Below are 140815 nucleotides of genomic sequence, written 5' to 3'. Positions count from 1 at the left end.
AGGACACGGTGCCGCGCAGGCGCCCGGGGCCGGGGCGGGCGGGGCGGAGGCCGGGCCGGGCCGGGCCGCGCCGCGCAGAGGCGGGCGGGGGGGCCCGGGCCGGCTGGGCGGTGGCGCCGGGAGCGGCCGCGCAGCCCCTCAGTGCCCGGGCCCGCGCAGGGAGGCGGCGGCTCCGCCCGGCTCCGGGCCGGCCCGCCGCGGCTGCAGCAGCAACACGGGAGGAGGCTTTGGCCGGTGCCTGAAAGCCCCGGGTGGAGGAAGTGGAAAGGAAGGAGCGGAGCCCCGTCGGGCGTAAGTCCTCAGGGTCTGAGGGGAGCGGCAGCGCGGGGGCACGGGCGCTGCGGGAGGCTGCTCCTCCTCGGTGTCCTCAGCGGGGTGACAGTGTCCCGTCTTCGGCGGGTTAGTGGATGCTTTCTGCCTTCGGAGACCTGTGCTCCCCACGGGAGTGTTTGTAGTCTGCGAAAAGCGGGGCTGCCGGGGAGTGCATCCCTCCCTGCCGGAGAGCTGTCCGGATTTCCTCTTTTCCTTAGCGTGGCTAATGATCGGCAGCGCAGATCGCCGTTTCGCATTCTGAAGAAAGTTTCGGTTCAGATGCTGGCAGAGGTGGTTTGAGCGATGTGCGCTGACTTAGTGATGGTGAGGCGGCTCGGGCTCTGTTTCCCGTGAAGTGTCCTGCTGTCTGGAGGCGGTGAACCGCCAGGAAAATGCCGTAACTGCTGAATGACCTAATGTTAAAGCAGCTTAACTCAAAAACGGTTTTTAAAAAGCTTCGGAAGCTACTCTGAGCTATGTAGCTTTCTGTTAATGTATCGCTTTTGTCACCATTACTGCTTTGCAAGTCTTCTGCGTAATTGCTGACTGTAGGAATGGGAAGATTGTAAGGTGTGGGTTGAGGCTGGATTCAGTTTAACCTTTGTGCCCTAGTATCTGTCACCTCGTTTAACATGTCCTCTTGATTACTCCTTACAATATAGTTTAGGGAGATAGACTTTACAATATGCCGTTTGTTATTGACGCCTGGAAAGGCTGACCTGGAACAGAGACTAGACAGAGCGAAAGGAATAAAATAAGTATTTATTGAAAGGATATACCTTGGGCAGTGCAAGAGCCTGGCGAGGGCTACACCCAAGTTGAATCCAAGATGTATTTCCGTCTCAAGTATTACACTTTTTAAAGTTTTGGTTCACCTACATATTGGGGTCAATTATCCAACCATAGCTTCAGGCTATGAAGTCTCAGCCCCCTGGCTTACCCCCTTTCCCTTTGCTGTTGTTTATGCTTTTTAGGTAATTGGTGTCCTTGATTGTCTAGCTGGGGAAGAGGTTGTTTTGTCTAATCACCCTGGGAAGAGAACTTACTGAGACCTAACATATTTCAGAATTACGTGCCAAGCAGTAGAGAGTCTGAAAAATATAAAAGCTAAAAGCCAAGGCATCACTATTTTTGATATAATTCACTATTGTATTGGTATACAATTAACATGTTCCCAGTGATCTTCCATTTCTTTTTTTAGTGAAGTTTTTTTCTTTTGGATCAACTTTTGAAACTGCCATTCCAGGTTATTTTAAATTTTCTTCATCACTCCTAGGATGTAGTGCAGATACTGTTAATTTTACCTGAGTAGGAAGATAAACTCAGGAGGTTTAGGCAAGAGAACTTTCAAGAACCCTGTTAACCAAATAAGAAATTATGTCTATTATTTAAAAGAGACAGTAGACAAAAAGGCCCCAAAAAGTTTCTCATCAGGTTTTAAATGTCTCTTGAATGAATGTGGCTTGAAAAACAGTTGTAGAGTGGACTGCATATTTTCCTGTAGTTCTCAATGCTTAAATGTTTTGAGATTTTTTTAATATGATCGGGACTTTAGACCACGTACACATTTCTGTGGCGCATGACATCATTTAAAACTCAAGGGGTCCAAAGGAGATGTGAACCTCGTGTGTCTTCTTCTTCTGGCAGGTGGCAGTCATGACTTCTGACCCTTTGAAGCTCTATGCACCAGCTGCAAAGTCTCTGAAAGGATGAGAGGAGGATTCAAGTGCCCAGTGTAGATTTGCCCATTGCTGTGTGGAGATGTTCAGCTCCAGCGTGCGCTCCTCCTCCTGGGCAGTGCCTGTTTTGCACAGAGGGCAGCTCTGAGAGCAGCTGTTGCTGGAGGATTGTTGCAGGATGAGGCAGTGAAACCCAGTGGGACAGGCAGGGCAGAACTTGCAGGGTTAAGGAAGCATGTGTGTGTGAAGACATGTATTGTCTGTGCCGTCTGTATGGGTGCAGGGACGTAGGTGTACCTGTGTGGGAATATAAGTGTACAGAGCAAGAGGTCCGGTTGTGTGAGTACAGTGCAGTGTGTGCATGAAGCGAAAGTGTTGCAGGAAGGGTGCAGAAAAGGACTTGGTGCTGTGCCTCCTTGCCTGGCCCAGAGCTGGACCGTCATGAAGTTGGGTGCAGGAAGGGAGAGACAGAAGTGTGTGTGGTGGCACGTGAAATGTGCAGGGGGTTGTGATTTCTCTTGCTTCTGGACTTGGTGTGTTGCTGCCCAGAGTGACTTCCCCAGGAAGAGAAGCGGTGATGGGAGAGGGTCTGTTCTGGGGAGGGCAGTGCAGAGCAGCCTTTCCTGGGGTCCCTGGTGGCAGCACTGCAGATTTGAGAGAGCTTGGCGCGGGCAGGTGGGCTGCAGTGGCTCGCCTTGGTGTGCTGGAGGGGCTCTGTGGTGCTGTGCCTGGAGCTGGAGCACCTTGAGGAGGGTGAGGTGCTTTCTGCCGCAGCACTGGCTCTGCTCACGTTGCACCTGAGCTGCTGGGGGAGAAGACAAGGCGCGTGAGGTGCGGCGGTGTGCTGTGCTCAGTGCTGGGCCGGAGGCTGCGTGCAGCACAGCTTTGGGAGCAGGGCTGTGGCTGGGCTGTGCGAGAGCTCCGGGTGCCTTTGGTCCATGGCCGTGGCAGGGAGGTTCCCTGGCGGGAGCGTCCCTGCGCTGAGCCAGCGCTGGCAGGAGGATGCCCAGCCGGGATGTGGGGCTGCCCTGCAGCACTGTGCCCGGCGCCCCAGCGTTGGTGGGCGTAGCTGGGTGTTCTGGAGAAGGCCCAGTGTGTGCAGGCCTGGGAACTGGGGCACAGGAGGGCTGGAGGCAGCGCTGGCTCCTGCTTTGAAACCACCTGCTGTGCTGCCCAGGCTTGCTGGGCTGGAGGCCTGGCTGGAAGGTGTCTGCCACCATTTTGTGGGAGGGAGATGCCATTTTGTTCAGTGTCAGTGTTTTGATCAGTGTTCCTTGTACCAGGAAGTATCATGTACTAAAATAGTTACATGCAGCACACGCATAGGGTGTGTTGATAGTTAGAGATGTCTGTATGAAGGAGTGAATCAGTAGATTTACACTGAGACATACTAATGATATACATTTGTAGAGGTATATAAAAGGGAGAGTTGTAAGGGTAAAACCATAAGCCTGAGGTTGTTCTTCCGAGGTGGCAGAATGGATCTGTTTACGTGAATCAAATGCATAGCACAAAGGTAAAAGGCAGATTCAGGCTTTCAGCTCTGTGTGGCTGCAGGAAAAGCACTGAGCTGTTTGGGGAGCAGCTAGGAGGTGTCACAGGCACTGGGACGTGCCCGAGAGCTGTGGAGCTGTGTGAGGTGGCCCCAGCAAGCACCGTGCCACGTCCCCAGAAGAGTTCTGTCCCTCACTCCAGGCTGAGAATGCTCCCTGCCCGGGCTGAGCCCGGTGGGGTGGGCATGCAGTGCATATCCCTGGGGCAGGCTCTGGGCATGGCATGGCCCTAGCAGACATGAGCAGCACAGGCTGAGAAAACAGAAGGCCAGAACAAAATCCCTGTGTCAGAGGATCTCATGCTTGGGGACTCAAGTTTTGTGTTCTCTCTGAAGAGTCTGTGGAGTCGAGGCGCTGTGCACTTGTGGGTAAGACGTTGCATGCCCCAGATGCATGCTGTTTGCGTGTGGAGCTGAGATGTGGGCATGGGTGCAGGTGCTGGCTCAGGGGCATGTGGGACAGCTCCAGTCTCTCTAGGGGATGCTGTGTCAGGGGGTGGTGTTTGTGCTCTGTCTCACTATCAGTGGAAGTTCTAGCCCTGCAGGTGTCATCAAATCACAGAGTATCCTGAATTGGAAGGGACCCACAGGATCATCGAAATCCAACTCCTGGCCATGCGCCGGAGACTCAACGAATCCACCATGTGCCTTAGACCATTCTCCAAGTGCTTCTTGAATTCTGTCAGACCTGATGCTGTGACCACTTCTGTGGGGAGCCTGTTCTGGTGCTCAGTCACCCTCTGAGTGAAGAACCTTCTCCTGATATCCAGCCTAAACCTGCTCTGACACCACTTTGGGCCATTCTGTCGGGTCCTGTCACTGGTCACAAGAGTGCAGATGTCAGTGTCTGTCCCTCCTCTTCCCCCCCCACAAGGAAGTTGTGGGCTGTGACGTGATCTCTCCTGAGTCTTCAGGCTGAACAGACTGAGTGACCTCAGCCACTCCTCATATGGGTTCCCTTCACAGCCCTTCAGCATCTTTGTTGCCACCCTTTGGGCACTCTCTTAACAGCTTAATGTCTTTTTTATACTGTGTCACTCAGAGCTGCCCCCAGCACTGGAGGTGAGGCTGCCCCAGCTCAGAACAGAGCAGGACAATCCCCTCCCTTGCCCAGCTGTGATGCTGTGCCTGATGCACCCCAGGACATAGGTGGCCCTCCTGGCTGCCAGGGCATGCTGGCTTATGTTCAGCTTCCCAGTGGCAGAACCCCCAGGCCACTTTCCAGGGTGCCTCTAATTCTCCAGTTTTACACACATCCAGAATTGCTCTGACCCAGCTACAGTATCCAGTACTTGTCTGTGGTGAGTCAGTAGCGTAGCTGTGCCCGCCCCTCTTCTGGCCCTGTGACCTCTGGTGATGCTCTGGCAGAGCCAACCTGTGCATGATGCCTGCTGTGCTCCCTTGTCAGCACTTTTTGACAATATCATGCCATATGTGTTCCATACCATGTTATGCTTGGCTTGCACAACCATGGCTCTACAAGTCTACCCAGAAGTATCAAAATCTCCAGAGATGGTCTGCTGAGTTGCTGTATTGGTGGGGGAGGGAGCTTGAATAGTAAAAGCCAGTGATTTTAGCCTGTGTATGTAAAAATGTGGTTTTTTCCCCTTCTTTTTTTCTTTTGGAGGCAGGAGTATAGGTGAAGATGCAGGAGCCAGAACTTGTTGCAAAAGCCCTGCGAGCTGTTCTTCATGCTTTTAAAAATGGCATACGTTTGTCAGAACTTCAGAGTGAATACAGATCCCTGACTAATGAGTTGATTCCCTTCAAGCACCTAGGATATGACACACTGGAAAGCTACTTGGAGAGTGTCCCAGGAGTGGTCAGAATGGAAGAGAACAAAATGAGAGAGGTAAGAATCAGTTACAGTTCTAAAATGGCTTTTCTGTTTGCAGAATGTTCCTGGTTCATAGCTTTACCTCCTTTTGTGCTGTGGATTCTGTAGCATGCATGTAGTGCACTAATTCTGGAAGAGGTGGAAGCTGTGACATAAGATACTTAAGTGCTCCTTATTTTCCTGCCTCTGCATTCCGGACCCAAGGTTATGTATGCAGAAGGTGTAAAGTTGCAGGGGTTTTTCCTGAAATGTGAATTCTGTATGGAAAGATCACTTGTGTGACTGTGGAGATCTGGCCCCTTTCTCAGCATTTCTGATTTTGGAGGAGATACTAGTGGCTCATCCTGGGACCTTAAAGAAGATTAACTTGTGTGTGTTAATCATCTCTTCTCTGTGGGGTTTAGCATAATTTTTTTCCTATAGTGAAACTCCTAGGTGCTGTTGCTTATAAGCCTGGCAGTGTTTGCTTTGGACTTAGGATTCTTGTCTTTTATGAGTTGCAGTGCAACAGAACTACAAATATGTGCCGAGGTGAAGCACCTCATAGAAGTGAGGTGCCTTGCTGCAACAGTTGCAAGTACCTCAGCTTGGCGAGCTGCAAGGGATAAAGGGTCATCACCCAGATCAAGGAGAAGCAGATCTTAGCAGAGGATTGGTGTGGTAGGAGAGTTGTCCATTATTCCTTGTTCTTGCTGCACTAGCCTGCTTCTCCTGGTGGCTGCCACCTTGGAAGCAGCTTGTTAGGACCACAAACATCCTTGCCCAATAGTCTGGACTTCCTGGTTTGAAGTCAGAATGCATTCTCTTGATAGCTGTTATAGCTGTGTGACTTGCAGATGATCTGCATGGCAAGCTTGAAGCCTCTCCCTTGTTGGAGCTATGTCTCGGTTCCTAAAGTCTTTGTAGCCTGAGGCAGAGCAAAAAGCTAGTGGATGTTTGGCACAGTGTATGGCTGTCATAGCAGGTCTGAAGAGACAAGACTTAAGGCTGAGCTTCCTTGTTTGCTCAGCTGGATTGAGATGGCATCTGGGAACTCAGAACTAGTTCTCCCTCTTTAGCTGGGTGGTGAGAGTACGGTGAGAGATATCCTGGGTTTTGTCTCAATACCTGGAAATGTGGCTGACTTTAACCAACCAGTTCCTGTTCTGCAGATTTACACCAGGATTAGCCCTTTTACAGCAGATGCACAAGTTTGGGATTCTTTTTCTCCAAAGCCTGCCTCAGCTGCAGCTACATCAGTAACAGGATTGCAGGTACCTCAGGTCTGGGAACATTTGTGATCCTGCAATTAAATGCTTCCTCGTGGTGGTTCTGGCAGACAGCCATCTGTTTCTAAGTAGGGCCTTGCAGGGTGTAATCTGGTATCCTCCCATTCCCTTGAGAGCCTTGTTTATCCACTAATATGATGTGTGCTGAAGCCTTGTGAACTCTTGCACAGCACTAAGGGCAGTGACTTCTTTGTGGCAGCTGTTACAAGAGAGTGTAATGTAGCTTTAGGAGGTGAAAAAGGAGAAAGTGGATCTTGAGGTAGTTGAGGATGACCCACTCAGGTTCAGAATTGCCAACTATGCTCTGCATGACTGAAACAAGCTGAGAGGAAGCACCTTATTGAGTACTTGGGAGGCAGGAGAGATGCAAAGGAGAGGTGCCCATGTTTCTGTTTGATGACACTCCTGTTGTCACTATCCATAATGTCCCTATGGCAGACATTAAGCAGAGGGTGGCAGGTATGATTATGCAATGATGTGGGCTCTAAGCTACCTGGGACTGCTCCCATGTGCTTTCTTGTTACAGGACCTTATATGTCATTATAAGCCTGTTCTCTTTGTTCACTTCTCTCCAGAATACTTGAGTTCCATTATAGGCTGATACCATAGCTCAGAGTCCACACAAGGCCATTGCAAGAGCACGCAGTTAGCCAGTCTGTCCTCATGGCTCTGGATTACCCTGAACTCCAAAATGTCTGTCAAGACCCTTCCTTCTTCCTTTAATCCTCTTGTGGGCAGTGGTGCAGGACAGCAAAGACATGCCTGTTCAGGGGTCTGGTAGAAGTTAATGATCCTGACTTCAGTCTAGATCACCTTAAAATAACTTTCCTTACTACTAGGTCAGCTCTCCAAGGCGTACCACAAGAAATGCACTGACCAAGAAATAGTATAAAGTGGGCAGTAAATAATACAAATTGATCTTGAAGTGCCATATGTTATGTGCTGCTTTAAGTGTTTGTGGGAGGTGAATATTAGCTGGGTAACTGAGCTGAACAGACTGATTATCTTGGGAAGGCAATGATATGAATTGTCCTTTGTTTCTCTTGCTACTGAACACTAATTTAGCTGTCTTGAATGTGGGAAAGATTAAAGCTGGTGACTTTTTCTTTATGCAGTAGGTATGGCCTTCATTTTCCACAGAAGATGAGAAAAAGGTTCAGTATACAGAAAGCACTGCAAGGAGATTCATTGAAATATGGGGGCACCTGCAACAGATGGTTGCATCATTTCAAGGAACCCTATTTTGCTTTGCTTCTTATTCATTTATAGGAAGTGTGTTGCTGCACCTTCCTCTAAAAAAACTATGGCTTCTACTTCAATCATTAAGCCCCTTCTGAAGGAAAAAGTTGAAGTCTACTTTGCTCTGCTCATCTACCCCATCCATTTTTACATCTGAATTCATTTTAATTCAAGCCATTTTGTTTAACTTTATCACTATGAAACAAGGGAAGGAGATGCTGAAAATTACGTAGAACATTAGTGACAGGAAAAGCCTGAAGTGTACCAAAGATGTGAAAATGTGCGTTTATAAAACTATAATAAACTGTAGAGGGACAAAAAACCTTTTTTATTGAGACTTTGAGAACAAAAGTCAAGTGATCCATCCCATGCACCCACTCCTGTTAGCTAGGAGTTTGAGGAGAGCTCTCATATGCTTTTCTGGAAGTGGGCTCAACTAAGCATATCTCTGAAGTGTGAGTACTGTCCACAGCTTGGGCTACAACCAGAAGAAACTGGAGATCTTTGTGTTGTTCAGGGTTGTGATCTCATTTAAAGTCATGGGGAGTTGTTGCAACAGGTTACACAACCAGCGCACTGCTGTGGGTTGACACTGGCTGCTGAGGAGTTATAGGCTGCAGTGAATAGCAGGAGCTCCTGTGAGACCTTCCAAGTTTGAGAGCAGTGAGGATGCTGGGAACTCTTGTCTTGGGACAGATGATGGGACAGCGAGAGCTTATGAGTAGTGGACAGACCAATGTAAGGGCAAGGTGGTGGTGATCTGTTACAATGTCATAGCTGTTACAAATGTCTTTGGTGGGAAGAAGTGGTAGACAAGGCAGATGATGCCTTCTTTTGACAACCTCAAGAAGCTTTACATTTGCAGACTTTGATCCTCATGGATCAAAGGGCCATTTGGGCTACTGCCATACCTTCTGTAGGGACAAGACATCCAAGTATGAGCAATTCAGGATGTTTCTGCTGCTCTGAACATCTTGACACATGCAATGAATCAATGAAGAGAGGTGCTCTGCTGGACACAGTCCTTGAAAACAAGGAACAGTGACTGCAGATTGGGAAGAGCTCTGTCTGTGGCTAGATGGTGTCTGTAAACCTGAAAGGAGGGAAACAAAGCAAAAAGTAGGGTCAACAATGCAGGACTCTGAGAGAGCAGACTTTGGCCTGTTCAGGAATCTGCTTGGAAGACTCATGGAATACAGTCCTGAAGAGAATGATATAGGAGTGGTAGTGAGTTTTCAAGGATTGCCTTCTCCAGTTTCAAGAATGATATGTTCCAGCAGTTGGGGAAAAAAGAAAGGGAACAGGGGCACTGACAAAACTGAGCCATAAATAGAAGCATGCCTGAGGTGAGAGCAGGGAGTAGCCTGGGAGGATTATACAGATTACACAGATGCTGCCCAAACAAACATGCATGGACCTAAGAAAGATTGTGTTTACTATTGATTATTTGAACAGCTTGAAGACCAAGACAAAATGCCATTCCCTTGATAACAGCTTCCAGAGCACTGCCAGTTCTGAGAAAGTGCTTCCAAAGAAAGTCCTTAAAATAGCTGTTTAAGTATACAGGCAATGGGAGGAAATTGGGACAGGGATACAGGGACAAAAGAAAAACTGGAAGAAAGAAGGTACAGCAAATGACCTTCAGCCTTTTGCTGTGTTTCACTTCACTGAAGCCTTTTTGAGTCCATGCTCAAACTGTTGAGCACAGATTGTTGTACAAATGTCTGTGAAAGGGTGAAGAGTGAAGGATTTCAGGTTCGCCTTTTATAAAAATGGTCTATGATACAGGTACAGACTGCTCTGTGACAAAGTCTCTCTCTTAAGCAAGGTTGGAGAAGGTACATGTGGGTGCAGAAGGAGCCCCTGCCTTAAATCTACCATTACATACATGCATTACAAGCATGCCGACAGGAGGTAGAAGCAGAATTAGGTGAGCTGGAAGGGATATGGAGATACTATGGAAATAGGCAGAGGAAAGTGCAGGGTAAGGAAGTCTTACCCTTGTTAAGAGAGGATTAAGATAGGGAACATTTGGAAAAACTGAACATGCCCAAGTCCATGAGTTTACAGCAGTGCACCCACAGGCCAGCTACCTTAGAAAGGTCTTGGTAGTTTGTGAGAGGTTCTTGAGGACTGAAAGAAAGCACCACCCTTCACCAGGGAGGGTGGGAAGACCAGCCTGAGGTTGAACTGTGGGGAAGTTGTTCCAGACACTTGAAAGACAAGAAGGCAAGTCATTATGGATTCACAAAGTATGAATCATCTGTGTCTAAATATATACCCTTCCAAATTAAGATGATTGGTTTAATGGAGAGTGCTGGATGTAGTTTAACTGAATTTTGGTAGGGCTTGTAATATCCTCTTCCCTAACAGTGGCACAAAACCCATTGTGAGACCACATAAAAGTGATGTGCCATGGGAGTAGATGCTCAGGAACTGCTGTCTATGGTGTTCATTAATTACGTAGGTGATGGGACCGAGAGCATGCTCAGCAAGTCTGTTGGTGGCAGGAGAGATGGATAGAGGAGACAAATGTGCTTGTTGTTCAGAGGGTTCTCAAGAAGCTGGAGAAATGGAGCATCAGGAACACTGTGGAGTTCAGTATAGGGAAATGCCAAGTCTTGCACCTGGAGAAGAAAAATCCTATGTTCCTGCATAGTTTTGGGGTTCACCAGCTGAAAAGTAGCTTGGCAGAGAAATGCCCTGGAATTCTGGTGGATGCAAAGTTCTCAGTGAGACCAAGGAGCAAGGGAGACCAACAGCATACTGGGATTCATTAGGAAAAGTTGCCAGCATTCTGATGGGGTTGATTATTCCCCTCTGCTCAGCATCTGTGAAACCACATCCAGTTCTAAGCTTCCCAGAACAAGACAGATGTGGCCACACGGAAGCAAGTTCATGGAATGATTGTGAAAAGTATGAAGGAGCTACAAGATAACATCTTTGATGCAGGGCTCAGATTATGGAGATTGTGATGGAAAAGAGAAAGCTCAGGGAAATCTTACCGTATGTCTGTTAAAAGAAGTAAAAAAACCCTGGAGCTTGATTCCACCTCCATTTCCCATTGGTATTCAGTGAACAGACAAGAGACGGCAAAAGCAGCATGCAGTGTGAAATAAAAGCAATCCCATATAAACATTAAACCACCCACTTTTTTACAGTCAGGTTGGCTAAACAATGAAGAAGTTGTCCAGAGTGGTTGAGAGTTCTTTGTCCTTGGAAGTATTCCACCACCTGGTTAAATAGGTCTAGTTGATGCTACTTTGAGCAAAGATGCTGTATGACATGGACTGTAGCAATGTTTTCCAGCCCCAGTTTTTCTGTGATCACTGGCATTTAATCACTACAGTGGTGAGACTGCTGGATTGCTGTTTTTATCAGTGCTGACTGTGCAGCAGGGACACTGCCTGATTTTTAAGCAGGAGCTCCTGGGGGAGGAGAGCTGTCCCTCAGAAGGAGAGGCCCTCCCTGCAGTGCCTCCATGTTGAGCCAGCCCAGCAAAGGTGCTGGGTGTGCAGCAGAGGAGGAGGAAGAGGAGGGGGAAGGACGAGCTGGAGAGCACTGTGGAGGAGTTGCCTGGTTTCTAGTGTCATTATCTGTTTTCCTGGGCTGTGTGGATCACCCTGGGAGACTTGAGAAGATCCCTGGAACTAGCAGTTGCTGCTTAGCAATATCTTGCTTTTGTCATTTTTACTGCTTTGATTGCCCTGTCTTGGTTATGAGAAAAGATGGTTTTTGGAGCTGTTGTGTACTAAATTTCAGAGGTGCTGGTGAAGTCGCTGAGTTTCTCTTGGCCTGTTCCTGTGCAAAGTGGTCATCTCTGATGTTTGCTGTGGGCCATGGCTAGCAAGACAGAAGTGCTGGAGGACCCATGGCACTGCTGAGAAAGGGGCCTTCTACCACCACCACAGAACATGGCCAAGACCACAGACTACATTTTTAACTTAGTGCTTTTGAGATGACTGCCTGTGTCCTTATGGAGTCCAGGAGGAGTACTCATCCAGCTACCTTTGCAGCAGTTGAATGGCCCAAAAGTTTGGGCTTTCATCTTCTTTGTGAAGCAAAGTGAATGCTAGGCACATGGTTTGATATCTTGCCAAGGCCAAGTTTCTGTATCCATCCACGGGATGGCCTGTGGTGAGTGGATGTTGAGGCAAGAGGCCATGGAGCTGGGCAGGGGGGATAGCTGTGGGCTTGTCCAAGACTGGGCTGTTGTTGGGGACCAGCTGAGTACCTGTGGAGCAGTTGGTGCAGCCAGGATAGTTGTGCAGTTTCTTTGATAAGTGGGGAAAAGGCAACCCTGCTCCACAGGGTCAGAGTGGTGCCAGAACCTCTAGTGAGCCTTGGCAGGAAGAACAAGGACAGTTAGCAGCTCCGTGGCTTCCTGAAGTTATATAGTGAGCTTGTGGGCCTGTGGGATGGGTGTAAGAGACCAGGCTGTTTCTCAGAGGGGTCCAATCTAATGTGGAAAGGTGATGGAGAGGTTCTGGCTATTTGGTTTGGTGATCTCTGAGGTTCACTGAGGTTTCTTCTAGGATTTGACAAAGGAGGGTGAGATCTCCAAGATCCGTGTCTGCCATTGAAGCCTTTCCTGAACTGCCTGGTGGCCTCCATGATCCAGCAGTTGCAGTCTTGGAAAGGGATACAAGTGATTCTAAGGGCTGTGGATAAGCATGGGTCTCACTGACTGCTTTTTCTCCTGTCCTCTTCCTGTTCCAACAGGTCATTTGCCATGCTGTTAGTTGCAGTGAAACTGTGCGAGTTGCTCAACTGGTGGCCCGACAGAGGAGTTCCAAGAAGAAAACAGTCCGGCAGGTGAATTGTCAGATGAGGCTGAAGAACACATCTCCAGTCAGTTTATCAGGTAAGCCATAGGCAGCTCTAGAGAGCCTGCCTTTATGAAAGAACTGTGCAGCTGCTGCAGAAAAGTCTTGGCTGTGAGGGTGTGTGACCTACAGCCACGAGTTACATGGTCCAAGTGGAGAGTTCCTGGGAGGATGTGTGTCCTTAACAAGAGTGCTTTTATCTGAAAGCCATCATCAGAGAGAAAGCTGTTTTCAGGTGTGTATATGAGATGTAAATGATCTTGAAAAGCAAAGTCCTTGTAGGATACTTGGCATCACATTCATGTGCTCCTGCTTCTGTGAGAAGCACAGTTGAGATGCAGGCAAGAAATGTGGCAATGAGCCTGCTTGTTCTTTAAGGCTGGCCTCGATCTGTTGAGGAGTGGGAGGATTGAGCCATTCCCTCACAGTGAGGAGTCCCTGCAGCCTCATCCGTGGCTGTTTCAGCAGCTCCTGTTCTTATGCCAGTGCCATAGTGCCACTGAAGTTCTGATGCCCATTTTCAGCTCTTTTTACCTCTTACCTTTTGCATAAGCTGCTGTAGCAGTGTTTTCCTAAAGTGTGGGTCAGGATTTCCTCACTGCTGTGCTGTTGTGTGACTGTCTGTGGAATTGGGCCCAGGATTAAGCCCAGGAATTTGCTTGCGGGCTGCCAGCTTGAAACAGCAGTGGGTCTCATAGTATAAGTGTATTCCCCTGTTGTCTATAATGAAGTGTTTTCTGCTTCTTGCTTTTCTACAAGGATGCCTATTGGGAAGCTGAACTAGTGGGTCATATCCCAGTTAAGTGACAGGGATTATAGAGATGGGTTGATTCACTGTCTTGCACATCAGTCACCTTGGAAGTGTTTGAAACCCCCAAAATTGGTGCTGCACATCCAGCATATAAACAGCGAAGTGACCAAGAGCTTGTTTATCCTGGTATGGCCTGAAGGCTAAAGTGGTGTAACTTGTATGGGTGTAACTTGGTCACCTCTGCTGTGTGGAGTTCAAGCCAGAGTACAGAAGAAACCCTTTGGATGGCAGTACAGGAGGGGCTGGGGAGGTGGAGACAGTGTGGGCAGAGGAGAATGCTACTCATGGCTGCAACTGCAAACTCTTTAGGAAAGCCCAAAGGAACTTTGCGGCAGCCCCGGTCTTTGAACATGCCAGAAGAAGGCAGTAAGAGGCCTGTTCCTCGCCTGCCCCGAGGTAGAGAAGTGGCATGTGGAGGTGTGAAACCTGTTGTGGAGAGTGCCCGATCTGCCTTACCTTCAGCTGCCGGGAGTGGACCACCTAAAGAAATCCCCATGCAGAGGCATGTCACTGTGGTAAACAGGTCAGTGTATGTGTGTGTGTGTGTGTGTGTGCACAAGTGATGGGAAATTGAATGTGAAGGACCCTTGCCTTGGATGCTGCCAGGCAAGCAGTGCCTTTTGGGATCCAGTGGGAATCCAGGCCCCTGCCCTTGTGGCCAGTGAAGTCTGAACATGGGATAATATCCCAGGAAGGAGACAGATGATGTTTTGCCTTTTTGGATACTGCCATAGCTAGCCTGTGCTCATGGCCTGTTCCCATGTTTTCTGGGGAGAAAGGTGTCACAAGCGAGGGAGTGTGGGGCTGTTGCCTGAGCCCAGGAGGGAGCTGTTGTGGCCATTGTGACAGAAAGCAGGAGGAACCGATTTGTATGCAGGGACAGGTGATGTGTGTGTTGAAGGTGATGGTCGTCTGCAGGTGGCTGCTCCTTCCCTCTTATCTCACTTGTGTGTTGCAGCATCAGTTTGTGCCCCTGTCAGCATGCTCGGAGCCAGGAGCCACCTGACTGTGTTTGGGTGAGCTGAGCTGAGGGCTGGAGCTGCAGTTCTGCTGGGTTAGCGGTCCGTGCTGCTTTTCAGCCCCGCTTGAGCCTCTCTAATCCAGGTGGCTTAGTCAGCTGCTGCCCCATCATTTCTTTCTGTGTTGTTTTCGGCTGCCCTGGGCCGTCAGCTGACAGTGGTGAGAAAATGTTTGCTGTTGCTCATTGTGGCTGTGCTAAGTCTGCTGGAGCTGTGATTGTGGCAGTAATCCTCTGCAGGGGGAGGACTCCAACATGGGCTGGGTTGGAAGTCAGCCTGGTGTTGAATGGAAAGGAGAGTGGCGTGCCACTTCCACAGTGGCATAGCTGTGAAGTGTCCCAGAGCAGCACAACGGCTTAATCCTTGCTGCAGTGCCTGCTCTTTCTGGAAGATCCACAGACAGCAGGCACGTCCTGCCCCACTCACCTGCATGAGTTCCATGTGCCATCCATGTTGCGCAAAGGAGAGAAGGACCAAGCCATCCTGCTGTGACTCAGAAAGTTGGAGCAGCTGTGCTTGGGCCTTCCCTTTTCTCTGTGTGCAGATGAACTGCATTTTTATAAGTGGCACTTCCCTAAAAGTCAGTGGCACTTTGCCTCAAGCAAAGCAAAAAGACCACTTAGAGTTTTCTCCAAGTTCATTGCTGTGAGGAAAACACAGGAAGTAGTTTGTAGCATTTAAAGATTTGTAGTGTGTGAAATAAAATTAGGTAGATGTCACCCCTCTTCTGGCTATTCCTAATGTAGTCTGCTACATCTTGTGTTATCTTTGTTCATCTCTAGCAGTCTCTACTGATCTTCTTTTAGGTAAGTGTTCTGCTTTTCTTTCTGTGGTCTGTTTCTACCCTGCACTATAGGAGAAGATATAAGAAAAGTCTGCTTTGGCCCATGTATTTTTGAGGAAGAGACATCTTGTGCTTTTACAAAAAGTCCAAATACTATTCTGTTAGCTTAGGTACATAGTGAAGGGAGAGTCTGGGGAGAGAGATTCATATTCCATGTGAATACAAAGTTGTATGTGACTGGATTAATTTATTAACTTGTTTCAACTTGGCCAGTTTAAAGCAAGACTGGCAAGATCCAAGTATTCTTGCTGCTGGGGACATTTTGTGCCTCCTGAACTTCGTAGTTGGCTTGTACTTTGAGAATTGCAGGAGGGAAAGCTTCTTTGAGGCAAGAGGTCCTGACTTGAAAAAACAGTGTGCAGTAAGTGGAGTTATGAACAGCATCCCTGAAAATCCTGGGCTGGCAGCAGCCTCATAGTTACCCGGTGCTGACTTGAGGGCACTGTTTCCTGCAAGGGTGTCAGCACTTGCCTGTGAGAGTGGCTGAGCCTTCACAGCGAAGGTTGACTGAGACAAGTCTTGAAGGTGACAGACCGTCTCTGCCCCACTTCCCAATTTGGAGTGAGCTGTTGTCTGTGTGCAGTTTTTGACTTTGTTACCCACCCTGCCCCCTTCATGTACCCACATCATAAGAAGGGACATCCGTGTTCTCATGGTTGCACATAGGGATTTCTGTTTTCTCTTTTTCTGTTGAACATCTGTCCTGCTATGGCAGATGTGTGTTCCGTGCCTTGACACAATGTCCTGCCAGTGACAGACTTTATTTGGATGGTGACTGGTATTGGTACTCCCCCCAGTATCATGTAGTGAAACTCCTCAGTGAGGCTGCAAGTGGTGGTGTCCTTGAGACTGCCAAAGTCTATGTCTCACCTCTGTAGCACTCTGTGATATTTTTTTCAGTGATTTTCATGATCACAGCTTCAGGGGCTTGCCCCTACGTAGCATTATCTGGAAGGGGAACAGGTTGTCTGTCTTGCCAGTTCTGTCACACTCACATGACTACAGAGAAATGCTGAAGGTGGTTGTCTGAGGCCTTTTTGCAGATGCTGTTGCAGGATCTGAGGCTTGTCTTTATAGCAGCAATCTTTCAGGTTATCCTGACTTTATTGCTGTGGACTCTCAGAGGTGGGGAGAGACTTTGCTGATAAGGCTAATTGCAGAGATCCTTGAAGCTGGAAGGCAGCAGCATGGATGAGAACAGGTTCAGGTGCTTGGTGACACCCTTGCTCGAAGCAGCAGGAGCCATCACCTGGCCTTGCTGCTCTTTCGTTGTGAGGCAGTGATGTGTGTCAGTGAGACGTGACTAGCTGCTCAGCTGGAGCTTCGCATGCTGACTTGGCAGGGCTGCATGGCTGGTCAGGCATTTTTGAAGGGCCTGGCTGCTCCTGTGGCTGGGAGGCCTCTTGCTGGCAGCAGGCTTCTCGCAGCTGAGGAACATGAGGCCTTGCAAGGAGCTGAGTTGTCCGTATCTGCAAACTGAAGGGAAGTGTGTTGGCCCTGGCACTGTCTGGCCGTATTCCATGTCATGTTGGAGATGTGTGGCCATTGTGATCTGTGTAAGCAAGCAGCACATCACACAGTACTTGTCTGATTGCAGAGCTTGAAACTGGTGATGACTGGGCTCAAAGATGATGTCAGCACCATGCTGTGGGAAACTGTTGAACCACAACAGAAAGCACAGGAAGATCCTATGTGAAGTCTCTTAATGCTGAGAGGATCCCAAATCCAATTAGCTTTTACATGCAGCAGAAAGGATTCATCAGTCCTCTGTTCCAGGTTCCTTTCTATGGTGTTCACGTGGCATAGCTTACGTGGGGGACATCTGCCCTCTTCCTTACTGGAACTTTACTGCAGTTCTGGCTGGCCTACCTTGCAGTCATGTAATTTGTGTCACCTGATGTGGGGCTTAAGGTGATACAAGTGTGTATGGCACAGAAGACTAGGACACAGCTGTGGATTCCTATTGGCAGGCAGGGGTAGCAGGACAGTATCCACTACCCATGGAGCTATTTCATAGGATTGTTTTGCCTTCTGGCTAGCAAAGCTGGTAGTCTATTTTGAGTTTGCTTCTATTCAGAGCATATTTTTAGCTTGAGTATCTGTTCAGCTTAGAGTTGTCCATACTGGTAGATACACATTCAAAGAAGTGGATTTCTTGTAGCATCTGCATGGGCAGCCATAGCCACCTTCTAAGAAGAGATTGCTGCCGCTTTGTGTGGGCATCTGAGCTGTACATAGAAAGTAGAGGGTTTTTCTGTAATGCAGGTGAAGTGTTGTAAGAGGCTTTTCAGATACCCAGGAAGCGCCAGGTGTGTGTGTAGGTTTTGGTTTTGTATGGGTGGCTTTGCTTTTGTACTTTCTGAGTTTCATAAATTTGCTTGTAGTTGATCTGCTGCTGCCTGGCATTTCTGGGCATGACTCCTGTTTTGTACATTGCTGAGCTGGGCAGTGCCTGTCCTGACAGCCAGTGCTGTGGGACATGACTCAGAATAGAAGTATGGTCCTTGGTACAAGTGATATCTCATAGCTGATGGAGATGGTTTCATCTAACAGGGACAGCATAAAAGCAAAGGAAACAAATTAATTTTAAATCTTTTACCATGCTCCTTAGGGGAGATGTGAATGTCGGAGGTATCTTTTTGATTTATGGATATGCTCTGATTAAAAGTCAATGTGATGACACATAGGGCTACTTGGTCTTGTCTTCCTGTTACAGCTAGCCTCAGCTTCGTACTTGAACTGCTCTCCCACCTTCTCAGAGTCCAGGTGAAACTGTGAAAATCACCCTTGGTGTTTTCTGCAGCTGGTGAGGTTTATGGCTTGCTCCCTGTTGTTCCTGAATTCCAGAACTGGCCCCTGGGCAGAGATCTTCTGCAAAGCCTGCCCAGTGCATGTGCAGAGTCTACTCTGGTCAGGAGATGTCTGGTTCAGAGCAACTTCTTGTGCTATAGTGGAGATGGTGCCTAGTCTTTGAATTCCCTTCTCTAGCTCTTGTTCTGTTTTGCTTGCAGTGTATGTAATTATTCCACAGCTGATTTTTTTCCAGTCTGTGTGAGCTACACAGTGCTATGCCCTCTTCAGTGTCAGGAGCTCATTTTGGTGTCTGTATTCCCAAGTAAAAGCTGCTGCTCTCTGGGGGACCCCCAGGAAAACACCTGCAAGCATGAACATATGTGTGCTTTCAGTGGGAGGGATCTTCAGAGAAGAATCTGTTAAATGGAATAACCGACAGCATCCACAAAAAGACCTTGAATGCCTATGTGTTCTTACATGCTTTCCATTTACTAATGTCTTTTTACTGTGCTTTGTTTCTCATAATAATGAGAAAAATGAATAAAAACTTGAAACCATCTGTTGATCTGTCCTGTTACTGCTAATCAAATTGTCTTCCTGACAAGGACATTGTGACTACTCATCTTGTACAGGAGGCCTTCTAGGAGTGTGTGGAATGTGTGGAATGTGTTTTATGTGTAAGTCTTAGAAGCAAGTGGAATGTTATTTAGAGATAGAAGAGTGATTCTAAACAATTTTCTTTCCAATTTTAGGTCTGAGAAGAGATTGACTGTCCCACCACGATTTCAAAAGGAATTGCAAGTTCACCTCTCCAGAAGCTCCTCCACAGAGTCAAGTGGTATGCCCATTAAGAACTTATTCGTTGACCACTCAGAGTGGGTGTCATGTTAAAAAAAAAATCTTAGCGATTGTTTTGAATGAAGATGGGTTTGGATGAGGAATCAAGTTCTGTGAGTGAACCTTTTCCCTCTTATTTCATTGTGCTGAGGAAATGTGTGTTTGCTTGTCTGCTTCTCAGTCTTGTAGGAAAAACATCGGGCAGTAAGTGTCAAAGCCAATCACAAAGCCAATGTGAGGAGTTTGGAAACAGGAGGAGTAAGCTTAACTTCACTGATAGGGTAGGAATCTGATATGAGGATGAAATCCTGGCTTTCAGGAGTAAGCAGCAATACTAATGTATCTGTCCAGCAAATACTCTTCTCCCTGTGTGGCTCAACAGCTGTGCAAAGCTGGGCTTGCAAAATGATGGTTAGTTTCTTTGCGACTTGTCAGCCTGATTTCTGAAGCTTCAGGTCTGGTAGCAAATACATCCCACCAATGGGAGAAGAGGAGTAGAAATGAGGCAGCAGGTAAGCCAGTGATGTGAACCTTCCCCTGGAGCAATGACTGCCTAATTCCTGCGCACAATGTATGAAACTGCCCAGAGCAGCTGAACAGTTGTCACTTTTCTTGCTCGTCTTGGAGGGCTTCCTTGGATCAAGTAGCACAGAAAAGCTGTTTGCTGGGTGGAGACTTTTCCTCAGGGCATATCTTGGAGTGAAAGGCAAATTGTTGGTCTGATTTGTACACCTGTCTGAATATAGAAGAACATTCTTGGTTGTCGTGCAATAACGTTGGTGTGTTTGTACTCAGAAAGAAATTATCTTATGCCACCATTGGAATACTGCCTTAGTGCAGTGTCTCAGCTGCAGTGGGGCTGAAGGTTCTGTATCTTCTTCCAGAATCCCTTCAGAAGGAACATGTAGCAGCATCATATGAAAATAACTACAGTGATTGAAAATTGATCTTTAGTTAGTTACTAAATGTCTGAGATTTCCATAATTCTTTGCCATAGGAAGTGACTGAACTACCCATGCTAGGCAGGAGAGCCACATTTTAGAGCTGGTGCTATGCTGGCAGCTCACATATTTAGTTTTTAAGGATGAAGGTAATAATCTGTCTTTCTATTTGTAGGACTGTGTTTAATTCAAATCTGTATTTTTTTTTTAACAGATAGCTTGAATACATCCACTGCAGAGACACATACTGTTGCCCCTAGCTCTTCTGCTGCTGATGTCCATGAACTTCAAAGTCGCATAAAGGAGCTGCTGGGCAAGTACAGCAGTGGTGTCAGGCTGTCCAAGATGCCTCAGATCTATCGGGAAATGTACTGGGAGGACCTTGGCACAGAAGTGCTCTATCAGCTTGAGAACTGGCCTCATGTGTGCACAGTAAGTATTGAGCCATTTGTATGGAAGATGCCAGTACCCTATACATTTCAAAGTGTTCATTTGCCAAATGTTATGTTATGTTATGTTATGTGTACCTGCATTTCCCTTCAAGCTCTGTAGCAGTGACAAAAAACCTCCACACCCCTACCACCCCACTCCCGAATTGTAACAATGCCTTTTGAAACTCCTGAAAATCACTGTTGACTGGACTAGTGTTTTGAAGAAGGAAGGTTAGCCTCTGTGGTTTTCTGGAGTAAGTGCTTGAGGTTGCTGACTTGCCACCTTTAACTGACCCCAGTACTGACTACTCAAATAGCTGATGACAGGTGATCTCCATGCCATGTTTGTTGTTCTTGGTTTGGGTTTTTCCCCAATTGCTTTTTATGCTTTATGTCTTCTTAACACTTTAAGCTACCAACATCCTATGTGATGAGTATCCTTTACTCTGAGGTCTAATTATTTATCTTTCTATAGACTTTTCCAGAGGTCTTTCTCACATCTTAAGCTAAGGAATTTTGCTGTGTGGGTTAGGTTTATGATACAATTGCAGATGAAATTGAAGAGTGGTAATGATGCGGGGAGAGATTACAGCTAGGCCCCTTTCTGCCCTCCTGATGCCTGTCACCACTTGATTACCAAGGGTATTGTTGTCTCTCGTATTAGGAACTGGTATCTGGCTGAGTGTCCACTTAGAGATCTGACATATGACTTGCCATCACCACTGGGTGGAGGGTCTTCAACTGCTCTGCTTCTATCTGTTCTGCTTTCATGGATCATTTATGGTGTCATTCAATTTTGCATCAAGGTTTTGATTTAGCTTTACTTTAACAGGCCAGTGATATCAGTGAAGACTTTCAGCTTTTTTGCTATCTGTCAAACTGTGGCACAAAAGAGTGTTGTGTTCATGAAGTGCATTTTTTATATGTCCTACTAAGTCTTTTCTCATTTAAAAGCATTAAGTGCTAAACAAACAAACAAAAAAAAAGAAATTAACTGAGTTGAATAACTGCTCTTCAGAATAGCACCATTTGTCTGCATGTATGGTATTCTCACAGATACATAAAATGTGTTTGTAACACCTTACTACAGAGTCTAGAAATGTATGCAGTCAGCAGCAATTTGTTTTGATGGTTGGTGATTGGTTCCTGTGTTATCTATAGAGCAAGCTGTTATGTCTTGAATTACTTAATTCATGCAGCAAATTTTAGGCTTTTTTTGTAGCTAATGTTCCAGTCAGTCCTATTCATCCAGGATCTTTGTTCTGTATTCATTATCTATTTGCTTGTTATCTGTTGAGTCTATCTCTTTCTTTCTAGCATGCAAATAAAGTCATTTAAGCATAAATAAGCACTGATTAAATCCATGGAAACATTGTAATACAATGGGCACAGTACAGCAGCAGTCAGAACTATCAAGTTATTTTGGCACAATCGGTCTTATTGTAGAGAACTGTTAATGAGCTTCAAAAGCCTGTTTCAGTTTACTGACTTACAAAATTTTAATTATGGCTCAGGCATGGAGAAGTTTGAATTTGAAAGCTACTATACATCTCTTAAATATAATCAGTTCCTGGTTTAGACATATTGCCTGCAGGTATATAGCGTTGTAGAAGCTTTGAAATGCAGAAGATAGACTGTACTCTCCAGTGAAACTAAAGATATCTGATATCTGATTTCTTGTTGGTTTCTTACACTGGGAGTGACTGCCCGGCTCAAAAACATTCCTGGTGTTTCTTTTATCTTCTTAAAGGAGAGGTTATTCTTATTGTACTCACTCTGATCAGTGTAACATAGTTACAAACTAGCAGACAACAAGCTTAATACACTTTCAGTGTCTCCAAGCTTTTAATTTGAGGACTGTGCTTTGGAGAGTATCACTTTTGAGTAACTTTGCATCTCTAAAATTTGTTTGAAAGGAAAGAATTTTATCTAGGAAATTGTAATTTCTATGTTTTTACATTAGTGAGTTCAAGTCTCCAAATGTCACCATAAGTTGCAGATTAATGATCTTGTTTTCAGTCTTCGCCATTCAGGCAGGAGTTATTGAGGCTGACTTTGTCTCCATTTGTCTGTTACCCCCCTTCTTCAGGTCAGTTTGCTTGACATCTTTCTTGTTTTGCGCAGCTAAATGCAGATGTACAAAATGGCTAGCAGTCATGTATTGTAGCCCAGCCTTCATGAGCAGTGGAGCTGGCAATAAATATGCTTACAATCTTACCTTTGTTGTCTAGACAGACCTCAGCTGGGAGAATAATCTGCTTCAACAGCTCTGGGCAGATCCATAATGTTGCTGAATTGTTTGCTTTCACCTTCAGCACTAGTGCTTTGGAAAATATGATGACTGGCAGAGACCCTCCCACCTTCACCTTTTTTATCAGAATTTTTTACCTTTCTGTTTGACTAATTACTTTGCCATGTGTCTTTGAACAGCTAATGATCCGTATTTAAGACTTCCAACTCCTGCCTCATTTCTTATCTTTCTACATACTTTTGTCACAAATCTTTCTCTCAACTTAGCTGTTTTATTAGAATTCTGAGTTGAAGTTACTGCATTTGGGCTCAGCCTTGAATCCCTGGAATGCAGGCAGCTGAACCCATGAGGGAGAAATGACGCGGTTATACTGTGTCTTTTTCGTAATTATTTAAGATCAGACAAAGTATCGCATCATGGATGGAGAAGGATACAAAGAGAGGCTCTTTCAGTCTCAGTTTATTACAGGGCGATGGTGTGGCCGGAAAGAGGCCGAGTTTCTCTGGGAACCAGGTATTCAGGAGAAGGGAATGGGAGTGGCTTTGGCTAGCTGCCAATGGGATGAGGACACAGGGGGACTAGGAACAGCCTGCCCGACCCCCGGTGGGTACAAGGACACAGGGGAAGGTCACAGGACCGGAAAGGAAGACATGAACTGGGGTTTCCAGGAAGGAGGTTACAGGATATCCTGTATCAGTTCTTATATCTCAGATACCGAATTACAACAGAGAAAGAACATTGCAGCAGAGGTGTGAGAGGCATATAGGCATGTAAATTAAAAATTTCTTCCTTTTTTTTGTAAGTCACAACCCAAAATGTAATAATACATTTATATTTGGTACTGGCAACATGGCAAAATGGTTCTCTTTGCAGTCTAAATACAAACCTTACTGAGTTGTATGCATAAGGGACTTTTTTCTTGTACATGCTCAGCTCGCCTCACTTACTCGAACTCTGTGAGTGATTCAGGTGTGATGTGATGGTGATTCAGATATGGCAGTGCAAGAGAAGACTAAACTCTTAGATCTTCTCTCAAAACTTTTGCTTGAATTTTCATGGTTTGTTTCCAAAAGCTTTTAGAGAATTAGGCAGTCCTAGGAAATTAGGGAATGTCCTTGTGTGAATGTTTAGTTGGTTTAAAGTTGGAAATGGAGCAAGCCTTGGATAGTTTACCTCCAGAAAGGCAGGAAATCGTGGTGAGATTACACAGGGGTAACACTTGGTCACAAGCTGGTCAGAATTGTAACAAGTGAGTTTGCAATGAAGGCAAATACAGATTCAGCTGGCTAATAATACAAGGGTTGTTCAGAATTATAAAGACCAGGGCTCTGAAGAGGTATGTAACCTTCTCATACCATGTTTCTGGCCCATAAAATTTAATAGTAGTCTTAATTACAACCATGGACAGAAGGGACTCTCACTACATTAAAAAAAAGTGGGGTTTTTTTCTGTGTGGACTTTGAAGCCTGGGAAAAAGGGATCTTGGCATTTATGATAGCTTCATGCAAAGCTATTATATATTATTATTCCTGTACCATTGACTTGTTACAGGAAAATACAAATGCTAATACAAATTTATTTGCAAAATAAATAGAAAAGGAGTATTTTAGTTGGAAGGACTCTATCAGTGATCATCTAGTCCAATTGTCTGACCACTTCAGGAATGACCAAAAGTTAAAACATGTTATTAGGGGCATATCCAAATATCTTTTGTAAAATGTCAGGCTTGGGGCATCAACCAAGAAGTCTGTTCCAGTGTTTGACCCTGCTGGTAAAGAAATCTTTCCTAGCATCAAGTCTTAACCTCCCCTGACACAGTCCTCTGCCCAGGAGGCCGTATTTCCTAGCTGACTCACTCTGAGGGTGACCAGAAGTTATTTCCTACAGACTTCACACGTTTTCCAGATTCACTTGTCGCAGCAGTACAGTGTTTACAGTAGACATCTGGGATGTTGCAATCTCCAATAAGAGCAAGACACCAACCCAGAGGTTTCTCCTGAGTGCTTCTTGGTAGCAGGTACTACAACACTCCTTTGAAACTCCTTTGTGGGTGTCTCACCCACAGGGCTGTGCAGTCCAACCTCCCCTTTTCATGCAGTGCAACTGATCCACACTGCCTGCCCTGCCTATCTCTCCTGAGGAGGCTGCAGCCCTCTATCCCAGCATGCAAGGTGTGGTGCTTGTTCCACCAAGTGTTGCTGACACCAAAGAAATTGTAGCTCTGGGAACAAGCCAGTGCTTGACATTTATCCTGTTGGTTTCTCATACTCTGTGTGTTGGTGTACAAGAATTTCAGATGTGATCCAAGATCAAATCCAACATTCAACCAAACACCACATTGTCAGCCATGGCACTGGTTGTCAGTCCAGTCATTTACTGAATACCTCCAGGGAGGGTGACTTGGCCACCTTGCTTGGCAGACTCTGCAATGCCTGACCGCCTTTACAGTGAAGAAGGTCCTCTTAATCTCCAACCTGAGCCCCCTCAGTGCAGCTTTAATCTATGACCTCTTGTCCTGTCACTGGTTGCCTGGGAGAAGACACAGACCCCCCCCACCTGGCTACAGCCTCCTCAAAGGGAGTTGCAGAGGGTGGTAGAGTCAGCCCTGAGCCTTCTCTTCCTCAGGCTAAACAACCCCGGTCTTTCAGCCACTCCTCCTAGGAATTACCCTCTCCAGCTCTAACCCTTCACCAGGTCCTTTGCCCTTCTCTGGTGTTGGTCCAGCACCTAAATGTTTTTCTTGTCATGAGGGGCCCAGAACCGGACGTACAACTTGAGGTGTGGTCTCACCAGTGTCAAATATACAGGGACAGTCAGCCCTGGTCCTGCTGGTCACACTCGCTGATACAGGCCAGGATGCCATTGGCCTTCTTGGCCACCTGGGCACAGTCCTAGTGCATGTTCAGGTGCTGTTAACCAGCATCTTCCTTTTCTGGTGGGCAGCTTTCCAGCCAGCCTGCCCCAGCCTGTAGCACTGCACAGGGTTGTTGTGACCCAAGGGCAGGACCTGACACTTGGCCTTATTGAACCTCACACCTTGGGCCTTGGCCCATCAATCCAGCCTGTCCAGATCCCTCTGCAGAGCCTTCCTGCCCTCCAGCACAGCAACACTACCACACAGCTTGCTGTCATCTGTGAACTATGCTGAAAGTACAATCGGTCTCATACAGATCCTCAAGAAAGATTTGAAAGGGGATTGGGCCAAATACTAATTCCTGAGGAGCACCACTTGTGACCAGTCTCCATCTGGGTGCAGAACCATTCACCTGCACTGTCTGGGCCTGGCCCTGCAGCCAGTGTGTAACCCAGCACAGAGTGCTCCTGTCCAAGCCGTGTGCTGCCAGCTTTTCAGGAGAGTACTGTGAGAGAGGGTGTCAAAGGCTATGCTTGAGTCTCGGTAGACAACATGCACAGCCTTTCCCTCATCCTCTGGGCAGGTCACCTGGTCATGAAAAGAGATGAGATTGGTCAGGCAGGACCTGCCTTTCCCCAAACCCATGCTGGCTGGGCCCGATCCTGCCTGGCTGTTTACTGTGAGGAGGAGGTTTTACAAGGTAAAGGAAAACTTAGTTTTCTTCACTTAAACTCTTGGATGTCTGGTAAGGTATTGGATAGGTCCCACAGTCTGTCAGTCTTGAAAATACATAACTGGAAAAAATTGGAGAAATTAAAGGGGAAATTAACATATATTTGTTGACTGTTTTGGGTATGTTTGATTGGTTTGTTGTTTGGTTTTTGGTTTGGGCTTTTTTTTGTAATACTTTTGTAAACACTACAAGTTGAAATTTATCACTACAGAAAGGTAGAGAATTTTTTAGATAAGAATGAGACCTGCCTGAGACAAAAACAAGATGTTGCCTAATTGACTGGTAGGATATTTTGTTTATTTTATCTTTTTTTAGCTGTACTTAGTTCTCACATTATTATTCATATTTTACATTTATACACGTCAGGACTTTTTGCAGAAAGTGAAACTAAAGGCTTGGGAGGATGCCAGGATTATCTGGTAAACAAATTGACAGAAATAGGACTGAGACTGTTGTTTTCTGAATCTGGTCCTGGGCAGTACCTCATGTCTTAACAAAACAGGTACTACATACTAATGCATCAGGTAGCTGAGTTTTTACTGTATCATTCAGAGTGAATTAAACAGGTATGCACAGAAAAGAGAAGGATTGCCACAGTAAACAGCTGTATTCCTTGAGAAATTTTGATTTTGTCAGGTCTTTACTGTCAGAGAAGCAATTTCTATACCACAGTTAAGCTGTGTGAAACAAAAGTCATCCTTCTAAACAGATAAACAGACTTGAAAGAATAAAAAATCCAACTCTAATGTAATTTGCACATGAAGGGGACAGTGGAACAGACTATCACATCTGGTAGTATGTATGAATGAAGGCTCACAATTCTACACAAACCCTTAAAGCTCTTTCCAGTAGATGAGCTCTTGGATTATGTTAACTTTCTTTTGCCATGGTCATTGAAGAAATCAGTGTTTAGACACAGAGCCATTAGCCATTTAGAACAGAGTTCAGAGAACACAAGACATGTTCTACCTAAGATGTGATTAGATGTGCTGGGCATACTTCAGGACAGAGCTGACTACAGTTGGTGTCAGCCTCACTGAGAACACGGTGTCGTAGCACGTATGGAAATAAGCCAGTTGATGACAGAAGGTCCAGAATAACTTTGCTGTCCAAACACAGTCCTAAGGCAGGCTGTAAGTTGATATACCTGAAACTCAAGTCCTGGTGATGAGTGGTTAGACAACATGATGAGCCACCAAATGAAGTCAAGACTCCGTTTGACAGCATCTTTCCTTATTCCTGCAACCTGTGCATCTCGTGTGTGTTAAATCTTGTACTTTTCTAACCTTGTAGAAGAACTTCAAAACGTTATGAGGTAAAGGCTATTACAGCCAAAAAGAACTGCTGACAAAATTGTCTGCTGATCCTAAATGCTGGCATAAAGAATGTGAGGAAGAGGGGCAACCTCAACAGTATAGCATTGTTAGATTGACTTAGCTGTCTTATTGCATCACAGTTTCCTTTGTAATTGTGTATTTTCAGAAGCCAGAGTCCTGTAAGCACAAGAAACTGGAGAACAAGTATCTTCACTGTGATGTGCAGGGTAATGTAATGGGTAGGCAAACAGAATGGGTAGAAGGGGGGAATCTAAAGACACTCTTAAACTTTGTAGAGCTTACTGTCCCAGCCCTGAGCAGGAGCTGAACCTGAACAGAGGATATCTTGACAATAGGGATTCTTTAGTTTAACAGCAAAAGAAAATAAAAAATATACAAAGTACGACTTGTGTTCTAACATTTCAGTTAAGTACAGAAGAAATTACTGCCAGAGACAGAATCACTGAGGTTGGAAGGGACCTCTTTTGTTTGATTACCTAGTTCAACCCTCATGCAGGGTCATCTGCAGTCTGTCCAGTTCTGTATCCAGTCATGTTTTTAACAATGGACATGCTACAGCTTTTCTGGCCAACATATTCCAGTCCTGTTTCAGCTGCCTAGTTGACATGAGGCTTGGCTAAACACGAGTGTTTTGATGTGTTCTTTTGTTGTTTAGGATAAGAAGATAGGTGTCATAGCTTCCCATGCAAAATAATTAATTGCATATCAGACTAGAAGCTGTAGAAGCTGGAGTGGATTCCAAGGATTAGCTGTAAATGGATGATGTAAGAAGCTTCCACATCCTTGTAAGGAAAAAGCTCCTTACTGAGTGATGCCACCCTGTGCACTAGACATCTTCAGCCTTTCAAGAGCACTGGCCAAGTCTGGTTTTTTTCCCCAGATTTGGTTGCTCTGGATACATACTCAGCAGTTCGATAGTTTAAGCTCAATTGCTTTCAGAAGCAACAACTTGAAAGTACAGGGAGGAGTTGAGTGTTAATGTTGAAGCAGCATCTCACCATTGCCTGGGCAGACCTGAACTGTAGAGGGATGGGCAAAACCAGTGGGACCTGAAGCTGTGGTGGCTGCCAGTGACAGAGGAGAGGTGCTGTCAGCCAGTGTGTGGATGCAAGGTAGTGCTGATCAAGGCCAGAAATACCTTCCTCAATGCGTTGAGCTCCGGCTTGCTAGGAGTTGCTCTTCATGTACTGTTGAGGAAAGTCAGGTAGGTGAGAGCTGCCTTCCCACTGAAGCATTTGTCTAAGGTGCCTATCACCAAAATGTTTCTGTGTACCATCTGTGTTATGTATGCTGTGGTAGTTGGCTTCCATGTTGCATATTTTAATCAGATCAGAAAGAACTCCTGCATTACATTTCTGTTGAATTCTCACTGAATTATCACTATCACAGAGTGATAGTTCTGATTTGTATTTTAGAGCCTTCTTTGAGAACCTGTTGGATACCAAGAACCAGGAGCCAGACTTCTTGTTTGCCACATAAAATGAGACTCTGTTACTGAAATTAAATACTAACTTCCTTTGTGGGTTTTCTTTTCATACTTGCAGAAGAAGGGCAGAAGATAACTGTATGTGCTAGTTTGAATGTGACCCTGAAACTGAAGGACATTTACTCTCAATAGAAACTCTCATTTCAAAGATGTGTTTTTTCCAGTTGATGCTCTAGGAGGTTACCAGTATATGATTATCACTGTACACACAATTAAGCAAGGCTGGCATTGGAAAGTGATTACTTTCTTTAATTTATATATGTTAGTGCAGTGGTTTTTTTTAATTTTGTCAAGCATATATGTGCAAAGCTTTTTTCCTACCAACGCATCCAGGAGCATGTCTGCCTTTGTCCTCGCTATATGTGTATGTCAAAACAAGGGGACTTGCTCTTTTGCATTGCAGTCAGTTACAGTGACAGTATTTATCTTGGGAGTATTTTTTTATTTGAAGTTTTATTATTTGAGTCTCCAGATTTCAATTTCTAAGAGCTGCTTCTGTTATTCAAGCCCAGGACAAAAATATTATTCTCCTGTGTAAAACAGCTTCACTCTCTGATGCCCTGATAATTCATACTGCCAGCTGTTGCCTCTGCTTTGTGCTTCGTAATGGAGAGGTGACAAGAGGCAAGGTCACAGAATCACAGAATGTTCTCAGTTATAAGGGACCTACAAGGATCACTGAATACAAGTTAATGTATTCAATGTCCTGCACAGGACATCCCTAAGAATTACGCTATATGTCTAAGAGTGTTGTCCAAATGCTTTATGAGCTCTGTCAGGGTTGGTGCTGTGAGCGCTTTCCTGGGGAGCCTGTTCCAGTGCTCACACCACCCTCTGGGTGAAGAAGATTTCTCCTGATACCCAACCTAAACCTCCCCTGACACATCTTCAGGCCATTCCCTCTGGTCCTGTCACTGGTCACCAGAGAGAACAGATCAGTGCCTGCCACTCCTCTTCACCTCACAAGGAAGTTGTACACTTCTGCAACTCAGTCTCCTCCAGGCTGAACAGACCAAAGGCCTCAGCCCCTGCTCATACAGCCTTCACCTAAGGCCCTTTTCTATCTTCATTGTCCTATGGATGCTCTCAAAAAGCTCAAGGTCTTTTTTCAATTGTATCATCCAAAACTGCCCCCAGCATTTGAGGTAAGGCTGCCCCAGTGCAGAGCAGGACAATCCCTTACCTTGACTGGCTGCACCCCAGGACACAGGTGGCTCTCCTGGCTGCCAGGGCACTGCTGACTCATTGACATCAATGACCCCCCAGGGCCCATTCCATGGAGCTGTTCTTCAGTCTCTTATTCCCCAGTCTGTACACACATCCAGGGTTGCCCTGTCCCAGGTGCAGAATCCAGCACTTCCCCTTGTTAAACTTCATACTTGTTGGTGGTTGCCCAGCCCTCTAATTGATCAAGGTCAGTCTTCAAGGCCCCACTGCTTGTGCAGGAGTCAACAGCTCCTCCCAGTTTTGTATCTTCTGTGATTTTGCTTAGTGCTCCTTCCAAGGGTTACTAAGCATCCAGGTCATTTATGAAGACGTTGAAGAGCACAGGGCTGAGGTTGGAGCCCTCTGCAACCCCACCAGTGACAGATCACCAGTTTGATATCACCCATTCACTGTGACCTTTGTGCCTGATCTGTGAGCCAATTGCCCACCCATCCCATGATGTGTTTACCCAGGTGTGTGCTGGATGTTTTGTCCAGAAGGACACTGTAAGACCCAGTAGGGTAAGCTTTACTGAAACCTGAAAAGATTCTATCAACTGGATCAGCTAGATGGGTTATCTTGTCATAAAATGAAATTAAGTTTGACAAGCAGGACTTTACCCTCATGAATCTGTGCTGGCTGTGACAAATGACTGTGTTGTCTTTTTCCCAGATTAATAATGTGTTTGCAGAGCTGGGCTGTCAACCATACTAATGTGAAGTACCTTGAAGGCAAGTCTATAAGCTCAACAGGAAAGCTGGTTGAGACATTTGTGCTTAAGAAAGGGTGGCTGTTTTGAAGTGCTGCTCACAAGTTTTTTTAATAACAAGCTGTTTGCTTGTTATTAAAAGTTTCTGTGGCCTTGAAGGTGGTGTGGTTCCTGGAGATGTCCTGTGCAGGGCCAGGATTTAGACTCAGTGATTCTTGTGGATTCTTTCTAACTCAGGATATTCTATGATTCTGTGATTCTAGTGATGTCAGCCTTGCTTATTTATACTGAAGTAATCTGAAACAGTTTTCTGACATAGTATTTTGCTGTCTCTAAATGGTTTGTGCAGTCAGCATATACAGCCTCTTCAAAACTGAACTTCAGTGCCTAGAAAACCCTGGAGTTATTATTGTAGTTAAGAGGCTTAAAGATCTCTAAGGATCCTCTCTCCTCAGTCTACTACTGGTCTTTAGTGTGTAAGGGTTTCTAGTCCTATCAGCAAAAATTTATTCAGCTCTGTTGCAGCTCTATTTAAAGAGCACTAGCCAAGAGAAGGGGCACATAAAGGTAGATCTCTGGATCCAGCTTCTTCCAGGGTGAACTACCATACATTCCAACACAGCCTTCTCAAACAAATTGTTGTCTTGATAATGTTGAGTGTTTTCTGGAACTAAAAGTTTCTTTGGCTGGTCATGTAAATGAATTCCTCACTCCTGTTCATGGACACATGTGGCATTCTTATCAATTCCTCTTTGTCTAGGATGTCATTGTCTGCCAAGATGGCATGCTCTGATTTTTTTTTGTCTGTGTGACTTGATATACTTTGGTCTCCTGGCCACGTATCAAAGCTTTTGCAAAGCTTTGGTAAGTTTTTTGTTTTGTTCTATTTTTAACTGAACTCCTTTCTTCTTCTGTGGTACACAGTAAGATTCTTCATATCAGGGGCTACAAGTATAGGTGTTCTCTGTCAGGAATCATTGAAGGCATCTTTGGTTCTTCTAGATTTCGCTGCCAGCCATGTTTATTGTTTCTTATATCAAACAGACTAGCAGAGAGGCCCAAGAACTTTGCTTTCTTGTGTCTTATTCTTGCAGAAAATATTTCTATTTTGGTTTTTCACTGATAGAGAATAATTTAGGCACGCTTCCAGGAATGTGTGAGGGTTCTGTAACATGATTAATATTTTTTTATATCTATGAAAACTATTTCCTTTGTGTCTTGCTAGTGTTCATGGAAGTTGACCAAGACCTATTTCCAAGAATGTTTTCACAGATTGTTTTGGCACCAGCCTAGATAATTTAATGCCAAACAAGTGTATGGAAATGCTCTTATATAGTTTATTTCCTGACTCTTAACTCAGATCATCATGTGGCAATTTGGGCTAAGTGTGATGAGGTATACATAGGACAAAATGCATGATTCTAGACACAGCAAAGGCCATTTGATTTCTTTTTCAATGTATTGTAACTCAGTATGTTTCTTGCTAATGTTATCTTGATAGTGAGGGATATGTGTTATTCTTTTTCTATGAGACAATACCTGAAGTCTTGTTTATTATGTTTTGGTTTTGTATTGCTAAGGCAGAGCTGCAAAGAATTACTTGGGAAAGTTTTATAAAGTTCTGATGAGTATGGGCATTAGTTGGGTGGAGTAGTAGCAAGTAATTCAGCTGCTCCATGTTTTTTCATTGATCTGCTTTTGAAAATTACTTTGATCAGAATTGCTTCCTCTGATGAAAGAACTTCAAGGTGGAGCTACATAAACCTTAGTATTTTTCTTGCTTTGGGACCAATCTCAATTTTACATAGATTCATACTAAGCAATGGTTAGATCAATCTAGGTTAAAACTGCAAAGCTTTAGGAAGCAGAATTTTATTATGAGTTCATGGCTACAGTTCTCAAACGGTACTTTCAATGTTGTGGCTTCAGATGATGTCATGTACTTATTCTTGAACTTAGCAAAGGGTGGATATGTAGAGACTGGCAAAATATCTGGTTCTGAGGGAGGCTAGGGGCATGGTTTGAAAGGGTCTAATCAATTCTACTATGAAATTTATTACAAGACAGAAATTTATTCCTTGATTTCAGAACTTTTGTAAAGAAAAATAATTCCCTGAGCATGACAGCAGATAGCCTGCTTGACAGCACTGCCTGGCAAGTGTCCTCTTGCTTCTGAAGTATAGAATCAAATCTCCTTTCTCTCAGTAAACTGAAACTTCTGTTTATTATCTGCTTGCCTGTGGGAGGTTAATGTGCAAAAGATGCAAATTTGTGCGGGGTGTCACCATCCTGCTGGGAGGAGAGACTCTACTTCTTTGGAAGCCAGTCCAAGTTGTATTGCCTAGATTAGATATTTGCCTATTATTGATGTACTCATACGTGTTTAGAACCCTTCAAAACAGAAGAGGAAGCATACAGGAAATGCTAACCTGTAGTAACTGTCTCAAGATTAGCTCTGGGTGGATGTTCTCTTCAAAGTCTGTAAAAAAATGCATGTTATAAAAGTGAAGTTGGCAAACAATTTAGAGATGCAACTGATTATTAACTCTTTTTTGTTTTCCAAGGTGGAGAAAATACACAGAGGTGATCCAGTGGATGGATATCTTTATCCTGCCAAGAAAATACCACCAGTACCAAAAAGCGATACAGAGCAAGAAAAGGCATCTCAGAATGTTACTTCATCGAAAGCAGATCCTTTGTTAAAGCCAAATATGGAGACCACACCTGCATCACTCAGTAGCGACTTCAAGGCAAAAGTTGTTAGCATCTTGCTGAAGTATTCCAATGGTCTTTGGGCTCATGCACTTCCCAAAGTGTACCAAGACACTTACCAAGTAAAATTTCCCGAAGACATTCTAAATAATCTCGAGCTGCTGTCAGATATATGTGTTGTGGACTACGTATGTGAAGTCCCTAAAAGGGCGATCCTCTATGCTAAACCCCAAAGATCCATTGATGAAAATCTGAATGTCACTGAGAAGGCCAAGAGGCATGATGGAATGAAGGCCACAGCTGAACAGCAGTATGAAGAATCCAAGGACCAGTATCTAGAAAACATAACTGTTCCTGCTCTAGTCATTCCGTCGGAAGGATCTGTGTCCATCATGGTGTTAGAATTGAAAAACACTAATGATGTTCTAATTAGGCAAGTTTGTATTTTGGAATCTACCTTTTGTGCTTCATTATAAATCCAGATGTTCATAATATGTAGGTCTGCCAGAAAAGAATAGATTAACAGGAGGTATCAGGACTTCATAATTTACTTATTTTGCTAATGAAAATTAAGAATCTTTTTTTCGTGTGTTTAAATGGAAATTTTCTGAAACTTTTTATGTCCTGAACCAATCACTTAGATCATTAACTTTACCTTGTCTGAGAAATAAGGCAGATTTAACTGGCCATTGGAAGACTTTATAAAATAATCCCACTACAACACAAATAGTAGTATTCAGATACTACTATTGTGCTTATTAAAATACTTTTTACTTCTATAGCTTACATTAACTAGGCATGACTTGAGTGCACTCACATTCCACTTATGGAAAGATGAGCATTCATCCAGCAAAAAACTACTAGTGTTTCTTGATTTGGTTCCTTATCAGCATAGTCTAAGGAAATAGTATAAGAAGTGGATTGTTGCATTACATCTCTTACTTCCAGCCTGCTATGCACATGTGACTTAACTCTACAAAACTTTCCTCTGCACCTTCTAGTTCTGGCATCATTTAAAACTTACTGTACGTGTGGAGTAATGGTTCTTAGCTTTCTAGTCTGTTATTTTAAGGACGTTTCCACTAAGTATTGGGACGAATGCTTTGAGTACCATGGATTAAAACACCATATGACACTGTTGAGCCGAGGGTGGTTATGTAAAAATTTCTCTACAAAGCTGCAGTTCCCAAATTTTGAGCCATGTTTCTTGGACAGAACTGAAGTTTCTGTTTGTCAGCTCTGTGTAGGTACATGATGATAATTAGTGGTTTTTTGGTTCCAGTTACAAAAATTACTTCTCAGGGTTATCCATGTGCTTCATGGGCAAAGTCACTTATCCTCATATGATGAAACCCTGAAAGGGCTAGGGTTTTTTACCATGACAAGAAAATGTTATGTAGATGTATAGGGAGGAAACACTGCATGGGCTCTTCTTTTCTTACATGTCCTACCAGTCTTCTGATCCACACCAGAATTATGTAGCAGCTGTTAGCTGATGTTGATTTTTGCAGGACCAATAACATTAAGATTCCTAGTTCAGTCTCAGGGATGGAGTAATATCTCTTTGGCTAATTTTTTGTCTGAAACCTCTCACCTGCAATACAAATGAAGGCAAAGCTGAAACGTGCTGGTTTTGGTGCTGTTTCTGTTTTGAGGCATGGATCAATTCTCAAAGAATTCTAATGTAGTCAGAATAAAAGTAAGGCGATAGAAACACTCCTAGATATTTGCTAGACATTTATAGCAGAGTGTTTGAAGGCAGAGATGATACACTACTACATTATTGCAGTTGAATTCTCACAAGAAATAATGAATAAAATAGTGAATGAGGCAGGAAATTCCAAAAGATTCTTCTGTTTTCTTCTGCAGTTGAGTTACTCCAACTGTCTATTAGGTATCTTTATGAAACAAATGTCCAAGAAACTTTTAAGTAACGCATAGGTGACTCTCACCCCACTTTATCTCCATTACAGAGTAGGTGAATGCTTGGACAGAAACAAAAAGGCTGTTTTTAGGAAAATCACAGTTCCCTGGAATGTGGCCAGATTTAACAAAACCTTTGTAACAGAGTTATGATATCATGTGATATTACAAAATCTGCACTGTCTCTGGGCATATGATCTAAACTATGTGGTAGAACTGAGTATCACACTCTCTATGAACAAGCTGAAATAGCAGCTACTGTACTGAAGCATTCAGAACTTAAATCCATTAGGATTTTCCAGAAAGATAATATACCTGATTTAAGACCTGTGTAACACAAACAGCACTAATATGAACCATTAAGTCCGCAGCCAAATATCAGAATAAATCTGGAATATGAGAATAAACAGCACTTAGTTTAACAGCTAATTTTAAAAAATATTTTAGATGCTTTGGTTTGGATCAACCTTAGTGAAAACCAGATTAAGATGCTGTTTGTTAGTGACAGAGTAACTTTTTTTTCTAAAAAGAGAAGAGTTAGGACATGAATATCTTAGAAAATGTATATCATGTATTCATATGTGCATTTAAATGTTCTTATGTTTTTATTCAACTTTTTTGAAGTTGCATCCCAACTCTTGTTGTGTTTTTTTTGTGAAATATCGTAGGTATGTGGGCAAAGATTATTCTTCTGCCCAGGAACAAATGGAAGATGAAATGAAAGCATACTACAATCAGAACAGTACAGTGTCACCAGCTCAGTCTCTGAGTGTTGGGCAACTTGTTGCAGTCCATGCTGAGGAGGAAGCCTGGTTGCGTGCACAGATAATTTCTCTAGAAGACCACAGAGTAAAGGCAAGCAACTACCTCTTCTGGCACTTGGAGAAAGAATTGAGACAAGCTTGTTTTTTAGATACACAGTCAATTCTTAAATATGCTACACTAGTGTTCTTTCTTTCCTTGCCCTGAAATGCTTCTGGTTTTAGGTGTATGAGAAATTAAGACCTTGTAAAATTTATATGATTGACAAAATTAAATGGTCTTTCAGGTTTTTCTCATGACTGTTTCAGTCTGGGAGTTTTGGTTCTGGTTTTAAAAGGGTCTGGGCCCTATAGAACTTTTATACAGAAAATGTACCTTTGATAGGAGGAATAATGTGAGAAAGACACAGGAAGGGAAAGGGAAGAACAACATTCAGATCTTGTCTGAAGTCTTGTACTGATGTATCTCTAACTAAATACCAAAAAAAAGGGAAAGTATACTTTCCCTTTTCAGGCAGATCTGGTGTTTTGGGAGTTATGTCATATACATTTTAGTTAAACCCCATTGACATTATTTAACTCCTCTGTTAAACTTTTCCTGTGCCAAGTAGACTCTTTGTGCCATCTGCAGTGAAATTAGTAGTTTCCAAACTAGTTTCCTGCACTGACTGTGGTATTTATATCAAAGTAAAGACAAGCTTAAATCAAAATTACTCTCTTAATGTTGTAGAAAAAATAGGCAAAACTTAAAATGGCACCTAAGTGGTATTTGATTTTTCAACATTTCAAAACTTTGTAAATAAAAATTACGACTTTATTACCTTTCTTCATGTAGTTTGACATAATATAGGCTGAATTCTTCCAGCAGTGATCCTTTTTGAAGTTGAAATTCTGTAGAACAGTTGGAGAGGATAGTTTTGTAGAGATCTTGAGAAGAAGGCTTTCCCTGAAAGCATGAGATTAATGGTACTAAACTGGCAAAAAATAATTTGTCTGTGGCTGTATAGAGAACGTGGTAACAGAATACATTCTCCCTAGACTCAAGAAAACATATTTGCAATTATATTCATGATCTCATGCTTTTAATTCCCTTTTCCATTATCAGGTATACTATGTTGATCATGGCTTCACTGAGTTTGTTGAAAGCAGCAGTGTGTGCAGACTACAGAAACAGTTCAGATCACTTCCTTTTCAAGCTGCAAAATGTAAACTGGCAGGTAAGAGAAAACCAGTGCTAACTGCACACATGCTTGCTGCTATGCTTATGTTGGCACAGCTTATGGATTGAAGCCTCTGTGACTCTTACTTGTTTGTAATAGTTCTGTATGTGTTTGAAGATTTTGTTCAGCTCGGCTAGTCTAAGCAGACATGGGTATGCATGGAAAGAAGTAAAAGGAAGGAAGAAAGGATATGAAGAAAATTTTTACAGAGAATCCTTGATATTAGAAGACAATTTTATCCTGTACCTCTGTAACAGAGCTTAATTATTTCTGCACTTAACATGAATGTCTTTGTCCCTTTAATATATGTGAGCCTAAAGAAATAAAAGGAAATGTTTAAAGTACAGGAAACATGTTGTGTGAAGCACATGTGTTGTGTGTACACTAGCACAACATATTTTTCCATAGATGAGGTATGTCTGTTGTAGCCAGATTAGGCAATATTTCTAAACATGAGCCTATTTAATTATTTTGAAGTGATCCTTCCCCTTTCAGTACTTGCAGACTTCCTGGACTCTGCTGGAATTTATTTACCTTTCTAAAACTTGTAGGCCTTTTTAACCTTTTAAAAATATTAAATTTTAAATATGTGAAATTGCTGTGAATGAGTTTGGCTTTTTTTTGGTTGGTTGGTTGGTTTTTTGATACTTGGATGCATTCCATTCTTTTCTACACATTTCCCTCAACTCTTTCTGAAGAAGATCTTTTTCTTTTCTATTCTGCCCCGCCCCCAAAGATGGCTTTCTTTGATAAAAAGGTAGAAATTAAGTAGACTGCAAGTAGCAGGGGTGCAGTACAACTTCTGTACACAAAAAAGTATGGTATATCTTACAGGACTGGAAGCCTTCTGTGATGATCCTGTCCTAGTAAAGGCTGTGGAATCACAGACATGTTTCAAGATATTTGCTGTGGAAATACTGGAAAAGAGTGATACTCCTCTTCTTGTTCTCTATGACACTTCTGGAGAAGATGATATCAACATCAATGCTACTTGTCTGAAGGCATTGTATGACAAGTCCCTTGAACTGCACCTACAGGTACCATTGTCCTGTTTCCTCCTTAATCATTAAAAATCATTGACTGTTGATGGACAAAAACAGTAGTCGTAAATTTGCTAAATTTTGTGTGTGGTTTCTTTTTCCCTTTCTTGTCAAACTCCAACTGTTGCAGGTAGATGCACTATATACTAATGTCAGAGTAACCAGTGTTTCCTCTGATGGGAGCCTGTATTGTCAAGTGCCATCCAAAGGCTTGTCTAGACTTTCTGAAATATTGCAGAAACTAGAAGACTACTTTCTTTACAAGGTAAGTACTGTGGTGAGAGAAGTGGTGAAGTCATGCAGCATTTCTTCAGAGAGTACCAATAATTTTCCTTGCACATAAGTTCAAGTTTCTATAGTAGCTATAGACTATTCAAAAATACTAAAAATTCTCTATCTAGTTTGGGTTTTTTTCTTTTGATGCTTTCTTTTTCACAGGCACTCTCTAAGGCTTCAGTAACTACTTGAAACTTTTCTTGAATAGTTAGAATAGTAAAAAAACAGTATGGCTCTTAATGGCAAGTTTCCAATGGAAACTGCATGAGATTGGTTTAAAGCCTGTGGAGATACTGCCTTTATTTTTCCTGGAAATTTTACATTATGAAGTTGAGGTGCATAAACAGCTAGGTCTGTACAAAGTGGCAGTAAAAGCAGCGTAATCAAGGTCTGTTCTTCTTAACATGGCTTCTTTGGAGATTCAGATCTGATATATGTGATTCTGCATATCTTGTTCTTACATCCTTAGCTTTTGAATGTTGTGGCTAGTATCAACATCAAAGGGATGCATAGGAGACATTTTGAAAAGTCTTAAATTGCCATAAAATAGGCATGTGGCTGAGAAGTCTGACATTCCACCAGCCATTTACAGACACATGCAATAATCCTTATTAGACTCAAGAGAGTTTAGGTCAAAGAGAAGAAATGTAAAGAGAATCTGATTTGTAAGAATTGAGAGAATCAATTTTGTAATTCAGCTGAACCTGACAAAATCAAATCATGCAATCATGCATCCTTGCGATCCTTGGAGGTCCTGTTAAAACTACTGCCGTGCAACCATCTGATTTATCAGATTCTGTTTCCAGCAAGCTAAAAGAAAGAAAGAAAGTGTATAAACCCTAAAATATTTAGTAACATCAAGACACAAAGGAAGGCAGCCATGCAGGTGTTTCAAGAGTATTTGAAGGGAGTACTTCAAGAGTATTTGGTACTCTTTTTAGAGAGTTCTTGCTATTTTCTTGCTGCTGTCAAAGAGATTGTTCTTCAGTTTTTTTTAATATCAGGCTTTGCAGCTTATCTGGAAGGTTTTAACTAATTTTGCCCAAGAATTTATACCTAGTAAGATGTTGATTGTTCTTCAAATGTATTTTCCCCATACTTTTTATAGTGTAGCCATTGTCTTGCTGTGTTATTTAGGATTGTCATGGCAACTGTCACTCCTAGGAGCCTTTCATTTGAGTTGGCAGTAATTTTGATTTTTTATATGTCTTAGAAATTGTGTGTTACAGAATATAAGCTAGGAGGTTCTTCACTTGTCTGTCATAGCTCTTAATTGCCCTTGATTTTCAAGTCAAGGAACTGTTGGTGACTTCCTAGTCTGTTTCCAAATGTGGCTTTTTACCCTGGCACTTTGTGTTCTCTCAATTTCCCTGTAAGATACAGAGCTTGGGATTAAAAGATTTACCAATTGAGGAAGCTTAAGCAAAGTGATAAGAAGTGCTTCTAAAGCTGGAAAGAAACTTTTTATTTGAAACAGAGCTTTTGCTTCTCAGTACTGTTTATGCCATGCGTTGCTTTTGAAATGGTTAGTTGAGTGCCAGATAGAAATAGCTCCATGCTTTCTGACTTCTGTTTTTGTATTTGCAGCAGACATCTGAGTTCAATGTATTGCTACCTTTCTCTGGCAAAATCTGCTTGTTTCCTTCCAAAGGAAAATGGGCACGTGTAGAGGTAAGAAGTATTCAAAAAGTTGCTAGAGTTTGCCCGCATAGTCTCTTCTTTTTGTTCAACTCAATCTGAATGTTTAGTTTCCATGAAATATTTCATAATGTGTGTGTCATTGTTGGGTTTTTAACCTTAAAATTTGCCCTTGCTTTCTTCTTTCAGATAAAAATCATTCACACTAGACGGGCACTTGATGTGCAGTTTATGGATAGTGGAACAGTTGCAACTGTAAAAGTATCAGAACTCAAAGAAATCCCACCACAGTTCCTGAGAGAAGTAATTGCAATACCTCCTCAGGTAAAAAGACATGTTAAAGTTAACCTGGATTCAGTCTCTTGGCTGTGTTTGTAGTGCTGCTACTTCAAGGTTTATATACTGAAATTCTGTTTCATTTCACAGCATTCAACATTGCAGTGTATTTTATTGTGCTTCTTTGCCTGAAATAAATCACAGTATAGTCCTATGAGTCGGTGGACATCATGCTACTGGATTTGCATTTTGCTCTGTCTCTTTCTGTTTGTCATTCATGATTGATTCTGTCAGCATTATTCTCTGAATTGGAACTTATGGACCATCTTTAGTATTATTAAATTATACCTTGTATACTTAATTATGTTCTTAGGCTTTAAAGTGCTGTCTGGCAGATCTGCCTCCTAACACTGGCATGTGGACTCCAGATGCTGTACTGTGGCTGAGAGATGCTGTAATAAATTGTCCTGAATTTAGCATGAAGGTAAGTAGTCAAAATGCCAATGAGACCTGAAATCACATAGGCATGTGAAAAGAGCCTTGGAAGAACAACTTTAAAAGTTTAACAACTCAGTAGATTGGTTTTTGTAGCAGAATTGTAGAAGTTTGTAACCAGCTAAAGGACATAAACTCTATACAAGTTCTTTTCGTGGGAAATTTGTCATAAAAAACTTGTTACTTGCTTTAGCCTGTTAGAATCTTCTTTTTCCCCCTCTGCTGTGAATTTAGCAGCTTTCACAGCAGTTTTTCACATTTTGCTGTCCAAGTCTGATTATGCAGTTAATTTTTTTGCCACTGATAAGAAAGAAACACAATTGTCATGATTCAGCACATAGAAATATGCAACTTCTGAGTTAATCTTGAATTACTTTTATGCCCCTTGGGAGCAAAACTTTTTCACCTTCTAATCTTTGAAAGCAATTTTATTTTTGTTTGCTTTTGCTAATCGACTTTGTTTGCTTTTCCTAATCGACTTTTAGTATATGCGTTATATACTTCACATTTTTCTTATCTTTGAGATAAAATTATTTCCATTTGCAGTGTATCCTAACCACATTAACTAATTGAAAATATCCTCATAAATGAAGTCTTTTACTAACTACAGATTAAACAACAATAGTTTCCTCTTAACTTTCTGATTCCAGCTACTGTCAGACACTTTGAAAAAGTGCTTTGTAGCTGTCCATAACCTTTTTGCTTGCTTTAGTCTAGACCTCTACTCTCTACACTTACACTTGTTGCCCCTGGCTTTTCTAGACATCCTCTTACAAGAGAGTTTGAGTTGGTGCTAATTTTTGCTGTATTAAATAACAGACAGCGGATGCATACTTTATTTGCAGAAATTTTTTATTCTTGGCTAGGAACATCAACAGAAGAATCACTAAAGAGAGGTTGCATACTTTGTCAAACTAAAATTTAAGTGCTTTACTATTAATAATGTTGGCATATCTGAGGATAAATAGGAAACATTTTTATGTCAGTGCTTGAAAATGACGCATGGGAGAAACCTAGAACCTTTTTTCATCTTTTTTTTTTCATCTAATTTAGCAGGCCTCATTTCCCTTAATGACAGGAAGATAGTTTAAAGGATGAGTTGTTATTATTTAATAATTTTTTTAGATCTGTGTGGACATTGCTGTTCTTCTGAAAACTAGAATTGGGCGCACAGTACTGAGATTGAACCTGTTGGATGGAACAAAACTCAATTCAAGTTTTTTGTTTGCTTTAAATTAGTGGAATAGCTGCAGGTGCTTTTTATCTTTTTATCTGCTGTGAGCAGCTTATTACCCACAACTTCTTTAATATCTTTGGGAGAACACAGAAAATGTTTCTGTGCATAAATGCAATGAACTGTTGCTTCTTTAGTCTTCTGTACAAAATCAGATGTGCCTTTAATAGTTACTAACTGGTTTTAAATGGTGTTTTGTGTTCCAAGGTGATCAAACAGGATGCTTCAAAAGGAATTGCACACGTTTACTTGTTTGCTCCAGAGAATTTCCCAGACATGGATCGTAGCATCAATAGACAGATCAAAAATGCAGACTTGTGGAAGCATCAGAAAGATGTTTTCTTGAGTGTGGCACCCAGTGGGACTAGCTCCACAAAAGCTATAGGCGGTGCTGTTTCAGCTTTACAGTCATCTAGTGGGAAGCTGGAGAAGAGTTTCCCTGATTCAGGCAGAGAACCTGGCAGTGCAGTGTCCACCCTTGATATGCCTCCTCCTCTACCCTTGCCAAAGCCTGGTGACCTCATGGATATCTATGTCTCGGTGGCCTGCCATCCCGGTCATTTCATTGTCCAGCCTTGGAATGAGCTAAACAATCTGTATGCCCTAATGGAAGAAATGATCTTGTACTATAGCAGGGCAGAAGAGAAACCTGTGAACATTGAAAAAAACAAGCTGTATGCAGCTAAAATTGGAGATGAGTAAGTAGATGTTAAACTACTTAAAATCTGAAAGCAAGCTTAACTCTGCTAAGCTAGGCAAGCCTGGCTTTGCTTAGTCCGCATTGTTAACAAGGTAGCAGATGTCCAATGATATCTGAGAGATTAAGGGAGTAAATGAGGTTGCACTCTCTTCATGCTTACAGATTGTAGCTGGGATAGTTGACTTTTATTCAGCTAAGTCCAGATTTGGGAAGCCTGAGACATATTGGTTAAGATCTTTAGGTTTTGCATTATTTTTCTAGTGCTTTGGCAGTGTGTGAGTAAGAATTCAAATGGTTGATTCTTGTTCTCCCCCCTTTTAGGTGGTACAGGGTCATAATAAAAGGAATTCTTAGAAATGGATTTTTGTCAGTGTATGAGCTGGACTATGGCAAACATGAGTTTGTCAGCATACAGAAAGTACAGCCCCTCCTGGATACATTCAGAAGACTACCTTTCCAAGCTATCACAGCTCAGCTTGCAGGTAGGTATTGAGCATTTGCAATTGCTCTTGTTAAAGTCTTACATCAGTGGGCATGGAGATGAACAGAAATGTAAACTGGACAAAGTCAGAAGTTACGTAATTGGGTTTTTTCTGTATGTTTATGTCCTGCTTTTATTCTTGACATAGGCAGTGGTGTTTCTGTTTAATTATTTTTGTTTGTTTAATTAAATGTAGCACTACAAGTTACCGTCTTTGAGAATGAAGACTGCTTAAACTTTCCCAGCAGCTGCTATTCATTATCATAAAATTTATTATTTAATGTGTGTGATATCTACTATGCAAAAGACACAGGGAAATAAAAACTGGATTTTTTTTGATCCTTTAACATAACCAACTGCCAAGTGTGAAAGTTATGATGTATCTGTTGATAAGAACCTGATGTTCTGATTGTCTTAGTTTACATAAAGTTAGGAACCTAGATGCTGAATTTCGAGATAATTTTTTATATGTCTTATCCCTATTGTAATTTACAGTTCTCCAGTACATATTTGGAATCCAGAGTTGCCTGGAATATATTGGTTTTCTCAAACAAACAAAAAACTCCACAAGGGGATGGGCTTTCAATAAGCTTACATAAGATAATTTCCTTAAGAATATGGCGCATCAAGATTGTGCATACATCTGAGAGAATTTAAAAAATAAAACTTGATATCTCCTTGCTGTCTTTTTTGTCCTTTCAAAAACTTTCCTTCATTTCTGTTTTGTGTTCAGATGTATACATCTCGTCTTAGTCAGCTGCTGCTTTCTGACGCTGTTTGGTCAGCACTGTTCTAGATTTCAGTCACAGAATATGCTTGTTGGAAGTGACAGGTGACAGAGTTAGTGCTCTGTGGATTTGCTTTCCTGCCTAGCCTCAGTGTGACCTTGGGGGTTGCTTTAAACTAGTGATGCCTGATGGATGTGCTACTGACAGGCTGGGATCCTCAGTGTGCAGTCCTGTAATGGGGTTGATTTCTAGCTGTGTCTGTCTTCTGGTGGATCCAGTTCAGCAAGCCTGCAAGTCACCCACTTTTCCTGCTTCACTGAGTCCCCCAGGTAGCTAGTTAAATTGCCTCTGAGATGCTTCATACTGTCAAAGCAGGCCAGCTGAGCATGGAAGATCATTAACTATTGTCCTGCTATTCTTCCACTTCTTTCTCTCTGTGTTTGTATCTCATACCTCTTAGTTTCTGATTGTTTCCTTCTAAAATCCCATTTGTTTCCACAATAGTCTTTCCTAGCATTAATTTTCCTTTCTTAAGTGTTGATTAACTATTGGCTTTTAATTTCTTTTTTAATCTGCAGGCAACTGTGTTCCTATATTGTCATTTCAGTGACAAGCTGTTGCTAATAGTAAAAGCAAAGTATTGTCATTTTGCTGTTCTGCACATCTGTAAAGTGGCTTTTGGGTGTTCCTGCATGATATTTGAGCCCCTATACACCAGCAGTGGTCTGGGGAATTGAATCCCGAGTCTGCAGGAGCTGTTTACTTCTCAGTGAATTGTTCAAAAACTCACTTAGGCTCCAGCAGACTTGACTTTGTGGGATGCTGCTCTGAAAAAAGTAAGAGCAGTTGTGAGGCATTTAGGCATATTTTCTCTTTCTTTCTGCCCTCTGTATGTCTAGTTTGGGACTTGAAGGTTTGGCAGGTGTTTTAGTAACTGATGCTGCTTTGAGAAGAAGAAAATCTAAAGCAAGGCCAACGGGACAAGTAATGTCAGCACCCTCAGGCTGAATATAAAGAAAGTTTGTTTTGAAAGGATCTTTAGTTTCCTTCTTTTCATTGTTCCTGATAAGCCCTGGTCATGCAAGGCAGCCAATATTCTCTACATTGCTCAGTGAATCAGTGCATATGCCTTTCACTTCTGCAAACATATTATTATCTTTAGACTTCAAGAAAAAATAAATGTCATAGTCTGTGTAATAATTAAGCTTGTTTGTGTGGGAGATGAGTGAGCTTGTAGATTTAAGTTGCCTTCATTAGCACTTTAAAATCTGTTTTCTCAAGTATTTAAACTCACACCGCTTCTTTATAAACTTAGATTGTTCTAGTCTTTAAATGAACTTCTGTTTTGCTTTACATTTGTCCTAGGAGTGAAAAACCAGCAGTGGTCAGAAGAGGCATCAATAGTGTTTCGGAATCTCGTAGAGAAGAAACCTTTTGTGGCACAGATACAGGCTGTTAATGACAGCACTAACTCTTGGGATCGAAAAATAGTGACTTTTCTTGTGGACACATCTCTTCCACATGTTGATAGATGGATTCATGATTTTGTGTCTCAGAGTCTTGTGGAATTTTCTAAGGGTGATTAATCATCACTTCTGAAATGTAGCTGCTTAGCAATAAAATAAGTAACAGGCTTTGAAGAGAAATATAACTACTACATGGCCTTGAAGACATAATGGGGATATAATTGCAAAATCTGTGTTTGTTTAACAAGTTTGGATTCTGTTGACTTCAGCTGACTTTCTGAAAATTTTCAAGTTGTTTACCATTGTAATGCTAGAATATTTGAGTTAAATTATTTTAAAAGTTATTTATCAATAAAACAATGTTCAGTTTTGTTCTCGTGATCGTTCCCTAATTTTGGAGAGCTTTTTATCTCATAACTATTACTCAGAGCCATTAAAGGGTAGTCCTTCCTTTAACAAGTGTTTATTTCTGAATTTATTGTCAGAGATGTGCATTATTGTTGACCTTTTCCCTTTCCCTTAACTTTATAAGCTTTGAACAGTGCCTCATTTGGAATACTGCATTTGTGGGGTGGAGCATTCACAGAAGGGTATGCACTTTGTGTACTTACTGTTCTGTTTGCTGTTCTTTAGCAGTGATACCACTTTCCTGAATTCTCTGCTCCCCTCCTCACCCCACCCCCTGACCAGCTGCTAAATTCAAAGCATTCCTTTCCCTCTTTTTTGATAGCTTGTTTTCATGTATGCTTCTGAGAAACTTCAGAGGACTTCTGCTCCCTGGAGACAGGAGAAAGCAGTGTCCTATAAACATGCAGATGGGTACTTAAAGTCCTCTGAACACTGTATTTTCAGCCTACTTTAGAACCTACTTTATTTTTGGTCTTAGAAATATTTAGAGGAGGTGTAGACATGATTATATTTCATAGTCTGCTGTCTCAAATTTACTTGCCGTAGTCCCTCTAGATTGTTAAACAGTATTAAAGCTTTACACAAATGCCAGCAACGGGACTTTTTTCTGCTGTACACAGCTCTGTAGTATTTCTGGTAGTACATAAGCCAAGCTAAGAAATTCTGCTATAATGCTGTTTGCAGGAGTACAGGAGACTGGACAGAAAGGGAAACAAGACTGAAAGTGCCATGCATGTGTAACAGTAGCATGGGGGAGAGACAATGCATACAAATACTCTGAGCAAACAAGCTGTTTTGGCATGTAGGACATACATTTGCAATCTCTTAGTCTAATTCTGGTGGTGGTCTGGAGAAGGTCTGGGCTAAGCTGCTCTTGGAAGTCTGGTGCTTGTCTCTCTGCCTGGATGTCCACTGGGTATAGCAGGGCTGTTATGATTAGAGTGGGCAGTCATAAACCAGCAAACTGCTACTCTAATGCAAATTACTACTTAACGTGGTCCTCTCCATATTTAAGTGTGCTGAGGCTGAGATTCCTAAGTGTACTTTAGAGAGAGGTGGTATTAACAATGAAGATAGTAATTAGTTTTCCATATTAATCAACTTCTTCAGTTGCCATGGAAGAGAAGTTGACGAATACAAGTGAAGGAAGCCATGTAGTGATAACTACTGTAAGATAAACTTCAATGCAAAGTTTCCCTCTGTGTAGGATGGGTTCTGAGTCTGAACATTTGAATGATGTAGGACAGTAGAATGACAAGCACTTCCCTGAGCTCCTGAAGAGAGATTTCCTATGTGTCTTAAGACCATACCTCACCTTCACAGTTGTGCAGGCTGATGGCTACAAGCCATTTTCATGGCAATAGATTTTGCTTGAACTATTTTAGAGTCCATAAGAAATACCTGGGCAATATTTGCATCCTTTAAGTCTTGAGGATCTACTCTTTACCAGAAGTTTGTTTGCACCTCTGTACTGATGAGGCAGAGTTTGTGACTCTTCACTTGTAGTACTAGAGGGAAGACTGGCAGATATTCAAGAGACTCAAGAGGGTTTCCAAGCTTGTCTGCCCCTTCTGAAATATGCCTCACCCTCTCCATGGTTGTTGGTGGTTAAAAAGCCCAGGTCAGAAGCAAGGACACATTCCTACAGTCCCACACATTTGCACAGCTCAGTGCTGGAGTTCACAGAGGCTGCTTTGTGTGTTGGTAAAACAGACTGCAGTCTAACTGATCAGCAAACCCATGGGCACTGCTGTTCACGTGGGTTTTTTGAGTTGTTTTGTGCATTGCAGGGTGATTGTGAATGGTGTGAATGGTTTGCAGGTGTGAATGATTTTCCTGCTTTCATGAATGCATGGCCCTTCACTAGGGCTGCGTCTGTGGCCTGTGTCTCAATCAGGCAGGTGGTGGAGTTACTTTCCATTCTCACAGCTATTAGAAAGGCCCCACTAGAACCCTGCATGCAGTTTTGTCCTTCAGGAAATGCATTGATTAATCACAGAGAATCAAGATGAAAGCAACAACAATGTCTAGAAAGTCTGGTTTAAGGAGTAGGTTTTGCAGTTGGTCTGGATGGAAGAAAGCTAAGGAGGGGAAGACCTTCAGAAGTTTCCACTAGTAACTATTTTTATATGTAGATCAAATAAGGCATATAAAAGCTTTAGTTGCAGGAAGAAACAGGCACAGCCAGGGAATTCACTGGAACTTCAGTTTTATTATAAATGCCAAAATCATGTAGGATGTATCTGCAGAAGCCCAGCTGATCATCCCTTGGAATGTGGATTTGGAATGTGTAATTCTTGGGAGCCCACCCAAGAAAACTTTGCAACCAGAAAAAGGGAATGCAGCTTTGTTAAACATGTTTTGTGGATCATTAATTTTATAAAATGGAAAATGTTCATTGATCACCTAGATAAAACAGATGATGCTATAGTAGCTAAAATAAACAAAGCAGGTCTCTTACTTACCCCAAGGCCATGAACAATATGCACATGCAAACCTCCTCTTTTCTGCTTATTCCATTTCAGCTTATTTTGTTAAGTTGACAAAGTTTAAGTTTATCTGTTTTCATCTCCCAGTGTGTTCACTCCAGTTCATTTTGACAAACTTCTGTTTTGTCAGAGAAATGTGAGAACTCTCTTTGCCGTCTCAAAATTAATTCCTTTCTCTAGGGTTCCCAATCCTGGACTCCTCTTTCCCCATTTGGGAAGATGTTTGTTGCAAATACCTTTTGTCTCTGTGTATTTACCACTCATCCTTTGTCCTCACAGTTGTGCATCAGGCAAACCTTTGAGAGCCTGGATTCTCATGTGCTGACTGTGTTAGATGAAAAAAAGTGAGGAAAAACCATGCAATGCAAAAAACATTAGTTTAAACCTTCATAAAGCCTGAAAGCTCCCCTTTGTGTTCTTTTGTTCTTTGCTGATGTTTTCGGGTTGGACTGGAATCCTTAAACAGGAGAATTGCACTGCTCTGTGAAGTTAGAGCTTGGCTAGGGCAAGGGGAGCTCATGACCTGAGTGGACGTGCTTCAAGCATGCCAAGCCACTTCCCTGACAGCCATTGTGTAGTCACGGTTGGTGAAACTTGGTGTCTTGTGAAAAGTGCTACACTGAAAATTACCCGCAGCATTCCTTACCACAGTGTGTCACAGCAAACCACCAAGAAGGAACTACCACTGATGCTCTGAAAATGAGAAGCTGGGTCCATATCTTGCCTCATGGAGACAGGCTGAGTGCATTCCAAGGGGACCAACACACCTTGCATGAGGTTCTGGTGGCCACAAAGCTACATCTGGCAGCAGCCAGATGGGATTTTTAAAAAATTGATCAAATGTATCTCTTGAGTGCAAAACAAATGTGGGCTTATAGAGAAGCTCAGTGGTGCCAGGGGATCGCTTCCTGAGCTTCTCCTGGCTTGCACACCCTGGAGAAAGGCATTTCGTAAACACATGGCATAAAAACTGGCATCCAGGTTTGTCTGATCTTATACCTGTCAGGCTTCTTCAGCCTGAGCAAACAGATGTATGGGTGAATTGGGTTCTAAGTGCCCTCTTCTCTCCTGCCAGCAGCTGGAATGATGCCAGTGACTTGGGCCATAATCCTGCTCACCTCAACGAGACATGCACTGAGTCAAGTGCTTGGCACAGCCCTATTTGTATCCTTCAATTGTCCTAGCTGGGAGCAGTATTTTTGGAGGTAACTGCAGACCTTCCTTCAAATGGCAGGTCACACACAAAAAGAGACCAAAGTGCCATCTCATTGGCAACTAGGGCCATTTTCAGATGAAGGTCATCACTAGGTCTGGGAAGTACGAGGCTGGAGAAGCATTCACATGGACTGGCCACGTCTGGTAAACCTGGACCCTCTCCACTCTTGGCTTGTGGCTGCTGGTGGAGACCAGACAGCAGAGCTAAGGAGGAGCTTGGGGCTGACTCTTTATGGGAGATTTGGTAAAAAATCATTAAAGGACGAATCCTTGGGGCTTTAAAGTGACTGAAAGGTGAGACAGGGGAAAGGAGATTTGGCAGCAAGGTTAAAACTTGATGCCACAAGACTGGAAGGCGGCTCTCCTGGGCTGAATGCTGACTTGGAGTAGCTCTAGTGGCTGTCACTGGATGTATGGAGCAAACTGAGAGGGAGTAAAGTAAGGCAAGGGATTAGTAGGTGCATTGATACAGATGGCAGTTGTGGGGAAGGAGATTTTACAAAGTGCCCGTGGCAGCAGCTGCAGGCCCCCAGCACTGCTGGTAGTGGGGCCATCCAGCCACAGGCCTGGGTGGCCATGACTTGGCTGAGCCTCGAGGTCTCCCTGTTCCCCCTGTCCCAGAGCTGCACCGCTCCTCCCGCTCCTTTCCCAGCCGCACTCTCAGGGTGCTTTACAGCGTCCGGAATCCCCAAGAACATGCGTTTACATCTTGTGGGGTTTCCCAAAAAGGCAGTTTGCCGAAGCATCTGGCTCGGCACTCTGAAGGACATTGCCACGGGACAAAAGGCAAGTTCCAGCGGGTCCGAATCGCTAAAAAGCAGGAAAGACTCTTTGGAAGCGAGCGCTGCCGTTGCTGCCGCCCTCCGCAGCGCCCCGCAGCTGCCCTGGGGATGGACGGAGCGCGCTTGCCACCCCGAGTGCGGGCGGAGGGCAAGGACGGACCAAAGCGGGGCCGGGCGGGGGCCGAGCCGGGCGCAGCTGTTCTGGGCCGGGAGGGGCGGCGGGGCCGGGCCCCGCTGAGTGACGGCCGGGCCGGGGCCGCGGCCGCCCGGACCCCCGCCCCCGGCAGCGGCGGAGCCGGCGCGGCCAGGACGAGCCGCCCGGGCTCGGCTCGGCTCGGCTCGGCTCGGCTCGGCTCGGCTCGGCTCGGCGCGGCGCGGCGCGGCGCACGGTGCGGTAAGCGGGCGAGGGGCGGCGGGCCCGGCTCCGATCGGGGCAGAACATTGCGCCGGCACCGGGCGGCCCGGCTCGACAGGAACAGCGGCCGGCGCTGCGGTCCGGGCAGCGCGCAGGAAAGGGGAGCGGCTGCTGGGGTGCTGGGTCAGCCTCCCTGCCTGCCTGCATCCCTGCCTGCCTGCCGGGAGCCGTGCCCGGAGCTGCGAGCGCTGCGCCGGGATGCGCGGAGCCGGCGGCGGGCGCTGCGGCAGCCGGGGATCCCCGGGCCCGCGGTGCCGAGGTGTCCCCCGGGGGCAGGCGGGGGCCCGCGGCGGAGGCGCTGGCACGGATGGACGGACGGACGGACGGACGGATGGATGGCAGCCAGCGGCTCTCACGCGTGTCCGAGTCGAATCCCGGCGGGGATCGGGGGTGCTGGCGCGGTCAGAGGAGAGGGCTCTGCACGGCACTAAGCAGGTTGCACAGGGCACCGAGAGTTCTTTTTTACTGCTTTTTCTTGCGTTTGTAATCCACGGAGGTCTTCTAGGGGATGGTTTTCCAGATCGCTGCTTTTGTAAGGGACAAGTGGAAATTAGCAAGGGGAAAGGTTCATTGACTCCGTGTGTTGTATCTGTCTTGGCTCTACTTTCTCCGGCTTGAAATAGTCACTGCCTTGAAAGGCACTGCCTATCCCAAAGACAACCTTTCTTCACTCAGATGGACACAGCTTCTGGCCCCAACTCCTGTGCTCATGTACTGCCCTCTGCTTTTTAAATGGTCACGGATGGTTTCTTGGGCAGAATCCATTGCCCTCTGCCTCCCTTCAGAGCCAACTGCTCTACCTTTATGTGGACGTCCTTTCTACTTGCTTTACATCTTTCCTTGGGTGTTGGGGCCTTGAGCCAGAAGGGTTCTCAGCCATGTGACAGAAGTTTTAAGTGTTTCTAATGTTTTTTTTTAATGCCTTTCTTATGTGTGACCTGCCAGATCATGCAGGAGTGAAGAGTGACTTCCTCATTTCTCATCAGAGAGACAAGATTTGTGCTGAGAGGTGGCATGTTTTCACAGACTCTCTGATAGAGCAAATACTGGATTAGGTTTTTGGGCAGGCAGTCCCTACTTCAGGTTATAGCAGTGAGCTCTTCTACCCTCTTGAGAGGAGGAGCTGAGCTACAACATTAAAGACAAGCACCATCTTGCTTGCACTGCAGTCCCAGAGCCAAAAGCCTTTTGCAGAGCAGTAGAAGTGTCTGCGCTGCTGTCTCTTGACAGCGTCTGTACCTGATGCCCTGATGTACACACAGCTGGGTGTTCCAACAAGAGCACTGCATCACAGGCTCCCTGCTCCTCATCTCAACGTCTGCCTTCCCCCTGTCAGGGCTCTTCCCCCTCCCCTCCTTCAGCATTGCATTGTTTTTCAGCCTGACTCATCTTGTTCTTCTTCACACACTTCTCAACTGTGAAGGTCTGCTGCCTTTTCTCCAGATACTGTGGTTTTGCATAATACTGGAAATATGTTGCATGTCCCCCATCCCTTGTAGTGTATTTGGGAAAGCCAGACAGGTATGGAAACGGACTGGTCTATCTCATTACTTCTTTGTGCAAGTTTTAATTTCATCCACCCAAAGGAACATTTGATTTATCTTTACAAAAGATCCTGAATTACCCTTTTGTAAGAAGCACATGTCCCTCTATTGCCAGATGTGTAGCTCCTATTCCCCAGAGCAATGTGCTACTAAATGCAGTGCTCGCTGAGGAATTGTTATAGTTTTCTGAAAAACACTGTTTTTCAGGTGTGTAGAGTTTTTGTGAAAGCACAGCTAGGGGAAAGGAAACTGTGATCTGCCTTCTGATTTATTTTTTTTCTATAGCTGACAGTCATTTGCACATTATGAGCTAAGAAGACTGTCTTGACTTCTCTGTTCAGGCAAAGACCTGTTTTCACTTGGTAAAATTACCACACTCTTGGAAGAAACAGGGCATAAAGTTGTGTTCCATGACTCCATGGTGCTGAATTACCCCGTGTTCTTGGGCACAGGGATGCAGGACAATGGGAGGCTCAGTGGTTCTCTAGCCCATCCCAGCTCACAGCAGACCTCTTCTCACATAGGGAGGCTCTGGCTTCATATGGCCTGTGTCTGCAAATCCCAAGAGAGGGAGATTCCCCCCTCCCTGAAGCCTTGCTTTAGAGCCGCATCACTCTCCTGGGAGGCAGTTCTTCCCTCTTGTTCATGGTGAATGGCATAAACATGTAACAGAGGCTGTCCTGGGTCAGACCTAAGTCTCTGTATCCCAGAATGTTCTGGCTGGGGAGTATCCAGCAGCCTGGGGAGAAGCTTGGAAGCAAGGTTGCAGTGATGCTTCCCCAGAGCTCGCACCTGTTCAGGCACTGTGCAGTTTGGACACTCTCCCAGCTGGAGCTGGTTTCTTTGTGTCTGCAGACTCGTGTGACTGTGTGAGGGTCTCGCCTCTGTTAAGTCCCTCTCTCAGATTTGGTGCACACTGTGCACTACATACTCACTGCATACTCACTGCTGCTCATTTTGCTTCAGTGTTAATTAAGCATCAACCAGTCTGGTGGGGCGTTTCACTGCCATTCTCTGTGCTTCAGCACCACAGGCAGTAGGGTGGGATTGGGATGTGCAGACATTCAGGTGTTACTAACAGCTTGCTTGGCTTCTGGCAGTCTGGCAGGGCTCTTTTGTGGGACATGGGCACTGCCTGTCTGAGGATCTGAAGCACTGCTCAGTGCAGGACAGGAGCCTTTCTGCTCCTGTGTTCACAATGCACCCACTGGGCTCCCTGCAAAACCAGAGTGTGCCGCAGAAACAGGGTGTCCATCTGAGGAATAAGAGATACTGAGGCAAGAAACCCGGGAGCACTTTCCAGAGGAGATTGTGCTGGCTGTGAAGCTTCCAAGTGGAAGGGCTCAAGTTACAGAGCAGGAACTGAGTGCAGAGTGTCACTAATGACTCAAGTGTGCCCACATGCTTTTGACAGGGATTAGTAATTAAGCAACTGAGTGCATGCCAGGTGCATGAGAGAACCTCACCCAAATAGGAGAACACATAACTCTGTTTACAAGTGTGTGTTTAAAAATATGTAAAGTGGGGGAGATACAGCTGGGATGCTTTGTGTTTGGGCAGATCTTGGCCTGATCATCAAACATCCAGGCTAATTGCTGATGAGAAAGACCAGTGCACTGGTGAGAGCCAGTATTGAGTTGTGGCTTGCAGGCTGCAGGAGTATTGACAAGAGGAGAGCCAGGAGATAGAGGCAGTTCGTGGATTAGGTTAGGAGTTGGGTGAGCTGAGAAGACTGAGGGGAGTGCAAGCAGTGTGAGACTTTCCTCAGCACTAGTGAATAAAGGGAGAGGTCACTTAGCTTGAGCACAAGGAGCCTTCCCTAGTGCATGACCTCAGACAACAAGCTGTTTGCTGCGGAGCTGTCAAGTGCCAGGATGGGAATGTCAGCTCTGATATGAGGATATCCATGGGAATGAAGCTGCATCATCAGTAAGTCTTGCCTATGGGCTGTTGAACTTCACTGCTGCAGGGGTTTGGGCGGTGGTGATAACTCCAGATACTGTTACGTGTTCTGCACGGCTGGTATGCCACTTGGAGAGTCAGAAATCTTATGCTTTGATAGACCCTAAGTGCCTTCTTCCAGATGTTTCTTTTCAAATATGAATTTCAGAATGTCTTAGATTAAGAGCTGCTACTCAGGACAAAACCTAGATCTTCCTTGGAAATCCAGAGCTTCCTGACAGGGACAGCAGATTGGATTTCCTTAAGCATGAGCCTCTTGCAGGGAGGCTGAGAGTCTTTCTTGTAGATGGCTGACTTGCCTGGAGTGATGAGAGTGTGTGGATCTTTCTAGATCTGACATAGCTCAGATCTCAATGGTGTCTCACCATTGAGAGCATCCCCTGTATCTTCTCTGTCCACTCTCTTCATCCAGAACATGAATTTGTGTTTTTCCTTCTTAAAACTTCTTTAGGCAGCATGTGACTGACTGCAAATTGGGTCCCTCTGCAGCCTTCCCCTCTCCAGGCTGAGTAAGTCAAATTGCATTTACTTGTTCAGCTTGGAGAGACCTGTCTTCTACTAGAGGATATGAAATTGCATGCAGCATTCAGCTGCATGCTCAGTGGTGCTAAGCAGAGGGTCCCCCATGTGGGTCTCCTGGCTGGACACTTTCTAATGCAGCTTGGATTTCAAAGCCAGAGCAGAGTCTACTGAAAGTCTTTTGTAGCTTAAACAAGTTTTCAGTATCTTGTGCATTCAAGGTGGTGGTGCAGAGCCCAGGCAGGCCAACAGTGCTTGATGCTGCAGCCTGGGTGTGTGTTTATGGCTTGTTAAAATGATGCTTTCCTCTCTGCCTGAGAAAATGAGATCTGCTTGAAATGGGACTTACAGAAATGTGCAGGAGGCCATTGCCTCAAGGGACTGGCCTCAGGCATGTATCTTCCTTTCATTTTTAGAACAATGTTCATTTGAAGTGGAGTAAACTTTTGAATGCCTGTACCTCGGGTGCAGGGCATGTAGTCACTTGCAAAGGCACTGCTGGGCTCTGGTTGTCTGTGAGAGAAGGGACTGTGGGGCTGAGGGTGATGTTTGTACCTGTGTGCTGGGAGCAGACACACCTGTACCAGCACACCTGCACACTTCCCTTCTGGGCAGGGTAAATCGTGACTGCAAGCACCCAGCAGTGAAGACTTCTGTTGTGTGTGGCTGTGTGACGACACTGGCCATGGATACAGCCCCTCCTCTGCTCTGATTTCCTACTGGGTTTTGCACAACTCACATAGATTCACATTTTTAGATGTGGTCTCAGTAGGAGCTGGTGTCCATCTTTCCTTTTGCTGCTGCTGGATCTGACCATGATTTGTTGGTCAGTTCTTCAAACTGCAGGCAGCTGGTTATGTTTGGTTGCCCAGTGACTCAAAAAGCAGGGTTGACCATGGAGACACCAGCACCCAATTATGTTGGGATGCAAGCTCAGGGTTTGAAAGTTGTCCCAGGAGGGGAGAATCAGCAGAGACTCACTTTCTGTTGGATTGATCTCCTTCACCTCTCCATTCCCACCACGCCTGCTCCAGCACCACGTGTGTAACAGCTGCCCCTTTACCGAGTGCTCCTGGCACCCCCTGCCTTGCCCTAGACCACCATGCAGCTGCCCCAGCTCTCCTTCATTTCCTGACTGCCAGCCAAAGGAGATCTCTAGGCCGACAGACCCTTTGCACACATGTGCAGCTTTCAGGTTTGTCAGAGGACTGACCACATATGAGACAGTTTCCACTTAGGAACGAGCTGGAGGTGATTTGTCCTCTCATCAGCACAGCACGCATCTTGGATCTGCACCTAGCTTAAGTGTAAGAGATTTAAGTGTATGCACAGAAAATACCTAGCTTCTCTTGAATTTATTGGAAATGGTCACTTGAGGTATGTATAACTCCTCCATCAAAAAAACCCCAGACCCTGCATTTATCTTTCAAGTTATGCTGCAAGTCAAAAAAAGAAAAAAAAACAAAGGTGATTGTAGCAACTATAGAGGGGATGTTTGATATTGGTTTGTTATTTTTGTACTGCAAAAATAATAGCTCTGAACTTTGACTCAGGTTTATACTTAAGATGTAAAAAAAAATCTTATGAATCAAAAGCCTGTGTGAGTCAAACAGGAACAATTTTCAAGCCATCCCTCATGATATGAATTCCTGCCTTCACTGCTCCTTAGATACACTTTCATCCTGAAAAGACTTCTGCCTTTAAACTTGGCAGTTTTTTTAAGAGTCATCAAGAACTATGCTGGCCACACTTTGCTACTTCCTTATCCCAAAATCCAAGCCACGTGGTCTGCTTTCACATTTCAGAGCACAGAAAAGGTTTTGTGGTAGATTCGAGGGTTGTCTGGGCAAGGGGGTTAATGTTTTCAGGCCTGGCTCTCATTATGTGTCACAATATACAGAATTCCTGTCCTCTGCCTTTGGTGGTTGTTGGTGGTGGTGACCAGGGATGCCCCAAACCCTCCCACGTTCCGAGCCCTGGGCATGGTGGCTGCACGCTGCAGCCTGCACAGACCCCGGAGTCAGGGCTGGCTTGGACTGGTAACACAGTTTATCCCTGGAAAGCCCTGCACCTTCCTGAGGTTAGCTGCTCTTTCTTCCTGCATTTTGCAGGAAAAGAAGTGCTTTCTGTGCTGTCCTGGGGTTGGCATGCTGGTGCACGAGGGAGGTTGTGCGGGGAGGCTCTGGGCTGCCTGGCACAGCGTGTGCCAGATGTGTCACACAGCACGTGCCAGATGTGTCACACGGCACCTGTGGCTTTCACTGTGACATTTTTGTCTTTTCTTGAAATTTGTCCTGCTGCTGTTCCTGTCACTTCAGCTAGTTATTCCTCATTGTTGTTTTTCCTGGGGCTGTCGGATCACGGGGGGATAATCCAGCAGACCCCTGACTCGGCAGTATGGGTGCTGCTCCACAGCCTCCCTGAGCAGCCTGCTGTAGCCTGAGCCCATTCCTGCCTGCTCCTGCCCTCCTGCTCACCCTGAGGGGCACAGCCATGTACAGACCCTACCCCTGGCTGGGTGTCACACAGCGGGCCCACGTGGGCCACTTTCCCGGATGGGTTTCCACCGCTTCCCCGAGCAGATGTCAGTGCTGCTCTCAGGTTTCTGTGGCACCCCAAAAAGGTCATGGTGCTGCAGGGGGCTGTACCAGCCCAAAGCACTGTGGAAGAGTTATTTCCAGTGTCGTACAAGATGCTTTTCGTTTTCACTTATTTTCATTTGTTTGCTCAGCATTTTTGAAGCCTTCAGATAGAAACCTGTTCTATCCCCCTCACGACCAGAAATGTTGTTGTATTTTCCCATATTCATGGTGAGAATAGTCTTCCCTGTTGACCTTTTATTGTTTCCCATCCAATTAAATTTTTCTCCTTTAACAGTTTTAATGATTGTTGTGCATTCCAACCTGTGTGCTCTTCAGACTTCAGTGCAACTGCTTGGGCTGCCTTCCTGTGTCTGACAAGTACTTTGGACAAAGATACCTAATGTCTTGCTATCTTTATGAATTTCAATGTTTTGAGGACTTAAAGTTGCAACAGTGTCAGTTCTGCACAGTATCTGTATGCTGCAGTTACATTCTTTTGTGATGCTTCCTTAACTGATTGAATGAGGAGTGATAGGGTTAATGAAAAAGAGTGAGAACTCGAATTGTGGTGAAGGGTCTTCTTGTTTAGTTGGAGCTCAGGTGAAGGTGGGACCTGTGTTAAACCATGCTAGTACTCTGGCACAAGTCAGGGAGAACTGTTTGTGGTGGTGGGTGTTTCAGTACTCTATAAATGAAAATAATTATACTTAGGCAGAATTTACCTGCTTTCATATCTTTGGCAGTTCAAAGCCCTCTTGCCATTTCCAGCAGATGGGCTGGTTTGTCTTTTCTCCCAGCACTCATTAGGAAGATAAGGTAGAAGAGGCCTGGGATGGGGAGATAAGGGAGCACCAGTGAGCACACTGGTCCCGGAGGCTGTGCTGGAGTGCACGATGCTGAAAGCCTGGTTCTGCAGGCAGGGGAGCAGTACAGAATGTCCTGCTGCCAGGGCCAAGGCTGCTGCTCCTGATGAGCAGTCCTCTCGGTGTGCTCTCAGCAGATGTGCCAGGTGTCAGCGCTGCCCAGCTGCACCAGCAAGCCTGGGAAGGCACTGTGCCCCCCGACACCTCCCTCTGGGGTATGTACAAACCTAATTCTCCCCATGGGATTTCAGCTACGTTTCAGCAGGCTCTGCACCTGTCTCCAACCCTCAGGGCCTTTGCTATATGCAGGCCTGGCTTCATATCTCTGCAGGATTCTTTGAAACCCGAAGCGTTTTCCAGCAGCGTTGCCCGTGTGCGCTGACATTGCACTGACATCCCGCGTCTGTCCTGCCTTTCTCCTCCCGGTGCTGACATCCCTGTCCTTCTGCAGGGACCCACAAGGTCACCCTGGGGGCTGCACTCTTGTCCCAGACAGGGCCCTGCTTGCAGCCTTGCCTGCGTTCCTGGGAAGGGTCTGTGGCTGCCTCTGGGAATAGCTGTCCGCGTGTAGCCAAGACAGATATTGCCACGTGTGTGGCAGGTGTGAGTATTTTAAGCCATTATAGGGAATTTAGTGGCCTGGGGTGGGTTATTCTCTGCCTTCCTCCTTGCTACAGCTCCTTCCACAGCAGAATGGTCAAAACTGCAAATGGCAGATGAAATCCAGGCTAGCTGTGGCACATGCATTGCAATCTAAGGCTGCAGTAGCACAGCACATATCCAGATCTGAGTCCAGGCTGCTTTTCTAGGACCTCCTGCATCAGTGCTCGTGGGTAGCTGCAGTAAAAGGCTCTGCCCTTCTCTCTGCCTGCAGGAAGGGCATGTTGCAGGGGCTGAGCTGCTGGACATGTCTCGTGGGCTGGCTGCTGTGTGGCTCTGCCTGCCACCTCGCAGCACAGGGAGCTGTGCTCTGGGGGCTGCAGGCTGCTGGTGAAGCACAGGAGTGTGGGGCTCCTTCCACCTCGCTCAGCCAGACCCACTGAGCCCCATCACTCCTGCTGCCTCTCCACTTCTTGGCTGCCCTTGGCTCCAGTGCCCACAGGCTGATGGCTGTTGCTTGGAGCAAACCAGCCCAATGAAAAGCTGGTTTTCACCCTCTCAGTTCCCAGCTGAGGGAGCTTCAGGGGTTGTTTCTCCCATCACAAAGGCACCATCTCTGCACACTTCACCTCCAGAGTGTCGAGTGGCAGGAATGTGAGTTATGCAGGAATTGCCATCACACTAGTGGGAAACCAAACATCTGACAAGATGACAGCTTCTAAATTTAAGGGCTCGCTGTTGAGAAAGCATGTGTGCATTACTGTGCCCTTTTGTGACCAAGCTAAAGATCATTTTCCTATCTGGAAGAGCAGCTGTGTTGTAACTTGTACAAAGAAACTTCTCCACAAATGAAGAGTGATCATAAAAGCATAATCTGTCCTGAGGGGACAATCAAAGCTGGAGAGATGTGATTCAGGGTAGGGCTCTGATGTTTCACAGGAGCTGAAAAGAGTCCATTTATAGAAGCTCAAAAAATGTTTGGCTCCCTAAAAAATACACAGGCCTTGCTGTTATTGTTAATGTAAATGTCACTCAAAAGAATAGCAAAACTTTAAGAAAAGTCACTTTGAATTATCTAGGACTCAGTATTCTCCATAAAAACAGAGCCAAATAAAAAAAAAAAGTACAGACAGTGCTTTGAAGCAGAAGGACACTGTGAGCAAAAGAGCAGAGCTGGATACACCTTATGTGTTGTGCTGAAAGCACTTTTAACCCACCTGTATATTTTAAACACATTGACCCTTGTCTCTGCAGTCTTTTCGCTTGCACAGGTCTAGTTACATGCGTGTGATTGTGTATGGCTCATTATATTAGGAGACATGGACCAAACCTTGGGGTCAGCGGGGATTACCCAGACACACCATTCACCTCTCTTCTTGAAGGATCGGTTTAGAACGTGCAGTAGCACACAGGTCAGCTGCTTAGCTGGCAGCAGCGCAAACATGTGCTGTCTCAGGAAAGGTGAGTCACTCAATAGCACATTTAACTGGCAGCCTGCTGAACCTGAGTGGATAATACTTCCTGATCTCCTTGTGGCTTTAAAACACGGGAAGAAGTGCCATGCACTGGAGCCTCGTGGAGGTTTTCAGGGCTCAGAGATACTCAGTGGTGCTACAAATCTGTTTTCCCATCTGGTATCAATGTTATCTGGAGTGCCCTGTGCAGGGCGGTGTTACTGGGGGCTTGTGAGGACATGAGAGCTGCATACGCCATGACTTCTGGTTTATTGTCCTTCAAAGAAATAAATGCCTAGGACACTTCATTAACATCTAGCACTGCTTGCAGAAAGACATCCCTGGCCAGGGTCCTGCACAAAGAGCTTCCTCTGTCCTGCCCATAAATCCGTGATGGGGCAATGTGCTGCCAGAGCTGCGCCGCTCTCACGTCCCTGGGTGATTATGTGTGTGCAGGATATGAATGGGGACCCTTTTGAAATCAGCCATGCCTTTAGCATAAATCTGCAACCCTGGAGTGTTCAGTGTTCCCCAGCCAGGCAGGCTGCAGCATCATTCCTCATGTGTTCAATGTTAACGCTTCTTGTTTTCATGTCAGGTTCTGTTACAGCCTAAAAGTGAGATCCACGAGACTCCTCTAAGATGTCTTACAGAAAGGAGCTAGAAAAATACCGAGACCTAGATGAAGATCAGATCCTTGGAGCTCTGACAGAAGAGGAGCTCAGGAAGTTAGAGAATGAACTGGAAGAGCTGGATCCTGACGTAAGTAATTTTTAATTGAGATGCTAGGTAGTGAATCTTAGTAATTGTGGGGGAGTGGGCTGCATTAGCAATCTGTATTTCAGTGGGATCCTTTGCAGAGCCTGTACTTGGTGTGAGAGTGGAAGAGACTGGCTGCAGATACACAGAAGAATTTTTTGCCACTGGAAGCACAGTCTACATGTGTGTCTGTTTCTGTTTCCCTGCCCTTTTCCTGATGTGATGAGCAACTGTGACTTGCAGCAGCAATATGAGCCAGTGCTGGTGCAGGGCAGTAATCCTGTGGAAAGTGGATCTCTGTTTCTGATCACGTCACCTTGGAGGGAATGTTTTGCTTGGTTTAAAGGTTTTCTGGGGTTTTTTTTTTGATGTTTTGGGTTTGGGTTTTTTGTAACAAACTTCAAATGCCCTGTATTTTCCTCCATTTAGGCAGAAATCCAAATCCCAGAGTTTTGAAAAGTGGGACAGTCTATTTTTAGCAACCTCCTAGCATCAGCAGGAGCTGCACATAGCAAACATGGGGTCTGCTGGTGCCAAGCTGGTGAAAGGCTTTTGGAGGCAGCACTGTCCTGTTGCAGGGGATGTGCAGAGCCAACTGGCAGGCCTCTGGCTTACGGCAGTGTTACTCGAGGAGCTTGGGCACTGCCAAGTGAGAAATTGTTCCTGCAACATGCAGTTAGCGTTTCTGAAGTAAACGATGGGTGGTGTAGATTGCATCATCAGTATTTTTAATTGCAATGCTCTCTAAAATATTTGAGAGCTGGCAAGCTAGCTCCTGGGATTAAGCATATGGGCTGATGGGCTGGTTACAGCTACCTCAGAAGACACAGAGTCAGGCGGCATTCTGTGAAAAATGAAGAAAGGTAAAATAAATACGGACATCTGTCAGTGCAGGTGTAGTTAGCTTGAAGATTGCATAGTTGCCTCTCACAGCATGGAGCCTGTGGAAGCAAGCTGTCTCCTATGCCTCCCTGCCTGTACAATTCACACACTTCTCTGTTGCCCTCCAAGGTTGCCTGGGTCTAACTGCTTCCTGTTACTAATTTTTCTTCCCAGGTTTTCACTGATACAGATATAAATTATAATGAACTACTTTTGTCAGGCAGGCATGGAAAAGTCAGTGTGTTGTTCAGCATCACCTTGGATGTCTTAAAATGTAAATGTTGACTTCTATCCAGTAAAGCTCTAAAGAACATGCTTAGTGTCAAATCTGGGAATAGTCTTACTGCATTAAGGCTGTTCTATATTTAAATATAAGCAGGTGTTTACGTGCCATATGTGTCAAGCACGAACCAACTTCCCGTGGTGGCTTACGTGACTGAATAATAAGGAGGCAGCTTGAAAAAAGGCTGAGGTTCACAGGGGTTTTGCTTTTCAACCAAGTGATTTCTCTGTGAGACCCTCTGTAGTTTTGTGATGGATCATGAAAGGCAGAAGACACCACCACAACTCTGTGATCTGCTCTGGGAAAGATAATGAGATTTAATTGAAGTGATTCTTGGGACACATGGGGCACTGTGGGCACTTGGACAGACTCCTGTAGTGGGCAGTGGTTGGCTGAGAGCCTCCAGAAAGAAAGGGCTGGAGCTGATGTTGCAGGGAAACATCTACTGGGCAGCATTTGAAACTGAAGGGAGGAAAGGAGCATCACGTGTCTTGGATGATGTGGGAGTCAGTGGGGCTGGATGAAGCTAACCTTTGACACAAGGAGAAGCATATGTGGGAGAAGAGCAGTACAGTGAGGGAAGTGCAGAGGGGAGAGTGTTTGATGGATGGGGATAGTGGCCTGCAGAGATAACCTGTGTTTCTCATCTCCATGTCTAGAATGCGCTGCTGCCGGCAGGACTCAGGCAGCGGGATCAGACGCAAAAGCCACCAACTGGCCCCTTCAAAAGGGAGGAGCTCATGGCCCACCTAGAAAAGCAGGCAAAGGACATTAAAGACAGAGAAGACTTGGTTCCTTTCACGGGCGAAAAGAGAGGTATGGTCATCCTTTGCACCATGCTGGGTGCATCACAGAGAAGGCACAGTGGGTGCACAGCAGCAGAAGGGTTGTGTCTGACCAGACTGGATAAAACAACACTTCTTTTCTGACACCACTGGAGTGGTGAATCTACTCTCTCTGCTAGACACGAGGTCCCTGTGCTTGCTGATTTGGGCACCACCTGATATGTTGTTAAATGCTGAACAGAAGTTGTACCACTGTGCAGCCTTTACCCATCCCCATGCCACTGTATCTGTATGAGGTTCTGGAAAGAAATCATCTTACGTTCTCTCTTGTCCCTCCTTGCCCTGTTCTCCTGTGAGCTCCTCATGCTAAACTGCATGTTTCACCACTGCCTTTCACACTCCATCCTGACACTGTGAGCTTCTCGCCATAGAGAGATGTGATCACCACAGCTGTGGTGATGCCCAGCATTCCCACCTAGTTTTCATCATCTCTTGACAACCCCAGCCTTATTTACCAGTCTCTTGCAGGTTGCTTGTTTGTGTCCTCCTGCTCCATACCCTATAGGAGCTGCTGCACTGCATGGCCTGGAGGCCTGTGAGCGGGCGTTTTCTTCTGCCTCTTTTCCTCTGCTTCTGGCATCTTTTGCTATTCTTCTCGTACACAATCCATTATCCAAGTGACTTTCTTTTTCCCGTTAGAACTCTGAATATCATCTGACATAGGACATAGTCTGGTCAGATCCTGCCCCTGCATTCCAGAAGCTTCTCAGCAGCTTTTCAGCTGCTGTGTCTCCCTCTGTACTGTGATACCCCTGCAGCAGGAGATCTAGTTGTGCTCTGTTCATGCTAAAGATTGTCCAATATGAAAAAAGAAGTACATGTAAATGTGGGCGTGTGAGCAGGTTTCCTAACTGAAGTCTTTCTGAAAGCTGCCTCTTTACTGACCCACATGACTCTCTTAAAAAGGGCTTGTGTAAAATTTGTTCATTTAATAAAACCTGATGCAGTATTTTTAGATTAAAAAAAAAAGTAGTCCTTGAGAGAAGTAAATTAGTAAATTGAGTTCTGTCAGGAAAACTGGTTTGATACCGTTCAGATGTGCCCCAGTCCAGTGTTGCTTACCCACCTGGCTAGCCCAGAAGGTAGAAGAAGTGTTCTGCAGGAAACAGAGGTATTTCAGGCATTTTGAGTTGCAGCATCATACTTCAGTCTGTTGTGATTTCAAAAGTATTAAACATATTTTCATCTGTAACGCGCTGTTGAGAGAAGACACTAGTTACATTACCCGTGAGCTAGAGATGGTAAATTATCTATTCACAGCTGTGATGAAGCTGTAAATAAATCACCACGTTTGCAGTTTGGAGGGTGATTTACTAGTTCATCATGGGTGGTGCTCTCCCTGGCCATGCTGCTGGGCAGGGTGGGATCTGGGGTGTGCAGACATACTCTGTTACGCCATAAAATGTCATGCATTGTCATCATCATGCATGCACTGTTTAATTTAAAGCTCCATCTTGTAACAAAGCATGACTGAGATACAAAACTTTCTAAAACTTATTTTGAAATTGACTGAAATTAGGTAATTAAAATAAAACTAGAATTAAACCCCAGAAATTTTGATGTCACTGAGGTATCAGAAGGAGTTACTGTGTGACACCAGAATTAAGTTTGCCCTATTTCTCTTGTTCCCTGCTGGTGTGCACACAGCAGATGATACAATTTGTACATACAGTTTGCCCAGCCATACATCTGGTGGGACAGGAGTTCCAGATCTCCACACCAAGCCAGGGCAGACATTTTGCTCCTGGATACCCAGAAGAGGCCTGCCTGTGCAGGCACATGACAGTCTGCCTATTTTTGCGAGAGCAGCTGTGTCCCAGGAGGCAGATTCCTTCCCTCTCTGTCAGAGTGGCAGCACACAGGGAGAGGATGGGAGCAAAAGGCTGTTTATGGCAGCCTCCATTTTGTCCCAGGGGACCCTGAGGTGCAGTTGCTTTTTCCTTGAGGCTAAATTTAGCCCCTTTCTGCATATCCCTGAGCAGCAGGATTGTTTCTCCCTTTTGATGCCACTGGCTCTGGTTTCAGAGAGGTGACAAAAATAGTCTTGGTTGGCATGCTAGGCCAGGCCTTTTGCAGACGCTATCTTATCTCTGCAGTGATCCAGGACTATTTTAGGGGAGGGGACTGCTCCAAAATATTCCCAGAGCCCTCCTACCCCTGTCCCAGCAGATTTACCCAGCAGACTGCTTCCTGCTGTGGAGTGTTAAAATATCACAAGCCTCTTTTCTTTTGGGCAGTCACAGCTGGATACTGTGTTGTGAAATCCCAGATCTGACCCATTCTGCCTCTGAGAAGAATCTGCTGCCCATTGCAGCATGAGCAGGGAGGAGCTGGGAGCAGCTGTGCAGGGCCATCAACGCTGTCCACTGCCCCATCCCTCCTGGGATGCAGCCAGCTCTGGCAGAGAAAGGGCTGTGGCTTGCCCAGTGATTGCCATGGGCAATGGGATGGGGTCTGGCAGGGAGCCCACTGCATCCCAAGCTCCAGGCTCCTGGAGCACCCGTCTTAGGAAAAGGCCAGGAGCAAGCAGCTAAGATGACAAGTTTGAATTACCAGCTGGACCTGTGGATTTGCACCTTTGAATTGTAGGGAATAAGTCTGTTTTTTGACCTTTTGCTGTCCAGAGATATAAAGCACAGGGGTCTCTGTCTGGCACGCTCTTTGCAACAGGGTTGAGCTAGACCAGCTGCCCTAAGCCTGCTCCTCTTTGCATCCCATGCTTTCACTGAAGTGCTGTCTCTGCCTGCTGCCAGAGCCCTCCACCAGCTCCTCTCCAGCCTCTTTTGAGTAATGTGCCACCTGCCTTGCCAGCATGCCCTCGGAGTCAGCAGCAAGAGGTGTCTCAGCGGCAGGACTGATCCTGCACCGTGCTGGGTGCAGGCTGCCGGCCTCTCTGGAGAGCTGGCAAACCTTCACCCCTTCGTGCAGCCTTCAGAGAAGTGAGGAGCTGCAGGGCCAGGCAGTGCATGGCTTTCTGAGCTCTGTGCTAGGAACAGCCACGATCCTGCCCCGATGTGCTGTGGGTTTCTGCAGATGCTGTGCTGGTGGAAGGGCTGAGCTCTGCAGCTGCCTCTCTGTTCACAGCAGGATTCAGACCAAGCTGATGGAAAGGGATTCAGTTCCTCTCCTGATTTTTCTCTTGAGTCCCCTCTGTCCTTTCTACTTTTCAAATCTCACAGCATGGAAATGCATCTGCAAGGGTAGCTGTGAACTGGGTGCTGTCACTATACTGAGAGTGACCTTGCTTTGCATTTATAGGAAAAGCTTGGATTCCCAAGCAGAAGCCAATGGATCCCGTTTTGGAAAGTGTGACTCTGGAGCCAGAACTGGAGGAAGCCCTTGCTAATGCCTCTGATGCAGAGCTCTGTGACATTGCTGGTAAAATAATTTCACAGTAATTAGGAGGTGCAAGTTGTTCAACTTCTAGGTGTTATTTTGTTCTTTTGTGGGAAATGAGTTATTGCACTTTTTGATATTTATTTAAATGCTGTCAGTTCTGTCAGAATTTATTTACTTGTTAAAAAAAATTACTGTCAGCTTAAGTGATTTAATGAGTGTTGACCAAAGCTGAGGAGAGAGAAAAAGGGTTTATCTATGGAACAGTGTGTGGTTTGATCTCTTCCTTTGTCTCCACCACTGACTGTTGCTAATTCCAGCCTGTACATTTGAGAGCGCAGCTTTCTTCAGACCAAATCTTAGGAAACAACCAAGCAGACACAGTGAGAATGTGGATTTCTTGTGTGACCTGTTAAAGGATCTGTCAGGTTATAGAAGTCTTTCAGTGGGCACTCAGGCCTGGTGGTGGTTAGGGAGCTTTTTCAACACATTTTAAGTGGTGGATTTCTTGTGATTTGTGTGGTCAGTCAGATAGATGACAATATTGGTATGTGGCTGAACCCATAGTGTGGACTTTGCACTGTGCTTGGGATAGGACATGCCTTGGCCAAAGGAGCACATGGACACCCCATGATGCTTTACAAAGCTCAATGTGCTCTGCTGGTCCAGCAGTCAGTGAATATGTCAGTGATACTGGCTTCTTCTTCCAGTTTTGTCTTTTTCAGGTTTCCATACTCCCTAGCAGTATCCTTCTTGCTGGAAGCATGTAAGAAAGTCTGTAGAATAACTACACCAATTAGACATCATCTACATAATAATACCATGGCTTTAAAATAATAATGGCTTTAAAATGTTTTTCTGCATTAATGCTCCCAAACATATGTACCCTGGCCAAGCATTGAATCTCTGGAATTTGCTTTTTTACATTTCATCCTCGAGTCCTATAAAGTCCTGTCCTATAAAATCCACCTTTCTAAGCTGTGCAGCAATCATTGTCCCATGGAAATGCTGTTCATGGCAGCTTGTTCTACAGTTGCTGGGAGAACACACTCAAGTGGGAGCAAGAGTACTGATGTGATACAAACTGTGCTGAAATCTCAATATTGACAGTGACAGCCTTGCTCCTGCCTGCTTAGCAGGATTCATTTAGCAGGAGCTCATTTTGCTCCTGCCTGTTTAGCAGGGATCGTTGTGAGCTGTGGTGTGTTGGATCCATTCCTTGGCAAGGCCAGGAGAGTGGCTCCTAGCAGCTCTGGAAGGGCTCCCATGCCTTTGGTCAGGTGAGGGAGACAGAAGTGGGGTGCCTTCATTCTGCCTGAGTTCCATAAGCACCAGACTTATAGAGAGTGGGTCCCTCTTTTCTCCCAGCACAAACCTGAGTCCCCAAAATGCATGGTCATGGCAACAGATCCTTGCTTCTCTTTGCAGTCCAGACACTCCCACTCTGGCTGCTGGAGAGTTTTCATTGTCCAGATAAGCTGTGATCTGGGAACTATCTGTGTTGCCAAAATGCTGAGCCTGAAAATTACTTTTCCAACCTGTGCTGCACCCCTGAAAATGCTATCTGCAAGAAAATGACAAAGAAAAGGGCCAGATAAAATACAAACAAGCAAACTTGAAGTGCCCAACCTCACTCAGATTTTGAGATGGAGACTCCTTGGCTCTGTGAGATCCAGTTGGGAATGTGTTAGGGGCCACAGGGAAGTTCATTGACATGCTTTGCTGCTTGCTGTCCATCCTGTGCAACCCAGACACAGAATCACTCCATAACAGATTCTATTCTTGTGCTGGGCTTCTAGGATACCTTTCTCCTGCAAATTCCAGGCCAAAGCGACAGAATTTTTTGGGAGACTGGTGCCAACCCAGTCTAAGAAGTGCCTTTGTGGTGCCATGCTTGGATTTTAGGGAGAAATGTATTATTTTCACAACTGTATCTATCCAGAGATCAAGATTTGTTCAAATGTGTCTGTTTCAACAAGTATTCATGTGTCTGAATTTTTTTTTAGAAAGTCACATAGCTAGTAAAAAAGAAAGTTGTTGATTCAAAAATCATTTTTCAAACTTAATCTTTCTGTGTGTAGCAGGGTTACTTTTAGAGATGAAACCTTTATCTAAAAGTTCCTAAGCCACTGACTTCTCATTGGTCATTTGCAGCTGCCAGGAGTTTCACCAGAGCCCCCAGACATGGCTCACTTTGCATTTGCATATTGGTTTTGCAGTCTTGAGTCTGAGAGACACAAATTGGCTGAGTTTGGCTTTTGGGCTCTTACAGCATTTGAATGGTGCTTGTACCACCACTCTCTACATTTTGACCAAGCCAGCAGGGCTTTACCTTCTCACAGTGTCACCTTCCAAGAGTGAAAATGCAACATGCATTGCTATGCTTCAGGTGACAGTCACCCCCTTGCTGCCTTGTGGAGCACTGTTGTATATTTATGTCAGCTGGGGGACTTTGAGAAAGGTAGTGTGCTGTGTGTTTTCCTGGCTCTGCAGCCTCCAATAAGTCATGTTCTCCTGTTTCTGTAGCCATCCTTGGCATGCACACCTTGATGAGTAACCAGCAGTACTATGAGGCCCTGGGGAGCAGCACCATCGTGAACAAAGAAGGACTCAACAGTAAGTGATTTATGTTAGCAGGCTGGAGTATATAGCTTAGAAGCTGCTAGCAGAGGCAAAGTGATAATTATTTTTAGTCTGAAGGTTAGAACTGTGCATGTCAGAGCAGCCTGTGATTGCTGGGGCCACCTCTGGTGCATCCTTGCCCTGTGCCAGCCAGTGCAGTCTCAGCCACTTCCTTGGTGCCATCCAGGAGCCAGTGCAGCCCAAGGGAGAGCCCCAGGCAGGCAGTGTGCCTTCTATCACCCAGATATGGACCTTAACAGCACACAGTAGCAGGCACTGGCTGTCCTGTGCTGGGTGGCCCCAGTGGAGTGGTTTCTCATCTTGTGGCTGTTTGCCAGGTCATGCTTCCATCTCCCATGCTTCCCTCTCCACTTCTAGAAGAGCAGGAACACACTCAAAAGAGAGTGCTACTCAGAGTGCTTTCATTTTCTTGCTTTTCACTTGCAGGTGTGATTAAGCCCACACAGTACAAGCCAGTTCCTGATGAGGAGCCAAATTCAACAGATGTGGAGGAAACTCTGAAACTAATACAAAGCAATGATCCTGACCTTGAGGAAGTCAACCTTAACAATATTATGGTATTTGCTCCTTCCTACCCTCCTGTCTTAGTAACAAGACTAAGTATCTGATGCAGAGAAGGCAGACACTGAGTCTGTTTTGCTGCACAGAGCTGTATCACAGCACTGAATGTAGCCAGACAAGAGACACCAGTGCTTCTCATCTCCATTGTGGCAGCATTGTGGGCAGAATGGATTGTTACCTGCTGTAGGACAAAGGCCTGGAGTTGGTAGCAGGAAGATTCCTCTAAGTGCCTAGAAAAATGGAGCTGTGTTGAGGGTAGTTTGGGGAGACCCACAATTGTCTGGTTAAAGACATTTTATGTTGCTCTGATGATTTAGATAGGCCTATTTGGTGGAGGGAATGTTGATGTATATTATAAAATGGTGGGAGGAAAAAGGTTTCATAATCCAGATGCTTGCCACGAAAATATGAAGAAGCCACCCTTCTTGCAGGTGTCTCTATCTCCTACCCACCCCACCTGTGGACTCCTTATAGAAAGCAAGTCAGGACATAGCACCACTTCTTATGTTGCCTTTGGATGCATACATAGACTAAAAAGCAGTTTCTGTTTCATGGGCTCTGTTAAATGTTGACATAACTAAAAAGCAAGAATATGGTTAACTGCACATGCACATCAAAGACATTTTTTGCAATGCTACCTACACCTTTCTAAAGCAGAAATGTTTTTACTTTAATGTATTTGATTCAGGCTAGTGACCCCATCCCTTAAGGATACAAGGATGAGGATCTGGCAGGCAGGCACTACTTTTGTGTGTTGAACTCATGACTTTGGGATGGGGTTTGAAGAACTGGGGAGTGACAGTGGAGATTCTAAGCTGCTGGTTGCTATATTATGGCTCTGCAGATGACTTTGAGTATAGATTATTCCACATGGTGTGACCCAAGTGGTGAGGCAAGAAGTCCAAGGTGAGGATGCCACTTACAATTTTGGGTGAAAATTTGCACATCCAAAAAGGGTATCTAAAGTTCTTCATAAGTGAAAAATGCTGACTTTGAAGGAATTCAGAAAAAGCAGCGTGGATTTTTTTTTTTCCCCTAGGCTAAGACATATCATGGCAAACATTAGCCTGTAAGATGCTGTATAAAGCAGTCAGGGAAATCTGTGATTTGTGTTACAAGGAGATCATATCTGGCCTTTCTGGATCAGTTCCTGTTGGTGGAAATTTTCTGAATGTGACATGAATGTTTCTCAGTGCTGCCATTCATACCAGAGAGCACAGGAGCAGTGCATTGTAGGCTCACAGATCCTGGTTACAAACATCCCACAATGCTCGTGTTCCTGGGTATCTGAGTTTCTGGGCAACTAAAGAGCAGAGATACGGCTTCAAATCAAGTGAGCTTTCTTTCAGCAGAGTACAAGATAGGATGAAGACATTGCCATGCTCCTTAGAATATGCTAGTTATATCAAGACAACTTGTAAAAACATTTTTCAACCCTTTCCTGAATTACTTCCGTGCATTTGGTGATCTGACCTTGACGAGAAGTTTAGCAACACATGTATTGCATATTCATTGGATACAGATGATGGCCTAACACATGCTTCCTGCGTTTCTTGTCACAGAATATTCCCATACCAACTCTAAAAGCTTTTGCGGAAGCGCTGAAAAACAACACGTACGTGAAGAAGTTCAGCATCGTCGGGACCCGGAGCAACGATCCCGTTGCTTTTGTGAGTACTGCGAGTTCATCGTCCCAGTGCTGTGACAGGAGCTGTTCTCGAGGGAGGTATTTTCAGCATTATTGACTGAGTGCTTCTGCACCTTGTATCGTGTTCGGCACATTCCACACCTCTGGCTGTTCGCTGCAGGTGCTTCAGTTTCAGGGGCACTAGTGGAAGCCAGCAACAGACAGGCTTTGGTTCCTTCACTTCATTTGTCATCTGTGGAGGTTTCAGGGTGCAGTCCTTTATTCTATGCAGTCTCATATTTGTCCTCTAGGACCTCCTGGAAAAGGAACGTGAGACAACTGATGTCCTGTCGGCATCTTCTAAAAGCAGTTTATCTCTCTCTCTGGCGATTTGTTTCTGTTGGTACAAAGGTGTGCACGCCTGCTCTCCCCTCACACACATCTGCTTCAGCCGTCTCTCATATTCTTTGTGCAGGTGTGCAGAAGAAGACTGCATCTCCTAATGTGTGGCCTCTGTAGGTGATAATAGGTCTTTCTGGCTGCTGTGAGTGATCTTAAATATCAGTGGGGATGCAGAGAGGAGCCAGTCGTTTTGCCTGGCCTTTGTGCTGCCTTCCAGGCTGCATCTTTGCATCCTTCTCCAGCACCATTGCTCTTAGTCACCCAGGTTACCCCTGCCTACCTCCACACACACACACACACACACACACACATGTGCACAACAGTTTCCTGCTAGAAAAAGAAACTTTCTGGAGGATGAGTACTGCTTTTAAATTACTTCAGGCACTCTGGACTGGGGAGAGAGTATATGCAGGCAGGACAGGTGCTGTGCCAGAGCTGGAGGGGTGCTGTGCTGAGTTAGGGGAGCTATGGGGCTAAATGCTGTGGGTGCTGGTCAGTCCTGCCATCACCTTCTGGTCCTTTTGTTTCATGACGTAGATGGATCCACCCTTGCAGTTTATTTGAAGTGACATGATCTGATCAGCTCTGGGGCATAACAAGTGTTCCAGCCACTTGTGGTCTTACCCACTAAGAGAAGCAAAAATGATTAATATGGTCGTGATGCTGCTTGGGAGGACACCTTGGATGTGGAGGTGGACACCGTGTTGCTTCTCTCTCTGCAAGGTTTAATGGGAAGCATCTCAACCCTGTGCAGTGCAGGCAGGGACTCATCAGAATGGAGACAGGCTAATGCAGGCCAGCATCCTTGTCATACCATGCTGGCTTTAGAAGAGGGACAGATAAACCTGTCACAGAGTAGCTGCAGGTGTGGACTATCACCTTTTGGGGTAGCCCCAAGAGCACTTCCATCTGGTAGCAGTGAAATTGTGCAGCATGTGGGATCCTCCGGGAGTACTCTGGAGGTGAGGGGAGCTGAAGTCCTGCTGCCCTTTGGTGCTCTGCCCCGCCTGTCTGACTGCCAGCCCTTCCTGCCCACCTGTCCACAGGCCCTGGCAGAAATGTTGAAGGTCAATAGCACACTGAAGAGCCTGAATGTGGAGTCAAACTTCATTTCTGGCTCTGGGATCCTGGCTATTGTTGAAGCACTCGAGGGCAACACGTCGCTTGTGGAGCTGCGCATTGACAACCAGGTAAAGCGTGTGTGGGGGACAGCTGTGGTCAGGTGAAGGTGTGGGGGAACCCAGTGTGCCCTGACACAGAGCCAGGGCCAAGTGCAGCTCCCCGAGGAACCCAGAGCTTGAAGCAGCTGATCTATGGGGAACTCGGAGAGACAGCTGACTGAGAGACCAAAATCCTGGTTTCTCCACATGTCCATTAGCTCTAATCTGACCAAGAAATAAAGTCTTTGGGCAAAAGGACTTGAGTTGGAGCCTCTCAGTTGTAGCCAGTGTACAGGAGCAGGCCAGGGGTTTGTTTTACCAGCTCCAAGTCTGAAATGGGCACAGGTCCAGAGAAAGGTCTGTAATCTCCACCCCTTCCCTCTAAGTGCTTGCTCTGAATCACCCTCTAGCCTGAACAGCTTGCTTTTCTGTTTTCTGTTTTCAAAAGAGTCAGCCCTTGGGCAACAAAGTAGAAATGGAAATCGCAAACATATTGGAAAAGAACACCTCCCTGCTGAAGTTTGGGTACCATTTCACCCAGCAAGGTCCCCGGCTTCGCGCCTCCAATGCCATGATGAATAACAATGACCTGGGTGAGTCAGGCTGGCCACAAGCTGGGAAGCACGGGAGGGTTCTGTGGGCAATTCCTGGTGGGATTAGGGCAGAACTGCTCATGTTAAAGATGTGTGTGAATTAGAATGTGCAGTAACAGTGGGTATTGTTGGGAAAGAGCAAGAGCTGCTGATGTGGTTCAGTAGAGCTTGTCATACAGCATGTGGCACATGGGCTATGAGCTGCTAGCATTTGTGATTCCTGCCAAATGCTTGTCTTCCTCCAGCTTCATTCCCACTTTAACAAGGAGATGAAAAGTAGCAAAGTTGAACTTTGACAGCAGTTAAGATTTGGCCCATCCCCTTCAGCAAAACAAACTGGAGCTGTTTCCAGGGATATGTGGAAAGCCACATGGCTTTGAGTTATCTGTATGCCCTCAGTGAAGTGATCAGAAGGCTTGTGAAGCAAAATGTGGGCAAGTCTGCAAACTGCTATTTCAGCCAAAGCACATAGCAGAGCCTTACACTGCTTGGCTACAAGCTGCTATAGAGCACTGGAAACCAGGCCAGCAGAGCAGCACTGAATGCAGCTAACACACCCACCAGGCTGCACTCAGCAGCTGTCCAATCCAGACAGATGATACATTTCTTGTGCTTTAAAAACAAATGAAAAAATTCTATCTTCCTTCAGCTGGTCCTGCATTCCTAGGAAGCGCAGCCAAACACAGGGGTATGTGCCAGTTCTTCAAGGATCACACAAAAATACTCCATACCTGGTCACTTGAGCACTTGGAAAAGGCTTGCTATTTTCTGTCCTTTGGAACAGAGCATAATTTTTAATGACTCTGCAGCACCTGGAGTTCAAAGTAATCAGCTCGAAGATTTAAAATCTAGTACTTTTATTGTTACTGCTGTTGAAAGGATGAATTCACAACTTGCCTTCCATGTAAGAGTTGTGTATTTTTCCTCTTTGACCACTAAGATCTGCGTTTCTTGTCTGATTTGGTTCTTGTTTGCAGCTCGTATTCATTGGTCTGATGGTCTCTGGCAATAGCATCTCAGCTCTACACCTGGACAATGTATAAGTAAAGAAAAACTTTATTTTCCTCCCTGTCAGCAATAGCTCTCTGCTTGTGCTCCACTCCAGTGCTCTTGCCTATCAACTGATGCTACCAGAATATGGTTTTGGTCCCATAGCTTCTGTTCCGTAAGATGCTCTGTGTGAACCAACTGTGAAGGCTTTTATTTATGTTCATCCTCATGAGCTAACTTCTGCATCTTCTTTATACCTTTTTGTTTTGGCTTTTTTTCCCACACCTTTCTTGGAAAGTCACGAGTGTAGGTGTCAAAAGGTGTAAATCAACTTTTAAGACTAGGTATGAGACTGTTTTGGCTATGTTAACCATCATCAGACAACTACAGCCCAGTGTCTTAGGACAAGAAGAGATTTTTGTATTTTTTTTTTTTTTAATTTGAACCTAATTTTGAATTTTAAAAACTAGCAAAGGAAAAACTGTGACATCTGTTTCCTGCTGTCTCTCCATCAGTCAGATGATGGACTGGCCGAAGTCCAATTACAAAGACAAACTGTGAAATATAATTAACTGCAGAATAAGGGAGGTAAGGCTGAAAGCAGCTTTTGGCCTTCAAAATGCATAGAGAAAAACCTGATCTTCCTTGATTTTATTGTGTAAGGTTATGCCTGCTGCTTAAGGCAGGAATTCAGAAGCTGATGCTATCCTGTTTCTTTCCTGGCAGAAAATACATCTCTCAGCTCCTCTCTACAGCTGTTAAATCAAGCCTGCCATCCAAATTATCCTGTTGCCATGACTGACTCCTCTTTCTCTTTCTTTCAGTGAGGAAGAGAAGACTTGCAGAGGTGAATGGGCCTATTTTTCCCAAGTGCCGAACTGGAGTGTAGTTCCTGGCTGGTCATTCCCAGTGATCTGTGCTACACTGTGGAAATCTAAAGGCAATAAGTGCCTCGACAGAGTATTTGTGGTGCCTCTGTTCTGTTTTATGCACTAACAGTTGAAATTAAATAGTGGCTGTAGTTTTTATGAAGATTTTATCCAGTAGGACTGTTGATGTTTTCTGTAGAGTTGGAAACTATTCAAGCCAACGTGTCAATTTTATGCAACTTCAGTTTAGAGTACAATCCAGTGTTAATGGGGATTAATTTTTCTATACTTTCTGCACGGTGTTTCATAAAGTTAGGATGTGGTATGCATGAGTGAAAGATACAATTGTTTCACACAAATTATAGAAGTATTAAAAAAATACTTTATTTTTATTTTTTTTCAAAGTTGATCTCAAGTAACTACAGAGGAGTAAACTAGCTTAACAAGCACTTCTAACATCTGGAAACATGGCTAATTTCAAGAATTGTAAGTTAACAATTTTTTACCAACATTTGCTGAATCATTAACTGAAGATGCCATTTCAAATGCATCCCAGTGTTTCTTACAAAAAAACCTGATCTCCACCCCCTGATTAAATGGAACTTAAGGCCACCAAATATTAAAGAGAGTCTCAAAAATTGAGTGGTTTAGATGGGTGAATATCCTTTAATCCTATGCACATGTGAAGAAAAGAGTCATTCTAAGAGGTGTGATGCAAACCCTAACTCCCAGAGATGGCCAAACTAATCAGCAAATGAGAACCTTCTCTTCTACTCCCCACTCCTTTCCGTTTCCTAATGTTAAAAGTGTGTGTCCAGATATTCACTGGAGACAGGTGGAATTCTTTTCCTTTGCTGTTTTGTCTAGATGACCATGTCCATTAATGAAATTTTGTTCCACTAGGAATGATTTCTTTTACTGCTGTCCCTTATGTCCACATAAATGCAAGAATAAGTGTTTGCCCTAAAAGAGCTGTGAGGTGAAATACCCCAAATCTAAACTTACACTACGTATGATCTCACAGCTTTTTGTCAGTGTACACTCATCATCCAGCCTGGGAGGAATTCCCCACAGGCTTGTGCATCTCCCAGAACTGCAATGGACTGGACCCAGCAGATCCAAAACTCCCACTGTTAATGTGGGTGGGATCCTGCTCAGTAAGAAGTCTCCATGGAAGAATCACTGCTGTACTGAAACCTTAATGAGACATCCTAGAAAATGTTCTCTTTTGCTAAAAATCTGCTTTTAAATGTCTGTTGGAGTGAAGTTTTCCAGCCTTTTACAAACTTTGTGGCAAAAGTCCCAGAGATTTCTTCAGAGCTTGTGCACAAACACCACTGATTTAGCTCTGACCAGCAAAGCAGAGAAACACTATTCAGCAATGTGGGAAACGCACTTGTGCTCTTCAAATTTTAATAAATGTGCCCGCGGTGTCATATAAAATGTTTCACTATAGCTTGTTTCCTCCACTGTGCAAAAAATCAGAATATGAATGTGGAAGAAAAATACTTGAAAATATACTAAAATGAAAAAAACTGGCAGACTTCTTGTCTTCTGTGTGCACTGTGAAGACACTGAAATGACCAACTACATAATCAAATCAGAGCCACACACTTTCAGCAGAGCCATCCACTCGGATTTGCATGACACAGGCTCAGCTCTTCCCTTGGTTTCAGAATGCAAATGAATCTTATCCTGAAAAATTCTGGTGGTACTAAGAAGCACAGCCATGCAAGGAGATGCATCTCCAGACAAGGGAGACCATGGATACTACTCCAGCCCTTAACAACAACAAAAAAAAAAGTTAAGAACTTTGTCGTGTGTTTCACCATAGCAGGAACCATATTAACTTTGCAGCCCAAAGGTATCCTAAGCTGTCAGGATCATTCCAGGTTCCCTGGCTGATCCTCACAGAGCTGTTTTTCTGCAGGACACAGTGCTGAGGCATCAGGTCGTATAGTGAGAGCTGTGCAGCAATGGAGCTACAAAATGGTGATACTTGGGAGCAAATGTATTCCTGTTGGGCCCAGCAGCTCTCTGGGAAAAGGGAGGAAAAGCCATCTGCTGACTGCAGCATCTGGCAGTTACAGCCCATCCTGCCGAAAACTCTTCCTTCTCCTGGAGCCCATGTGCCTTCTCTCAGGCATTACCACTGAGATGCCTGGATGCCAACACATAGCTTTTCACATGACAAGTTCCTTATTTAATCTGTATTAATCTGATCAAACTAAACCAGAAAACAGGACAGAGAGTCCCTTACGGGCTAACCTGCAAGAAGCAGACTAACACCGTCTCTTATCCCCTTCTTTGATCTCTGCAGCAGAGAGAACATGGCTTTATGGGATTCCATCTGTACATAACAAATCCTTCTCCTCCCTTGCCTTAGTGCAGCAAGGACCAGAAGAGGCCTCATGGCTCCCTTCTGCCTTTGAGGTAGAATCTCTGCTGTGAGGAGCTCTCAGGAGAACTGTATCTTGTAGCCAGGTCTGGCATGTGGCAGACTAGGTTTCAGTGTTTATCTCTACAGAATCAAGCAGCTCCAACATAACATGTTAAGTGTATTTGTGCAGGACTTAAAAAACTATAATGGAAGCACTAAAGGTTATTTTATCATAGATGTTTCAGAAATTTACATATAAAATATAGCTGTTGCCATCCTGTACTGATAAGTGATACAGAAACAGCATTACAAATTGATTACAGTGTTCCAGACCTGCTGATAGAGTGAATTACAAAATTGTGTTCTTTTTAGCCTAACACAGGAAGATCATGGGGCACTCCCCATCAGTGCTTTAGACCAGACCCACAGCAGAGCCTGCATGTTTCTCCACAAATACTCCAGTCCTCAAAACTATGAGGTTAACCAGCCAGCAGGGACTGGGAAGCCAGGGAGACATTGGCACTGCTCAGACTTCTGCTGAAGGTCTCTACTGATGGGAATTTTCTAATTTCTTCTCAAGGATGGGTCGCTCAGAGATTTACTATTAAATACTATCCTAGAAAGATACCTAAACTCCAGGGTTTTCCATCACTAATGGAATTGTTATGAGGACAGTTGGTGAACTGTTGATTTCATGATAGCAATACTGGAAGCAAGAAGAAATGTCTGTCATGGCTTTAATGGAACCAATGTCCATGTATTTAAGTTGCTAGTCAAGCCAACAATGAGACCTTGCTGAATTAATAGCACCATGGAGAGAAAGGTACAATCTAAATGAAAATAACACAGTCCTGTCATTAAGCAACAGCAGAAATCTAAGAATCTATTTTCTTGCTTTTAAAAGCATTTGCCAGTAAAAAACTCCAAACCTAGTGACTTTGATGTCCTAAAGATTTACTGTTTAGTTCCCAGGAGGACAGTAAATTTCAGACATTTTTCAGTCAAGACACATCTTCCACACTATTAATAAATCCTTTCTGTAGCATCCTGCAGCATCAGGCACACAATACAGCACGTGGGGCAGTATTTTAATCTCATCTGCTGTAGGTCCCTTCAAAGACAATTTCTCCACTAAAAAGTGCTGGAAATTGCATAAACATCTTGAAGCTTTTAAAAAACTCAACTCATGCTTAAAAAGCACAAATGCTCCCCAGAACCTGAATTATTTAACTTGGATAAAAAATCTTGCATTCTCCTCATAGCTGTTGCTGACATTTATGCACACATGCATCACTTACAGTGCCATGATACTGGTATTTTGACAATCTCTGTGCTCCCCTTTGTGTGCTTGTTCCAACATGCTTCAAGCTGTCAGGTTTTTTTAGTGCAAGCAGAGCTGAGCCCTGCATATTTCATACACTGACAAGCTGAGGAGAAAAAACAGTTCCCAGGGAGACTGAGCACTGGAAAGAAGATTGGGTTTGCTGTTCATCCTGCAGGTCACACAAGTATGGCTGGGCAAACAGTATCTCTGGGCCAGCTCCAGCTCCTCTTGCTGCTTTCAGCCAGTTTTACAGGAAAGTTAAGCCAGTTATTTCAGGTAACTTCACCTTGCTTCTCACTGATATAAAGCAAGAGATGCAGGTTAATGGTGTGCATATGGAATATATCTTCAGGATCTAATCTGGTTACATACCCACATCAAATTGATAAATCTGCTGTTTGCATACCTCACTACAAGCTATTGAAGCAGATGCATGATCCTTGGAGAGGTCAGACAGGTTATCTCCATGCAGGAAGAGAAAAAATGGAATTGTTCTTTAATTCCTTCAGTTTCTTTTGAATTGTGAGCAGCTCTGTCACATTGCAGATACTTTGCTGCAAAATCCCCATGGTAAAGGCCACACTACAAGACTGTACCCAGAGAGAGGAATCCTGTAGTGCTGGTGATGGATTGGGCACTCTGGTAATTTACAGGCAAGTAATGGATGGTTTTTAGGGCATATACTATGTTTAAAGGCAGCATATGAACAAGACTTTCCAAGCCAACATATTTTCATAATTTCCAAACCTAACTGATTAACAGATAGAGAACTGGTTACAGAAGCCCTTCACATGAGCACATGCCAGATTAACCAATGAAACAGCTTAATCCTTTCCTGTGTCCAGCATTCTTGGTGAGAGACGTTCAATTGGTACCCTTGGCCGCCTCCTTGTGCATTCACATTCCTCCTTAAGTGTCTGTCCTGAAGCCCTTGAGGTCACCTTGAGCACCTTCTCTTGACAAACAGGACAGCAAGCTGTAAGACCTTTCTTGCAACAACTTGGACAAGTCAGGACAAGCTGCCGGCAGTGCTGACTGGAACAAAGTTTATACTGGTCCCACAGCACCCCACAGTATCTGCATGCTGGAGGGAGGAGGAAAAGAAGAAGTTAACACCCATACTGCTCTGGCTGTTCCCTTGCAGAGGGCTTGCCAAGGCACCAGAGGGCTGCCAGCTCTCATTTAAGTGGCTATTGTCTTGCAGGTTTTTAATTTCTGTTTAGCTTGATCTTCTAGAATCTAATTAATTTGAAAATATTTTTTTGGACATACTTGAGACAGTTTTCTCTCTGGAAAAGGGGAGACTGCTCACTAGTGCTTTCTCTAGCTCTGAATAGACAGATATTGAGATTCCTATTGCCAAGAGAAGAAGAAAGACATGCAGGTGGCAACTAAATCAGTACGCTGGAATGTCACCTGCTGAATAAGGGGATGCCATGGAACTTCCTTCCATCTACAAACATGGCTTGTGCAGACAGAGTGCCATTTGCAGTCCTGGTAGAGTCCTTTCAGAACATCACAGGTTTAACTTTTTAACTGAAGGCTACAGCCCAGTTTTAGTTGTACCAAGAAGGTGCATATCCAGAGTGTGTTCTGTTTCCATGCCTTCAAGATGTATAGAGTAATTGCAGAGGAGGAATGGGAGGTTATGCTTGAAAAGTTACCAACTCAGAGGAAAAACAGCACTGCTTCTGAAAAAAAAGGGCTAGAGCCAAATTCCAGCTACTTGTTGTATCTGGCAACTGACAGCAAAATAAGAGATTACTTAATTTGCAGTAATTGAAGAGCAATCCCAGCCAGAAGATCAGGCAATGTTCTTAACAACTTCAACTAGAGGCTACTGAAATTCCATTGGATATAGAATTTCTCAAGCATGAAAATAACAAAGTGCTGTAGAGCATAGTGCCACTACTCTCCCAATACCTGGAAGTCTTGGTTGATATTCTGTGAGAGTGCTGGAGCAGAGGACTGCTGGCAGCAGGAGAACCATTTAAGACTTTGGTAAGTTGGCCAACCACAGTCTGATCAGCACTGTGGGCAACAAGCAGGTAACAACTGCTGTGGTGCTGGACATATATGTCTCCATAGGTGCAGATGGCTCATAAGAGAGCTGTTCTGCAGGGCATAATGCTCCAGTTTTAATGAACTCTTGTTAGGGACCCCCTTTCCTCTCATTTCTGTGTTACATGTTGAAGCCATAGTATTGATAGTCATCACGAGAAGTGACAGCACTATGAGATCAAACCAAGTATGAAGAAGAACTACACAGGCCAGTTTGGCTGTCCCTATCCTGCACATCTCTGGAAATGATTGCAATAGCTTCCCAGCCTTCTGCACTTACATTATCTAGTCCTACCTGAGATGATATCTTCATTGGAACAAATGGCGTAACGATCATCAAATACAAACAGCTTCCCCCTGTAGAATCCATCTGGAAACTCTTCTAGGTACTTGTGAATTCCACCTTTTAGCTGGTAAACCTCTCTGCACACTGCCTGTTTAAAGCATATTAGCAGAAAAGCTGAAGGAGACCACAGCAGTGGTGGTGTGCCAGAGTTCCCAAAGCAAATGCTGCAAATGCCAGGGGTCAGTGAAAAGCAGCAGCCTCTCAGTGACCATCAGATGGCACCATGCGCAGCCACAGCTCTAGGCAGTGCCACCAGGGAATACTGGGCAGCTCCACAATGCTGGCTTGCTGGCACGAACCCAACTCTTCATTTAATGTTACACTCAAAAGAAGCTGGTAACCTCCTCACCTGAGGAAGGTTTGCTGCATCACAGACCAACTGCTTTTGAACCTCCATGAACTTGTTATTCAGTTTTTATTTAGTTAACAGTTAGTAGAAGCAGAATTTTGCAGTAGAAAAGAGAACCCCAAGGTTTAAATCTCTGGAGAACCTTTGTTTTCTGTTCCCTTGATCCTTGAGGGAAGGATCCAGGAGAAGAGTGGGACGGAAATTTTAGAACACAACTAGAACAATGCACTGTGCTGGATTTACTTCTGCAACACTGAGAAAAACACTGACTGGATAATTTTCACTACTCTGAGATACTCAAGCTGTGCAGTAATGACCACAGAGCATAACCTACACAGTCTGTGGAAACACTGCAGAGTATTTTCAAGCCCTCCTAAAACAGTCCTACAAATAAATCTTCTGAGAAAATGGGTAATGTAATTATTTTCACTGCTGTGACACTAGTCCACATAGGTCATACTAAGCCACACTGAACTATCCAGGTCCTTGACAGACAGCATGAGACAAGTACATGTCTGAGGCATTTATCTCCCCTCCTGCACACTCTGCAGTTTGTGCACAGTAGGAATTCAACAGCAAGAAAAAAGACAGGTGCCCTTAAAGCAGCCTCAAATCCCCAACACTTATGCCCCTAGAATGACATCTTACCTTGCTCCTGAGGTAAGCAGAGCCTCTTTCACAACGAATCCCTCCTGTGCAGTACATCAGGACACGCTTGTCTTTAAAAAGCTCTAGGTTTTCATCTACATAGCTTGGAAAATAGCTGAACTTCCTGATATCTGGAGCCAGACAGCCCTGGAAATGTCCCTGCAATTAAAACAGATGGCCACGCAACTGGCTACAAGCACTGTTACTGCCAAGGTCTGTGCCTCAAAGATGGCACAGACTTTGGGCTGGAACATTCAGCTTACTGCAGCTGTTTTAGGCAGCTCCTCAGCTGCATTTATGCATCAAAGGGTATGTTAAAATCTGAAGGAGGATTCTGGACACAGCAAGCAAAGAGACAACTAAGCAGAATTGTCAGAAAGGGGACAAACCACAACAGTGTATGACGGGTGGTAGATGTGACAGCAGGATGCCCCTTCCTTTTTGACAGATGGGACAAGACAAAAAATGCTGAAAAACATCTCTACAAATTATTTCAAACATTCATGCTCATGTTGTATTGACCACTTTGTTTTCTTCCTGCCCCATACTGTATAAGCACTTGGCCAGGCAGGCTCCATCCTGAGTTGCTGGGCAGGCCCTTTACTGCTTGTGTCTAATATTCATTACAAACTGCACTCTATACACATTACAGTCAACCTGGAGTATGTAATCTCTTCTAACAGTTAGGTTACACCCTCACAATCATAAATACGTCACCCCAGCACCTGTAAAAAAGCAGGCAAGCAGCACTTACTATTTTACTTTCATAGAAGTTTCTACAGTCCAGCAAGATGGTATCGCTTTGTCCTTGAGTGGCCTGAGACAAATATTGTTCTACTTCTCTATGAAATTCCTGAGGGGATAAATGGATTCCTTTAAGAAAACAAAACAAAACAAAAAAACAAAACAAAACAAAAAACAAAAAAAAAACCAAAAAAAAAAAAAAAAGAAGAGGGAGGGGGGAAGAGAAGTGAGAAGCAGAACTACAAAATAATGTCACGAATGAGATCACTGATCCAGATTCTCCTTCCACTTCCAAATAAAAATATTTTGATTTTCACAGACTTTTCATCTCAACTCAATCAACCAAGTTTATCCATGTTTGGCTGACTACTGGCAAATGAAAGAAAACACAACACTCTTCCATACGATGGAAGAAGCAGCAGACAGGTACTTATCTCTACGATCTTTTGTTGCATCCCCCTGACTACTCTTACAGCTGTAGAAGAGGGAGTGACGTTCCACTTCTCTCTGCTCATCTCTCATTACATTTGGAGGTACAGAAATACAATTTTTTAAAATAAACTTTTTGATAATAATGGAAAATTTCCATAAACATGTATCACTTTCAGTACAACTTCAACTTACATAAAGTTTCTCAACTTTCAGGGCTCAGGATTTAATCTACTGAAAAACGAAGATCTCCACCAGCAAAATCCTTTACCTTATTAAAAAATATCTCTAAAAGGAACCTGTCAGAGTAATAGGAACTGTCTTCATAAAATGCTGCAAAAGAGGAGGCAAAAGGGCAAAAAAGGAAGGACATAGCCAAACATACATCCCACAAACTACAAAAAAATGGGAATAAAACATAATTTTCTTCCAAATCCACAAAAATCACTGTAGAAGTTTGGCACCAACAAAATCTCTTGGTGGAAAAAAAATCCCAAAGCTGCTCTGGTAATTGCTATTTGCTGTGCTCCTGCTTACCACCTATATAAGCATCCTTACAGCAAATCCAGTCAGGAACACCTTATCAGCCATAATCCACACTAAGTAGCTACAGTTAGCACAAAACAAATGCAGTCAGATGGAGTTCATGCAGAACTAGAATCTGCTTAGTGCAAAAGACAGGAGCATGGCTGCTGGCTCCAGAACAAGTGAAGCCAAGTCAGCAGTCCCTACCTCACAACAAGGTAACTGCTTCATGTCATTTGAACTCTCACAGAAAACCTGAAATTAATTCAGAAGTTTTCTGAGGCAGCTATACACTTGGCTAGCCAAAATCTGGGCCAGCAAATTCTCTGCACCAGTAGCTTTTGACTACCAGTAGGGTATCAATTTCTGTATCTATTTCTTTTGTGTCCTGGCCATTGTGCTAAAGGAAGTATTTTTGATGAAGGTATTTTACTCTTCACTCGCCTCTCACTTGGGTGAGAGGCTTTATTTTTCATTACTTAAACTTACCAGTTTCTTTATAAGACACTATCTTTGGATCAATGCCCATAGGTACAATTTCTTTGAATACTCCAACTCTGAGGTCTGGGAAACAGTGAGCTCCTCCTGCACTGCTCTAGGAAATCAAATACAAAAACATTTCACCAAAATTTGCCTGCTGTCAAAATTAAAATTACCCACGCGCTTAAATTCTACAGCTTATTAGAATATGAAAATATCTTTGTAGCTGAGGGAAAGGAATATCTTTCCTGCTTAAATCCATACTCTAAATTCTGAAGTTTAGGCAGTGGACCCCTAACACCACCTGGAAGACAGGTGTCTTAGACCCAATGACTACTCAGCAGGTGAGACAGACAGCATTTGGTTGGAGGTGGAGGGTTGTACACCAATCTTAGTCAAAAACATGTTACTAACACTTATTGTGAGAAAGCTGAAGCCCGTACAAAAGCATGCTGATCCTGGCAGGAATAATATTAAGTAATGTCCTCCAATAATGGATCATGTTGCCACATCCAGGCCCTGCAGTTCCCTTCATCCCTCTGGCACTGGAGACAAGCACAGCTGTGCCTCCAGTCGTGACGTGTCTGATGAAAACTGCAGTGTTCATGCGTGTGAAGGAGATGCATGGGAGGTCAGCCAGGAGAAAGATTTGTTAATAGTGGAGGCTGGCACCTCCTCCTCCCTCCTAAATCAAGCATGAGGTTTCCCCTTCAGAAGTCCTGGTAACCCATTTTTGGTAGGCACCCCCACTGCAGGCTACAGGCAGTGAGAATTTCTGCAGGGCTGAGCCTCAAGCACAGCTTAGGCACCATCAAGTATATAAACATGCAAAGAAAAGTGCAGTGCTGAGCAGCACTGTTCAATCTATTATGGAAATCAGTCTGCAGGAATTGTAGTGGCCACATACCACAGGGCTATGTTCATAGCCCCAAGCATGGTTCTCACTCCTCTATCCCATGTCTTCATGGCACAGCAACCTGAAAGCCTCACTCACTTAGGAATACATTCAGGAGGAACTGTGAGACAGCAAACACCATAGTCCACTAATGAAGGAACACTACTGCCCAGAGAGATCATGCAAGGTTGAAGGTTTTGTCAAGGTCAGGGTAAAATTCCATCTCCATTCTGTTTTTGCATATACATATGACTGTAACTAAGTCCTCTTGGAATTCAGCCAAGCACAACAGACACTTATAAAGCTAAGACTGAATCATCACTGCAGCTCAGCATGGAATTTGAGTTACGCAAGTTTCACTAACTCCTTTGATCTAGGTGCCTATAAAAAAATAATAGCGCTCCCTGCAAATAAAACTGTGTGGAGAGGAGATGCTGATTAAGCAGCAGCTCTCCTTCCTTGCAGAAAAACCAGAACCTACAGGGGTTGGCAGCCAAAGCCCACCAGAATGCAATACAGCACACTAGCCACTGCTGCCCTCACCATGTGAGGATAGCAGTCAGTACGCATGCTCCAGCCAGGCACTACATGGAGTAGAAGGAAAACTCTTGATATCCCTGTGTGTCTTCTCTGGAAGATACCCAACCCATGGAACTGACATTGCACCTATATGGACACCAAAGCCTGCATGAACTTAAACCAGTAGTACTGCTTCCAGGCAAGGGTCTCAAATCAGCGTGAAGAGGACAGGACGCAAACACCTTCCTGGGCTAAGTGTATTTCGTGATGCCCGCTCAGTCTGGAGTAAATGCTTGCTTCAGAATGGTGGGGCTTAAACACACTCCCTCACTCACCTGCACTGTGGGGCTCTGCGGCTGCACCCATAGCTGCCAAAGCCTGTAGCAGCTGCTGTCACTGCCCATGGAAACTCTTAATTCTGGTAAAAACCAGCAAAGATATGGTTTTGGTATGATTAAAATCCACCAACTTAGATAAAAGGTGGGGGAGCAGAACTGCTATGGCAGAAGTAATACTGTCAAGAAGAAATGTATTTATTTCTGGAATATTAAATTACCCACATTGACAATGTCCACGTAAAAATTATTTTTTCATACCTTGAAATCCTCTTGACACAAAATGTTTTTGAACAGAGGCTGGGAAAGCATAACTTTAATGTAGAGACTGGTAGCTACTTTGCTTCCACCAACTGTCCCATTAATCCCCTCTGAAGCAACACGTACCTAGAAGGCAAGAGGAGAAGCTGGGGCTGAGCCTTAGTTACAGCAGAACAAATCACAGTGAAATCAGCGAAATATAACTGGGTGACAAACAGCAGGCACACAAACAGGAATATGTTCAGAAAACAGACTACTGAACAAGGAAAGAAAATATGGCTAGACTGAAGTTGAACGTAAAAACAATAAACAGAAAAAAACCCCCCGACAATCCAGTTATCACTTCTGAGCGCCATTTTAAAAGAATCACACCAGGACAGTCAGAAGAGTCCATTCAATAAACAGAGAAAATACTGCCTGCAAATACTGCAGTCAGCATTAGAATTCCCTCTGGAAGTTGCCTCAGAAAGAACAATAGGCTTGTGCCCCATGATTCACACAGCTAAAAAAGAAAATGTGAATATGCATAGCATCGTATCTAATATTAAATTTCGGGATGAGTCATTTTATCTCCAGAGCTGACAAATGAACAAAAGCTCTGAAGTGGGGGTGGGGGGAAAGGGGAAAGATTGAATATAAGAAGCAAGGAAAAAACCAACTGATTGGGAAGGTAAATGCTGTACCTGTCTTGGAGATGTAAAAAAAAGAAAGAAAAGAAACTCGAGCAAAACACCAACTACCAGGCAAGACAGCTGAGCAGAAAAGGAACTGAATCTATGATGACACTTCATCCCCAGACCTGTCTTGAGGTACCCTGGCAGAGAACAAGAAGCTACTTAGGGAGACAAGTCACAGGTGATAGGAGCCTCCTGCTCCACATTTCTTGGGACTGATTACAAAATGAACTCCTCTGTACTCTCACTGCCAGTGGGCTACCATATGCTCTCCCCACAGACAGCCTAGGAATATCAGCTTTGTGAGGCTAAAATTCACTTTCTCCCACAGCCTCCAGAGGCCAGCAACTCACGTTCTTGGTCTAGCTTGCCAGCAATGAAGAGAACAGACTGTGCTATGTTACGGTTGTTGGCTGCTCTCACCAAATTCCCAGCAGTGTGGTTTACAGCATGGTGTAGCCACTCTGACTGGGAGCCCACTGTGCACTGGGGAGGGAGGACACAGGTGCCCAGTTAGTGGAGCAGGCCCAGATCCATGTTATCCCTCCAGCCTGGCCTGGAGGCTGTGTTGTGCTGCACGCGCCCTTTAGCCACAGGATTCAGCCTGCTAATGCTAACCTGCATGCAGCTCTCTGCTGACACCAGGGATTAAGCCACCTTCATCTCCTTGCTTTTATCTAAAAGCACATCATGAATTTCTTATGTGAATATTCTTTCTGACTGATGGCTGGAGTGATAAAAAGACTAATTTTCCTGTTTCCATGTGTAACAGAGATGGGAATGGGGTAACCTGTGCAAGGCAAGGGTCTGCACAGTGTGCTGTGTGTGAGGCTCACTCACTGTCACACAACCCAGGGCTCCCTGCACCAAAAGGGACATAAGACTATCTGTTTGGGCTTTTTTTTCTTGATTATGATAGCTCTTAAATAGAATTCTATAAGATATCTTACCGAGTCTGAGTGCCTCTCTTAATGGGATCATAACAGACTAGCACTTTCCAGTGCAAAACACATATGGTTCTCAACATGCCCCATCATTCTGCACTAAATAAAGATGTGGTTTTTTTCCTTAAGAATAAAACCATTGTTTCAAACCTTACCTTGCCAGTGAGATGTAGATGCTGACACAAAGCCTTTTGCCAAGCACAAAGTTTCTCTGGATCCCTCACCTCACAGTAACAGTAATAGAGAAGTACTTCTCCCACCTGGCTGCCCACAGCATGGCAAAGGTAAGCAAATAGAAAAAGAATGTTAAGAAAGAACAAAATTATACTAAGAGCAGTAACCATTCAAAAAGCAGACAGTTTTCTTCTGGTGGATGTGCAGAGAAAAACACCTCTCAAACAAACTTTGTGGGGATCAGCACTGCTGGGTTTATTTCAAACAGAAGGAATGTTAACTAAAAAAAGCTCCCACATTTCTAATTCTTGGGACTGGTTACAAAATGAACTGTGTACTCTCACTGCCAGTGGCCTACCATACGCTCTCCCCACACACAGAACACAAGAATTACTGACCTTCGTGCACAGAAGGATGCCATTAAATGCTCACTTTGCCAGAATGGCACTTGAAAACTCAAGCGCTTGAGCTATCTAAATTCAAAAAGCCAAAATTTTTTTTGTCAGATTGCGTGTTCCCACACTCTGTGCGGCACAAGCCAAACTCTGTTGTAGCCAGAAACTTTCTTGTGAACCTTCTTCGTAGCTATATGAGCCCTTCAGGAACCCAACGGAGCAGCAGAAAGGAACCCTTATAGAGCATATCCTGCTCTCTCGTGGTCCCTCCTTATAGATCCAAGCTGTCAAGCAACACCCATACGGGCCTGCTTTAAAAACACAGGATAATATAGCTCGGATAGCTCTATCCACCATTCAAAACTGCAGTGGATCAAACTCTTTATACAAACAATACCCAAAGAACACGAAGATCTAGAAGAATATTGGGGAAGGCTCTTCCTGCACGTCGCTTGACTGAATTTCATAGAAAGTACTACTGGCAGATGATCACGTAAAGCCGAATACCCCACTCCCGGACCTTCGGAGCGCCTTCCTTACCTCGTCAGATCCTCCTGGCTGACGTGGCTGGTGTCCGGGAGCGCCCAGGAGATCTCCGGGCTGCCGCAGGAGTGCCCGCCGGGCCGGGCCGCGCCGCCCTCGGGGCTCCCTGCGGCCGGGCCCGGCCCCGCGCCGAGCCCCGCCTGCCGCCCCACGTCCCCGGAGTGGTGCAGGGCCACGTGCCGGTGGATGCCGGGCAGCTCCTCGAACGCCTGCCGGCAGCACCGCCACCGCACGCCCTCTCCGCCGCCGGGACACCGCGCCGCGGCCGGCACCTCCTTGGCTTTGACGAACAGGGAGAAGGCCTGGAAGGCACCAAAGGCGTCCGCGTTACCGAGGTTACAGCGCGGCCGGCCCGGGCCCGAAGCGGCCCCGCGCCCGGCCCCGGCCCCGATCCCGACCCACCTTCCTGCGGGCGGCCGCGCGCTGCTTCCTGCCCGCCGCGGCCCCCTCAGCGCTGCCCCGCGGCGCGCCCGGCCCGCCCGGCGCCGGCTCGCCCGGCACCATCTCCGCCTCTCCACCGGGAACCGCCCGCCCGCCTCCTGCTCCTCCTGCTGCCCCGGAAGCGCTCGGACTCCGCAGGGAAAAGGGCGGGAGCAGCTGCGCCCGCCCCGGAACCAGCGCGGCTGCGGACGGGGGGAGCAGCGCGCTTGCTCGGCCCGCGCGAGGTGTCTCGGCCCGGCGCGTCGCGGAGCTCCGCAGCGCTCCTCACCGCCCCTCACAGCTCCTCACCGCCGCTCCTTCCCGCCGCTCCCCGCCATGTCGCGGCGGCGGCACAGCGACGACAGCGATGGTGAGCCCCGCGTCGCCCCCGGGGTGGCCCGGCAGGGAGGGTGGGTTGGGCGGGATGGAGGAGCGGCGGGGTTTCTGCGGCGTCGGTAACGCTGTGCTCCGTGTGTTGTTGGAGCAGGGCAGCCCCACAAGAGGCGGAGGACGTCCGAGCCGTCGGAGATCGAGGAGAGGCTCGAGTCGCTCATCTGCAGGGTGGGAGAGAAGGTAGGCGGGCCGGCGGCTCGGGAGAGTTAAAGCCTTGTTTGCCTCCGCCCTCTCCCCTTCCCCTGCGTGGTGTGGGGGCACTTCGTCTGCAGTAGCGACCCTCAAAGAAAATACTTATTTTATGAGATGGATGGAAACTTGCCGTTTTTTGCTAAGCCACGTGCTGTGGCGGGCAAGTGCTTAAACCGCAGCGTGGTGTTTCCCAGCCGGCGAAAAACGGGCGGAGAATAGTTACCATTGTATCTAAAGATTGCCGATTCTGGTCTGCGAAAGGTGCGAAAGAATTAACTGATCTGCCTGCGGCACAAGGTTTCAGTCCCGACAATGGGGCTGCTGGAGGAGGGGGTGGCAGAACAAAAGATGACGGTGCTGGGAAAAACAGGGTGTTTTGCGTGGTGCTGTGTTGTTAATCAGTGCGCTGCCGAGATGCTCCTGAGGCGATGTCGGATCTTGCATCCCTGGGGAGCGCTGAAGTTCCTGTCCTAGCGGGGCAGCTTGGCGGTCGGGTGCAGCTCTTCTGAGGAGCAGCTGCTCCTCTCAGACAAGCGAACAGATCTTCGCTGCTGATGGAACTCGATTGTTGCCCTGAAAAATGAGGGGACATGAAAGGATGCTCTTGTCCAACACCATTGTCATACTTGTGAGAGTCGGACTAGTTAATTTTGCCTGGTTGATTATGGTTTTTTTTTTTATTTTGATTTTAGAGCAATTCGTCTTTAGAGAGCAACCTGGAGGGCCTAGCTGGTGTTTTGGAAGCCGATCTGCCAAATTACAAAAGCAAGATATTAAGAATACTGTGTACTGTGTACGTATTAAGGAAGTCTGGGAATATGGGATGTGCTTTCTTTGTGCATAAGTTCAGTCTTAAGGTAGTTTTAAGGCCATGCATAGCTTTAGTTCCTGACAGTTGTCATAGAATAGAGTTTGTCTGATTACAAACAAAAGAAACAGAGGATTAAGCTCATTACATACTGGATGTAATTCAATAAAAATATCTCTTTACATTGCTTTGACTTGAAATGTGTATAAAGGCTCCAGGAAGGTAGAAGAAACATCAGAACTGGTCTGCAGTAGCTGTGGGAACGCAGCAATGCTAGGCAAAACCCTGCTTTCACATGAAATGCTTAAGGCCACCAACATTACAAGCTGCTGATAGTTACCTACCTGTGTTATCTGTGATGTTTTCTCACTGCTTTCTCTTCCCTGGCAGTGATGTGCTCATGTCTTTGTTAGCCTGTTTGCCAGAGGAGCAGAAATCAGGCTCTCTGGTAGCTGCCAGCTCTCCTTCCTCTCCCTCACCAAGTTCTAAGTGCTGGAGTTGGAGGTGCCATGTCAGGGTAACTGAGTGGTGTTGAGGGACGGGTTGTACAGGGTCTACTGCAGGAGGTAAGACAAGTCTGAAGGAGGGATGTGGGGCATACTACATAGCCTATGCTAAGGTTTTGTAGATACTTTAAACCTATTTTGTAGCAACGTTTTTAATAAAAGGTGGTGTGCTTCATTTCCCCATAGCAGACAGACACTTCTGAAAGTACAGTTACATACATACAAAAATGGTAGGGGAATATGACTTTTTAACTGTAGGACCTGGCCTTCACTATGCTGTGTAATAACATTACTTCTAAATTTTGAACTTAAAACAACTTCTTGCATTCTTGCAATAAACTCTGTCACTGATATAATTTGTTCAACCCTCTGGTATAGTCAGCAATTAGATATAAATGGAAAGCAAATACTTTAGGTATACTGGAAAGTGGTAACTGCCTTTCTGAATGTCTGTGGTGAAAACAAAAAAATAATATCTGTAGATATTGACAGCAGGATAAAACTGTAGGATCACGTTTAGCTGTCTTTTCTCATTTAGCTCACAACGAGCGGATTCTAAGATGCTACGCAGTGGCCAATTGGCACATGATGAATAAACAACTAACACAGTATTTCTTTTTCTGTGTTAGTGCACGTCTGCTACCGGAAAAGCTTACTGTTTACACGACATTGGTGGGATTGCTGAATGCCAGGAACTACAATTTTGGTGGGGAATTTGTAGAAGCCATGATTCGTCAGCTTAAAGAATGTCTGAAAGTAAACATGTATAATGAAGCTGTGCATTTAGTAAGTGGAGTTTTGTTTGTCTGTTTGTTTCATGTCCTTTTTCTTTCCTCCCTTCACCTTTTGGTTACAGAGGAGCTGGACCTTGTAATGCATGTTACAGTGTCTTTTGCCATCAGTGTGCAGTGCACTGTAAATATTCCAAGAGGAAGTGTGTGTTATGTGAGAAGTATTTTCTTCTTCAGGGACGAGAAGTCATTACGTTTGCAAGATTTACTTCCAAATGTATATTTTTCACAGTGAAAAATTAAATTTGTGTTAAACAGAGATGCTTCTTGCTGCTTGTTCTTCAGTCAAATGTAAAAGATAAAAGAAAGTCCATGCAATTCCCTTGTATTCAGAGTTCTTAAAAACTGTATTTGATGGCTGGTTTCATTCTCCTGATGAAGGGTGAAGATCAAGCAGTCAGTTTTAAGTGCTGCCTGCCTTTGAAACCATTTGTTCCATTCTCCTAATTATAGATTTTTGTCTGCTGAAAGGTATTACAACTTCAGCAGTGTCTGATTTAAAGCCTACTGCTAAGTTCCCCACTTTCTTCTGAAACCCACTGGTGAAAATTAAGATTCTAGTCAAGAGACTGATGTTTAGTCAACTGTAGGACACTTTTGCTAATAAGATCTAATTGCTAGAATTTATGTTATTTTAGCAATCTGATACTGTATAGAATAGATAGAAGTACAGGGGTTTTCTTTTGTAGTATCAGTTTGCATGTTTCTCACCATTCCTTAATTGGGAATATTATCCTTACGATGTTATTGCAGTGGGAGGGATTGAGGACATTATAATGAACAGTATATTAGGGAGCACATATGATGCTTGTAATTGAAAGGTGAATCTCTACAGTGTGCAGTATTTCAGCCTGTGTGCTACTGGATAAGTATTATACTTTTATTGGTGGTTTGTTTTAATAATTTCAGTAATCTTTATTTGTTCTTATGCAGCCAGTTTAAAAAGTATTCATTCAGAACATTTTTTTCCTCTTCTTTAGGTACGTTTTCTGTCTGATCTCGTGAATTGTCATGTAATAGCTGCACCTTCAATGGTGGCTATGTTTGAGAACTTCGTGAGTGTGACACAGGAGGAGGACGTACCTCAAGTAAGCAAAAGATCTGTAGGCTCCCCAGGCCTGTTTCACAATTTGTCAGTACCGTTTGTTCTGTCCTCATGCTTACAACAGGGAGGTTTTAGGGAGAGCAGCCTAAACGGGTTGACACATAAGGTTTCCTCAGCATTAGTAAAAGGAGCCTGTGGCAATTGGGAAATAACATATACAGTAAGAAAGTACAGTCCTTTATAGTGTAGTGGCTGAATTGAATTCATTTTACCTTACTCTTACAATTTCAGAGTGCCTAGCTTTTCTGCTATACTGGCAGTGTCCAGGAGTACTTTGAAGGTGATGCAATTTATCCCTTTTTTAAGTCTCCCTAACACAGTTCAAGTGAAAAATTACACTTTTTCGAACATGAATGTTTTTTTCTCGTGTCTTGCCTATCCAGTCTACAACTTCTGGTCTTACACTCCTTCAAAACAACTTCCTGATGTTTTAATTTGAGATGTGTATGTGTACAAAATTTGCTGGCGCTTACTTGTATACTCAGGTTTTGGTGTATTGCCTTCCGTAGGTGCGATGTGACTGGTATATGTTTGCATTTCTGTCATCCTTGCCTTGGGTTGGAAAGGAGTTATATGAGAAAAAGGATGCTGAAATGGATCGTCTCTTGTCTCAAACAGAAAGTTATCTGAAGTAAGTTGTAACTGGTTAGAAACACTCTCTTTGGTATCTGTTTAAGCATGAAGTAATAGCGTTGATTATTGCTCACTTTGAAGTATTCTAAAGCTTTAGGTGTGAACCATTTTGTGGGGGGTAGCAAATCCCTAAAAATGCAGTAGGTGAAGAGATTTTTGAATTTGAAAAGTTTTATGGGCTTGTCCCGTTCTAGTGTATGTTTAAGGTCTTGTTCTGATCATGCTGGAGTTGTAAGTGTCCTGTTAATACTGATAGATTGTTGCATTAATACTGTTCAGTGTAGCTGTTTTCTGTCTAGATGCTTCAAGTTAATGTTCTCAAGATACTATAATAAAGATATTTTATGTAATCACTAATCTGGTTTTTATCTACTGTAGACTTCATCAGCTGAAGAGAATGAATAGTAGTACACTCACAATAGAAACAAAATTGCTGCCCTAAATTAGTCTATTAAAGGTCAGGTTTTCTCTCCTGTTTGAACAGACGCCGCCAGAAGATTCATGTACCCATGCTGCAGGTGTGGACTGCTGACAAACCACATCCACAAGAAGAGGTGATTGCACTTTACACTGCATTCCTTCAGAAAGTTGGAAAAATAATTTTTTACTGAAGTGTTCTTTTATCATGAAATTAAAAGGCATCTAAGACTTTGAATGCTTTGATTTGTCTGCTCTTTGCCATTGATTCCAACAAGTTCTGTGTAGGGAATTCTTTTCCAAGTATTGGTCTGAAATAAGAGGTTGAGTTGAATAAGAAGGAGGGGATTCTGTTGTTGGCTGCAAGCCCCTGAAGAAATGTTAAAAAGTAGATTGTAGTGTTTGATTTTTGAACTGCAGGTTACAGGGATTCATGCTAAAATGACTTGTGTGAAACAGAATGTATGTAATTCCTTACCCTTATATGTTTTCCCGTTGCAAGAAAGGAACCTTTGTGGTGGCTTTGTTTTTTTGTCAACTTCAGGAAAATGCTAGAACAAATGCATAGAAACTGTACGCAGATGTTACCTTTCTATTTTTCTTTACATTTAAGCCAAAAATACTGGAGAGGAAAGGTGGCATCTGGCTAGCTTAGGGTGGGATTTGCCTTTTTGGATATTCTTGAGGTTTTCACCTAACTTTCAGGACAAATGTTGGAAAGTGAGTTATTTTCTGGGGTGTTTTGGAACTTGGTCCTATTAGATTGTGTTCACTATTGTAATTAAGTCACAGGCTTAAAAAATGTCTCATTAAACATCGTTTGGAGGGATGGCCTTTCTGATTATGATCAGTTTGTCTTCATGAGTCTTTTGGCTGCCCAGTATCTGAATTTTGTTATTTAGTTTAGCAGAGGAGAGATTAGCTGGCTGTGTCTGAGACCCACAGTACTTGCAGACATTACTGTTTACGTCAGGTGTTAGTTGTTAATAGTTTTGTTTGTGTTTTGTACTATCATAATTTTAGTAAATCCGAAGCCCTTCCATGTAAAAATGTTTCTTGCAACTTGAAACTTGCATTCAGTAAGGCCACGGGCCTCCCGACTACTTAGGGTAATTAAACAAAGCAAGATTGTTGCACAGGTGTCAATGCCATCTCCGTGAGCATGCTGGGGTATTATGACTCTTTAATACTACCAAAGAGTAGTGACTGTTCTTCTGTAGTTTCACTGGGCCTCCTGAGGTCTGTTGGTGTTTAAAAACTTGCAGCAGTTAAATTTTACTGACACAAAATTGTATGGATTTAGGAATAGTTCTGGCATTTAGAGTTCTGTTGTTTATTGGTTTACTGAATCAACAGTTTAAGAAACTTTGCTTTTTTTCTGGGTGTGGTATGGAATGTATACATTTCAGCTAGTTCACGAAACTGCCTTTTTTGTTCAGAGATCAGCAGATCTAATGTTTCTCACCTTTTCCTTCAGTATTTAGACTGCCTTTGGTCCCAGATTCAGAAATTGAAAAAAGACCGTTGGCAGGAGCGGCACATCCTGAGGCCGTACTTGGCTTTTGACAGCGTTCTCTGTGAGGCACTGCAACACAATCTGCCTCCCTTCACACCCCCACCTCACACTGAAGATTCTGTATACCCGATGCCAAGGGTTATTTTTAGGATGTTTGACTACACGGATGACCCTGAGGTACGTGATTGCTGTGGGGAATGGTGAGTGGATTCCACAGTCAGGTTCCTGGGGCAATATTGGTGAAAATGTGATGTCTTCTCTCCCAGGACAGTGAATGGTTGGAAGGCCAGCTGCAGTTTTGCTTTGGTAATTCTGCAGAAGTGGACTAAGTGACCAAGTTACTGTAAAAAGCAAGTTGGAGAGGAGCAGAATTTAGGGAGTAGAATGTTGTGGTGCTGTCATTTGGGGGGACAGTATTGACTGAATTTTCTAATGTCTCTAGTAAAACTGCATTCACAGAGCTAGACTTTGCTTCCAAAAAGTTGGTGATTCAAGTATTTTTCTAGACTAGGTATTTGTTGCAATGTTTATCATCTGTTAAAATTTGTTGATGCATCTTGTGGAGCAAGATACTTCCCTTTGCATAAGTCTGCTGCCTTTTACCTTTGCTTACTGGCCTCTGGTTTTTCCAGTGAAGAAGACCATGAGTGTGTATTCTTTCCACTCTATGGCTTTATTATAATCTAGCTCAGCTGTCATTTTTTTTCCAGGCTGCATGGTGGTGGCCTGCCGAGTGACTCCACAAAGCAAAGGAAGAAGCATATGCTCTGTGAATTTAGAATCATGTTCTCTAATTTTGTTCTTATCTCTTCTTGTAATGTGTCCTAGTATTCATATTTTCTTAAACATGAGTGACACTGAGGTTTGTGTGGAAATATGTCATGCCAGCTTTTCAGTCCTGAAGGACAATAGGGCAGTTGAGACCTCATGGTGTTTCTATGGAAGTTGGACTACTTTTTTTTAAGAAAGCTTGCTGCCTGTGGTGCCGCTGCATTAGCAGTGATCTTCATGAGTCTTCACTCTTTCTTACCAGGGTCCTGTCATGCCTGGCAGCCACTCCGTTGAGAGATTTGTAATAGAGGAGAACCTCCACTGCATCATCAAATCTCACTGGAAAGAGAGGAAGACTTGGTAGGAGGAGCTTAGTGCTAGGGGGCTGTGGCACTTTTTAAATGCTACTGTGGCTTTGTTGCCAGTGGGATATGTCCTGCACTGGTTAGGCAAGAGCTCAAGATTAAACCTTTCCTGAAGCTGTTGGTGAAAGTTTATTTACTACATTTATCTGTGCTGAAGCTGTTGCCTGGAATACTGTGTATTCATAACATCCAGATAACTGAGAAGCTGTATAATCCAGAGGGCAATGGTTTCTTGGGAAGGGAATCCCTTGATAATATGGAATGTGCTGCAAAAAGTATGCAGACACGCCTAATTAGTCATGGGACCTCTGTGGAAGATGTGTTTGTGTTGTGCTTCCTCGAATGCTGATTAGTTGGGGCAGTGAGCATGGAGCTGGTTCATCTGCAGCTGACTGAGCATTGGTGTTTATGAACTCCTCCTTGTTGTGCTTCCTGTGGGAATTACATGCCCGAGATAATTGAGTTCACTCTGGGGACTCACTGCAGGGCCAGATTTCGTCAGTTTCAGTTCAGCTGTGCCAGGAGGCAGTCATGGCACTTTTCTTTATTTCTGCCTGAATACTATCTGATGTGGGTAATTGATAACCGAGATGGTTTGCCACAACTGTCACTTCTCTATGAAAACTAGCAAACCATGTATAATATGCATGAAATGGGCAGAAATAATGTTTTTGGTGATGGCATGTGATAGTTTTGTGGTTACAGCTGTTTGATTTAGCAAAAAAGAGCAATTTGATGTTGTTGCCATTACTTCATTAGTAACGAGATAGTCTTCATTAATTCTCTGAGGAAAGTAAAAGACCAGGAGAGATACAGGATGTGCCAGAGAGGAGGTAGTGGTTTGCTTTGCACAAATGATAGGTGGTAATGACCTGATTAAAAAATAAGGCATTGTGAAACATGAGAGTTTCTTATATAAACCATTAGCTTAATTGTGCTTTTAAGTCATTCCGAACACTTAACTGCTTGGGGAAATTTATTTTTCCCCTTTTCATGTACACGTGGCACAGTTACAGATCACCATGACATTCTGTGCTAAACCATTGAGGGTAGCCGGATAGCCTTCGATGTTACTGCTGCACAGAGAGTAAGTACATTGTTACAGATCCTAGTTTAGGCATTGCTAGCGAATCCTTGTGCTGTTTCTTAAGTGCTCTGTTGGTTGAATAACAGATTTTGGAAGGGTTGTTGATTTGTTTGGTGCAGTTTTAATGGGAACTCTTACCCGGAATTAAGCATTTTCTGTAATTCTCTTGATTTTTATATCGCATTTGCTGTGTTATGTTTGAATTAAATGTGTCTGTGGTTTTGCAGTGCTGCACAGCTGTTGAGCTATCCAGGAAATAACAAGATCCCTTTGAACTACCATATAGTAGAGGTATGGATTTTATAGGTCACCTCTTCGGAGCTCCATTATTTCATGAGTAACAAGACCCTGTTAGTTCCATTATAGGTTTCTTAAATTACAGTTTGATTTGGGAATCAACCAAAATTCTGCTAAATTCAACCAGCACCTTTTAAATGAGTGGGTTTTGTACAGCTGAGTGATAGTCCTGTGCTTTTGTTGTCATTTTAACTTGGTGCATTCAATTTTAAACTAAAATACAAGAGGAAAACCAAAATTCAAGAAACTCCATTTAAACATTAAAAAAATCTAGTTTTAATGCAAAGGCAATTAAGCACTGGAAGAATTGCAGAATTTCAAAACCTAGCAGGACACAGCCCTAAGCAACCTGTTCTAGGTGACTCTGCATTATGCAGGGGGCTTTTGACTTGATGGTCTCCAGTTAGACTCAGCCATTCTGCATTATTTTATATTTCAATCTTCTAAATTATTTTGTCCTACTAGCCCTGAGAAGATCCTGTAGTGAAGTTAGCAGCATGTTTCCTCCGGGACATTCTCCATATTAGAAAATTCTAGATAACTGTTATGTGTACCAGCAGAGCACAAGTCTTCTTTTACTGCCTTCAAAAGTCTGTTTTCAAGCTGTGGAGGTGTACAAAATTTCACTGACTTTCATCAGAAATTCAGAGGAATTAACAGATTACAGTAACAGCAATTTGCTGTATAAAGGTTTTATGAAGAAGTAACTATAAGTATGAATTTCAGAACTAATTATGGCAAGAAATAATCCTGTGTAGAATATTGTTCTTAGAGTGGAATTGAGAATTCCTTTTGGCACCAAAATGCCAAATATTCTGATTGCTGTGAAGTTGTATGAGTTTTGGTCACCTGTTTTTTTTTTTTTAGTCCAAATTAAAAACAGTGTTAAATTTATTTATTACATTAAAGAGTATTAAGATTAGGAATAATTTTATGCCTTAACATTGAAGTATATCCAGTGATTTGGCCTATCTTTAAATGCTGTAAAAAATAATGAAAAAACAAGAATTGTATAAGTTCTGTGGCTAACACGGTAAAAATTCTTTTTTTTTTATGTAAAATTTCGCTAAGTTTTGGAATGCAATTGATTGTCCAGTTGTTATTTCCTGTCTTGAAAAATGGAGCCATTTTCTGCCTAACAGAATTCTCCCTTACTTTTGGCCATATCATATGAACAAAATGTCCAAATTATGCTGACACAGAAGGGTTCCCCAGCATCTACAGTCTCTTCATGCTTTCAAGTCCTTCCTTAAAAGAACAAGTTCTATCCAATGTGTTTTCATTGGATGTTTTTGGAATCTATAAATGGATGTTGGTTTCTTACACAAGTAAGACTTTTCTTAGGGAAAAAAAAAGGTTCCTTTAAGCTTTATTCAGAAATTTAAAGAGAAAACTGGTCAATCATAATGATCAAAGTTTCCCTACTCATTTGATGTAATTTAAATTTAGTTGAGAGTAGAATACAAAATAAAAAGAAACTCAGATATGGTTGTTGTACAGTAATGATTTTTTTCTAGCACTCAGAGGTTAACATACTCTTATTATAGGGAAACTTTAAAATAAAATGCTGACTGCAGGATTATTTTCATGTTTCTTAGAAGGATTTTTCCAAGGGATAGTGAGCATATGTATTTGTTGTATGAAACACTGGTTGTAATTCTCAGCTTAAAGTTATGACTTTATTTATATACAGTTTCATATAGGAGAAAAGAGGACATAATGGAAAATATGTAATTTTAGTGCAAATATTCTTTTAATACTAAATGCTTGGACATCATTATCCACTATTCAACAAGATCAAATTATTTCTGCATTTATCAGATTGTCTGATATCACAGCAGTATGTTTGTTAGACATGACAGATGTGTAATGCTAGTGTTATGTTAGTATGAAAGATAAGAGCAGTTAGAGTGGAATTTATTAGTACAGTGTTGTGTTACAAGTACCTCTTACTGGTTCTCTCTCTTTTTCCTGGAACATGCATTTGATAGAAAGGTATAGATTGTTTGGGATAGGTAGTTGTTTAAGATTGATGGCCACTATTGTGAAGCTGAGAGTTGTGCAGGCCACATTGGACTGTGCTCTTATTCTTTGATTTCCTCTCCTGTAGGTAATATTTGCAGAGTTGTTTCAACTGCCATCTCCGCCACATATTGAAGTCATGTACACAACACTCCTGATTGAGCTGTGCAAACTTCAGCCTGGCTCTTTACCACAAGTTGTATCCTTTCTGCACTCCTGAGGAGCATTTATGAAATGCAGTCATTACTTTGTTCTGTAGCTGATGGGACAGTAATAAATAGTATTAATATTTTACAGTATCTGCAGGAAATTTTGCCTGTAAAACTTGCATTGCTTGTTGCATGATGTGAATTCTATCCTTCTGTGGAAGAAGGCAGCAGTCTTGTTGCAATAATGGTAGAATGGGTTGGGATTAGAGTGTGGAACTCACAATATTCTTCAATTTTTCCACTGCGGATTTACTTGATTCATCTGATTTTGGAGTAGGCTATGGGAGCGTCCAGTGCAAAAAGTTGATGGCATTCTATTGAAAACCTGAAAGGAAAAAACATCTTTTTTGTTAACCTTAATAAGAAACTTTAAGCTTGCACAAGCCACAGAAATGCTCTACATGCGTTTGGACACAATGAATACAACATGTGTGGACAGGTAGATGTGATTTGGACATGGTGGAAAACATTCCTTGATATCCAGTATACAAGAAAACAAAGAGGCCGTGGAAAGAGTAGTCAGAAAGCCTTGTTAGAGCTATCTTATGTTATTCAAAATGTTTTGTGAGCTCTGGCTTTGAGTGATCTACAGAGAAGGCAGAGGATTTACTGCTTGCCTCTCCTCCCAAGAACGCCCCTCTGGAGGTCACAAGTCTAACTGTCTATGCAGGACAGTTAAGATTGGTGACAGCTTTTCCATGTTCACAGTTGTTCATGGTTGTGTAGCACTCTGTTATACACTGTGCCTGCGCCTTAGTGGTCGGGGAGCATGACTTGGAAGTGAAGTTGATGGCATATGTGCCACCCACAGGGGGAGAATGATGGTGATTTAACCCTTTCAGTGAAGTCTGCATTGAGTAGAAGAGTGATTAATGACTCATTAAAAATGTGAAAGTTTCATATTCACAGTAAGTTTACCTTTTAATTGATAGTTGAATACTTAATCTCTTCATGTGAAATGCATGACAGGCTATTTGTCCATAAAACCTTCTTTCTGACTCTCCAAATGGAGTCTTCCGTATCTGTCAACATAAATGCCTGTTAATTGCTGTAATAGCTTAGGTTTGTCTTGGGAAAGTAGAATGCAATTATTTTAAAAGCTCAACTGAAAGTTTTCCTGCACTTCTGACATTTAACAGAGCTTTCTTTTTCTTTTAATGAAGATTTATTAACTGGTTTTCTCACCACTTGAGCAACTTCCAGTTCCGTTGGAGCTGGGAAGACTGGTAAGTTTCTATTATTTGGATTCAAACCTGATATTGCTAAAACCTTAGCATTTCAAACACATCCAGAAAGTGTCACAGTATGGTGGCCCTGTTAATGGCTTTCCTCTTGTTTATCAGAGACCTTTTTTTATCTGTCCACCAGCGCTCAGTGGTAGATTATCTTGATAATCTCTTTAATCACTGTATTCTCCCTGGTGAACTTTGTGATAAATCTCAAGCTAGTGTAAGCATTCCTTGAAGCAGAAATGTGATTTCTTTAATTTGTCCTGACTTTCTGTCAATTGCTTGCAAACTTTCCAAAATGCCTCCCCATATCTTTACTTTTAATAGTTTGTGCTGACTTTTTGTATCCTCTATTCATTCTCTTGTTTTGCTCTCTGGCTTACCCTAAATCTTTCATTGTAGCTTTTATCCTTGAGACCCTGTGGTGTTTTTCCCACCTGCCAAATCCTAGTACCTATTGTTTCATCAGAGCTCTGCCACCTATTTTTACTGTGCCACATTTTGAACCTGCATCTCTAGCTGGAGCTCCCTGGAGTCTGTTAATGTCTGGGAACAGGTTATCTGAGTTTTCCATTCCAAGCACCCGTGTAGCAAGGGAGATCCCCTTGAGGCCAAGTCCTCCATGAAGTAGTTTCCACAGCATGTGACTGTACCTGCTTTGTGTAGGTGATCTTCCTTGAGAGTCCTTGTGGACTTCAAGTAACTGTATTTCAAGCTTTTCTTTACCTGCAATGCATTTGAAATCAGCCAGAAGAGCTGAGGGAGAAGCAGACTATGAAATCACTCAAGGTTCCTTTCCTAAGGAAAGGGAAAGCCAGCTAACCACAGCCACAAATTTTTTTTAATGTCGTGGGGGAAGGGAAGTTACTTGAAAATTTATCACACAGAGATGAGATTCCAGGAATGCTAATTGCCAATAAGGAAGTAGTAATTAAGTTACCTCAATGACTTAAAAGTGCCTACACTCCAAGGTTCCAGCACCCCCATTCTCTAAAAACTGATTGTTTTATACTATCAGACCAAGCCAAAAAGAGACTAAATCCTTTTCTAAAAGCATTGCATTCTGTCCTTTGATAGGTCAGATTGTCTTACTCAGGATCTTGAAAAACCCAAACCCAAATTTGTGAGAGAGGTTTTGGAAAAGTGCATGCGGTAAGTAAGATCTTTCCATAGTTGCATCTGAATACTGTGAGTCCTTTTAACTTGACTCTTGTCTTGGGCACATCTGTTTTTATGATCCATTTTCAGTTTAAAGATGAGTCTTGTTTGTATGATTTTTAATCTGGTTTACCTGCTGTAGGACACTGCTTTATAGAGAGGGAGAAACAGGTGATACAGATGGTAGTGAGATATCCATACACACCCATAAAGACATGCTTTACCATAGGCGTGGAAAGAAATAGAATTCAGGCTATATTCTTGGAAAGTATTCAGCATTCACAGAACTAGAAGTAACTGACCATTAATTGTACTAAAAATTGAGAATCTGGTCTTGATTCTTGTAGCTGCCTCTGATGTTAATTTCCAACAAGACTACATAACCAGTAGCTCTGATACGTAGTCTGGGTTTAAAATTGTTGAGGTTAGGGTGGTATAGGAGAGCTAAAGAGCAAAATATTGAAAAAAGCCTATGTTATTCAGCATCCTACAGGAAAACAATCAAGGTTTGGGTGAATTCTGTATTGGAAGTGTGAAAGTGTTGTGCTGCACAGCAAATACATTTTTTTCTGTGGCACTCTTCCATTTCACTGAAAACTCTGGTAGCAAATTAAGCCTTTGTGGGAGTGAAATGAAGCTGGAAAGTAAAATGAAGATGTCTGGTTTAATATTTTTCCTGTTTTGAATACTGTCATCTTAGTAGCTTTCTGCACCACGTCTCAGGTTTTTGCATAAAACTTCTTGCCAGACAGCCTTTTCACAAGGCAAATTAATTGTATGAGGATGAAACTCTAGCATCACAGAGTTGAAACAGAAAGCATCTACTAGTAAGTTAGGTTTACTTAGTTCTTACTACCCGAGCAGAAACTACCATTCTGTTGTATAGACATCCTGAATCTTGTTCTGTGGACATTAAATACAGAAAAAACATTATAAAGCAGTCATTAGCTGTGGTGCAATTCCCTTTTTAATTCTACTGCTGTGGAACTTGTTATTTCCAGACTCTCCTACCATCAGCGAATAATAGACATTGTTCCTGCAAGTTTTTCTGTCCTCAGTCCTGCTAATCCAGTGTGCATTTACAAATATGGAGATGAAAGCAATAGTAAGTATTAAAATTACTAGTGGTCAAGCTGAAGAAGTATTTCAGAGCAAGGGAGCGTGCTAGATTGACTGTAATATGAGTTGTCTTCATAAAAAAGAATACAGCTTAAATAAATATGCATTATTTTCATATGAGTAAATATGCTTTGCATGAGCAATTAATGTGTATTAAGCCTGGATCTCTGTAATAAAATCCTGATACTCATGAAGCAGCAAAGAAAATCCAGATATATCAAGCTACTATTGCTGATGTGGCTGTGGTGTTGTGCAGTATTATTTGCCAGAAGTCTAAAATTGGATAATTCATCTATTTTTCCCTGTTTGGGCACAATGCTATGGAAAAGTCAACATCTGAAGTGATAATGAGAAATTATTTTTTGAACTTTGCGAAGCACTAGAATATTTTACCAGTAAACTTGATTTAATGAGCATACAGAAGGAAAGATATCATAAAGACTGAGGCAGAGAGGGACCTTATTATTCCATTTATTGCTCGGTGTAAATACAGTCCTAAGCATAAAAGTGTCATCATCAAAGATACAGTGAGAAAAAACAAGGAAGTATTGTATTTTTAGAAACCTGGTGGAAACTGAAGTAGAGGTTTAGTGACGAAAGTGATTGCCTGAGCTCAGGTTTAAAAGTTTTACTCCAAGTTTTGAATTTAACATGAAGACCAGAAAATGTGTTGATCAATTTTATGGCATATTGAGGTCGACAATGATATTGGAAACACCAAGTTTTAGATGTAGCTGGGAAGGGTACTTGTTTTTTGCAAGGCAATCTGATGTTAAAAGTGCTCACTTACTTGCATTTCCTTATTTTTTACCTCTTTATTTTTCTGCAGGGTCTCTTCCTGGATATACTGTGGCACTCTGTTTAACAATTGCAATTAAAAATAAAGCCAGCAATGATGAAATCTTCAGCATTTTAAAAGATGTGCCTAATCCAAACCAGGATGATGATGATGGTAAGATACAAGCTGTTAAGCTTTGACAGACTGTCTTGCATTCTGTGTCTAGACTGATCTGCCATACTTTGGAGATAGGAGTGTGTTGGTTCACAGATCTGTATGCTTTTCCTTCAAGTAGTTGGTTTCAGTTTTGCAGTAAATACACCACTGCTGGTTTCTTTGTGAGCATCTTGCATGCAGAGGCCTGCCTGCTTTTCCTAATAGAGGTAACCTGAAACCTGAGGTGTGTTTTCTCTTGCAATTATTGATGGAATAAAATAACTTAACACCCCCTTTGCTTTCAGTGGCACAGGGCAGTTCTGAAATTCCCTCCCCTCAGTGCAGTCCCACAACAGATATGCTTCCCAGCTGGCATATTCCTCAGATGAAAAATCACATTGGGACTACTCACATTCTTTCTTAGCTTTGCAGCCACAGGCAGCACTGATTCCTAAAGCCTGAGTGTTTTATGGAGTGAGGGGTGTGAGAGAGAGGCAGAAGTGATCTAAATAATGAAAAAAGCTTCATTGCTTTTGTAGTATTTGCAAGAGTTCAGCACACAGGCAGAGAGCAACAGTGATCTGGTGGATTTTTTTTTCCCTGGGATCCACTGTCACGTTTCCTGATTTGCTTTAGGCATTACCCACTAATTAGTGCTCTGCGGGAGGGCACCTGACACCATTCACCATAGTAGCTATATTTGCTGTACATGCCTGGTAGACGTTTCTCCTGTATCCTAAATGGTCAGCCTCTGTATGTTAATAATCCTTACCTCTCCCCCTCCTCACCCATGCCCCATCTTTATGGCCTTCCATGGCCTCCATCTTGGTGCACAGCTGCAGTTTCTGTGCTGCCATCAGTGCTGTCACATGTTGCTGGGGTGGCTGTGTCTCTGATAGAATTCCATGTTGGTGAAAAAGCTTTCTGCACATCCTCGCCATGGCAAAATTGGAGCCTGAAATACATATTTTGTGGGAGTCTTTACTAGCTCCTTGCTCAGCCCTGCAGAACTCTGTTGATGGATTTCTTGTGAAGTGGGCTAAAACCATAAGTTATCTCTACAGTTGTACGAGTAGCTTACATGCTTTACTTGAAGTATTTATTAGTTTCAACTTCAAATAACTTGCAGGTGAAGGATTTACTTTCAACCCTCTGAAAATAGAAGTCTTTGTTCAGACTCTGCTCCATCTGGCTGCAAAGTCTTTTAGCCACTCCTTCAGCGCCCTGGCAAAGTAAGTATAATATGTGCATTATTTTGGGCCTCACAGAACAGTTTAATTCTAACAGTGAAATGCATGATGAAAGAAGTGGAGTGCAAGCTTCAGCAGTGTTGCTACTCCACAAAGCAATATGACTAGGAGAGCTAATGACATTGCTTACTGAAGGAATGGTAATGTAAATCCTAGATTATACATATGTGAATGGAATTAACAGAAATATATACATTGCAGCCATGTGATGTAGATTATGTGAGACAGGTTTGGAAAATTACTTCATTTTGTATTGCTTATTTGCTGATTATGGCAAGGAAAAATGGATTCTCCCTACATTTCAATGACTGGGTAGCTGCCATTGCAATATTTTATACTATGAATATGAATCTAGGACAATTGCATCTGTATAAAAAAAAGGAAAGAAAAAGAAAACAGGAAACTTCAAAACAGTCTGCTGTTAATTTCTTCTGTCGTCCAAAGCAGAGTAAAATCCATTCTAAAATACTTCTTGGAGATATGCTGGAACTGCAAAGAATTTACTGCACCATTTTTAGCAAAATTTGAATAATGTTTTTAATTATGTGTGTTTTGGAGTTGGTTTTAAGTGATTTTGTTACATGAAAGGTAGTCACACGCATCTTAGTGCATTATTTTTCTATCTGTCCCTAAAGATAGATAAAACTACTACAAAAACACGCATCTGGAAGCTCTACAGAGGCAATGTTGATAAGAAGCTGTGGGTAGTAACCTGCAGTCAGGAGTAAAAGAGGCAGGGTGATTCAGATACTTAGACCATGGTATTTTCTCCGCTGCACAACATCAGTGGCAGCCAAGAGATCAAGAAGAGCCTCTTATGCTTTATAGTTATATTACAATAAGCGGGGCTATGAATGCTGTGTAGCAGTCAGAGTAACTGCTAAAATAGATGCTTTTAGCAGCCTCTCCTTGGAAAAGAGGCACTTAGGATAAGTGTCTGAAGTTGCAGAAACACGTTAAGAGGAAGGTCTAAGGCTCAAAAGGCAGCAAATTTTGGTTCGGCTGTGTATAGATAAGCACATGAAGCAGAAAAGTACCTCCTGCTTTTGAGAGCCTGAGAAATGTAGCCTAGCTTCAGGAAGCAGGTTCACTACTAAGATTCAAGTTGCTTTTAGGAGATGTAATTTATTTTAGCTCAGGATGGTAATATTTTCCAGGGAACAGTTGTCTGAGAAATGCTCTAGATAGTTACATAATTTTCTTTTGGCCAATCTAAACCACTTGCCTTATGTCTGCTGCACTTTTGACCTGGTCCCAGCCTATCAATTGACTACTTATTTCTATTAAAAGGTTTCATGAAGTCTTCAAAACACTTGCTGAAAGTGATGAGGGGAAACTTCATGTTCTGAGGGTTGTATATGAGGTTTGGAAGAATCATCCACAGGTAAGAGGCTGGAATGTCAAGAATCTTTGAGTTTCAACTCTCAGAGGTCATATGTGAATAAAAAAATGTGCAGTGTCTTTTATATACTATAAAAATAACTTGTATATTGTCATTTTAAGGGAAGTTTGGATTGTATTTAGTGTTGCTACTACTAAAATGAAGGCTGGAAATAAAATACATACCATCAGTGGTGCTGTTTCTTTCTCAAGAGTTCACTGTGAAAGGGCAAGGGCCGTCATTAGGACTCAGATTCATACTGTGCTGGTTGTTGAACATGAGAATAACTTTTGCCGAAACCATGGTTTTGTTTGAAGCTGGAAAGCAATATAAATATGTAAATTTAAATAAGATGTAGCTCTCATATCTAAAACAGGCCACAATCCTAGGAATGTGCAAGTGTAGGGATTTTTAAGGCCCTTTTTACCCCCCTCAACAATTGCTAGTGAAAGCAGTCCAGTTATTACACAAAGCTCATGCTGGAGTCACTGTTGTGTGTGGGAAGGGTGAGTAGAGCTGCAGTAGTGGTTGTTTAGAACAGATCAGTCTGACAGTGCTGTGATAATGTTCATTCTTGAGCCAGAGAAAATAACACCCTAAAAGACCTACAAAAGATGCCTTGGTTGTTTAAGCTGTTCGCTTTCTTCACAGCAATTGTATTTTCCCTCAGCTGTCATTTTTCTATGAATAGAAATCAGTGAGGAACTCAGGCTGACTTTGCCTGCATTGGTTACTTCACATATTCCTTGCTGGTTTGTTTGTGTTGCTGAAAAGTGGAATTCTGTGCTGGAAAGTGGACTGTACCTCTCAGTTGCACACGCCACACTATCTTCCTATCACTATAGGAAGTGATGCCACTGAGAACCAGGAGTAATCTTTGCATCTGCTACCGGAGCTGTGGTCCATTGTCTAGTGGAAAAAATGAGCATCTAGAGACCACCTATGCAAGCTGTTACCTCTATTAAAACATTCAAAAAGGAGGATTTTTAAAAAATATATTGAAGTTATTACCTAGTTTACTGACCTTGAAATGTGACATATACAGTCTGACCTACTTTTTGCTGCTGTTTAAGATCAGAAGAAATTTCATTACTGCAATATAATATCTGTATCAGCTTTCTCTTCATTCCTTTGTATCGCAGCATTAGCAAACTGAGATTGAGGTTTCAAACCCAGACTAAATAGTCATGTTAAATTTTTACGAATAAATCAAGATCCCTTTAAGAAATCTCAGGTGCAAAACTTAGGAAAGTTGTGTGTTTGCTGTTCTGCTTAATCATGAAGCTTTTCTTCTCTTGCTTTTACTGCAGTTCAATGTGTTTTGCTTCTGATCAAGCACTTTTTTCTTATTCCCAAGTCTTCAACCTCCTTGTCACACAAAAGGAATGATGCCTTCACAGCAGAGCATTTGTCCAGAGTCTGTTTTCAGGCTGTTCACGCTACTCCCATGTCTACAGGAACACCCTTTGATTTGGTTCAGACCAACAGTGCTTATGTGGGTTATAGCACTAATGAGTGGTCTGTGATGCAGGTAGTGATTTAACAGCAGGAGTCAGTAGTCCCTGGACTTAAAAGCAAGCTGGTGGTGGTGACTTCATAATGAGAAACTTTAAGTTGAGATTAAATATTTTCTCAGACTCCTTGATTTGTGTTTTTTGGAAGGCTAAGTAATCAGAAATCCTTCCTGGCAATGCAGAAAGACAAATAGAGCATAGGATACTATCCTGGGACTTGAAAGTTGAGTGCTGAGTCCTCTGTATGATTCATTCAGTTATTTTAATTTTCCTTCCTTAAAAGGAGCTTTGTTACACTTCCTCATTTGACAACGAGTGGTTGTAAGGATAAATACAGTGCAGGCTGTGGTTCTTAGATACTGTGGCATTCAATCACATGAGTAACTAAGATAAGCCCTTTTTTCTGAGCAGCTTGCATCTTCTTTAGTCAGTAACTCTTCTCTGCAGTTGCCTGCTAGATGGCTTGCAACTCCCTCATAGTCATGGCAGTGCCTGTAGCAAGTAAGCCTTTCCACTGGGTTCGTTCTGTCCTGAAGTTAATGGGCCCTGCAGGGAAAAGCTTACTGTCACGTTTGAAGGCTGTTGCAGTTCAAGGAGGGTAGGCTAACAGCAGCTCCTTCATTATGGTGATCTGACAGGTATATGTGCTTTGGTTGGAGTACTTCGATGTCAAATTCTGCCATTTGTGTCTCTCAAGGCTTCAGTTCCTACTCTGATTCTTGTATTTTTTACTTTTGTGTGGGAGTATATATGCTAACTAAGAGTTACTTTCAGAAGTAGGTACGGTTGTTAACAAAATTAAAATGCTTTATGTAATTGATACAAATCCCCTCATTTGAAATGTTTTAAGCTAGAGTACCCAGTTTGCTAAAATTAAAATTACTCAGTAATACCACTAATGTAGAATTGCATTGAATGATCTCTGGTTTTATCTGAGGCTGGAATATTTTACACAGATTGTGCGTATATTGTCTTTCACAAAATACAGATGATTGCTGTGCTTGTGGACAAGATGATTCGGACACAAATTGTTGACTGTGCTGCAGTAGCAAATTGGATCTTTTCTTCAGAGCTGGCACACGATTTTACTAGGTAACAAAAACTTGGTTTGGGTTGCTAGTCTTTGATTTGCTATTTTAAGTTGCCAGTATATAGTTCAGTCTTTGAAAACTCAGTAGTGAAATAAGGTACAATTAGGCTTTTGCCCTTTCTGCAAAATATATACTTAATCATTTTTCTTTCTGAGTTGAGGTATGAATGTTGATGTGACAGTGCAAGATTGCTGCTAGCATGTCATTTTGCTAGTAGTATCTAAGCCTGCCAAAGTGGAGCTGTTCCTAGACAAAGTCTGTTGCTGTGTGTTGCATCGCTGCTGGCTGGGCACAGGCCTGGCCTTTGGGGATGTTTTGTGAACTTGTACCATCACTGATGCATTGCATATTGAGATCAGGATAGTTGTTTAATCTAAGGTGCCAAGTTTGATGTTAGTAGTCTTACAGTGTACACATGAAATAAAATTCTGACTTGCAATAAATAGGCAAGAACTCGTTAAGATTTCTTGATCCTTTCCTGTATGCTGAGTGTTTGTTCACTCTTAAATGGTACTTAGTTTTTTTAGTTCTGCCACTTATATTTTTCTTTTAATAAACTACATTTAGTTTCCTGTTTTCAAGTAGTGTGTAATGTGGTTTTTTGTGCTTTCTGTCTTTCCTAGGTTTTATATCTGGGAGATTTTACATTCCACGATTCGTAAGATGAATAAGCATGTCCTGAAGATTCACAAAGAACTGGAGGAGACCAAAGCCAGACTGGCCAGGCAGCACAAAAGAGTGAGTAATTTGTTTGTAAATTTTAAACCAAGTTGTACAAGCTGGCATGCTGATCTACAGACACACAGTTGGTTTTGGGAAGGACTGAATACATACAATTCTTCAGTAAGCATGTCTGCAGAGATGTGGCCAGCTGTAGCACTGAGTCATCAAAAATTAGATGCATGTTCTTGGTCTGCCTTTCTAATGTTAGCTGCATTTTAAGAGTTTAGTGAAATCTTTTAAGGGAGTTCATAGGTATTTGGTCTGTTCAAGTTCTCCCTCACAAGTTTCTCTTCCAATATGATCATGTCTTCCACTTGCCTTCTAATCTGGATTCCAAATACCTTATTAGAGAACAGTAAGAACAGTTACAAATTATTTATAGTAAGTTCTGTTAAAGAGTGCTCTTGTGGCTTCCATGCAGAAGTGCACAGAAACAGCTATTTGTGATTGAGAAGTTGGCTGTTACTGTTCTTCTGATGGATGCTGCTGGATTCTGACACTGGCATGGTACTTCCTTCTTCCAGCTTATTTTCCTGAGTACCGTTGCATGATCTTGCATTATTAAACACAGCAAACTGATGAGGAAGCAGCTGTTGTTGTGTTCTGTTGTCTCAAGTGGGCCAGTAAAATGGGGTGAGTGTCTTCATCTGTGGCAGCTGGAAAAGATGGGGCCCAAGGAAGTTTGGCTCAATGCGGGACTTAGTTATGACACAATTAAGTCAGTTTATAAATACCCTGAATTACAGAAAGCAAGAGAGAATTTCTGTCTTTCTTTGAGGTCTCTTAATGTGCTTACCTGCATAAAACTCTTAGCTAGCTCCAAAATTTTGAATGAGGTCAGTGTCAAAGTGTGACACAGAGCCTACTGATGTTTTCTGAAGAAAACTCCTCAATCAGTCATTTGTCCAGAAGCTTCTGTTGAGAGATCACTAATTCAGAACTTGCCAGTGTTGGTTCGTCCCAGCCACTTCATCTTGTTTCCTTCACTCACAGCAGCAGCCATCCTGCTTCCTCCTCAGTGTATGTTGATGAGCAGTTAATAAATGCCTGTGATTGTGGAAGGCTTAGATGCAGTCATTGATTTTGCTGTGAGGCACAGAGCTCTAGCATCTCTAAATATACCAGTGTTTTAATTTCTGTCCTTGTCTCTTGCTGCAGCTCTTTATTACTTAGTACTTTAAATGAGTATTGTGCCGGGAAGAAACACTTGTATGCAACAGTGAATAGTTCTGAGGGCTGTTGCTCTGCTGCATGACCATTTCTTTTAGAGGAAGTAAGCCATCAAGTTTTGATGACCCCAACATGAAGGGTATTCCCTTACCATGGAATGAGTCCAAGGCTTGCATGCTTTATCTTGGTCCTTCAGTGTTTTGAGTTCAGAAAACCTCTCTAGATGGGAAAAAGGCAAGTTCCTATAGAGAGGATAAAATTAAATTCTCACTTGCTCTCTGGTAAGTTGTTTTCATTTTTTACACTGACTCAGAGCTATACCTGTCTTGTGGTTGTGAGCTTCATTTCCTATTCTGTAGGTGAGTTAACACATGGCCTTGTATTTGTCCCAAGTTAGACATGCTTCTTTTACACATATTTGAAGTTTTGAGCTGGTAATTTATGGATGTTTTTGCACAGAAATAACTATATGATATTAAAGCAGTGTCTTGTGTTTGAATTTCTCATAATTGATCAGGTCCTGCCTTTCTTTATATATGCCTTGTAGTCTTGTTTAAAACTTAGTCACCTGAGCCTCCAAGGCTGGTACTTAGGTGTATTTTGTGGGTGGTAGTGGCGTTGTGTTGTTCTTGATGCAGTGAAGCATGCCATATTCCTGCTTAGCAGATCAATTTCCATGCTGACTCTTTCTACTCCTGTGAGTAGCCTTTTTAATCATGAATATAGGGTGCAGGAGAGAATTTGCACCAGCTGCATCTTTTTTTAAAGCCCTGAGATTTCAGAACTCTTTATTTAATAATTTCATGTCTTGCTGCAGTAGATGCAATTTGAAAAAAATCTATGCCAGATTGTTTTTAGAAATATTACATTACCTTGTAATGGTAAAGTTGGCAGGCATATTACCTTTCACTGTGTTTTCATTAAATAAATCATGAAATCATAGAATGGCCTGGGTTGGAAGACACCTCAAAGTTTACCAGTTTTAAGCTCTTGACATGATCAGCCACACCTTCCATGAGACTAGCTTGCTCAGAGCTCCATCCAGTCTGGCCTTGAACAATCCCAGGGATGGGCATCCTCAGCTTCTCTGGACAGCCCTTTCCAGTGTCTCACCATTCTCAGTAGAGAATTTCTTCTCTGTTTCTTAGCTAAACCTATTCCCTTTCAGTTTAAGGCTATTCATCTTTGTTCTATCACTGCATGTTCTTGTAATTAGTCCCTCTTTCTTGGACTCCCCTTCAGGTACTGGAAGATCAGCCTGGAGACTGCTCTGCTCCAGGCTGAGCAAGGCCAATTCTTTCAGCCTTTCCTTCTTAAGAGAGGTGGTCCCCCATCATCTTGGTGTCCTTCCTCTGGATTCATTCCAGCAGTTCCATGTCCTTCCTGTGCTGGACCCCAGAGCTGGGTGCAGGGTTCCAGCTGGGGTCTCACAGAGCAGAGCAGAGGGGCAGAATCCCCTCCATCCCCTGCTGCCCACGCTGCTCTGGATGCAGCCCAGGACACGTTTGGTTTCTGGGCTGGCAGTGCCCATGGCTGGGTCATGTCCAGCCTCTCACCCCCAGCACCCCCAAGTCCTTCTCCCAGGGCTGCTCTGATCTCTTCATCCCCAGCTGTGCCAATGCTGGGGGCTGTCCTGACCCAGGTGCAGCACCTTGCACTTGGCCTTGTTAAACCTCATGAGATTCATTTGGGCCCCTTCTTGAGCTTGTGCAGGTCCCTCTGGATGGCATCCTGTCCTTCAGGAATGTCAGCAGCACCACTCAGCTTGGTGTCACCTGCAAACTTGATGAGGGTGCACTTGACCCCTTTGTCTATGTCATTAATGAAGGCAACACTGGTCTCAATATAGACCTCTGAGTGACACCACTGGTCTCTGATGTCCCACTGATTGGGACTCAGGTTTGTTGTCCACTACCCTTTGGATGACACTGATTTCTTATCCATGTGACAGTTCACCCATCAAATCCATCTCTCTCCAATTTAGAGAGAAAAATGTGGAGGACCATGTCAAAGTCCTGAAAAATGATATCTGGCTGCCCTTCCCTTGTCCACTGGTGGAGTCACTCCGTCATAAAAGGCCTGCAAGTTGGTCAGGCAGGACTTGCCCTTGGTAAAGCCGTTCTGGCTGTCCCAAATCACATCTCTGTCCTCTATGTGCCTTAGCATGGCTTCCAGCAGGATCTGTTCCATGATCTTCCCAGCCACAGAGGTGATGCTCACAAGTCAGTTGTTCCAGGGATGCTCCTTTCTACCCTTTTTAAAGATGAGTACAATATTTTCCCTTTTCCAGTCACCTGCAATTTCACCTGACAGCCACAACTTTTCAAATGCCATGGAAAGTGGTTTGGCAGCTACATCTGCTGGTTCCCTCAGGACTCTAGGATGCATCTCATTGGCTCCTGTAGACTTTTAAGTATGTTCAGGTTCTTCAGGTGGCCATGAACCTGATCTTTACTTAGAGCCGGAGAGACTTTTTCTCCCAGTCCCTATCCTGCTATTTATCCACTCAAGAGATGTGGGAAGAGGGGGTTACCATTGAGAGCTGTGACTAAAGAAGTTCTTGAGCCCCTCAGCCTTCTCCTCATTTGTTATTACTAGTGTAGCAGCATTGTCTATCAGGGGACACACCTTCTTTTACCTCCCTTTACCTTCCTATTATTCTTTGTGTCCCTTGCCAGGTTTAGTTCCAGCTTTGCCTTGGCCTTCCTCACCCCACCCCACCCCTACACAACCCAACTTTGTTTCTGTGCTCTTCTGAGGTTATGTGTCCGTGTTTCCACTGTTTCTGCATTTGCTTCTTTCCTTTTAGTTTGACCACCAGTTCCCTGCTCAGCTGTCAGTCTCCTGCCTTCCTTGCCTGATTTCTTGCTCCTGGCGTTTGCAAGCTCTTGCCCTCTTGTGAAGATTTGCCAGCTGTGTTCCTCTCCCCTGTCCCTGAGGGCAGTCTCCCAGAAAATCTCATTGACTATGTCCCTGAAAAGCAGAAAGTCTGCTTTCCTAAAATTCAGGGGCCTCTGTTGGCTCCTTTCCTGACCCATGTCCCTCAGGACTGTGAGCTCCATCAAGGCGTGATCACTGCCTTCTATCCTCATATTCCCATTAGCCCCCCCTGTGTTGGTGACCAGCAGATACAGACACCACCTCTGTTGTAGGGCTGTCTGTTTCCTGGGTCAGGAATTTATCCTCCATGCATTCCAGGAATCTCAAGGATTGCCTACAGCTACTTTTCCAGCATGTGCAGGATGGTTGAAGTTCCCCCAGCAGCACAAGAGCCAGTGGGTGTGGTGCCTCCTGCAGCTGGAGCATCGTCGATGGCATCTCCTTGCTTGGAGCCTGTCACAAACAGCACCACAGGCTCCTTCCCTGCCCAGCCTGGGCTCCTCACCCACCAGCCGTCCACAGCCCATGGCTGTTCTTCACTCTTCACACTCTATCCAGCTCTAGATATAGAGGGCAATCTCTCTGTGTCTCTTTCCTCCCATGTCCCTTCTGAACAGTCTGTGGCCATTGTTAGTCACGCTCCACTCATGGGATCCATCCCACCAATTTCAGAGTGACAACAAGGTCATAACTGTCCAGCAGCACAGAGGCTTCCAACTCCTCCTGTTTGCTGCCATGCTGCATGTCCTGGTGTAGGGACACCTCAGCTGGGGTGTCAGCCACAGCACCTAACTGGAGGAAAACCCCTTAATTCTGATTAATCTCTATGCTTGCTCTAGTTTCTCCAAAATCTTGGTAATAATTTTTTTTTCAGAGCTTTCCCATATTAGCATTTTTCCTTCTAGATTTTCATCTGCAATTGTGTGCAGTTGTTCTGCAGACCTTTTCACACATGGAACTAGAGGGTATTAATGGTATCCACACCTGCCAAATGACTGGTTAAGTCCTATGTTGTTGTCATTTACAGCGTGACAGTGATGATGATGATGACGATGATGACCGAAGCACTGATCGGGAAGATGGACCGCTGGAAGAGCAGATAGAGCGCTTGCAGGAAAAAGTAGAGTCAGCTCAGAGTGAGCAGAAGAATCTCTTTCTTGTTATATTCCAGGTAATGATGGTCAAAGTCTCTTAGTTTAGGCTTCCTTGATTTATAAGCTTTCAGCATCTTGCTATTATGCTATCTCGGGCATTTTCATGGAGTAAGAACATGGAAAAAGGGGTCAATGAGTTTATCAGGGGTTAGAGTCAATCCAGATCATCCCTCTTCAAAGACTGGTTCTGAGCAGGATCTGGTGAGTTTCAACTGCTTAGGAACAGAGGAGTTCTTCTAGAACACAGCACAATTTCCTGAGCAACCAGAAGGTAACTGGTTTATTTTCATACTAAATTCAGTATTTGCCAAGCAAAATAATTATTTTCACAGTGCTGTTCAAAGCTTCTGACACCCAGGTCCTCTTACCTGAGGTTAGGATTCTGCTTTAATTTGATGAGACTGAATAAGTTCGGGTTTTTCCTCTCTACTGCAGCGTTTCATTATGTTGTTAACGGAGCACTTGGTGCGCTGCGAGACTGGTGGAATTGATGTATTTACACCTTGGTACAAGAGCTGTATAGAGAGGCTGCAGCAGATCTTCCTGCAGGTGAGTTTCGTTTCTCATTTTGGAAAGGTCTTGGGGGGACCGTGCTCAGTTGGGAAAGCTCAGTTGGTGGAGGGGTGAGCGCTCCACCAAAGTTGCAGCAGGTGGCAGCACATTTTCCCCAGAGGCTGGTGTGGGGCCAGGTCACAGCTCCCTGGCTCTGGCCAAATCTCTGCCACTGACTGCTGGAGTGGCTGGGCCTGAGTGGAGAATTCCCTCACTGTAAGTGTACTGCAAAAATATTTCAAGACGTGATTATGAATTTTACTGACTTCCACTTAACTGTGGGTGTTCAGTAAGGGCAAAGTTGTGAACAAACAAAAATGCTAAAATAGACACGTTTTAAATAAGTTAATTAAAATATTGCAGGATTCCTTTTAGTGAGGTGCACAAATATCTATTAAACATGATTTTTAAATATTTGACTGTATTAAATCAGTTAATAAGCACAGGTGGCTGAATGAAAGTGATCAGTTACAGGAAGTTATACCTGTGTGGGCACAAGATGTGTTGAGGAATGGGAGGGGTGGTGTAATTCTCCCTTGGGGTGAACCCTTCCCTGATAGTAGATGTGTCTTCAGAGGGAAGGAAATACCATGATTCTCCTAAGAAATCTGCAGTGGCAATGTGTGCTGCACACAATCCAGGATCCATGAGTGAGGAGTTAGAGTGAGCACAAGGCAGGATTTTAGCACAGGCTTTCTTCTTGCAGTCAGCAGTGCCTCTACATTATGGTTTTCTTATCTATGTGTTGTGGAAATTAGATGTGCTAAACAATTCAGATAAGAACATTTGTGTTTCTTACGTATCTTGACTTCTCTGCCTATTCCGATATAAATACAAAAACAGTAAATATATGTGGTTTGTTTTTGTTTTTTTATCTGCCAGCACCACCAGATAATCCAGCAGTACATGGTGACGCTAGAGAACCTCCTGTTTACAGCTGAACTGGACCACCACATTCTGGCTGTGTTTCAGCAGTTCTGTGCTCTGCAGGCCTGAGGGATCATTCGTGGACAGAGTCTTGTCTGCAGGACTTTAGTGAATTTAATTTTTTTTTAAATGGCAAAACTTAACATGGGGATGGAAGAATTTTTTTTTTTTTTTTTTTTTTGACTAAAACTGGCTTTCATTGTTCCTATATAAAAAAATAGAGTCTTCTAAAAAAAGACAAAACTGTGTAAGCATCGTAAGCCTTAAAAGATATGACTAATAGGGGATATTTGTGAAGTAAAGTATTAATTCTTTTTGTTGTCTTTTAATTTAGTTTGGCTCTTCGCTTCATGGTAGTAATTTTATTTCTCCCCTCTTGCCTATATAAAAATAAAAATCTGGCACACTCCTCCCCCCAAAATAATTCCTAATTTCACAACAAAAAAAGCCAGCCATAGGCAATTGAATTTGTTGCCTGTTTGTCCCTTAAATCAAATTAATTACAGAAAGGAGGAACAATTTGTAGTGTTTTGTGAGTATGAAAGGGGATGCACCTTCTCAGCGAGCAGTGTGTTAAGTTCTCTAGTATATGACATAGGAAAATTGTTTTTACTTTGGGCATGTGAAACACATTTTCAGAGTAGCATAGAGAATACAGGTTTGTTTTATTACCAAGCCAGATAGATTTTCACAGTTTAAAAGAACATGTAATACAGTTGAAATGTTTCTAAAATGTATTGTCTAGTGTCTTATTACAGTACCTATAAACAGTCAGTAGAGAAGCTTCATGGACCACTTCTGAAAAATGCAGTTCTTTTTGCCTTGTGGTCAGGAAGCCATTAATTGCTCTTGGTAGCAGTCTTCACTGATAAATAGAGACGGTAAGCAAGAGTTGGGGTGGAACAAACTTCTGACTTACATGCCTTACCTGTGTGTTGGAAGCTCCAGCCGCAGATGCCAGGAAGGGGACAGGACAGTGCTGGGCTTGTTTTTTTTCTTTCAGCCTGTAACTCACTGAACTGTCACATTTGCAGTGGGCTGGACCTGTAGGGATGTCAGAAATCATTCTGTTCAGTGGCAATGGGTAAATCAAGTGCTCTCACCTCATCTGGCTTGGCAACAGCTGCTGCATCTGTTACGCTTCCCTTTCTTTAAAATGTGACAGCAGCATGTTGCTCCCATGTCTTCAGGAAGTGTTTTAGTGCTGAATTAAGTGATACATTACATTATGGAAGGCTTAGACTGGGAGAACACAAGTGTAAATACAGCAGGGTTAGTTTTGAGTTAGGCCAGTAACATGAGGTACATGAGAGCCAAACCAGAGTGTTCTGTACCACGGTGAGCAATGGTGAATGGCAAAGACACTGCCTTTAGGTGCTCAGGTCTGTTGGTGTGCAGGGGGCTTCCAAGCTGTTTATGGCATCTTCATTTTGCAGGTGAATGTTTTGAAAAATTTCATAGCCAGTGCTATTTAGTTTTAGATTAGAAAATTATGTGCTTTGAGTAATTTTGTTCCTGTACAAATTACTTTTTCAGGTATTACACTTAGAAATGCATTTCATTTGTACATTGACCAATGACCTCCTGACTAAGCAAGGAGTGTAAAAAATTGAACATTTTGCTTTGACTGTTCATCAGATTTTGTGTGTGGCCTGTAGCAATCTGATATATTCTCATAGACTTAGATCTGTTACTTCTACTTTTCTGCTTGCCCTTTCTGATTTGACTGATTACCCCCTACCCCCATTCTTTTAGGGCGTATTGTTATTTGTTGTAAATTCGCTTTATGCAAGGATTTTGTCAGTCATGCACGGACTTATGCTTCAGATCTTTCTCTGTTAATGTTCTTGAATAATCAAATAGGGTTTCTTGGTTTTTTTGGTTTTTTTTTTTAGGAAGCATTTAATACTTTAAAGGATTTAATTGGAGTTTAATAGTTTTTTCACTGGCTTGGGTCAGTATCAGTTTTGATATTAACTGATGGTGAGGGTTCTGACTATAAATGTGACTTCTGTGAAACTGGTAATGCAGTTAGAACTTGCAAACCTGTAACTTTCTTTGAGCCTTGACAAATACTGATACTGGGGATACAGTTGCAATTGCTTAAGTGTAATCCTGTGTTTTAAAACCAAATAGCAATGTCTTTCAAAATCGATTTAACTTCCAATCATGCCAAGCTTTGAGCATGGGCTTTGATTGCATCTAAGTCTGTTGGACACCTTCACCTTCTTTTGGGTCTAATGGTGTACACCTGACTTGATTGAGAAATTGGCTGTATCTGTAGGAAAGAGAGTGAAATGCATATGAAGTGATACCAGCAGCTAAATGGAGAAACTTGGAACTGCTGAAATATGAAGTGGTGGATAGTGTAAAGATGCTGTACAAATGTGGTGTGGTTGGAAAAAATTGCAAACATAAAGACAAAAATAAATGAAGGTGAAGCAGGTTGCTGCTGAGAGTGTTTGTCCAATCTCTTTGGGGGACACTGAAGTGAAGAAGTCGTGCTGGGCTGTGCTGGTGTTAGTGCAGAGGGATGTGAAGCAGTTTTGTTTCCCAGCACTCGTGCTGGTGCCCAGCTTAACACACAAGCCATCACCTCCTTGCACTAGAGCTGGTCTCACACACCTGCAGCCATGTGAGACAAGCATGTGTGCTGCTAGGTGCAAGGAGGTGCTGGTGTAGAAATTCTCCCTCTCCTTTGCCACCTCTGGTCTCCTGGGAAGGGGAAGTGCTGCTGCAGGAGGGTGTGGGCTGGTGGTGCTTGCTATGAGGGGGGAGTGGGTCCTGCAGTCTGTCCACAGAAGAGCAATAGTCAGACCACCCCATCTGCCCCAGAGAGGAGTTTAGGAACCCAAGACAACACTGGGTTATGAAAACATGACCTGGAGGACTACCTCCAAAAGCCCTGCTGGGACCTGCCTCCCTCCTCTAGCCAAGCCCCCATAAGGTCTTGAAACACCTTAAATCCTTCTCTGCTTGGTGGGCAGGCAGGTTACTGTGTAGCTGCAGAGGAGAGCATTGGAAAAGTGAAGACCTATCATCTGCCCTTCCCAGGCACCTTGTCTCCTCTAAAAAAACCAGAGTCAATTAGGTTGGAAAAGACCTCTGAAGTCATCAAATCCAACCTATGACTGAACATCACTGTGTTAACTAGACCATGGCACGGCTGTGTCCAGTCTTTCCTTGAACAACACTCGTGGTGACTCCACCACTTCCCTGGACAGATCATTCCAATGTCAAGTCACCCTTTCTGTAAAGAAATCTTCCTGATGTCGGACCTAAACCTCCCTTGGTGCAGCTTGAGGCCACATGTCCTCTCGTCCTGTCACTGGTTGCCCGGGAGAAGAGGCTACAGCCTCCTTTCAGAGAGTTGCAGAGAGTATAAGGTCACCCCTGAGCCTCCTTTCCTTCAGGCCGAGCAAGCTCTGTTCCCTCAGCTGCTCCTGGGCTCTTCCCCAGGTACAAGCATCTCTGGGCACACTCCAGCACCTCAGTGTTCTTCCTGAATTGAGGAACAGGACACAGATCTCAAGGTGTGGCCTCACCAGTGCCAAGGTGGTCACACTCGCTGATACAGGCCAGGATGCCATTGGCCTTCTTGGCCACCTGGGCACAGTCCTGGTGCATGTTCAGGTGCTGTTAACCAGCATCTTCCTTTTCTGGTGGGCAGCTTTCCAGCCAGCCTGCCCCAGCCTGTAGCACTGCACAGGTTGTTGTGACCCAAGGGCAGGACCTGACACTTGGCCTTATTGAACCTCACACCTTGGGCCTTGGCCCATCAATCCAGCCTGTCCAGATCCCTCTGCAGAGCCTTCCTGCCCTCCAGCACAGCAACACTACCACACAGCTTGCTGTCATCTGTGAACTATGCTGAAAGTACAGTCGGTCTCATACAGATCCTCAAGAAAGATTTGAAAGGGGATTGGGCCAAATACTAATTCCTGAGGAGCACCACTTGTGACCAGTCTCCATCTGGGTGCAGAATCATTCACCTGCACTGTCTGGGCCTGGCCCTGCAGCCAGTGTCTAACCCAGCACAGAGTGCTCCTGTCCAAGCCGTGTGCTGCCAGCTTTTCAGGAGAGTACTGTGAGAGAGGGTGTCAAAGGCTATGCTTGAGTCTCGGTAGACAACATGCACAGCCTTTCCCTCATCCTCTGGGCAGGTCACCTGGTCATGAAAAGAGATGAGATTGGTCAGGCAGGACCTGCCTTTCCCAAAACCATCTTAGCTGGCCCAATCCCCTGATTTTCCTACATGTGCTGTGTGATAACACTCAAGATGATCTATTCCATCCCACTACAGAGGCTGACAGGCCTGTAGTTCCTCAGATCCTCCTTCTAAGCTTTCTTGTAGCTGGGCATCACACTGCCCAACCCAGTCATTCCAGACCTCCTTACTATCCAGGACTGATCATAAATGATGGAGAGCAGCTTAGTGAGCTCTTCCACCAGCTCCCCCTGTGCTCTTGGGTGAATCCCTTCTGGTCCCATGGGCTTGGGTCTAATGACTCAGCAGGTCACTACTTCCTGCTGGATTACAGGAGCTCAGTGTTGCTCCCTGTCCCTGTGTACCAGCTCAGGGTCTGGTTGTCCCAAGAATATCTGGTCTTTCCATTAAAGACTGACACGAAGAACCCAAGTACCTCAACTTTTTCCTTATCCTTAATGACAATGCCCCCCTATGCATCCAAGAACTGATAATCCTCCTTGACCCTCCTTTTGTTTTTAAAGTATTTATAAAAACCCTGTTTCACAGTGATGGCCAGATTGAGTTCCAGCTGAGCTTTCATCTTTCTAATTTTCTCTCTATATGACCTACTATCATCCTTTTACTCTTTGTCTGGCCCTTCTTTCAAAGGTCATAATCTCTTTTCTGAGTTACAGCAGAAGCATCCTGTTCAGCTAGGATGAAGAGGAAGACCAGGGTGCTCTTCCAGGATGGTTCATCATCCAGCAGGTAGGGAGGCTGCTCCTCTGCCTTTCAAGATTTCCTCTTTAAAGCATGGCCAGTCTTCATGAGACCCCTTTGTAATTAAGGACTGTTTCCCAAGGGACTCCCTGAACCAGTGGCCTAAACAGGCCAAGGCCCACCCTCCAGAAACCCAAGGCAGAGGTTTTGTTGACCCTCTTCCTTACTTACCAAGGGTTGAAAACAATCATTTCATGGTCTCTGTGCCCAAGAGAGCCTCTGACCACCCTATTTCCCACCAGCCCTTCTCTGTTCATAAACTGCAGATCTACTACTCCATTGCTCCTGGTATGCTCATGTAGCTTAGGAATGGTGTTCCCCAATTTAGCATTCCTACTGAAATACTCCAAACCATGCACAACTTGCTCACTCCCTCCAGTAGGAAGTGGATGAGAATTGGAGGCACAAAAGGCAAAGGTCCAGGGCTGAGATAAGAACAATTTACCGGGAACAGCAATGGGTAAGAACTGAACAGTATCAATATGAATATTGGTGTTAATATGGTGTGCAAGAAAGATGATCAATTCACATGCAAATGCCCACCCCATGTAAGCTGATGTTGCCCTGATTGGAAAGGATGCCCTTCTGCCGGCCCACCCCGTGTATGGTGTGAGGTGGTACAGGGTAACTCCTGGGTCTGAGCTATGCCCCTCCTGGCTACTGCAAAAATAACTGTCCTGGCCTCAACCAGCTCAGCTCACTTGTCAGCCATCCTTTGTCTTGCACAGACTCCAGGACTCTCCTAAACTGCCGCCTCTCCCATGCTGATGTTTTCAGCAGACATGCCACAAATTAAAGTCTCCCACAAGGGCTAGTGATTGTGAAACACAGCCAGCTTCTTATAGAGCATTTCATCTGCCCCTTTATCCTGTCTGGGTGGTCTGTAACAGACTCCCTCTGGGATGTCTGCCTTGCTGGCCTTTCCCTGATCCTTACCCACAGGCACCCAACATTACCATCCCTGCCCTCGAGCTCTGCACAGTCAGAACTGTCCCTAATGTACAGAGCCACCTCACTGCCTCTGCTGCCCCTTCTGAAGGAAGGGCTTCTAACCATCACTGCAGCACTCCAGACATGGGAGCCATCCCACCAGGTTCTATGATGACAAATAGGTCAGAGTTCTCCTACTGAAAACTTCAGTTCTGCACAGCCACAGTGGCCAAGGCTCACAAAGGAAGACTCCAGACTTCCCTGAAATCTGCCACATTTGCAATGGTAAATAAATGTAGAGCTAAAACCCTAGAACATGTTCCTTCACTTCAGCAATTTCCACATGCATTCTCCAACAGCTGCAAGAATTAGAATCTGAAATTTAAACCTGGAATTCAACTCTACTGAAAGCAAGTATCATTTAGGTGCATTTAAAAGAGCTCTACCACAGAATACTTCCCTCTTACCCCAAGGATAGATCTTGACACTTGGTCTCTGCTTCAAAAGTTGTAGGGGAAAAAAAAAACAGACGTAGAGAATACACATAAGGACTCTATCCTGCAAAATGCAGTAGAGATATGTCAGAACCTCCCAGGCACGCAGGCAGCTTTCCTTTTCAGAGAGGATTCACCTTTATGAAATCGTGTATCTGAGCCAAAGGAGAACCTGTGTCATTATAAGGTCTCTCCACCACCAGAAGTGCTGCTCTATCAGCTTGTTGCCCTCTGCCTGCCCATGACCAGTAACTGGAAACCAGACAACAGACAGGAGAAAATAGGGAGCCTTCCTCCTGATGGAAGCAGAAAAGCAGGGAAGTTCACCTTCATTTCATCAGTGCATCAAGTACAATTACGCAAACTTGCTCTTTTGACCAAGAAGATACCAATTGTTGAATGGTTGCAAATGTGCTATGTTCAGCCCTAAGATGTGGCTGAAAAGCCAAAGCCTGTTCTCCATACAGCTTCTTGAAACTGAAAAATATAACGCTTCACAGAATCTGGCAACAGCTTGCTCATAATTAGTATTTATTTTAGTACAAAATACCATTAAAAACAAAGTAAAATTTAAAAAATAGGTTAACATTACATCTTCTCGTAAGTTAATTCATGGCCACATACAGTGCATGTCTTTTTATATGTATCTTCATCAATGTTTTCTTCTGGTCCATATTCATGTTCGTGGATACTAGCTTCTTTTTTCCACAAACTACTCCTCACAGCACGGCGGAGTTCTGGTAAGAAACACAAGAAAATTTTAAGATTTTAATAAATCTTAAATAATGTTTAATAAAATTTAAGCTAATCAGCTTCTTGAGGCCCATAGATGACAATATGCTTGCTGCCTGTCTTCCACAAAGTCTGGGAAAGAATCTGCTCTTGCAAGAACAAGCTCTGACTTGCCTTGCAATCCTCACCTTGTTTGCATATTTTAAAGGCCAAGAACTACACTGGCATGGGATCTCACAGGCAAAGATTTTCCATGTGGACTAAGGATGTGTTGCTTGCTGCCTTTTTACACAAAGCCATTCAAAGGTATCCAAAAGGGGTCGGTGGAACGCAAAGGAAAAGTTTTTATAGAACACCTCATTTATTTTACATGACCAAGAAAGAGTCATTTTCATTCAGGTCACAGTAAGCCTCCCAAATGACTTGGCATTCTCTAAGCTTTATGCCCAATAATATGAGTTGCCTCTGCAGCATCCGCAGTGAAATCTGCGGGTTCTCTAGAGCGCACAAGCTGGCAGCAAGGCCCGCGATATTATCCGGATGTTGCAAGCAGGTGGCAGGAATACTGAACAGCAAAATGTGGTCACATTTTGAGCCAAGCCATTCAGGCTGCAAACTTTGTCACGTTAAGGCCCGTACTTGCACTGAACCCTGGCATCTTGGCTACAGTCTGCTGCCAGTCCTGTGTGCACAACATCAGCGGCCCAGACAGGGGCTATTTGTGCAATCTCAAGTTCTGCCTCCTTCAGACAATTCCACTACAACCACCTGAGCTTTCTGCCCTTGTAAATGCCATCCCAAAACAAAGCATGGATGCTACAGGGGTACAGAAAGGTTCCACCCATCAAATACTCTTCTGAATTTATCAGCGAAAAAGCTCGAAGGGTAATGTGCAGTAAAGAGCAGCTAGGAATACTGTGAACAGTAGGAAAATCCGTTTTCATTACTGTCACTCCACCTGACGGTTATCACAGAATTACAACCCACTGTCACAAAAATCCCTGTCTTCCGCAAGTCAAAAGTACCAGGAGCAATCCATGGCACATTCTGGGTGATACTCAAAAATCTGAAAAACACTATAATGAACCATTGTAATTCATTACTAGCACATGTCCACAGGACAACAGGGGAATTCAAGCTGGAAGGGACCTCAAGTCCCACAGTCCAACACTGCCCAACATAGTCAGCTGTGAGGTCACACCAGACTGCTCCAGCCTCAACCGCAGTCCTGAAAACCTCCACTTCACCACACTGAGTATTTTCTCAGTAATTTAATCAGATGCACACACAGGTTTAAACAGAACTGTACTTCCCTTCAGGTACTGGAGTATGTAATTTCAACACTTTACCTTTAACTTTCTTGTCAAACTTCTTCTGTTTCATCTTCTCTCTGCTGTCACGGCGGAGCTCCTTTGCTTCTTGCAATGCTTCTTCGCTACCCCAGACTTCAAGAGAACGCTTGATTACCTACAGGATGGACATAAATGCCTTTTTTTTTTCCCTGAAACGATAAAAGTAAACTATTCTAACTTACAAATTTAATTTCTCCCTACATATACATAAAACAACCCCACTCATCTCTGCTCTAGACTCACAACAGATTGCCCTCCCTCCACAGGAAGAGGCTGTTTTTCAGTATCAGCTGGATGTAACTGAGGAAAACTTAAACCCAGCTCTAATGTTGCCCATATTTTACTAAAGCAGTATGATTCCTATGAAGTACCAAACAAGAAATGACAAGAGCCTGGCAAATCCACTTGCCTTTCCTGCTGCCTCTGCGGGCAAAGCTGTGAACACAGCTACAAAGGGCCACGCACAGCTGCAGCTGCCCATGCACTTCAGAGAAAAACTGAAGGGCCATGTGCTTTGTGACTTGTAATTGTGCAACCCACTGAAGTTCTGCTCAATGAACATCATTAAAATGCTCTCAAAACCAGACATTTTCACAACTTGGACTGCAACTATTTAACAAGCTATTAATAACACACTAAGCTTTGACAAAACCATTCAGGTACCAAGTGACAACCAAAGCTGTATGAAGCTAAAGGAAGGTAAGAAACACAGTAAGTTTATATACCTGTAGTTTTAAATAAAGTTTCATTTCACCCCATCGTGAATTATGAGGGTTTTTCTTCACAATGAATCTGAGCACTGGTTCCCTCTTGTCTAAGTCACAGTCTTTAAGCAGATACTCTTCTTTGGCTTCTGTCCTTGTTATAAGCTTATGTTTATCTTCAACATCTCTGCAAGATGTAAAATAATGATGAGAAAGCTACACCCTAAAACCACAGGTTATTAACATCTCAGTCCCCATTCCTTCGAACATTCCTGAAATACAGGTAGCCCTAATCCCTTCAGTTTTTTATGCATGCAAATAACTTTGGATTCGAACAGCCTAACTAAACTAGACTAGATTTACTGAAATTAAGTGTTTAAAAATTCCCCCTATTTCAGCAAAAACAGGCTGAGAAGCCTGCTCTTCTAGAAACGCCTTTTTTCTATTTTCTTACAAGAGGGAATAACTGAAATTTAAAATTAATATGAATATTTTCTGGAATTCACCTAACCCAGATGTAATCCAAACAGAAGTATGATCCTGACATGGTCAAGACAGAAAAAATGTCTAATGTGAGACAGGTCAGATCACCTGAGAATATACACACACCATATGCTTCTAGATCTCAGAAACTGATTAGCAACACAGAGCACTTCTTTCTATAATGCAAGATAGTAGGCAGAGAAAATAAAGATGTCTAAAAGACTGAAGCCTTTACTAGATAGATAATGAAGAACTCTGTAACCACAACAGCATTTATGAGTTAATGGAAAAAATTGCATTTACGCAATCCTGACTGAAGTACAACTTCAATCGCTTGAGCCAAACAATCTGCCAAACACTAAGTGCTAACAACGGTCATCAAGGAAGCACTGCTGTAAATGTAGCTTTACTAGAATTCAAAGTTCACAGTTACAGCTAAGTTACAGCACCAAGGACACTGCAACGATCAGCTGCAAGAGCTCAGACCCAAGGAAAAGTACTCACAGGCTCCAAGTCCTGTCCTTAACGTCCTTTAACTTCCGAGAAACAGAACTTTGCCTCCATAATGACTGTGAATTGCCTACACCACGTGCACACCCTAACCACTCCCTGCAGTAAACCGGTAGGCTCCCAGAACGAACTCGTAACTGCCTTTTTTTTTTCATTCACTCAATTCATTCTTACACACACGGGTGGCCGGCCGGCTGCTGCAGTTGGTTTCATTGCCCTGGTTATCTTGATGGCTTTTGGAGCGTTTTCTGTGTTAAAAGAGCTTGCTCTCCTCAAGGTCAAACTCCTGCTTACCTCGCAGGCCAACCAGTAACGTCCCATGGGGGCTCTGCCCTTTGGCTGCTGTGCTTCCAGCACGCCCATGCTGACCAAAGTACCAACTTCACTCGAGTTAAAACACCAGGGCTAAGAACACTCTCCTAATCTTGCTCCACTTCTGAGAGCAGGTATTTGTGTTCCAGCACGTTTTCAAATGGCTCCAGTCCGAAGCCAGACATAAATTTTCACACTGAAACACACCAACTGCTCTCACAACATCCCATTTCCATAATGTTGTATGAAAATTCACTCATGTCCCCCCTATCCTACGGCAGACAATCTGTGATTTAATTCCATAATGGAAAACGCACAGGCTATCACAGTCAACTTTCATTTAATTTTTTTTAAAGTTACTGAAATATGTCCCTCTGCTGACAGTCTCTTTAAATGACTGTAACTCACTGAATTAGCCAACAATCTTTATGTAAAATAGTGTTTCTCTCTCCTGATTATTTGTAATACCTGCAATTATCACATGTTGCCCAATCAAAGTGCTGCATAAGGTAGGAGTCCATGAATTCTTTGCCACAGTCTCCACAGATGAGATAGTCAAATTCAAGTACGGGTGCTAATGGAAAGAAATATTTTTTAAGGGACTACAATGATAAAAACAAGCATCTAGAATTGGTATTACAGGCAATTTTACTAGAATTCACATAAGCATATTACAAACTAGTTTCACTCTATCAAAATTTTTCAGAATACAGTACAAATTCAAATCCATTCCCACACAATTCCATCTCTATTGGAGTATTTTCTTGTTGTAAGTTCACTGTTAAGTACTAAACTTAAACATTTAAATGCACATTTAACTTAGCCATTGTTAAAAAAAATTCTCCAGTTCTCTCACAACGTGCTTCAAATCCTCTCCTGCCACTTCCTCTGTTCTGACCCTCCCAAAATATGCCCTAATTAATAGAGGACATGCGGGCAGAAACAGGAGGAAGCAGAGAAGGGATTCAATTTGAAGAGGGTGGCTAGAGCAGGAAACTACAGGAGCTGTGCTGGCATTATAGTTCTCTCAGCTCTGCTCCAGTTTTTTTCCTAGCTCAGCCACACCTGCCTCTCCCTAAACGAGCTCAGTGGAAGCCTGGGGCAGTTGGCAAGGTTCTTGTCCGTTCCAGCTGGCAGAAACGGAGGTGGATGGCCAGAGAGCTGCTAGGAGTGGAATGGGGATGGAGCTCCACTACAATCCTCTCCCCAAGCCCTCTCAGCACTGCTCCAAGCCCAGACTCATCTCAGCGCCAGCCATTGCTTCTGGCCGCATCCTCAACGGGCGGATCACCTCCAGCGTCATCACCATCTGCTTTTATGTTCCAAAGGACACCAAGAAATACCGATTCGGGGAACGAGGGCTAAAAGGGACATTCCTTCAACAGTAACATTGCAATTCTATTAGAAAATTAACATTTCTATACAGTCTTAAAATCTGAAAACGAGGCAGTGCTATGAAATTTTAGGAACACCTGAAGCAGAAGATTAATGGTTGACATGCAGCACTATACATTTTAATTGCGTTTGCATTTATAGCAGATCCGATCCAGCAAAGACGACATTTTATGTAAATTCAGTCCTACTAGCGACAGCCGGATGCTCAGTACTTCACAGTCATTTCATACTCTTACATCACATTCCATCATTTAAGGCAGTGCTCCCGAACACGAAGACATTTTATTAAGACAATGACGTTATGAATTACACAGCAAAAAATACGCCCAGTGTAAAGGCATCCCAGATCTACTTTAATTTATTGTTAAACATTAGCCCATCAAAAGAAGCAGGGCTGCTAATTGTTTACACTGTTAATGAAATCTGGTGCTCATTTCTAACAAAGAGATACACTGCACCAACAGCCCCGCAGCTGATTCAAGCAGAACAAAGCAAGACAAAGACAATCCCAGAGAAGAAAGTCGATCTATTTTGGGACCCTTACTTCTCCATTGCTTTTTTTTTTGGGAGGGAGAATATCGCAAGGCAATGTGCTGAAATCCTCCACCGAACGATCAGTAACTTGGCGCCAGCACGTTTTATAACGATAAAAGCTGGCACTGCAGCAGCGCTCCGGTCTTGGCACAAACCACATAAATCCCAAAATTCCCACAACCGACGAAGTCGCGAAAATTTACCCGCATGTCGGTCTTAACATTTGAATTCCCCAAAAGAAATAATGGAAATATCGTTTATGAAGAAAAAAAAAAAAAATTAAAATGTGCTATACCCAAGGGCACTGGCTGTGTCCCACTTCCGCGGCTTAAAATTCTTCATTTTTAATTACCGCGCATTTGCTATAGCCGATTTAATGCTGAAAAGAATCGGACGCGCCACTAATCGAGCACATCCAGAAAAACGTGTGAAGGAGGAAAAGGAGTGGTAACAAAAAAAAAACTAAAAAAAAAAAAAGTAAAAAAAAAAGGAAAAAAGGGAAAAAAGAAAGAACAAGAGGGTAAGAAAGGAGAGTAAAAAAAGCCCGGGAAAAAAAAAAAGGCGCCCATCCATCCCGCCCTGCTGGCGCGGCCGGAGCCGGCTCACTGTCGCCCCCGCGCCTTCCTGCCCTCCCCCGCCAGCCCCGCGCACGCGGCGCCGCCTCCTCCCGCCGCCTCCCCGCCAAACCCCTGCCGCTCCCTACAGGTCTTTTTTCTTAATTACCGGGTGGGTGCACGATCTTCTCGCCGGCACCTCGCTCTTCCTTCTGCTCGCTCTCCTCCTCCTCCAGGAAGAATCCCCCTCCCGTGTCCACGACCTTGGGGAGGGCCCGCGCCCGCGCGCCGCCGCCTGCGGGAGCACAAACGAGGCGGGCGCTGCGTTAGAGCGCCGCCGCCGACAGGGGGCGCGCGCGGCCGCCCCCACCGCGCCGCGCGCGCGAGGCGGGGGGCCGCGCGGAGAGCGCGCGCGTGCAAGAGCCCCCCCTCCCCCACACGTGCGGGGGGAGGGGGGGCCCCTCGCGCGCCGCGGCGGATTCTCCCCCCCCAACCCCCACCCGGCTCCAGCCACCATACCGCACCCCCCCCCGCCGCCCCCACCGCCGCGCGCCCGGCGGCGCCCCGCTTTCCCCGCTCCTTTCCCCTCTCCAAACCTCCCCCCTGAAAAAGAGAAAAAAAAGGGCGCGGGGACTCGCCCGTTCCGCCGCCGCCGCCATCCGACCTGCGGCAGGGTAGGGCCGGGCCGCCAGCCGCGCCTGCCGCAGTGCCAGCGCCCGCTGCCGGTTCCGCTCGATCTTCGCCAGCGCCGCCGCCGAGAGGTGCGGCCGCTCGCCCGCCGCGGCCGAAGACTCCTGCTCGTGGTCTTGCTCGTGGGCCGGGGCCGCGCCCGCCATGGCGGCGGCGGAGCGACGGAGCCCCGTGGTCCCCCCCGCTCCGGCAGCCGCTCTCGCCCTTCCCCTCGCCGAGCCGCCGCCGCACTGCGCCTGCGCAGGGCGGGGGGCGGGGGTGGCCACAGAAGGGGCGAGGCCGCCCGCGCAGGCGCGCAGCCGCCGCCCCGCCCCTCCAAGCCAGCCGCCAGGGCGGGGGCCCCGCCCCGCCGCCGCCGCGCAGGGCGCGCCGGGAGGGCGCGCGAGGGGGGAGGGGAAGGGGGGGCTCGCGCGGCCAGGCGGCGGGGCGGGGCCCGCGGCCCGCGTGGCGCGAGGGGGTGGGGGGCGGGGGGCGCGCGCGGGCCGGGGTGGGGGCCGGTGTGGGCCGGGGGGGGGGCGGCTGGGCCGGGACCGGGACCGCGGGACCGGGAGAGCACAGGCGGGGGGAGGGGAGCCCACGATGATCCTGCGCTTTCCGCACCGTCCCCCGCCTCGGGCCCGAGCGGCCCCGTGGAAAAAAAAAGCCATAAATCCCGCCCCGCCCGGCAGGAATTCCTCAGCAGCGTCACCCAGCAATGCCCCTTTTGTCCGCCCGGCCCGGCCCCGCCACAGCCCTGCTTCTCGGCCGGAAACGGCCCCGGCCACGTTTTCTGCCCTGAAAACTGCGCTGAAGTGCTCTCCCCGCTCCCTGCTCCTGCCGTGCGCAGCCCGCCGCCGTCCCAGCCTCGCTCGGCACGGGCACCGAGCGCTCTCCCAACAAAATCCCCGTCCTGCCCGTCATGTTCCACGCGAGGCAGGATAAATGGAGGCTGCAGCCTCCCTTACTGACGAGGGACGCGCAAATGGCTTTGTCATGCAAATGTGGCTCTAAGCCACTTTCATATAAAGCCACTTAATGCCGAGCAGCCAGTGATCCTGGCCCGCCCGTCAGGCAGTCCTGCCCTGTCCTTGAAGGAACGGAAATGGAGGCACTGGCACAGATGCGTGCTCCCTGCCTCCATGCTGAAACGGGATGACCTCAGCACAGGGAGAAGCCTTCCTTCCCTCCCCCCCATACACCCCCCCCCAAAAAAAAAAAAAAAAAAAAAGAAAAGAAAAGAAAAGCTCGCTCTCCTCCCGTGAAACTAAACTAGTTTCCTGCCAACCCTTCCTCGCTGCTCTCAGAATACGTCCCTTGTGTCTCTCCTTTCAAATGCCCGCGGTAATTACCTGCATGGATTGTGTTTCTCTCGTGTCCTAAAACATTTTATTTCTTTTTAGCTTGTCGTCCTCGCTTGGCATTAACTTTCGACAACAGCCAGCAGAGTGTGCTGTGAACGCTGAGAAAAGAACATCCTGCTTCTGGGAAATTTTTATATATATCTCCATATATAAATATATAAATATAAATATATATATATATACACATATGTACAGAAATGCAGACGAAGACATTTTAAGTGGTTCTAATACTTGCATGAGTGGTAGGTAGCTCCTCCCGTCAATTAAAATACTTCTCTTGTCGCAGATCACAGAACCTCTTCCTTAAAAATTAATAACCAAGTCATACTAAACCGTCTGCTTTCAGCGAGATTGCTTTCCAGTGTTTGTATAAAGTTGGAAAAGTGCCACGGTGGAGATGTCCAAATACATTTCACAGTCAGAGAGAAGGATCTAGAACACAAGGTATTTAATAGATGAAAATGCAAATCGTACCCCCAGCGTACAGGAAGCAGCTTATGCAATTATACAGTATGAGCATACGTTTCTCCAACCTCATTACTCCCTTGTTTGGACTGTCTTACTGGCAGTAAGCAGTGGAGTTCCAAACAGATTAATAAACACAGTAGAAACAAGTGAAATTTAAAAAAAAATTGAAGAAAAGTGTTTACTATATGTCTTGAAAATGGAAATGTTTGCTTGAAAAGCAAACACGTATGTTCGGATTCCTTATGCTATTCTGGTGTCTCTTCTTCCTTGTTTTGTAGGAGCAGACATTTAGGGAGGAGTGAACTGAGTTGTGCTTGTGGATAACAAATAGTTTTGTATCATTCATAAACCAAAACTGCCTTAAAGCAAAGCCAAGTTTGAGACCCTGTGTAAGGGTTTTAAGGGCGAAAGGACATTATTGTTATGCAACCAAACTGGAATTAGGATTAAAAGGAAATCAGAATAAATAAACAAAAGCAAATTCAAAGGCAAGGCATTCAAATAAAACAGGCTGTGAGCTGCAGCTACCTATGCAAGAGTTAATTATTAAGTCATACTCTTTTAGAAACATATACTAGAGATTTTTGGGTTTTTTCTTTTTCTCAGGGGTAGTCTGACAGGGCAATCAAAGCAGAATATTCTGCCCAGTTCTGCTTCTGACCAGAATGCATCAAATACAATGCTTCTCATTTTCATGGCCAAGGGAAGGTAATAAAACTAATAGTAGTATATTAGCATGGAGTTACAAACTATCTCATATGCATTGCTCTGGTCATACAGTAATATTTGTACTTAATATTAGACACGTAGCTTAATGCATTCACATGAGATAATAATTATAATGGTATCTGTGTTTTAAATAGTTTTTTCAGGTTCTGCATGCCAATTAATACCAAGTATTACTTGGCTGCTGGTAGCCATGTATTAGCAGGTAGGCTGTCACTAATTGTCAGGCACAGATGTGCATTATTTCATAGCCACAGAGACCATCATCAATGAGAAGTTGAGTGCAAGGAGGCAGCTGAGCAGTGCTTCACAATTCATCACTCCCATGGAGGAAACAGTCAGCAGGAAGACAAGAATGTTTGCTGACTATGCAAAGCCTTTTTAAGTTAGCAGGGGGTGAGGGTCATCTGTAAAGAATTGTGGGTGATTAGGCAGTAAAAGCTTAGATTAAATGGAGAGTTGATAAATGCAAGGTGATGTCATAACCACTCTTAACCTTACATAAAAGGTAGGAATACCTGAATTAGTTGCTGCCACTCAGGAGTGAGACTTTGAGTAGGTATGCTCTGCATGAATGCCATCTTTGTGTTTGGAAAAAGAAAGGTATATTTCAATGAGAGGGACAGAGAACAAAACCAGGAACACATTTATGACACTTCAGAAATCTGTGGTGAGTCTGCACTATGAGCACTGTTCCCTGTTGCATTTCCTGCTTCTTAGAAAGAAAATGCTGGAACTAGAAAAGAATAACAAGGATGCTGACTATCTGGCTTTCTGTCCCTTTAAAGGGCCAATTGAGGCATGGAGCTCTCACCAAAGAGGGAGGATGCATGAGGCCCATCACATCTTGTAGAGGGTGGATGCCAGCCGACTTTCTGAGTACAAACCATCAGATTTCAGTAGCAGGAGCCCAAGTCTGAATAAACAAGAGGAGATGGTTCTTTGTTCAGCGCCTTTCTGAATGGCATTCCGAGTACAGGGTGTTTCTCTAGGGTGCAGGGAAGATGGGCTGAGTATTTGGAAGACTGTGTTGAGAGTTAATGAATGAACACCCCCTCAAGCTCAGGAAATTCCCAGAGCTGAAAGCAGTTGGTAGCTGTGGGAGTGTTGCAGAGAAGATATCATATATTTGCCTTGCTTTTCCTCTTCCTTTGACGTTTGCCTGTGGCCTGTGGTGGAAACAGGATGTTGGACTGAATGGGTTCTTCATCCAAGGCAGTACACCTCTTCCTCTGTATTCATGGAGGATCACACTGAAACACCTGGAGCCACAAGACAGCAATAAGCCTGTGTGATGGGGTCCTTCTAACCAAATTCACTGTTCATCTAGACCAGGAGTTACTGCTGGGCATATATTTCTATTTTGCCTCATGATATATTTCTTTGTCCATGTCATCAAAATCTTAGCAGCAATAAGCATACAGCTGCATTGCAGCTGTACACCTACAACCAAACCATCCTTTTGTCCTTCCTCAGTAGAAAATAATTTTTCCATGAGAAACAGACCTAACAGTCTTACTTTTTTGATGAGTTTGTCTTTTGAAGGAGCATCCGTGGACGAAAATCTCCTTACTCCTTTCTTCAGCCCCCCCCCCCGCCCCCCAATCCCTTTCCCTCTGTTTGATGGTTCATGTGGTAACATCAATTTTAGCCACATTCAAATCCAGTAGCCAGAAGCTGACTGGCTAATATGCACAGGGTGTTGGGCTGCTGCCTCTGAGCATGACTAAGGCATTGGATTTTATCCAGTCATTTAAAACGCTTTTTGAATGGGAGAGAACAGTTCGATTGCATCCTTAGGAATGTAGGGCAAAGTTTGTGATTTTGTTTCCATCATGTTTTAGTTTGATACACTCATTTCTTATGTTACCTTTAATAAATAAATGGAGAAATATTGCTGGCTTCTTGGTGATAAAGAAGCATGACCTCTGAAAAACAAAGTGAACTTGTTAAAACCAGATAGTGCACCTGAATGAATTTGTATGTTTTCTTTCTGAATTCACCTATGCTGTAGCTCATGGATCAGGGATACACAGTGAATCATCCTGTTGGACAGAATGGGACATGCAGAGTAAATTAGGTTTGTCATCTCTCTGAGATTTTCTCCTTTGCTCACTACCTGTAGGAGAGGATTTTCATAGTAATGTGGCCTGTCTTCATGCTCCATTTATCGTACTCCAATTGATGTATGCAATCTTGGTTGAACAGGTAGGTAATGGAGTAAACATATAAAGTGTTGAATGCCTAAGCAACACATCTGAAACAAACAGGTAGGCAAGAATCAAAGTGCAAATGTTCAGAGACAAAAATTGGCATTCTTCTCTGGCAGGAGATCTTAATGCAAGTTTGTTATTATTTTCTCATTACAGGAAATGACAGGATTTGAAATTACAATGTAAATATCTTTTATTTGCTAGCATTGTAAAAGACTTTTCAGTTTTATTCCTGAATAGGACTTTTATATGTTGGCTTTTAATATCAGCAGAAAGGAAAGTGTTGATGGCCACATGACGAAAAAATGCTGTTTACTGTTTCAGAGATTGCTACAAAGCTGACTACACACTTTTGCTATTGATTGGCAATCCAGAAAGAAATTCTCTTCCAGTGTTTTACCAGAAAAAGTAATCTTTCTCTTCCGTGAACACAAAGAGTGGTAAACTGTGGCAAAACAGCAAAGAAGTTTTGTAATTGTGGTATGGCAGCCCTTGGTGATTTGATATCTTCAATATAAAATGCAAAAAAAAATTAGTAGGAAAACATGTTTTTTTTTCTGAAACTAAGATAGTAGGATATTGTTCTTACCCCACCAGTGGCTGGCAGAGGAGTTTTAATAGAAATGGGTTTGAAGACCTGTCTGAGCTGTCATAAAGTTGAGCTATTCAGGTTTTGGGGCCTTTTCCCCAAGTGTGCAAGAAATAGTTGCATATGATGTAAAAGGGATCTATATATTGACAGATTTATTCTCCCTTCTAGTATTTCTATATGGAAAGTTATTTAATCCATGCAAGAACCTTTACTGTAGCAACTTAGAAACATCAAGAAATTTTGCTGAATGCTTTAGTCACTTTCTTGTTCTATTAAGAGCATCTCAGGCATTTCTGAGACAGAAAATAAGTACATCATCTACTATAATAGTCTGCAGGACTTGAGCTTTAGTTGTATTGATGGTGAAAGGCTGAGTGTTCTAGATGAAAGTTCAAAATTTAGGCCTGAATTGCTGAAGTATTTAAGAAGATGGGGAATGTATGTATTTAAAAAGAAATTCTTTAAATTTCCACTTTATATCGTGCAGCATATTACACCTATTTTTCCCCCAATCCATAATATAAAGAGATTTTTTTACTATTGCTTCCAAGTCAGCCTGACTTGTTCCTGTGTGCAGAGTACCTGGAATGGGAGACCATAAAACAGCTGACGGAGTCTGCTGTCGCAAGAAAATCATGTCCCGGTTACCAGGGTTTAAACGAGATGTAACTCTTCTGGTCCTTGCAAATCTCTGCAAAACGTTTTAGTGCCATTTTCCACAGGTTTGATTAGATATCTCTCTGCAGTTTGTTTTCCCAATGTCAGCTGCTGTCAGAATGTGGTAAGTTCATCCCACAGTGCTGTCCATATGCACCTCCAGTCACGACAGACACCACCAGGAGCCGTGACCATTTCAGCTCTTTGAAGCATGAGAGGAGAAGGATAATGTGGAATTGATCTTAGAGACTGTGTATTCTAGGCTCACACCGACCCACCTGTGAGAGAAATGTGGAGCCAATATGTTGCTTAAGCCCCCTAGGAATGCAGAACCACTGGGAGGGCTTCTGAGGCCTGTGCCACCCACAGAATTTGAATCTTGAACATAATCTGAATGTATCCTCTCAACATGATCAGAAAATAGTTTCTGATCAGGGTCTTGCTACCTGGATTACTTCAGTTAGTTTGTCTTAGTTTTGATGGGTTTTTTTCCCCCCTTAACATGAAAATTTGGCTTTGCCTTGCCAGAAAGAGGAGCAGTGACCATAGCAATTAAACAGGTGATGTTAATGGATTTCTCTCTTGGAACAGGGAAGAATGGATTCCGAAGGTTTTGGTATCTCTGATTAAGTTGAAACTGTTTATGAGTGAAAGAAAATAAAAATAATTCATGATACCACTTTTTACCGTGGCTTTATATACCTTTTTTACAGGTTTGACATATACGACATTCCTGTGTTACTTCCACTTCATCCAAATGTTTCTGGCTAAGCTGTCCAAATCAAACTTTTTTAGAATTTGTTCTCTTTGTAGCATAGCTACAGTGAGCTTTGCCATTTACTGGAACCTCTTTTTTTTTTTTTTTTCCTTGAAAGACCATGATATGCCTAAAGTGTGGGAAGTAGTTAGTGAAGAAAAACTAGAGAGAGGGGGAAATAAAAAGAGGTTTTTCTCTTTCTGACTAGATTTGGAGTCTAGTTAAGTGATTTTGGAATCTAGTTACTCATCTAGTGATGCAACACTTCTTTTGCAAGAGACTGCACTTTCTTGATTTTTGCTCAGTGAGAGTTTTCTTTACAGCAGTGGTCAACAGTTTTCAGTTTTCAGCATCCTTTTTGAATTTGGAGGCAAGGAAAGCGTTCACCTCTGCGTGGAAGTATCCTCACCTGTCTAGGGAAGCATCCTGTCTAGCACCTTGCTATTCCCTGGCTGAAGACCTTACACATTCAGCTGCCAGCCATTGCAACTGGTGTGCCGCTGGAACAGTCCCATGCCAGGAGGGGCATGTTACTCATTCATGAGTCTGCAGCTGCTCTAGGCCTCTCTAGGGTGTATCAGCATGGTTAAACCCAACCAGCTTGGATTTTCAGCTGTCAAGGTTTGGCCTCTTCCTCAAATCCCATTTTTTAACTTATTGTTTTTCTGGTTTTGGGGGTGCATTTGTTGTTCTGAGGGTTGCACATTTTCCAGGTTTATGTTTGAGATGTTTTTATTAGTTTCCACTTTTTTTTTATTCCTTCACTTTTCTGAGAAAGCAAGAAAAGCAGAGTTGATGAAGTCTCAGCAACATTTCACTGATTCATTAACTTTTACCTTGGTGTCTATCAAAATCTGAAAGTGCCTGTATAAATCACCCCAAACATCCATGGTCTTGGACTGTTTGTCTGCACTAACCACCCCATCTCTTATCTGAGCAATGTAATGTCTCATGGTACATTCAAAAGTATTGGAACACCCGATCCCAATGCTTCTATTTTCTGACTGTGTGTCTCCTGGTGTCCACAGAAATGGTCTTCCTGGAAGAAAATGGAACATTTTAGTGCTGTGTAGCACAGCCTCAGTTTCTTCACTAATACACTGACAATTTGAATACTTTACTTGTTTGTTTCATAATTTCATTAATTGACTTCATACTGTGAAACTTGCTTCCTTGCTCTTTCTTACTTTTTCCAAAGTGATTGCTCAGAACTGCACACTGCAGTAAGCTCCTATTACAACATAAAATTGTCTTAACTGGGGCAGAATCCAGGTTGCAAAATTTCATCATACGGTACATTGGTTCTCTTGACTCATACATTTATGTGGCAAATCCCAGAGGACACACTCAGTAAGTAGTAGTCAAGGTAGCAGGTAGCAAGAACTTTAGTTGCTAACTTAATCATGCAACATAAGGATTAAATTAAGACCAGTGTGATACTAATATGATATGGTAAATTCTTGAGGTGTACTACATGTCTAGGGGGTTTGCGTGGAAGTTATTGCAGACAAAGCATGCTGGCTGGCTACTTGGCATTCAAGATATTCTTCCTAATCCACTTCCATAAAGTCTATTTCCATCTGTCTCTACCTTTGTCAATTTCTTATGCTGTAACTCTCATATAGTCTAACTTGACTGGAGCTGCCATAATTTGCTCAAACATTCTCACCTAGTACTTTTGTTCTGACTGTGTTTTATGTTTAATGACTATCAGACATTAATTTCTGTATTAAAGTAAATTCCATACTTAGGCATCTTGAGAAAAGTTATGATTAAGTGGAAAGTTTTCATGTTCCATGATTGCTTCAAAGAACTACAACAGATTGTCTTCATGCAGCTGTATGTTCATTCCATTCTCTGTTACAGTTTTTCTAAGTTCTCTAGTATGGAGACCAAACTTACTGTCTATCATTTTTTGTCCTTTCAGAGGATTTGCTTGCCAGTTTTGAAAATGGCACATAAAGGAATTACTTTGCTTGAAGCTGCATGAGACGTGATTTTTTTTTTTAATTTAATTTTTTTTATTTTGAAGCATACAACTTTTGATGAATAAGCAAGATAAAAC

General features: G+C 43.9%; 5 protein-coding genes across 12 annotated transcripts in view; 3 read left to right on the top strand and 2 right to left on the bottom strand.

The window, feature by feature from the left end:
• TDRD7 (tudor domain containing 7) overlaps positions 1-46296 on the top strand; it is a 46309-nt gene extending 13 nt beyond the window's left edge. Inside the window, exons 1-17 of one of the 5 annotated variants that reach the window (XM_056513100.1) lie at positions 1-291; positions 5315-5395; positions 12610-12751; positions 13834-14047; positions 18933-19018; positions 20173-20390; positions 33530-34110; positions 36269-36455; positions 37467-37578; positions 38416-38618; positions 38752-38886; positions 40485-40568; positions 40725-40859; positions 41185-41295; positions 42748-43238; positions 43562-43722; positions 45815-46296. The exon at positions 1-291 is cut by the window's left edge and continues 13 nt beyond it. In XM_056513100.1, coding sequence (XP_056369075.1) covers positions 5372-5395; positions 12610-12751; positions 13834-14047; positions 18933-19018; positions 20173-20390; positions 33530-34110; positions 36269-36455; positions 37467-37578; positions 38416-38618; positions 38752-38886; positions 40485-40568; positions 40725-40859; positions 41185-41295; positions 42748-43238; positions 43562-43722; positions 45815-46035 — 3105 coding nt within the window. In that variant the 5' untranslated portion in view covers positions 1-291; positions 5315-5371 and the 3' untranslated portion in view covers positions 46036-46296. Of the gene's footprint in view, positions 292-5170; positions 5396-12609; positions 12752-13833; positions 14048-18932; positions 19019-20172; positions 20391-33529; positions 34111-36268; positions 36456-37466; positions 37579-38415; positions 38619-38751; positions 38887-40484; positions 40569-40724; positions 40860-41184; positions 41296-42747; positions 43239-43561; positions 43723-45814 lie in introns of all 5 variants that reach the window. The other 4 variants (XM_056513098.1, XM_056513096.1, XM_056513099.1 and 1 more) reach the window with 4 other exon arrangements.
• Positions 46297-51058: 4762 nt separating this feature from the next.
• On the top strand, positions 51059-75969 carry TMOD1 (tropomodulin 1). Of its 3 annotated transcripts, none has more exons than XM_056513335.1 (10): positions 51059-51203; positions 61347-61510; positions 63332-63488; positions 66776-66895; positions 69380-69469; positions 69923-70053; positions 71620-71727; positions 73133-73276; positions 73695-73839; positions 75654-75969. In XM_056513335.1, the coding sequence occupies exons 2-10, from the start codon at positions 61391-61393 to the stop codon at positions 75716-75718; spliced, it is 1080 nt and encodes a 359-aa protein (XP_056369310.1). In that variant the 5' UTR covers positions 51059-51203; positions 61347-61390; the 3' UTR covers positions 75719-75969. The 3 variants fall into 3 exon arrangements, with proteins under 3 accessions (XP_056369310.1, XP_056369311.1, XP_056369312.1); XM_056513336.1 differs by having other exon boundaries at positions 51059-51268; XM_056513337.1 differs by lacking the exon at positions 51059-51203 and adding an exon at positions 54312-54697.
• TSTD2 (thiosulfate sulfurtransferase like domain containing 2) lies at positions 74150-90228 on the bottom strand. 2 transcript variants are annotated; one of them, XM_056513334.1, is made up of 9 exons: positions 90127-90228; positions 89722-90026; positions 88768-88876; positions 86995-87120; positions 84994-85099; positions 83561-83679; positions 82807-82965; positions 81759-81897; positions 74150-74867 (listed from the first exon to the last, which is right to left on the bottom strand). In XM_056513334.1, exons 1-9 carry the CDS (start codon positions 90226-90228, stop codon positions 74824-74826), a joined length of 1209 nt encoding a protein of 402 aa, XP_056369309.1. In that variant the 3' UTR covers positions 74150-74823. The 2 variants fall into 2 exon arrangements, with proteins under 2 accessions (XP_056369309.1, XP_056369308.1); XM_056513333.1 differs by lacking the exon at positions 74150-74867 and adding an exon at positions 76085-80486.
• Positions 90229-90431: 203 nt separating this feature from the next.
• On the top strand, positions 90432-120786 carry NCBP1 (nuclear cap binding protein subunit 1). Its single transcript, XM_056513331.1, has 23 exons — positions 90432-90514; positions 90632-90717; positions 91422-91522; positions 92673-92829; positions 93815-93922; positions 94449-94570; positions 95057-95126; positions 96467-96682; positions 97539-97636; positions 98956-99019; positions 101136-101246; positions 101631-101695; positions 102420-102482; positions 103563-103637; positions 104645-104748; positions 105592-105714; positions 106826-106928; positions 108237-108330; positions 110830-110933; positions 111556-111670; positions 116733-116876; positions 117295-117408; positions 118294-120786. Exons 1-23 carry the CDS (start codon positions 90481-90483, stop codon positions 118405-118407), a joined length of 2385 nt encoding a protein of 794 aa, XP_056369306.1. The 5' UTR covers positions 90432-90480; the 3' UTR covers positions 118408-120786.
• A 4449-nt stretch (positions 120787-125235) lies between these two features.
• XPA (XPA, DNA damage recognition and repair factor) lies at positions 125236-133346 on the bottom strand. The gene is made up of 7 exons (XM_056514078.1): positions 133326-133346; positions 131972-132233; positions 131477-131602; positions 129293-129398; positions 127541-127706; positions 126813-126930; positions 125236-125468 (listed from the first exon to the last, which is right to left on the bottom strand). The coding sequence occupies exons 1-7, from the start codon at positions 133329-133331 to the stop codon at positions 125320-125322; spliced, it is 933 nt and encodes a 310-aa protein (XP_056370053.1). The 5' UTR covers positions 133332-133346; the 3' UTR covers positions 125236-125319.
• Positions 133347-140815: the final 7469 nt, after the last annotated feature.

This window comes from Oenanthe melanoleuca, chromosome Z, assembly GCF_029582105.1.
Source record: "Oenanthe melanoleuca isolate GR-GAL-2019-014 chromosome Z, OMel1.0, whole genome shotgun sequence".
Taxonomy (NCBI): Eukaryota; Metazoa; Chordata; class Aves; order Passeriformes; family Muscicapidae; genus Oenanthe; species Oenanthe melanoleuca.
Note: the sequence above shows the minus strand (reverse complement) of the source record. Positions and strands in the feature narration are given on the sequence as shown.

What these genes read in the sequence shown, in the direction of transcription:
- TMOD1 (XM_056513335.1), top strand. Translation starts at nt 61,391, where the DNA reads ATGTCTTACAGAAAGGAGCTAGAAAAATACCGAGACCTAGATGAAGAT. An exon ending in TTTCACGGGCGAAAAGAGAG is followed by an intron (nt 63,489 to 66,775) that starts GTATGGTCATCC and finishes TTGCATTTATAG; the next exon opens with GAAAAGCTTGGATTCCCAAG. An exon ending in GATGAATAACAATGACCTGG is followed by an intron (nt 73,840 to 75,653) that starts GTGAGTCAGGCT and finishes TCTTTCTTTCAG; the next exon opens with TGAGGAAGAGAAGACTTGCA.
- NCBP1 (XM_056513331.1), top strand. Translation starts at nt 90,481, where the DNA reads ATGTCGCGGCGGCGGCACAGCGACGACAGCGATG. An exon ending in TGGCCAGGCAGCACAAAAGA is followed by an intron (nt 111,671 to 116,732) that starts GTGAGTAATTTG and finishes TGTCATTTACAG; the next exon opens with CGTGACAGTGATGATGATGA. An exon ending in TCTTTCTTGTTATATTCCAG is followed by an intron (nt 116,877 to 117,294) that starts GTAATGATGGTC and finishes TCTCTACTGCAG; the next exon opens with CGTTTCATTATGTTGTTAAC.
- TSTD2 (XM_056513333.1), bottom strand. Translation starts at nt 90,228, where the DNA reads ATGGTGCCGGGCGAGCCGGCGCCGGGCGGGCCGGGCGCGCCGCGGGGC. An exon ending in ACTTCTATGAAAGTAAAATA is followed by an intron (nt 82,966 to 83,560) that starts GTAAGTGCTGCT and finishes TTTTAATTGCAG; the next exon opens with GGACATTTCCAGGGCTGTCT. An exon ending in CAATGAAGATATCATCTCAG is followed by an intron (nt 80,487 to 81,758) that starts GTAGGACTAGAT and finishes TCCTCCCTCCAG; the next exon opens with CATGCAGATACTGTGGGGTG.
- XPA (XM_056514078.1), bottom strand. An exon ending in CCGGCCCTACCCTGCCGCAG is followed by an intron (nt 131,603 to 131,971) that starts GTCGGATGGCGG and finishes GTGCTCCCGCAG; the next exon opens with GCGGCGGCGCGCGGGCGCGG. An exon ending in GCAACATGTGATAATTGCAG is followed by an intron (nt 127,707 to 129,292) that starts GTATTACAAATA and finishes TACATCTTGCAG; the next exon opens with AGATGTTGAAGATAAACATA.